This window comes from Melospiza melodia, chromosome 1, assembly GCF_035770615.1.
Source record: "Melospiza melodia melodia isolate bMelMel2 chromosome 1, bMelMel2.pri, whole genome shotgun sequence".
In the NCBI taxonomy this organism is placed as follows: domain Eukaryota; kingdom Metazoa; phylum Chordata; class Aves; order Passeriformes; family Passerellidae; genus Melospiza; species Melospiza melodia.
The window spans coordinates 146,948,220-147,092,398 of record NC_086194.1 but is presented as its reverse complement, the minus strand read 5'-3'; the positions used below and the strand labels follow the sequence as shown (position 1 = coordinate 147,092,398).

General features: G+C 39.0%; 1 protein-coding gene across 2 annotated transcripts; it reads right to left on the bottom strand.

Annotated features, from left to right (window-relative positions):
- Positions 1–41,924: 41,924 nt before the first annotated feature.
- On the bottom strand, positions 41,925–142,780 carry RSPO2 (R-spondin 2). 2 transcript variants are annotated; one of them, XM_063171026.1, is made up of 5 exons: positions 142,221–142,765; positions 86,682–86,870; positions 80,721–80,864; positions 79,834–80,022; positions 41,925–43,866 (listed from the first exon to the last, which is right to left on the bottom strand). In XM_063171026.1, the coding sequence occupies exons 1-5, from the start codon at positions 142,312–142,314 to the stop codon at positions 43,757–43,759; spliced, it is 726 nt and encodes a 241-aa protein (XP_063027096.1). In that variant the 5' UTR covers positions 142,315–142,765; the 3' UTR covers positions 41,925–43,756. The 2 variants fall into 2 exon arrangements, with proteins under 2 accessions (XP_063027096.1, XP_063027097.1); XM_063171027.1 differs by lacking the exon at positions 41,925–43,866 and adding an exon at positions 79,628–79,795 and having other exon boundaries at positions 142,221–142,780.
- Positions 142,781–144,179: the final 1,399 nt, after the last annotated feature.

The window sequence follows — 144,179 nt, the reverse complement described above, 5'->3', positions numbered from 1 at the left end:
ACACATTGTAGTGTGGCATCTACAATCTGCCATTATAGTTCACAGAGAAAAATAAGCACATCTAGTGCACCATTTCACCTTGAGATGGGCGTGCCCAAAACATGTTTCCCTGTCAGCCTACTGCTTAAGGTCTTCATTCCTCCAATGCCTCTGAGAAGAATAGAGGTGCATTCAGCAGTAGAGCACAAATATGCTGGAGGCAATGTTCACAGAGGTATTTAGACAACTGCTCCTAATTAGGTACCTAATTTCTTGTGAAATTTGCAGACAGACTGTGTTTGCCTAAGGTTAAGCTGTAAACCATAATCTCCTTGTAATACCTGGCTTCAGCAGTTTGCATGTGGTCACACAGGAAATTTTTTGACAGAGCAGGGAAGTGACTTTTGCAAATTTATATCAACACTAAAGCTACCAGGTCATCTGTCCTCTACATTATCTCTCAGTTTTGTCTAGCTTGTGCTCCTTCCTTAATATTTATTTGGCTAGTTCCTATGTCTCCATGTCTCAATGGACCCACTGCTTATGAGAAAATGCCTTATATATTATCTCTAACAAAATCACTCTTACCACAAACAAGTTATTTGAAAAGCAGCATGGATATCCCCAAAGAGGATTAGCAGAGTCTCCTTCCAGCAGGCTGACAGGTTCTCCTTTGTTTCCTACTCTTTTCTTCCCTGGCACCATAATCCTCCTTGCTGAATTCAGACAGTCTGTAAGAATCAACGCTCATCAGCATGTTGGGATGTCAATGCCACAGCTAAAAACCCTGAGACAAGAGCCATTCATGTAAATTTCAAAGTGGGAAAAATACACAAATTGGAGGGGAAAAAAAAAAAAAAAGAAAAAAAAAAGAAAAAAAGGGAAAAAAGGAAAATTAAACAAAAAAAAAAAAAAAAAAGAAAAAACTTGTTTAGTGTTTTCAGAGATCACAGAATCACAGAATAATGAGGTTGGAAGAGACCTCTAAGATCATTGAGTCCAACCTATGCCCTAACACCTCAACTAGATTATGGCACCAAGTGCCATGTCCAGTCTTTTTTTAAACACATTCAGAGATGGTGACTCTACCATTTACCTGGGAAGAGCATTCCAGGACTTTTTTATTCTTTTGGTGAAAATTTTTTTCCTAATATCCAAACTATGCCTTCCCTGATGTAGCTTGAGACTGTGTCCTCTGGTTCTGTCAGTTGCTGCCCAGTGGAAGAGACCGACCCCCACCTGCCTACAGCCTCCCTTCAGGAAGTTGTAGACAGTGATAAGGTCACCTCTAAGCCTCCTCTTCTCCAGGCTTAAATGTGGAACACTTAACAACCCCAGCTCCTCACAGGGTCTGTGTCCCAAGCCCCTCACCAGCCTCATTGCCTTCCCTGGACGGGCTCAAGTGTCCCAACGTCCTTCCCAAACTGAGGGCCCAGAACTGCTCACAGCACTCAAGGTGTGGCCTCACCTGTGCTGAGTACAGGGGAAGAATGACCTCCCTGAGCCTGCTGGTCACACTGTGCCTGATACAGGCCAGGATGCCATTGGCCTTCTTGGCCACACTGCTGCCCCATGTTCAGTCTGTTGTCAACCAGCACCCCCAGGTCCTTTTCCACCTGAACACTGTCCAACCACACTGTCCCCAGCTTGTAATGTTGAAGGGGATTTTTGGGCTAAAATGAAGAACTCGGCACTTAGACTTATTAAACTTCATGCTGTTGGACTCTGCCCATCCATCCAACCGTTCCAGGCCTCTCTGCAGAGCCCTCCTTCCTTCCAATAAATCAACACAAGCTCCCAGCTTAGTCACCTGCAAATTTCCTAATGAAGGACTTGATGCCCTCATCCATGTCATCAATAAAAATATTGAACAGAACTGGCCCCAGCACAGACCCCTGAGGGACACCACTGCTGGATGCAGCACCATTCACTATCACCCTCTGGGCCCAGCCGTGCAGCCAGTTCCTAACCCAGCACAGAGTGCTCCTGCCCAAACCCTGGGCTGCCAGCTTCTCCAGGAGTGTGCTGTGGGAGACAGCATTAAAGGCCTTGCTGAAGTCCAAATAGACAACAACCACGGCCTTTCCTACATCCACCAGGAGGGTCACCTGCTCATAGAAGGAGACCAGGTTAGTCAAACATGACTGACCCCTCCTAATCCCATTCTGGCTGGCTGATCCAGGGTCTGATCCCCTGGCCATCCTGTAAGTGCTGTGTGATAGCACTCAGTATGAACTGCTTCATTATCTTACCTGGTACTGAGGTCAGGCTAACTGGCCTATAAGGACCAGGATCCTCCTTCCCACCCTTTTTGTGAATGGGTGTCACATTGGCCAGGTTCCAGTCATCTGGAACCTCACCAGTGAGCCAGGACATGGTAAATGATGGAGAACAGCTTTGCAAGCTCGTCTGCCAGCTCCCTCATCACCCTGGGATGGAACCCATCTGGTTCCATTGATTTATAAATATCCAAGTTTCCCAGCAGTTCTCTGACTGCCTCTTCCTCCATAACAAGAGGACCATTCTGCTCCCTGGCACCACCTACCAGATGCTGGCACAGCTTCATGCATCCTGAAACAGCCTGTTTGTGTATGATTTGGTGTGAGAGATAAAACTTTCCTGCATTTACCCATACCCACCAGTACCACCTTACATCTGTCCATGGGCTAGTCTTCCCTTTGTGGCAGTCCAGCCACCTGATGTCCTGCAGAACCGAAGGGATATGAGGGTTCAGGTCCAGCAGATCCCAAAAATTTAGGGTAAAAGAAGGCACAGCCATTCTTTCTGGTGCTCACACTGGGATTCACAAAGCCAATAGCCCACGAGAGACTCAAAGGATCTATTAAACTGTCTCACACTCCTCTATGTGGACAAGTAAAGCTTTAGTTTCTCAGGAAGAAATAAATACCAAGATCCAGATACTCCATGTCAACCACAGAGTGTACAGACTTCAGGCATGCCTACACAGCAAAGGTGAGAAAGGTTTGAACCTATTTGGAGTCCAAGAATTGGTTTGGTGTATGTTTATACATTTTCTGTCCTAGATATTCAGAGACAAATATTATGTTTCTAAAATATGCCAAACAGCTGATTAACCTTTAAAACTGAATAGATTCCTTCCCAGTTCTACAACAATAGCTCCTTGAAATTAGTTTTAATGATATTATAAAAGCATGGAATGGCTTATAATTAACTGCTAATGGGTAGGTACATAATTTGGAAAGGTTTAATAGGTTTAATTAAATTACCTAAATATTTACATTGCTCTAAACATGTGTTATGAACTTAGCATGATACTTGGTTTTATGATTAATTTTTAAAACACTTTTATTAATATAAATAGCCTTTTGGTTGAAAGTTATGTATACATTAGCAAGTGTAAAAGGTGAACGTTTACACATCTTTTTCCTTAGGAAATGAATGTGGTTTCCTCAGCAGATGTTTATAATGAATGGAAAAGTTCCTGCCTGGAAAGAATTTTACAGAAACTGTTATTGACAGAGTTAAGCCCTCAGATTTTTATCTTTGTTTGACCTGCTGCTTGTGTGTTAAAGATGAAGGGATGAGGCATGGCTGTTTATTTTCCTGCCTTCTGGCAGGTTGCTGCTTTACTATGCGCGAACAAATAATTTTTTAACTACAAGTGACAAATAGAATGTTCAAATACTACAGGTTTGGATTAAAATTGATTATCATGAATAAAATTGCTGAATTTCATTTGCACTTCATCTGGCCATGGGAGGAGCAGCTGTGGGGCCACCTGGAACTAGAGAGTTAAAAAATTAGGTGCCTCACTAGAAGAAAACCTCATGGCACAAAGCTCAAGTAACATGAGGATGGGAGAGTTTGGAAGAATCCTTGGAAGTTCTTTTGTGAAGAGCTATAGGGCTACAAAAGTAAGAGAGGAAGCCCCCAGTGAGAATGGGAGAAAAAGGTATCAGACACCAATGTGATTATATCATGGTCCTGAGAAAGCTTGGTGGAACCTGCTTCCTGATCTTGTGAGGTAAGCAAAACATTGATTCCCTGCTCTTAGAATCCTGCTGTGTCCATAACAGGAAAAATATCATCAAAGTTGTGAAAAGCAGTATTTTCTCCTCCAAAAGGACTGAGTCAACACCATGATGCTGTGAGCCAGGAGTTCAGGCAGACCTCAAGAAGGGTCCTTAAGTAGCCATCAACACAGCCAACATAGCAAACATGGCCAACACAACCTCCAGCTCAAGAAGTTGCCAGCTGCTCATTGCCTGAACATATTCACCTTATCCTTCAGCCCCTATTCCTTAACCAGTGTAAACAAGCATTAATAAGCACCTATTAAAAATAAGAAAATGGGAAAGATGAACTTCAAAGTTTTTTTCTGGAAGTTCCTCAGTTTTATCCAGATTCTCAGTTTATTTATAAAACAGGTAAAATAGCATGACAAGAATCAGATAAAATAGAATGACACGTATATTGGAGGAGGCACAGTTTGAAGTTGTGGTTAATGACTTTGTTTCATAACATGTTGTGAAATATTCAACATTTTTTGAACAATACAAAGGATTACAAAGGCAACAGTGACACACAGATTTTCTTTCATGAGAGGGAAGTCATACACAAATTGGAGTTAAATTGGATTTTGGCCTGTTAAACGATAAATAAGGTCTTCATTATTTTCCTTCCTTTCATTTTTTTGTGAATTCCTTTGAATCACAGCAAATAACAAAATGAACTGTGAAATATGCACACACAAAACTCCTCCCCATATTCAAGTTTCTGTATTGACGAGTAAGCTCTACAATCAGCATCTCAAGGTATTGCTAAATTTTACCTGTGCTATATTGCACTTACGCATTTAATTTGTGCTAGGTTGTTTGTTTGTTTCTTTGTTTGTTTGTTTGTATGTACCACCATAGCTCCTAAAAGCAGGGTCAAATTATACCAGGTGCTTTTACATAGATAAGCAATAGAACAAGATTCCCAATTCCTAAATCTGGGGATTGCTTGGATATATACCAGATCTTCAGTGACCTGCTGAAGAATAAGTATGTTCAGAGACTGTGACAGAGTAGGATGTTTGAAGAATTGATTGAAAAAAATGAGGTAAAAGCAAAGCTGAAATAATGACTGAATACTCAGAATTAATCTTGTTTCACCGTGTTTGTCTTTAGGTAGAGCTATGGAGTATGTGTGGTCTTGGCAAGCTTCAAGGGGTTTAGCAAAGGGTTACTGTTAGAGTGATCATATGATGAAGAGATTTTAAAAACCTGCATGTCAGGTGAAGAGAAAGAAGTCTTTTAAATAAGATAATATAATAAAATATTTTATATGGATGAACTAAGATGTTCATCTGAAAGCTGCTTTGGAACTATATTATTTTATATTAACAACGCAAAGGTATTTAGTACTGCGGTGCTAAATATAAACCAGGCATCACACAAGCAGTTATGCAAGCACCTCCATTCAGCTTTGCCAGCAAATTTCAGCACTGACCCCACAGCACCCCATCTCTAGGGCCTCTCTTAAACAGAGAATGCCAATTGTGCTGAACTGTGGGAGCACTTACACTGTAGAGAAGAGGCTAAAATGAGACTCACCAAACTTATTTTCACTTGAGATCAAAGGCAGAATGTGAGTTCCACTCTCCAGACATCAAAGACCAGCGCAGTGCCCACTGTGCCACTTCAACCTGAAATTATGTCCGTATTGTGTACAGTGGGAAGTTTACAGCTTTTATCTCAAAGTGCAATGCAAGAAATGCAGCTAGCTAAAAGTAACTCATAGTAGCAGTAGTAGTACATGTAGTAGTCATTATCACCATCATCTAGGCTTGATTAGCAAGAAAAATGGTAATTAAAAGAAATTTTTTTTTCTTCCAAGATTTTATGTTACATAGACTAGGAAAATGAGGGGGTAGAAAGATTTTATTCACAGACAATGAAATCAATATAAGTGTCTTTCTAATAGAGTTTGATCACACTCTGACTTAAGTGTCACATAGTTTTACTAAGTTCCATACAGAGAGAACTCAGAGCTGACTTCTAGTTAAACCTATTTTACGTAATTGAAGATTATAAGCCACTGCAGTTCTGTTTCCACAACCTTTGAAATTATCAGAAAGGCTCCTCACAGTCTCAGGCTAGTGGGCAAGTGGGAGATCTTTGCATTGATGTGGTTAAGGTTTTCTCTTATTCAATATCCACATTTTCCTGCAAGTAGATGCATTGATGCCAATGTGAAGGTTTCACCAGTGTGATCAAGGTAGGCAAGTTGGACCTGCAGTGTTTTGTTCTCCAGAGAAGAGATGATTTAGACAGATTTAGACAGAGATGATTTAGAAGGGGTGATTTCATAAGTTGGAGGAATTCTGGTAGATGCATGGAACCAGATGGTGCACATGCACAATTTTGACACAATTTTGACAGTACACAGCAACATGTTGATGTTACTTTGTCATGTGGCAGTAAGAGTGCAGAACACACCTTTTTATCTGGTTCGATGGCATTTAGACTCTTTTTGTCATTTTATTTGGGACAATGTGTGAAAAATTTTTAGTAGAGATGTGTAGACTTAACTAGAGAATCATCCTACCGTAAATTTGTTCACAGAAAACCCCTCAGTAGTAATGGAACCCATAGAAGCCCTAGGACCTGAATAAAGAAAAGTTAAGCACTGATCTAATAAATTTTTCAGTTCCAAACACATTCCATGAAGTATAACTAAAGATTCTGGGGTCATCATAAACAGTCAGTCATGCATGCAGAATAGATGTGCTGCATTGGACTGTTTTCTGCTGATGGACTCCTACTCCTACCGTGAATATTTCTTAGTGAAGGACTGCCTGAAATTGTTGATGAATACCGTGGTGAGGGGAGCACCACTGATTCCACAGCAGGTAGCAAATGTAGGCTGTTATCTGCATGTGGATTGTGACTAGTTAAAGTTATAAAAGGTATGCCTAGACTAGACAACAGGCACACAAGGGTTGTGGATTTCTAAACATCTGTGCCAATGATCTCAACAGAGAAAAATGCATCTTCTTTCCAGTAATCAACCTGAGTTTTCTGCTGCAGAAACAAGAGTGCATGGAGCAGACAAGGTGTACAGCACACACCTGGGTACAACAAGCTTGGGAAATGAAAGTGCTCCAATACCCTGAGGCTTAGTGATCAGTGATGTGTGATTGCCTCTCTCATTTGCAGGAGCATTTCACTTGTTAATCGTACCAGAAAGTGTTGTGAAGCATCCGGCAAAATAAAACTTTATCAACCCAAAGTCCTGAGCCAATACACAAAATGAAATCTTTAACTCTGGAAAAGCTACAAAACAGAGTAACATAGTAACATAGTAAGAACAAAACATAGAAAGCAGAAACAAATGTACTTAAAAACTTGCTTTTGATCACCACAATGTGTGCTGCAACATGTCAGCCTCTCTTCTGACTCTGTAAACTGGCGGTACAAGGGATTACTTTATGGTTCACTTCCACTCATTGCCTTGTAATCATCTAGCTGGTTGGTATGGATTTCTCTACACTGACCATTCACCCTCTGTCTGCAGCCAGGTTTGACCCAAGGCCATAAATCAATGCTGGTAGATCAGCTTTTATTGGAAAAGTGCCCAACACACTGTGATAAACAGTTCTAGTTGATAAAAGATATAGGACAAAATAACCATAAAAACTGAATTGAGTCAACAGTAGCCCAGCCTCCCAAGCTGTGAGCAAGGCACATTTTCAAGTAGCAAGCAATAAGCTAGTGATCACATTATGTCCATCCACATTGTATCTGGGCCTTGAACATATATAAATACAAAGAAAAGAACTATTTGAGCATTTTAGTATGTGAATGCAGAAATATAGAAGGAAACAATATTTTTAATATATCCTAAACTACTAGAATTTCAGTAAGAAGTTATTCAACCCGAGTTTTTGGCATTAGTCTTTTTCTATTATTGTATTTTATTAAATTTTTATATTGTAATATTCCTTGAAAACTAAATATTTACTAAAAGGTGCCAGTGAATTAAGACTACACACAGATTTTCATTAAAATTTTCTGTGTTTTTCCTGTCTTATAAAAATAAATAAGCTTTTCTTCAACTGACCAGAATTTGATCATTCTGAATAAGAGTACAATGCATCATCCATCCAAGTCTATATTTAACAGTACCCTTTGTCTCTCTGACATAAGGCTACAGTCATTGCTATTTGAAAATTTCCACTCTTAACTGCTTGTACTGAAAATGTACTGAAAATATTTTGTTTCTTTCAAAACAGATCTTAAAGATTAATTAAACTTAATTTCAAAATCGACTTTTAATAATGGCCGGGTTACAAATACTAAGCCTGAAGCAGAAGTTTTTACAGGTAAGGGCATAACTCCAGTGCAGCCCAAGGTGTGCAGCACGAGAAGCGCCAGGCTCCAGCCTGGATCCCAGACTAGAGAAGCACTGTCACCATCAGTCACAGCTCTCAGGGCTGCAGCCAGAGCAGCCCCCATGGACATTCAAGGCAAGAGAGATGGAGCAACTGGGGAAAAGGACAGTCAGATCCCTGTCAGCACTGGGGGTTGGGTTAGGAGCAAGGAGCAGAAACTGATGTGTAAAAAGTTATCACATAGAATGGTGCCTTTTTACCTCACAATTCAAGGCAGTCACCACTAAGATATACGGCTCAGAAATTGGGAAAAAAAAGGTTTAAATGTGTAGAAACAAGACCTGCATCCACAGCTGACAGAAGACAAGGCAAGCTGAACTTAAATAAGTTGTGCCATGTCAGCCAGACACAGCAGCTAGTATTTCCCATCAGAAAATTGATGACAGTAATACACAATGTAGGCAAGACTGCCAGAGTCTCAGCTAGAATAAACAAAGTGGCACAACAACAGATTAGTTATGGTCAGACCAGCTTTGCTGGCTTACAGTAACTCAAAATCCATGATGTAGCTCTATGCCAAAAAGACTGGGAATAGCTCATTTTAAATAAAGCTTTAAGGTGGGCAGACAAATTCTTGGTGGTCTTAATGAATGCACCTTCAACAAATGAAAGCAAAAAGTTATTTTAATCTCTCACGTTAATCCCTCACTAAGTTTTGCTTTCTTTCTAGGTAATATTGTTTTAACACTTGTGCCAATGGAAACCTTGCCAATATTTTCACAAAATGTTGATAGGCTTTGCCAATATTATATTAAGAAGGACATCTAAGAAATGCAAACATTTAGTAGAATTTTATGAAAAGTGATGTCTATCCAACATCTCATACCACTGGATAAAGAAAGAAAACAAACCAAGAACTAGACCTTTGGAGTACATTCAGATTTCATATGACAAAGTGGCTCACTTTTTGTCCTGTAAAATAATGAATACTAAATATCATTATTTGCTTTCAGTCACCTAAATACTCTCACATAATCTCTTCATGATGTCCTTATCATGAAACCCTGGCAGTCTACAAGACAGCACTAAAGAGACACTACATACAGAAAAGAAGTAAAGGAAGAGAAAAAAAGGGTGATGATACCAAATTCTGTGAGACTAGCCAGGTCAGTAAACATATCTAGTGAGTTCATCACTTTTTCCTTCCTTTACTCTCTTGTTTGTTGCACAACTGTGTTCTGATTTAGAAGTGGTATGTTCTGAATGTTTTTCCAGAGAAACAGACTGTTACACATAAACGGTTATGATGTTCTCAGAAATATGATGAGAGAGGCAATGTAAGTCAGCAAAGAAGTAAAATGTAGGACAATTCTGATGCAGAGTGAATCCCTGAATTTTAATTTCTCCATGAAGAAGAAAAGGGGCATGGTCTGCAAGCCAAGGTAAATGGCATAGCTTAGGCGATAGAGATGCTTGAAACTGCAAAGGTTCAGCCTCAAAACCAAGGCAAAGGAATGGAAGAGCTTCATCCAACTCTTGCCCATGTTCTACTGACTCCTCACTCAGAACAGAGTACCTGGGTATAATGACTTTATTTTTATGATGAAGCCAATTATGATGAAAATTGATCATGCTTCGAAAAAGAATGGGAAAAAACAGGGTTAAAATGTGAAGTTTAAGGTTTAATACCTCCTCCAAGACTTTTCTGAGCATTAACAACCACAAATGGTTCTAAGTGGAGAGTTAACTTCTAAAATTTAGAGTAAATGGCATAAAATATCTTTGGCTTAAAAATATCTAGCAGTGGGTCGATGAGGAGAGATGCTGGCAGAAAAGACATGAGTTCACAAGCTCAGCATTGCTGAAGAGATAGTAGGGGCTGGAAAATGTTCCCTGCAATGGAAGACAGACAGTTTGTCTTTTGTTGCTGGGAAAAAAGAAAACTCTACAATATGAAGGTGTGGAATGTATTAGGGAACGAGTTCTGCACATCAACACCATCTTAAATGGATATAAATCAAATGTTTGAAAGCTGTTAGAGTTAAAACTCAAGATTTGTTTTCACATGGATGAAAACAGAAGATTCTTCACCAAAATGGAACCGGAAGTTCTAGAAAGAGGGTTGAGGTTAACACAATGTCCATCTTGCTGGCATCAGGCCCAGGAAGGACAGTGATGACATACAAATGTAACAAAGTAAACCAAAGGGGAATGGTTAACAATTGTTTCGGGCAGTCTGAGCTTGCTCTGGTATTGAGTAGCACTGAGAATGCTGAAAAATAATTTGAATTTAACTTTGAGTGAAGAACTATATTTGTGAGACATTGGCATCATCTCCTCACTGGCGTTTGTTTGCAAAGAAGATCCACAGGAGGGGAAAGTAGGATTAAGGGAGGAGTCCTGTGAGGAGCTTGGGAGGAAGGCACGCAGGGGCCCAAGGGAAACAATACCAGCAAATGCTCTTTGCACATGTTGTTGTAACATGCTTGAAAATTCAAATCTTTCCTTAAGGAAAAGCCCTGAAACACAGCTGACTATAAATAAGCTATAATATAGTGGTAAGAAGATGATTTCCAAGACCTAAAGCATGGCTTTTAAATAAATTTGCTGCAGTATTTGGATCAGGGTATGAGCAACAAGGCAACCACTGCTGTCAAGCAATCATAATATTTAACATTACATAGGTGCTTTTCTCTTGGGCTCTTTTTTCAATTCTTCTGTGTGTCACTGTCTCTAAATCATGTTCTTACTTCTTCCACTTAATTTAATCTAGTCTAATAACACTTTCAAATAAGTTTAGACAAAGGTTGTACAAGTCCCTTAAACCAAATATGGTATTTCAGGAGCTTTAATTAGAAAGAAATACAGAATTTTTACTCAAGTCTGTAGAAGTAAACATAGTATTATAAGTCAGTAAATGTTTACTAAAATCTGTAATATCTTTATAAGTTACACTGGTTTATTCTTTTTTAACTTGAGAATATTTCAGTGAGGTTTTTTTTTTGGTTTTCATGGTGGTATTTCCCCATCTCTTTTACATAGTTCTTCCACCTACTTAAAAATTTATTCTGCAAATGAGAGACTATGCTGAGCATGATCATGAGACCACATAGTCAGTTGATGTAGAATGAAATGTCAGTCTGCTCTGAAAAATACAACAAATTTGGCCTATTCTCAATAATATGCTGGATCCTGTAGTTATTTGACATGTATTTAACATACCATTAAGTGGTAACAACCTTGGAATAGTCATTCTCAGGTTGCCCTCTGCTGTTTAAGGTTAAAAAGACAAGGCATGTTTTACAGAGCTGTAAAAAGCAGTTTAGTGGAGGGAGGTAGACCTGGGACTAGAACAGGAAAAAAATTAAACTTGCACCAGGGATTTGTATCTTTTCTATAAATTCCATCCATTATGAAAGGAGTTCTGAACACCTTTCAGAGAAAATAAAGGAGAAAATGTAGAAAGTTAAGAAATGTAAGTTTACTTCTGTGATTGAAAACTTTTTACTTTCCCTGGAGAACCATCAGCTATAGGAACAAATCCTGCAGTGGTAAAACAATTTCCCATCAAAGTCAATGCCACAAATTTAATTATTAGCAGTTTGAACACTCAGATGAAATTCCTGGCTTGAAGTATTTGACCTGAGAATGTGGCAAGAAACACTGACTTCTCTTCTTTACATCTACTTTATAGGTGTACTATAATTCAGTACAATATGTATCAATTTGTAAAATCCAAGGGCTGCTTTACCCAAATAACTGAACTAAAGTGAACCCAGGATCTCCTTGAGCCTCAGCAAATTCAGTGATATATTCAGGGAGGTTTTACACTTGCCCAAAGAATCAACTGGTCTTTAACATTGCAACCAAGGGGAAATCAAATTTATTTGGTCCAGAATGAAGCAGAGAGGCTGGATGTGCCCTGTTGAACTGGAAGAGAAGGTTAGGGAGGTTCACTGGTTGGCAGTGGCTTCCAGATGTGGGATAGACCCATTTGCTGGCCCAGCACAGTGACTGTGGACACTGGATGCATGCTACAGCATCTTCCTTCTGGGGAGAAGAAGGTCCCAAATGAAGGAGTTTTTGTATTCAGCAATGCTCACAGGAGAATGCAATGCTGGTTTTTTTCGAGTGCTTTATATGGACATGCTGATTTTCTGATTGTATTGTTTGTTTCCTTCTTCAGTGAAAATATAAACCTGTCAAAGGTTGTTTTTTACTCAGGGAGAAAGTAACAAGAAAAGGCTTAGTTCTCATTGGCAATGGAGCACTAGTGGGAAAAAACTTTGGATGATTTTGGGTGATTCAGGTCTACTGGATGAAATAACTAAAAGAAACATATTTCTTTAAAAGTGTTTAATTATATTTGGGCTGCTATGAAAAAATCAAATTATTGCCACATGGCATCACTACAAAAAATAGGGGGGCAGGAGGAGGCTTGAATGTCTCTCTTGTGCATTTTCTTCATCAAACTCATTTAGGTTTCTTACACAGCTCTTTTTCTTGTATTTGTTCTGTGTGCCCTTTGGAAATCTTTATTACTTCAAATTATAGCTACATCTTGTGACCTTAGCTTGAGCTTAGCATAGTTTTTGTCTAAGACTGTGTATGTTTAAGGTCACTACCAATTAACTTCAATATAACACTGAATTCACATCATAAATTCAAGAGAATGTAGTATGTAAAAAGCTCTCATTGCCTCTAAAAAAACATTCTGAACTGACCCAGATGTGCAAGAACAATACTGACTGACTACACAGAACAGGTTCTGAGGTCCTTTGATCTTAGCCTCCCTCTTTCTTTTCTAAACATCTTCAAAAGGCTGCCTTTCTGAAAGGAGAAGTTCACCCATCCTTATTTGCTGACAGACTGAACAGGAAGGGCACATGGAAGCTCTTCTTATTTTATTGTGTGATTTATTTAAAAAGAAAAGGCAAAGGGTGTGACATGTAACACTGAGACCCAAGACTCTCCAACAACAGCTCAGTTCTGTCTCAGGGCAAACTCAGAGGAGTAAATAGCTACAGCTATACACAAAAATTATTTGAGAGAGTTACAGTGCAAAAGTGAATGTTTTTTTTTTTTTTTTTCATTTACGCACTAGTAGTTGAACACAATAAAATTCCAACCTGGTTAAATCTTGCCTGAATTGTCCTTGTCACTTGCAAAAACCAGGAAATACAGAAGGAACTTGGAATATAGAGAAGTTCTTGTTTATTGGAAGTGGCAATATCTCCAGATTTTATTCAGGCTATTGGAAAATCTGAGGGAAAAAGTGTAAGTAATTGACTTCTTTAGTATTACTCATAGACTAGCTGATACAGACCTCTTAAACAACACTGCAAATATTCCTTTAGTCTATCAAGAAAATTAGAAGACAATTACTTTAGACAATTTCTGCAAAACTGACAGAGTAGAAATCCATAGCAAGTCTAGAATATGATTTAGGACCTGACCCTTCACAACCACTCCATGTATTTTTTTATAACAGTTCAAAGTGGATATGGTCATAGTCTTACACTGTAAGGTTATTTCAGAGACTCCTTCATGGATACTTTAAAGTGTATTTGTTTCTGCCACACCAGCATCCTTGAAATGTTAGAGTAATTATTTCAACAGATGTTCTACATTTTCAATTATTTTACAAATGAGAAGACCGCCACTTTTCCATCCTCCAAGATGAGGACAGAGTCAATCAGGCAACTTCTAAGCATACCTTGGAGATATTATAAAATTGATTAGAGCCATTTAACATTGTTAAACATTGTTGGTGTATTCTGACTCTCAGAATACACCAGATATAATAATAATGATAGCTCTCAGATACAATTTTGTAGGAAATTATGCTTCATGGAAGAGAAAGTACATTGATTTACGAAGTTCCAAAATATTGTGACTTCTGACATGGAACATTTACACCTAACCACAGACTAAAGGGGATGTCCTTACTAAGTCCAAGAGTTGTGAGGCCACATCTGGAGCACTGTGTCTGCTGGGAGGCTCCTTAGCACAAGGACAGTGGGAACAAGTCCAGTGAGGGCACTGAGCCATTAGGGCAGACAACAGGGCCATGAGCAGAGGCTGAGAAACTGGGCCTGCTCAGTGTTTAAAGAAGGTTAAGGGAAGACCATATTGTTGTCTGCAAGCTCCTGAGTAGAGGATAGGACCACCATGAAGACAGGCTCTTGCAAATGCACAGTGAAAGTTAGTCCAGAGACACAAGTGAGGAACATAGAAAGATCCACTTAGATATTAGAAAACTTGTTTTTTCTATTAAATATTGGGAAAGGTCGACCAGAAAGATTGTAGAATCTCCAGCTTGGAGATGTTCTAAATACAGCCCACAGAAATTTGGTCTAAAAAAGAAATGCTTTGAGCAAGGGATCAGACTGGATGACCTCTGGAGGTCCCTAACACCATAAATTGTGTGATTCAGTGAGTGATGTTCTTCACCCACTATTGTTACCATAGTCTGAGAACCTGGGTATATTTCTGTGGATTTGAATCCCAGCAGGTTGGAAAAGTGTATTGATTTTAAGAATCCCACATTCCAGCAAGAGCTCCAACTGCTTTAGTATTACAGTCAGGAAACACAGCTTCTACTGCTCTAGATAATAAAGGATTAGTTTATTCTGATGTACAGTTCCAGGAGACACCTTTGCTTTTTGGTTACTAAATGGGCAAAATATCTGTCCACAGTTTTTATAAAAGTCGGTGTAAGTTCTAAAAATCAATGGTTACTCAAGATTTCTTGACTATCCTTTAGATCTTTTAAATTCTCCAGTGCCTTACATGAGGAGGTAGGTTGCCCTAAACCAATAGAGTTGTTCTGGATTTCATTTACCATTCTTGGGACTGACCTACACAGAGCCTGGATTTGGACTCGATGACTCTTTTGTGTCCCTTCCAACTCAGGATATTCCATGAATGAATTTACCTTCTTTGTTTGAGAGCTGTTATTATGGACCAAACATACAACTCTTCACATTGTTTATTTACTGGAAATTCTCTGGCAGTTTTTTGCAAAAAAGTACTCTCTCAAACATATGAGAATGATTTGAGAATAGCATAGGATAGAGAAAAAGGAACATTTAGTTATTTGGCAATAAATTGTGGCCTGACATGTTCCCTAATATCCCTTTTGAACTGACTCTTAGATTCTCAGTTCCTTTCATGGATATAATTTTACATCATACAAACTGTTTACCCCTACAAAAAGGAGGAAAACCTGATTGAGTACCTTTAAGCTCTGCTTATACTTCATCCATGCCTGTCCTTAGGACTTAGAAGAAACTAGTCAAGCACTCTGAGGATACCACACCGATGGAAAATGCCATGGCAGACTAGTTACACCATATGGACGTTAGAAAGGTGCCAGTGCAGTGCCCACTGCAGCCAACAGAAAGATTCATACTGGCATTGCCAGACACACTGAAATAACTTTAAAAAAAAAGCAGAGGGTACAAACTAAATAAACCTGTAAATGGAAGTCAAGAAATAAAAGGCAGGAGTACAGAAAAGAGCGATAATACCAAAACCATGCAGATAGCTAGGGAAGTTGTCAAAGGCATAGGAGTTGAAATTCAAACTTTAGTTAAGAGCCAAAGAATGTGTATTTATTTAACTCATGATGACAAGTTCAAGGCATCTACGCAAAAATGAGTGCTAAAGATGAACTGACACTGGCTGTGCATTTCATCTGAGGAGTGTGGAAGCTGCTCTTGCAGGAAAGAATCATTCAGAGCTCAGAGTTATTACAGACAGAACAATCACTGCTGCAATGAAATGATGTGCAACTGGTCAGAGGCATACAAAAGCTGTTTCTTTTAGTAAGATAATGAAAGGCTTTTTCTGTTTTAGAGCTGATAATAAAAATGTCTATGTTGAAAAACAGCTGAGAATCCCCAAGCACATTATTGCTGTGTACTTTATCAATTCCTTCCCTCTGAAAGAGGGGAATGCTACAAATAGATACAAGTAGTTCCCACTTTATCAATTCCTTCCCTCTGAAAGAGGGGAATGCTACAAATAGATACAAGTAGTTCCCACTGCACAAGTTTATTTTCAACATGACTTAACACTCAACATCATCTTCCTCACTGTATACAGCTGCTGACAATCTTTCTGTATTCACAAACTGTATTAGTTAAGTTCACTAGGGGACTGAAGTGTTTGAATTAGAGGCATAGGAAATTCCAGGAATTCAAGATAAAAGTAAGCATATTATACACTAAATGTTCATTTATAAACTGCTGGATGGCCTCAGCATTCCATCTGGCCCTCCAAACCAGGGCCTGCTATGGGACATTTGGACAAAGAGACAGAAAAATCAATATTTTGATGGGAATAGGAAAGAGTTCTACTTGTCAACAAGAACTTTGGCTTTCATTTTGCAGATAAAAATGAAACTGTATCTGGAAAAGTTCTAGAGATTTAAAAGTACATAAGAAGTTATAAGGAATTACAATTATTAAAGAACCCTCTAAACTAAAGCTACCAGGGAGTACATGGACTTAATAAAGATTTAGTTCTTCCAGACAAATTATACTGGTTTATTAAAATGGGATGGTAAAAGACAACTTAAGCACTATCATTTTTATTGTGAGAATCATTCCTTTTGCTTTAAATTCACATTATTTTTAAACTTCAAATTAAACTAATTTCACATTGAGGTAAGCTTTAGTGCTATAAACTCATAAGAAATTTTTTAATTTATATTAGTTCTGTTTTTATGCAATATTGCCACAAAGCATGACTTATTTTGCAATTTCCACTCAGCTCCGTCTTCCAACAACCTCTATCTACAAACACTCACCAAAGATTTTGATATCAAAAGTACAGATATACAAGGTAAAGAGGCAATCTAAAAAGGAATATTCAACTAGTATCTTCTGGCATATTTGAATACTGAACTACAAAAAAAGGGTGAAAGAGTGAAAGACTTCCAATATTCTGCTCACCAATTCTATGAAATCTTATTGTATATCAGATATTTAATGCTACTTTTCATTTCATATTTTTCAACTCATTCTCATACTGTGGAGGAATATAAGAAAGTCTTCAGATAGATACACAAGGAAAAAAGAAAAGAAAAAAAAATAAGACAATATTCCAATGCAGCTTATCTATCTCCCTATCTTGTGAACCATCTGAGAACTTGTCTAGATTACATCTCTAATGACTAAATTTAAACCCAGAGAGGGACAGTGACAAACTCAGCCTATGTTGAATACTACTCACGGGAGCCTCTGCACTGAAGGCCTTTTGCACATAGGATTTAAATCCAAGCCTAAGTTTAGAGTTATATTTATGGTTTTATTATTTTTTCCCTTCATAATAAAAGAAAGCCCATTTAGCTGAGAGAGCCATAAGAGAACCCCAGTTCAGGGAAGTGTATTCCTGCAATTAGTAGGACAAAAATCTGGTACTTAAGGATAATTTGTAAGATAAAGAAGTTAATGTGAAAGTGATCTCTCTTTCTTTGCTACTAACTGAACAGACTTGCTCATTCTGTTGAGAGACAATAAAGTTATTTTGGAATTTTATATTAATGTCATAAGAAATGCATGGAGAACAAGCATCAAAAATGTTTTATTTCCTGTTCAGGAACAAGTTGTGAGACTAAGAGAAGAACACACATGTTAATTCAACCTAGAAAAATGCCATTTAAAATGTATTCAATAAATGCATAGATATTGAGACACAAATAATGAAAGCAGTAAAATTTATAGACTTAAATCTCATGTGCTCTACTACTTAAAACACAAAAAACCCAAATTTTCTTGTTTTTTAACAAATGAAAGCTGAGGCTCTGAAATCATCCCATGCTAAACAAAACAAAGCTGAATTTTTTTAAAATACCATGCAACTTTAAAAAATTACAAAGACAGAAAGAAAATCTAGGCTATATACACTCATTAACTACTTCAGCAGCTATTTGCAAAGGGTGTTTAAATCTTTGGAGGAACTATTGGCAAAATATGCAAAGTATTACTATTAGAAGATGTTAAAACAGATGTTCCCCAACAACTTGTCGCAAAAATTTAAAATATTTTATTAGGTTCATTTATTTTTTCAACAGTCTTTGAAGTACAGAACAACATTTTTTAAGAGCTGTGATTAATAGGGATACTGTTTTATTTGGATTGTTTTGTAAATCATGTGGGGCTTTTTTCTGTTCCTGTAATGTGACAGCTTAACTCCTCTCTTATGTAAGAACAAACTGAAAAAAAAATCCATAAAAAAAGAAAACTCTCTTTGGACTTGTAAATCACAAAGGATATGTTGGCATGATGCACATCTGAAAAAAACTGTCGGTGATTTCACATTTGCTTTCTCTTCCAAAGCTGGGTGACTGGAATTATATTACTTCATTGGAAGTAAGGATCTTACACCCAGTTTACACAATGCCTATATTTTAAATATTGCAATGGGATTATGCTGGACATATCTAACTGAATGTGATGCATGTACAGTATATTGTGAATTCATCACCACCTTCTCCTGTGTTGGCCACAGGCATTTCCTGAGCAATTAATCAGCTTTCAGTGGTTTATTAATTTTGGGAGCCAGTCCTCCTGGCATGTCTGAGTTCAGAGGCAGTAGGAGTTTTCTGAACCAGCCATCTGCTGGTGTCTTGCTGCACCATCCACTCTGGACATGTTTATAATTCCTGAAAGAAATTCCTTCCTCTTGATCATTTCCCCTGTTGATGAGCACCAATATGAAACAGCCATTAGCACTAGAACTAGGTGAGCTTTTATTTCATGGATTTCCTGATGCTAGTAAAAAAAGTTATTTGTCTCATATAGGAACTGAATGAAAGTGGAACTGAAGGGAAAGTGCTTCAAAAAATTCATTTATCATTACTTTTTTTAATGAATGTCTTGATTTTCGTTTTCTTTTTTTTTTAACCATCCAAGATGGCTCTAACTGTTAAAAAACACCACTCTTTTTTCCCAAAATACTGAGTTTTCAAATTAAACTTTTATATCAATTTGCAGTTGAACTCAGTATGTCACAAAATTTTCACATATTGTCTCCAAACATTACATAAGCATGACATTTATTCCCAGAGCTCTAGCTAACAAGGAGTTGAATAGATACAATTAATCATATATATCAATTACACTAATTACCAGTATTACTAAAACCTACCGTAAATCTAGTGACTTTCCAATCTCCAGTTCCCTTAATTTGTAAAAGTGCAAATATTTATCATCATCAGTTACATAAAAAAGCTTAGCCATATCTTGACAGAATTACTTGAGAGTTTTCTTATCCTTTTGTGAGTCCCCTTTACAATACTTTCCCTAAAGTGTCTGAAGAGCATGCTGACTCTTCTACTGAAAGGTCCCTGTGAGAGTGGAGCAGCAAGTCAGGCTGAAAAATGGCCAAAGTATTTTGCATTTGCATCCTTTTTGTCAGCAGAAGTCCTGGGTCCTGAAAAGTTATAGTAAATCAAAATCTTTGTCTGCTGTTCTGCAAACAGAAGAAAGAGAACAACACTTTTAAAGACCTACTGGTAAGTCAGTTGAGGTCACCATAATTATTAACAAAATAGTTAACACATGAGTGGCTAATGCAGGAACACAGAAAAGCCTGAAAATCTTTATTTCCAGAAATATTCATATAGCTGTACAAATCTAATTTATTTAGGCAGGTACTTATGAAACTATTAATTATTCCAAATTTGGAAAGTTCTGAGAGCAAAAAAGTCTCCAAGTGCATGTCATGCACTGTGCTCATGCACAGTTATGAATTCAGAATACACTTATCGGGAAAACACGTCCAAAAGGAGTGGCTACATTCATGTGTGTCTGCCTCTCTGCAAAAGTTCACTGGTGTTATGGAGGAACATAAGAAGACCCAGAAGGTGCTTAGATGCTATATTGTTCAGCACCCAGTCTAAGTTTTAAGGGTGCCCCTATACAGGCATAAAAAGGGTTGACTTTACTCTTTCAAGTGCCTATTCTAAAGTACCTACACCAGGATCCCAAGCCAACTGCTGACAGATTACACCCTGGAAACTGAGATGCTTAAACAATGAAACCATTTAGGTCATTTTATGAGTAATGATAAAACTTTTGCTGTGTTTTCCTTCTTTAATTTTACATTTATTTTTATTATTATTCCATAAAGAATATTTAAAGAATATAAATGGATGAAAAGCGCCACTAATAAATATCTTCCCCTATGTCAATGTAAAATGTATTCTAAATTTTATTCTTTTTTGAGGAGGACTAGTTTCCTTCTAAAATACACTTTTTAAAAAAATTCTATGTTTTAAATTAATATTTGCATGCTCCAGTTTCTTCTGTACATCTGGAATCCCTTTAATCAGTCATTTTTTATGAGACCATGAGGAGAAATGATAGTCATGTTCACACAACACTGCATTAGAAAGAATGTGTATGGTTGCTTCATGAGAGGAATTAAAAGAGCCGAGGGATGCTGCAGTTGACTGCATGGTCTGGTTACTTGAGGTTCAACAATTCTTGCTATTCACAGCTGTCAGTGTTGCATGTAAGTGTTATATTCCCCATTGTTCCCAACTCTTTGTACCTTTTGTAAGATTAATACTTTTTAAAGGATTTTATAAGACATACAGCTGGTAATCAACTATCTATGATCAAAGAAGTTTTAAAAGGCACTGGATATTCTAATCTCTTTAATTCTTCATTTGCATAAAAATTTGTTTTTATATTTTCCCTAAGAAGGTTAAAACTGTAATGCAAGAAAAGGAGGAAGTTTTCATTTCCTAATTAAAAATTTCCATTCACTTCAATAGTAAATCGGAGCCTGGAACAACAAGAATTAGTTGTTGCTTAGGGAGTGAGGAAACTGCCCAAACAACTCCAACAACTGTAGCTTCAAAATATGCTCCAATCTGGTAAAAGTTTTGCTGTTTCCTAACCCTGAACATCAGCATCACCACTCTTCCAAAGACCCAACAGGAAAGGGGAAGATAGAGGGACATGTATGAAGACAGACCAAAGCTTAACAGAAACTTCAGCATTTTTTCTCTCAGTGTCAGTTTAAGGGCAAAAGGGAATTAACAGAAATTTCAGCCAGCATTCACCAGCAGACTTCCAGGTTAAATCCCATCCTGGGATGGATGAAAGGATAAATGAATGAGTGGATGGATTAATAGATTGATTTTTTTTTTCCCAACAGAAATCTCTGATAGAAATATCAAAAATCTATTTAAGCTCTAACTCCATGGCAAGTTGAGAAGTGACAACAGCTTTATTTAATTTCCTCTATTGTCTGGTATGAAATTCTGACAATGACTTTGAATTGTAGGATAACAAGCTTTGGAACTGTGGACTCCTTTCTAGTGTTCCATATTATGCTTGAGAAGAACAATGGTTTTGCTTTAAAAAAAAGAAAAATTTACTCATGTAATGGGGAAGATCATTGCATTTTCACATCAGATTTGTGTTTCAAATGCTATAACTGCCAATGTTTGTGGAGCTTGAACCATGTGCCTTTTCCCATTTGGGCATTAAGTCATTCACAGAACTCAGCAAAGAACCCTTTGTAGTAAAATAATAGCATATTTTTATATTTTCTCTTAAAACTAGCAAGAAGGAGTAGGAGGGAAAATTGTGTAACTGTTCCTTTAACCAATGTGCAGAAATTGAAATGCTTTTCATTTAACATGTGACATTTCCAGCTTTTTCCACTGTTGAGCAAATTACCTAAGAAAAAAAAGGTTTCCTATGAGTAACATCTCATTAAAATGACATGTCCTTGAAAAGTTCTGCTGGCTTTTACAAATGAAAACAAAACAAAACAAAATAAAACAAAAAAAAAAAAAAAAACTAAAAAAGAAAAAAAAAAAAAAAAGAGAAAATTACCAGAGCTGAAGAAAATACCAAATCAAAAGAGCCAGACTCCAGCAGACCAGTAAGAGATTTGATTTCTGAAGGTCATCACACCAACAAGGGCTCACAAATATTCTCACATGGAGCTGTCACAGCTCACTGTTGGAAATGAATCTTACATCACTCATGCAAGAGTTGTATTAAATCAACAGCATTTGCACTGAGGCTGGAGCACTAGAAGTGTCACTTTATTATTTTGTTCATTTGGTGTCCACTCTAATATCGCCAATTCTCCAGTTATATTGTAAGTACAATATTGTTTATGTAGGAATCAGTTTCTCTAACAAGTATTCTGCTGTAGATTTGTAGAACAGTCTGAGTTGGAAGGGACCCACAAGAATAATCAAATCCAACTCTTAAATTAATGACTCATGCAGGGAACAAACCCACAGCCTTGGTGTTATTAGCACCATGCTCTAAACAACTGAGATAATCTCAGGATGTAACTAGAGTAGCACTTAATATCATGAACGGCAATTGAAGAGCATACTTTGTGGTTTTCATTTACTCCTATAAAATAAAAAATTAGAGTTAGCTGCCAGATTAGTTGAAATTGAAAGGATGCATATCACTTTTATGTTACAAATGAAACCAGATTATTTTTTAAAGAAAGAAAGAAGTGGCAAGTTATTCCTTGAGGACTTTATGGAAGATTTATTGCAAATGCACAAACCGAATTCATTCAATGCAACCACAGCTGAGATGCAGTATACATTGTTTCAGTTCTCATACAGCTAGTTTTGGCAGATACAAATTATCCACCCCAAACCTACAAGTGTCTTTAATTATCTCTTTGTCTCTAAAGCTGATATGATTGCCAGTAATTAAACTCAAACATTTTAAATATATTTCATTATTATTAGTAGGTACAACACCGTTTTCCTTACCTTGTGTTTAAAATACAATTCTACTATTCTTACAAATTATTCTGAGATTTTTCTTTCTTATCTTGATTTTTCTCTTAAGAAAATCCCTGCTTGGTAATGTTTTGTGAGACCAGATGCACTTTTAACATCAAAACAATGATTTGCAAAGCTGAATGAAATCATTGAAGGCAAAATTAAACAAAACAAGTGCAGATGGATTCAGCTGGGATGTTGTCACCTCTGCATGTAGCTGCCTCATTGAGAAAATATTTGCTGGTATAATGTGGTAATAACAGCCGAGTACACACCAGCACTGGCTGTGTTCTAGCAATGAGGTAATTTCTCCAAAGCACTGATATTCAAGCTGTCACCGAGGCTGTGCCTGCAGCAGTGCCTTCCTTCCCTGGCTCTGTGAAGGCTCTCTAGCCATCTGTGCTCCGGAGTTTTCTCATGTTCCTCTTTCAATCACCTTAAATAATCCTACTCTCACCACAGGACTTGTCTTTCTCCCGGTGCCTTCCAGCAGCGTGTCCTTTGTCCCTGGCAGGTGTTTGTCCCCTGCACAGCTCCATGGGGGTCTCTGGCACAGGAATGTGGCTGGGCTGCTCCCTGCAGCTGGAAAAGGGGAAAAGGCTCCGCTGCCCCCGGCCCCTGCTCGGGACACTGGGATGGAGTGATCCCTGCAGGCGTGTCCGGGGAAGGGAGGGTGAAACACGATCCCCAATGAACCTGTCTGTGGTTTATGACCACTTTGCAAGAGAGAGTTGGCTCACTTCCCAAACTGTGAGGCTCATACCATAATTCTGGACAGTAACAGGGGCTTTGGATTTTTGATTCCTTTCTCTGATGACTTGGGACAAAAGCTGAGCCTTTCATACAAAGAGTTTGCAGGACACTTTCTGTCCACCTCTACCAGTTACAGTAAGATTGTATTTCCCATGGCTATTCCATGAAGTTTGTCCCTTGTATTCCCAACAGTGTCATAGGAAAAAAAGAGCCTGTCTGATTCCTGCAATGCATGTCCTTCTGCAGGCTCAGGGTTCTGAGACTCTCACCTGTCACTAACTAATGGAAAGCTGTCACTTCAGAGTCCAACCTATCCCTCATCTGCCCAGCCACACTTCCAGCTGAGATAGGAAACATTTCTCTTATCAATCAATCTACAGGAAATAATAAAAATTGTCAAGAGATGGTCATAGCTGTAATTTTTAATGGGGAGATGGATTAAGGACTCTCTTCTGACTTAGTCCAGTACCTTGAGATGATGGTAGCCAGTATATCTACAGATTTTTGCTTGATATGAGATGTGGAGCAAAATATGCAGAAAAGAGACCTTCCATCTTCCAGAATGCTTTCTCTTGTGACAAAAAGAGGAATAACAAACATCCTTTGATTTTACATCTTGGTGCTATCCATCCACCAATTGTTTCTCTCTGGAAACATTACTATCCATGAACTGCATACCTGTAAGGATTTCCAAATTTGAACAGTATCCTCTCACTAGATTATGTCTAACTTGTCCCTGAAGCAGACAGAGAATTTTGAATATTTGATTTGTCCTGGCTTGAATCATAACATTTAAGTTTGCCCTCCTTCTCTTGAAGCCTGCCAAAGCTTTTCTCCTACTTAGAACCAGGTAGACTTTAGTTAGGGTGGTAAACTTGAGCATGAGTTCAGTAATGTGCCTTTGCACCGAAGGATGTCAACAGCATCATGCTCTACCTCAGGAAAAGAATCAACAACTGATTGCCAGAGGTGATTCTGCCCCTCTACCCAGCACATGAGCCGTGTCCTGGCACTGGCCTTCCCTGCAAAGGCGCAAATGAGCATCAAGGTGTGAGTCCAGTGAAAGGACATTTATAGGAATAAATTTATGTGATCTGGGGGGTTGTTCCAAGTAGGCCAGCGGTTGGACTGGATATCCTTTTGTGTCCCTTCCAGCTCAGGACATTCTGTGATCCCATGAGTAAGGGACTGGAGCATCTGTTGTACAAGGAGAGGCTGAAAGAGCTTGTGCTGTTTAGCCTGTAGAAGAGAAGGCTCAAAAGGATCTTGTAAATATAAGTAAATATCCAATGAGAGGAAATAAAAATGACATAGCCAGAATCTTGAGTGGTGTGTAGTGAAAGGACAAGAAGCAGCAGGAAAAAACAGAAATAAAGAAATTTCATTTAGACTTAGAAAAAGGGTTGAGTTTTTTTTGCTTTTTTTTTGTAAATGCTCTTGAACATTTTTAAGAACCTGTTCCAATAGAGATATTGTAGATTGCTAATGTTTGGAAATACTCAGAACCTGGCTGGACAGTCTTGGGCACTCTGGTCCAGCTGACCACGCTTCAAGCAGGTGGTTCTATTAGAAGATCTCCAGAGATCCCTTCCAACCTCAACTACTCCTTGGTTCTTTGATTCTGCTCCTATGTCCCTGCTTTTGCAAATGAAAATTTTAAATCTTTCAGTCCATTTTAATCTTGGAAATGTAAAAGATTTCCAGCACTTTCACAAAACTAAAAATTCATGGCCAACTGAGAGTAACTAGTGATAAAAAAGGTAGGACTGTAAAGTAAATGCTCTCACCAGCGCTTCTAACTGGGATATTATGCTTCTCTTCTTTAAATACACATCTGGCAAATGTGAGCTCCCAGATACCCTGGATGCAGTATAAACAATTTTTCTTTAGGAACACATGATGGCAACTTATGTTAAACGCTCATAGCTGAACTAAAAGCAGCTAAAGAAAGGAAAATATGCTAAATTTAATTTATATTTGATTTTTGCAAATATTTTTTAGCTGTAGGGCTTTCTTTCCCACAATGTAGACCAGGTAATAAAATATTAAAGTGGCAAAAAAAAATCCAAGTCAAAATTGATTCAGGGTCTCCTTAAATCTAATCTTACTGAATTTTAAAATACTGTATTAACTACCATATTCCTTAACACTAAACCAGTTTATCTTGCAAAGAACATTCAGCTCAGTTCAGTCAGAACAGAATAGAATAGAATACAGTAGAATAGAATAGACTATTTCAGCTGGAAGAGACCTACACCAATCTTCAAGTCTAAATTTCTGTATTTTTTGAAAAATAATTAAATCTATGTACTGATCTGATGACTTTTTCAATTGAAAGAATACACAGTCTCTACAAAACAGGTATTATAATGTAGAAGGATATTCAGACATAGAGAAAAAAAAATGCTTCAATAGAGAAATACTGCTCAAGGAAGATTTCCTAGGTTTTTCTCCAGGGCTATAAAAAATTTTAATGACACAGAATATGAAAAATTTCCTCATGTGAAATATAACATCCTTTCAGGAATACATTTTTCCTTTGTAAAAACCACATGTGGATGCAACTTTTAGGGACATGGCTTAGTGTAGATGAGGCCCTTAGGGACACGGTTTAATGGTGAACTTAGCAGTGTTAGGTATATAGTTGGACTCAATGGTTTTAAAGGTATTTTCCAGCTTAAATAGTTTTATAATTTAGATTTTCTTATAGCTGTGTATTCTCAGCTATTTATAATCAGTTTTGTAGAAGTATTTGCACACATATTTTGCATTCTTCAACTAAGAAAGGAAATATAATTTAGAAACAAGGTTCAACATCTAGCATATTAAATTTTGGTTAACTTCGGTGGGGTGCAGAGATACACTTGTAAATGAGGGTTGTGAGGAACTTGCAGCAGATGCTTTGTCACTTTGATGTTTCTGTTGTGCTGCTAAGATTGGAAACAAGAGTTTGAAAATCAGGGAGCCATATGAAGAACGACTGAGGGAGCTGGGGTTGTTCAGCCTGGAGAAAAGGAGACTCAGGGGGGACCTTATCACTCTCTACAACTCCCTGAAGGGGGGCTGTGGTGAGCTGGGGGTCGGTCTCTTTCTCCGGGCAGCAACAGACAGAACAAGAGGACACAGTCTCAAGCTGCGCTAAGGGAGATACAGGCTAGAATTAAGGAGCAAGTATTTTACAGAAAGAGAGGTCAAATACTGGAATCATCTACCCAGGGAGGTGGTGGAGTCACCATCCCTCAAAGAATTTAAAAAAAGACTGGATGTGGCACTTGGTGCCATGATCTAGTTGAGGTGTTAGAACATGGGCTGGACTCGATGATCTTAAAGGTCTCTTCCAACCTAGAAATTCTGTGATTCTGTGAGCCTGAGTTTCTGGAAAATAACTATTTTTCTTCTGACATGAAGTATTTCATACTTCATTAAAAAATTATGTGCCTACATATGTTGCCTTCAACTGCTTTAAAGGCCCTTTTCCCCAGCCTGCAGAAGCACAAAGTTGCAGGACTCTTTTCCTCTGTGCCTGATAAGTTGGAGAAACATGAAAAGTTTAAAAGCCACAACCTTTTTGCATCACCAACACAAAGCAAATACAAGGGTCCTAAAGGGGAGAAGGCCTCCATAAATCTGTGCTCCTCTTGGGAGATGAACAGAATAGCACAACAGCATAGCCCAGTATATGTGGGAGTGCTCCTGCAGTGGGGTGGCAGGACCGGAACCAGCAGCAGCAGCAGCAGCAGAACCAGCAGCAGCTTTAGAACCTTTAGCTTTAGGAGCAGGAGCAACTGCAGAAGCCAGAGCAGGGCCAGGAGCAGCAGCAGCAGAACCAGGAGCAGCAGCAGAAGCAGCAGAAGCAGCAAGCAGCAGCAAGCAAAACCAGCAGCAGCAACAGCAGCAGCAGCAGCAGAAGCAGGAGCAGTTGAACTAGGAGCAGCAGCAGCAGAAGCAGCAGGACCAGCAGCAGCAGAACCAAAGCAGCAGCAGAAGCAGCAGAACTAGGAGCAGGAGCAGAACTAGCTGCAGCATCAGGAAGAGCATCAGCAGCAGCAGCAGCAGCAGCAGCAGCAGCAAGCAGAACCAGCAGCAGCAGCAGCAGCATCACTCCGCTCTCCCGCAGCCTCGGGGCGGCACTCGCGCTCCGCCGCCGGGCGCTCCCGAGATTTGCGGCTCTGATATTCCCCCCCTGCAGGGCCATTTCCCATCAGACGCTAATCCTGTTTTCAAATCAGAATGTTTCTTAGAACTGTCCCCGGAAAATTAATGGAAAACAAAAGAGCTGCGCAATGTCCGTGCAGCAACTCTTATGCTTGGCTCTGGCCGAGATGGAAGTGCCAAGAGAACAGCTTCCCATAGTAACTCAGAATTTCTAATTTTGCATAAGAATATTAAAATAAACATACAGGCATACACACATATTACTGTTATGATTTTTTTCAGAGATAAATCTGAAGGGCCAATCTCCTTCTTCTTAAAAATATTCTTACTCTAATCCATAGGGTGGGGATGGCAGGGGGAGGAACATTATTAAGCATTTTAGTTTCTTGGAAAAAATTCCTCAGAGAAGGTTTCCTAGATTTTTTTTTAATTTTTTTTTTTTTTTTTTTGCATTTTATGTTTATATATCTATGTAGGTATGTATATATTCTATTAATACAATCCCCTCCCAATCTGTAAGATTTATTTGAGATTTTTTCTGGATTTAATGGATCTGACTCTTCTGTGTCAGAGTGGTTTTGTAAATAAGACACTGTTTTTTTACTAACAGCTATGACAGAAAAATCACTCATCTCTATATAAGATGCAGAAAATTTTTCTTCAGTCAAATAACACTTGATCTGCCAGCTAATGTTTAATATGAGGGAAGTAGAAATTGTGTTTTATTTCATGCATAAACTGAATCTAAATTCACAAAAATTCTGAGGTCCAAACCAACTTTGGCACGTGCAACTGCTGTCTTCATTATATTTTTATAATGTGATGGACAGGGAATAAAGTGTTCTTTCCCCATTATTACTTTCATTTAAAATATCAAGCAACCTTGCTGCCTCAAAAGGATGCCTTTTATCCACAAATTTTTATTTGATTACTCTCAAAAGGAGCAGTGATCAATTTTGATGAACAGCCTCAATTTTGAAAAGTGTTTATTTTGATCTTGTTCCTTTGAGAAGATCTTTTGAAGGTTTGGGTGATGTGGGTTCTTAGTGACAATTAATCTGTTAAACTTCTACTGTAAAACTTAAGCTGTTAGCAAAAAGTCATACCTGAACATAGTACCTGTTAGATAATAATGTTCTATTATAGCCTGCTGAAGAGCGACAGGCTGTTTAGAGATTACAGATGGGATGAAGATGAAGACTCCTTTAGACTAAGCATGAAAGACTAGCAGTAATCTTCCTCTGGAGTGCTGAGAGTCCTGATGTCTTCCTGTGGAAAATAACAGCAAATCAGTGTAGTGAAGCTGGAGAGCAGCTCGTCCAGAAAAGTGTGTGATGGTTAGAAAAGCAGGTCTGGTAGCTGAAAATTAACTGGACAGGTCTAGATCTAATGGTGGGACAGCTCAAGAGCGACTCAGAGCTGGCATTAGAGCCCAAAGGCCTCACAAACCACAGACCAGAAGCCTTAGGCAACCTGGATGATATTCCAGGATAAGAAAGTTAGGTAAGCTACGTCCCTCAGCAAGCTCCCACAAGTGCATGAATCACAGTGTGCAGAAGAGAGTTAATCACTGTATCTTCATTAATGTGTAGATGATAACATTATTAATATTTAATACATTTCTAGTTAAGAGCATTGTATGACAAATGAACGCAGCAGTATTTTTTCACAAGACTTGAGACTAAGGAAGAAGAAATCCCAGACAACCAAAAAAAGTTCTAAGGATTTCTATTCCTACCTGAACAAAAATGGCTGTAAGTAAGAACATGCTGAATGGGAATCTGCTTGTTCAAAGTGAAAAATAATAATAAAATATTGATCTTTCCAAACAACTCTTTCAGAGATCTATTGCATTAATAAAAAACTGGGATATTACTCTTGAAACAAAAGAGTGACAATTAAACAAATGCTAAAAATTAAAATCAGGAGAACAGACTAAGGGCTATTTGGGAAGTCTTAGGAGGTGACATGCTTGCAATAGCCCCTATCTCTGTCTCTTGAAGGCAATGAGAGAGAATGTTGTGGGAAAGACTGTTATTAAAAAGGAATAATTTTCACACTTTTAAAGGCAATATTTGACATCTGTAACAGAAGGGGCTCCAACACAGCTCTTTGCTGCTGCTCTATCTGCATCGTGCCCCTCTCCAATGAAATGCTCCACAGGAGTCCCTAAACAGTCCATGGCCTTCTGCAGGGATGGAGATGAAGCCTGTGTTCCCTTCTCAGTTTTCTTTGAGGACTTGCCAGTCCTTCTCTGGGTAAGAGGCCTCTTCTTCACACGGGCTGTAGTTCTGTAGTTTCTAAGGGAAATGATGATAATAAGCTGAAGAACATGCTGGGCATAGTTTTCATGTTAACAAGGATGAAAATGTTTCTGCTCAGAGTTTTGGAATGTTGTTGCCCTCCTTCTCCTCTGGGGTGGCTTTTTTTTTCATAAGTGTCTTATCCAGAAGGGTCTGGACAGACTAGGAAGAAATGAAGTGCTGCTATTCTCTTGGCAACACTTGTTACAGGCATGGAGGGCAAACAAGAGTTAGTCAAACTCTCTGAGTGCTCTGCTGTCATCCAGTTTACATAACAAAGCAAAACATCTTTTTTTTATATTTCTATTCGGCTTTAAGATACAGAGAAATCTGCATAAAGTTTAATGCAAATTTTACCATTCATATTGCAGAACTCTGTTCAACAAAACACTCCATACTGCCTCAAAGCTTTACACAATTTGAGCCATCTCTGGCTTGATTTAAATATTTACCTCTTGAAGGTTCAGCTTTATTTAATATTGCATTTATTAATGCATCTTTGAGCTAATACATCTTTCCTATTGTTTTAGTTAAAATCTTGGTATCTTCCACTATTTTAAACATTTTTGTTGTGTAATGTCTGAATACTTACTTTGTGCAGAGAGCCTAAATTAAAGGACAGAGGTAGGACAATTTTATGACCAGATAGCAAGTCAGGAAAAATGCAGGAGAGCAAGTACCATGAACCATGACTGAGGATTTCATGCAGGAACTGAAGATTTTGAAAATGTTAAATTCTTCAAATTTGACAGCTGCTCGAACATGTAGCATTAATCTTAAGCAAAGATCACAGCTATTCTAAGTGTTGCAGTAGACAATCAATTGCAGTTGATATCCAGATGAGCACAGTTTTATGTCTCACGCAAAAGTGAATTGAGCAGGGCACTTTCAGGGTGGCCAAACTCCTCCTTCACAGCGTGCACAGCAAACTGCAGTCTGCTTAAACAGGCCTGGTTGTTTTGGGATGCCTTGACCTTCCCAGATCTCCAGATCTCATGGATGAGAGAGCTAGAGATTCAGTTATGAAAAGTGTACTGTCTGTGACACTTCAGTGACCACCCACATCCTCCTCGCAGACATGGACGGATGAACTCCTGTTTGTTGTAGTCTGGGCAGACAGCAGCATGACCAGAGCTTTTGGCTTCTTCTCATGAAGGTATTTCTGCCACTGACCATGTAATTTGTTTTTGCTTTGGGCACAAATTCCTTTCTCTTTTTAAGGTCATGACAATGACAAAAACGTGTTAAGGCATTCTCTGACAATTCTCCAGCTGGAGCTGAACATGTGTCTCTCCCTCAAAGGCTTAGGATCTCCAGAGGGCTCCTAAAAGAAGCAGCAGAAAGCAGCAGAATGGCTCCACCACTAGTTGTGTGATGTTACTATTTCTCAACATCAAGAAGAGAAATTCATCACTATTTTTTTATAAGAATACTCTTATTGATCTCATCTAGTCAAAGTGAGCTATACACAGATGTCGAGTGAGCAAGAAGAGTGCTAGAGAGCAGTGTTTGGGACACAGACACATGAATCTTTTGGCCCCCCCCTTTTTTTTTTTTTTTTTTGGTCTTTTTGCAAAATCTGACTCACAAATCTGAGGAAGAAACCAAAACATGAAAATCTTCTTGATGGTTAAACCACTTTCCCTCATACATTTCCCTCTACCAACACACATCTCTCTGACTGCTTTCCAACACAGACTGATGGGTTGAACTCCAGCTCTGTGCAAACACTTTTCCTTGCAGAACACTGGGCTCAGCACTCACCTGAGAAGATTCTGGAGAAGAGGATTAGCACTGCAACACTGCAATACCCCCACAGCTGGGACAAGTTACAGGAATTCCAACTTGCTGAGCCAGCAAACCTGCAGCACCCCCTCATGTCTTCAAGCACTGCCTTGTGGACAGTGGGAGCCATGGTTTGCCCTGGCTCTGCTAAGGGATGTGCCTCAAGGACAGCGTGTTCAGCCAAGGCACCCTTAAAAACAGGCTTAGAGTTAAATGGATTTGAATTGAATCTTACCAAAGAGACAGAAGGGTATCATCAGAGATCCTGTAACACAGGAACATTTAAAAGCTTCGATTTTTTGTGAAATGAAGCATCTGTTTCTGTTCTAGGTTGCCATCCAACTCTGCAAAAAATATTACTAGCTACCAGTTGACACAAATTTTGAGATAGAGAAAAGGAAACACCAAATAAGTTCCTTATTAGAAGTAGTTTCATGATTTTCTTTTTAAATGCTGTTTTTCTAATTTTAATCAAAGATTGGAACTCACTGGTTTCTGCAACACTCTTGCCAAATGCATCCTTTTAGACAATAAATGACCTGGAAATATTTGCACACCTCAGAAAAATTTCAAGGAAGTAAAGAACCAAAATAAATGTTAAGCTGCCAACAAAACAAACACAGTTCATTTCCTTTACTGCCTCCTTATAAAGGTAGCTTTATGTTTTTTTCAGATTGTAGGAAAAAAAAAATTCTTGTCCGAAGTCCTAATCTGCTCAGGACCTTTTGATTACTTCTCTAATCTGAGTGCTGTCAGCAGTTCCCTCATCTTGGCACCATTTGTCATGTCAACCATCTGAGGATATGGAGAGTTTTGAAATTAGAACTGCAGCTGTGCTCATTTGAAATATGACTAAAACAGGCTGCCACTATTCTCTATAGCATCATATGTTAGCTCAACATGCCTTTTTTTCTACTGCTACAAACTTTTTGCTATATATTTCTGTTTCTTTGATCCTAAGAGACCATGAGCATCAGCACCAATCCTGAAAACTCTCCCAGGCTGGCACAATTCCACAAGCCAGAGGTTTATGAATCACTTTTCATCTGATGGGTGCTAATTTTTCTCCGTAGGATGCCTTCAACATTTCCCACAAGAACTCAACAAATTTGAAAAATAATTTTCAGGAATATTGCAAAACAAACCCACACTGAAAAAATAATTTTGCTTGCAAAACTGGGACCTCAGGCCTATCAATTCTACCAGTCTACTTCAACCTGCATGGCTGTGGGCAAAGTACAGACTTGGGAACTTTTGCCAGAGTGCCAATGAACACAAATCTCTGCTTACCAAGTCTGGTGTTGAGAAAAAGGATACACACACACAAAAAAAAATCCTCCATAAAAACCCCTACCCCACTCTGTTCTCAGTCTGCATTTTCCTTCCTTCTGCCCTGGATTCTATTAAATCCATCAAGATCCATCCAGTGAGACGATGAGCCACAGCTCCTCACAGGTACCTGCGCCAGTCTGAGCTGCTCACGGGATCTGCAGTGTCTGCACTCCCTTCAGCACAGAGATCTCCTGCTCCAAGAGTGCATTTCTGGTCCCCATGAGCTGCAGCTGTCCTTCTAAAGCTTTGGTTTAACCCAGAAGCGCCTGAGGGCTTCAGAGTCAGCTGGAAGAAGCTGTGAACATCACAGCTCTGAACATCACGGTGTAGTTCATGGTCTCCTCACACAGGTCACTACATCCCTCTGAAAGCTAAAACCTGCAACTTATGTCCATTAACATGCCAACAATCAATTCAGATTAAATTAGTATGTGCTGAAAAATAAAATGGTAACTTTTGACAAAATATTGTGAAAACAGCACTGAATTGTTACCAGCTCTGATATTTATGTCATACACTTATGCTTCACACTGCCAAATATTTTTCATCAAAAGAATCCTTTTAACTTGTTATTTATATAAATTGGGCATGTACATTTGGAGTGTTTATTTAAAATGTCTTTTGCCAATTAACAGATATCAATCTTACCTCAATTCTGGTCAGAAAATTGCAATCATGTATCTTTGAATCATTAACTGAAATAAAGAACTCACAGTAGAAATATTATTTTTTTCAAATTAAAAAAAAAAAAGCACAAAAATTAAAAACCTGGCATTTTCTTTGAAAAGCTAAGCAACAATTATGAAGCTCTCAGGCTTCTAAGCAGCAATGTGCATAATTGGCATTGAAATGGGTTTGAATCTGTAAAACATTGAGTCCAAGCTGATGTTTTCCAATGCTGCTGAGAAGTTCATGTTTGTACATATGCTTTCTATCTCTTCCATGATCCTGAAATCCAGGATTGGTTCAAATAATACTCTTGGAAAAAAAATGTGGAGATTTTCAGAAAGTCAAGGGCTTATTAAGCTTATACTAGTTTTGAGTTGTTGTTGTCACCCGCTAATGAAAAGCTGCCCTTCCAATTATTCTTTTTCATGAAGTCAGGAGAAAGGACTCATTCCCCAAGAAGGCAGCAGGTTTATCTGCACACACCAAATGAGAAGTAAAGAAGAGTTCATCTAGAAGGCCTGGTTTTAAAAATAAAATAGTATATTTGTGACCACATTTACAAAGAAAATACTGCCCAGATTCATCCAGGTGTCTAACCTTCAACTAATTATCTGAATGTGTCATATGCTTCCCTGTATGGTGTATAACTGAGCAAGTCTACAAACACAGCTGGGCACAGCCTGTGACACATTCTCCTTTCCTCTCAGGGTCTGTGTCCTGTGCAACTGCCGCTTTTTAGTCCAATGCATGCACCATATAATGTCTTACTGCTGCTGTTAAACAGTTGTTAAAGACATAAGTAAAACACTTATATCTATATAATTTTAGACTTATAACACTTATAACACTTATATCTATATCATTTAAGATGTGCTTCTGTCTGAGGGTCTAAAGTTAAGTGGTATCTCCCCATGGAGAGACTTCACTAACAGTGCCTGTGAGCCTGTGCTTCTGATTTCATCTGATAACTTCCAAGAGGGTTAAGAGAAGGATTCCTGCTACTTTAAGATCTTACTGTTCTTCACCTTGGGATGACAACTTTGGAATATGTTTGGTTTTATCTTAACCTGCATCCAGTATGAATTTTCTCAAAAAATGGGATAATATTTTAAGACACCGGACAAGACTGCATTTTTACAGATTTGTGCCTGCTCAGACCCATGGTAATTCACTAAAGTTTCTGTGTGCCTTCTGGGACCTCACCAACAAGGTGAAGACAGTGACGTATTATAGCTTCAGCTCAGCAAGAGCTACAAATTCAGCTGCAAAATCCAACAAAGTGCCTGCACTTAGGGGTCAGTCTCAGTTCCACTCTGGAGATTATTACAGCGTAGCAGTACCCTACATGGTATGCATTTGTTTCTGAGGTGCTGTCATTTGTAAACTGCTGAACACAGATGCATTTCCATCCATTTCATTTCAGTGACTACACATGGATCTCAGCGGGCACAGCTGGGGACAAGGGCTGGTGACAATTGCTGAGGAGCACACGCACAACAAACGCCATGGGGACTGCAGCCTGGCCAGGGCACCAGACACTCAGAGACCCAGCAGGCACCAGTGACCCCCCGGCTTCTGTGGACTTGGACTGAGAGGGTATAAAAGCCCAGGGGTGCCTTTATTCAAGGTCCCTTCTGGGAGGCACCAGCTCAGGCTGTTAATTTGTCATTTAATTGTTAATTTGTTATTTAATTGTTCCACCAAGATTAAATTATTTGAAGGATCCCCACATCATTTGTTCTGTTCTGGGGAACACAGGGTCCTGCTGGTCAGGAAACCTGTTCTGACTGTGGGAGTGTGGGGTGTGTAGCCATGAAGGGACCTCAGTCCCAGCTCAGCTGGTTTGGTGTGGCAGTGACTGCCAGGGTGGGTTCTGGATGGTTAGAGGGGGAAGTTTCCTTAATAGTGATGATCCCTGGAATCTGTGGAGAAGATGGGTGGGAGCTCCCAAGCATCTGGTTACCACAGTTACGTCAAAGAAGGCTTGTGACTCAGTCCTCAGCCATACTTTCTCAACTTTAAAGACGCATATAGACACAAGAATTAAAAATTTCCAGCTGTGCACTGCCCTTCTTTCTGGCATATGCTCACCTAGTCCTTCAGGATGTTACAGAACAAGCTGTATTTCTTTACAAACGCATCTATGCAGCAGTGGGGGAAGACCTTGGAAAATCCTTTTAATCTTAACACAATAGTGTTTCATCTCTTGCCATGATTAATGCTTTGTTTTGTACCATACCGTGCACAGTAAATGATATAACATTCCTAATAACTTTTATAATTAATTTTTTTATTAATTTTCTAATTAATTGCTTTAAATAATAATAAGCAGTGCAATTATCCACTCTCTCACATACCATTGTAGCCAGCATTTAGCAAGGTTTGTGATAAGCTGCTATTTTGGGAATGCAGTTTGGGAAAATTAATGAAACTCTAAGCTTTACTAAAGCAGTTGTAATCAACTTGATATGCTTCTGGACCTGGAAGGAGGTTAACAAAGCCCTGGGAGAGATCTATATTGCTAAAATGGGGCACACGAAATGCAGAATTCATGGACCACAAGGATATTTTTCAGAGCCCTGAGATAAAAAGGAAACTAACTAGGACAATTCAGCAATAGTCCTGAAATCCAGTCTGGGTGGACTAATTAGCATAAGAAGTGAGAAATCAATACCCAATAGGAGACAGAATGCTAATTCATGAAGAAAATTACATAATTTATGACCATTAATGAGCCAATGATCATTAACTTGTTTGGTAAAATGTATAAATAATGAAAACTTTTGAAAGTTCTTGTGTATGTTAGGTGGAGTTATCCCCATGCACTCACAATGCTGAATAAAATAATGCTGACTTTCTAACCTATCAAACTGGTTGGAGAGTTTATTTCTAAAAATCTAGATGATCTTTAAGGTTCCTTCTGACCCAAACCATTTTATGATTCCATGATATTGCGCTAAAGAAATTAAAATTGGCCTGCTCTATGTTTCAAGTCCTATTCCAGATCTTAAAAAAAATTGATCCTAGGATTCAAGAGTGGTCTTGAATAATGCCTTGGTAGTACAGTAGTCCAGGCTAAAATGCACACATTTTCTTCATTGTTAGCAAAGAGCCCATGAGCGTTAAATGATTTTTATTTGCTCAAGAAGCCTTTATCTATATTTTTATCAGTTATTTGCCATTTTAATAGGGCAAAGGTAATTTTATGATCAGATTATTTGTGGCATGAAGTTCTGTTGTGGGGCTGAGTTCTCCATCTCCTCTGTCTATACAGCACAACAATAGTAGCATTCTGCTTAATACTACACCAATATCAATATTTTTCAATTTTAGTATGGTAAAAAATCTTTACTTTTCTAAGTGGATTTGAAGGCTTCCCAGAAAATATATCTGCTCTTTCTTCTTGCATCACACCTAAAAGAAGGAAACTGACCAGGAAAAGAATAAGAATAAATATACTTATCTAGAATGCACATGCTACCTATTTTCTCTCTCAGAATAACATCTGGATTTACTTCAGAGTGCCTGGCTGTGTCACTTGAAAATACATGCCAAAAAATATCCAAGTCAGCTGTTCATTGCAAAGCATCTGCAGCTCTGGGCTTGTGGGAATCCCTTGAATTATGGCAGATGGATCACCAGGGAGCAGGAGGGGAGGGGAAGAAAGAGCTCCCAAAAACTCCCAAATCCTTGTGCTGCACTGTTAGCATGAAAGAAAAAAATAAACCCAAAATTAGAGTAAAAATGAAGATATATTGCCTCATTCAAATAATCAGAACTGCAGTTACATACAGAAGAAACACAGTTTTGTTAATCTCATTACAGATCTTTAAAATGCTATCATTCAGCATTCACACATATCTATCATTACTACATATAAAATTAAGACTGAAAAGTCTTTCTTCCACATCTTTCTTCCTGTTGCCAAGTTTCTACAAGCTATCACCTTGCCATTAACTGTCACAGTTTTAGTTCAAAGTCAAATACACCTTTAGGGCATAAAGACCTTTTACTTTCCCTGCTGAGATCACTGACTGCCTTCATCAACAATCCCAAGGGAACTGATTGAAGATTTGGATTTTAAACAATCCCATTGACCTGGGATCAAACTGATTGGAATTTATAAATTCATTATGAACCATTAAAAAAAAGTCAGAAAACCCATTATCTAAACTGTCTTAGTAGAGCAGCAAACACAGTATATTTTCCATAAAAGCCTAAAAGAGGGGGTCTACCAAGTCAAACCAACAGTGGCAATGGGCAATACTGTGTAATACCTGAGCCATTATCTGCTGTCCATTGATCTCATTTTCCCTCAGCATCTGCAACCACTGGATCAGGGATGGTCATGATATTTACCTCTACACTTACCTATTTATGTATTAGATTACAGATGTGAGAGGTTACATGCCTCTCATCTGTTTATAGACCTTTAGTCCTTGAATTTCTCTTTAACTCTCTCTAGAGAGAAATATCTGACCACAAAATAAATTACTAGGATCAGTCTTAGAGTTAGAAATCACATGCCCTGGCCAAGAGAATATGCAGACTAGAAGACATTTATGGTAGAAAACTGCCCACTGCTCCTACTGAAGCCAGGCTGCAGCATAACAAGGAACACGAGGCCGAAAGGAGAGCATCAGGCCGTGACAGAGAAATCCTGTGGCTGCACTCCATGTGCCTGAGACTTTTCATGTACCTACCACAAGACAATTAAAGACTGAAACAACTCTGGAGCAAATATCAGGAGCCCCCTTGCAGTTGTGGCCCTCAGCTTCTGCAGATGGCAGCCAAGTCCGCTCAGAAACAGAAAGCAAAGAGAAAGTCTCACTGCAGTTTCTGAGAAAAAATAAATAAATAAATAAATCTTTTTAAAAAAGAGGATATCAGGGGAAAAAAAATAAAACCGAACAGCCCCAACTAAACCCCCAAAACTCTTATCTTTCTCATAAACCCCCTAAAGTCTGAAGGGAAGTTAAGAAACAGTTGCAAGTCAAGACATGTTTGCTTTCTTGAGCTGAATTTCTATTTTGAAAATAGAAATCCACAGGGGTAGAACAAAGCAGCCTCATTTTTAGTGTTTATTCATTTGTGGTCTACAAACTGTTAGTTAGCTTCATCAGTATTGCCCAATCAAAATCAAGTGTGACACAAGTGTCACTGAAGACACAATTTGAAAACAAAGAGGCTGGGAGCATTTTTGCAGCTGGCACAACCAGGAATACATTACTGGCCCTTTAAGAAAGCATACAGCTTCACTGAGGTTGAAGACATATGTTTATTAGACATAAACAGAACTAGTTTGCATTTTAAAAAATCAGTTGAAGTCTGAAAGAGTTTGGCAATGGACTAAAGGCTGGGCTCACTTTGGACGCTCTCTCTTGTCACACTTTTCTTAAAGTTTTTCTCTTCTGAGAGGAACTGCACTTCAAATACTGGGCTGCTCTTCTCCCAGGGGTCCTGCAGGTCAGGCTGCTCTAATACTTCCTAAAGTTAATGTCCTTTCCTCAGTCCTGAGGCTGAGGCTTCTCATAAAAGAAACGACGCCAGGTTGAGCACAGAGCTTTTGGTAAAGGACTAAACAAAAAGCTGACAGTGGTTTCTGTGTTGCACTTTCAGAAGGGTACATTTTGTTCTTCTTGGTGTCAGTCCAAAATAACTTCAGTCTAGAGCTTACTGGAATTCATGCTGGCTTACACCATTGGACATGAAAGTGGACTGGTGTCCAAAGACAAATACATTTTGTTGGTGAAGATACAAACTTTGAATTCAAAACTCTCATATCCTCTGCTAAGGGGTAGCATCAGCCTTCAGTAGCATCACCCACTTAAAAAAGCCTGGCACTTGTGCCAGAAATATCTGGCTATTTTTATTCTATATTCTATTTCATCAGCATAAAGAAGCTGAAGCACTGAATTTGATTTTAATCTGTCTGGAAAAGATCTGTCTTCTCATTTTATGAGGTTTCAACCCGGATTTTAGCAACATTTTTGTTTAAAAAAATTAACATGGCACTTAATTGATCTTTGGTTTGGTTTTAGCTAACATGGATGAAAATCTACTTTTTTTTCTGCTCTGCAGTTTTCTGTAACTCATTCTGATAAATGAAGACATATCATGTAAGCTCTATAACTATTCATTATTCCTTTGCTGACATCTTTATATTGAGCATAAAGGTGTAAGAGAACAATTTCCTTACACTAACGTTAGGAATATGGAAGGTTTGCATTACCATAATGTGGAATGCAACGTTGTTTTTTTCCCCCAGGAATAAAGAAAGAGACATATAACAATAATTTCTCACTAACAAGAGTAGCTGAGATGCAATAAAGACAAGTCAGCCACAAAATAATTGCTTTAAAGACACACCTGGGTATTTTTTTATTTATTCTTTTTCTTTGCCTGTTTTGCTTTGTTTTTGTTTTGTTGTTTTGGTTTTTTTTTAATTTAGAGACAGATATTAGGAGGCCAGGATAAGCTTAGGCAAACTGAGAATAGAGAGTTCCTAAATACACAGTGCTCTAGGCAATTGTCTTTTCTGGGACATGTGAATAAGATATAAATGGTATGGTTTTGAAAAAGCACTTTCTACTCATCATAGCAACGTAACAGCATTTTAAAACCAATGACTATAGCATATGAAGTTCTTTGTCCTCCTAATTAGAATGTTTTGTAGTCTAAAATAATTTCCTAACAGTGAATTGTTAAACTAGGGCATTAAAGCCTTGCGAACACAAAAGTGACACTGTTCTGAAACCTTCTGCTGTTTGAGAGAAACAGATTCAAAAAGCAGTAACAGTTATGAAATGAGGGAAAAGGTGGCATTTGTACTTGGTCTGTTGCATACTGGAAAAGAAATATGATCTTTGTGAGTCCACTTCTGATCAAATTTAAATGAAATAAGCCACAGTGGGCACAGTCTGTTTTTACGCTATCCAGCTTTGAAAACCTGATCTTCTGCACTTTATCAAGAAACAGTATCTGAAGATAACTTCAAGGTAGCCCTGTTTCAAGCAAATATTTTGACTAGCTGATCTCTCAAGGCCATAGATTCATCAAATCATAGAATATCTCAAGATGGAAAAGACCCATATGGATCACTGAGTCCAACCCCTGCTCCCCACAAGAGTACCTGAAACTAAACCATATTACTAAGAGCACTGTCCAGACACTCCTTGAACTCTGACAGGCTGGGTGCCATGACCACTTTCCTGGAGGAGCCTGTGACCAAACACCTTCTCAGTGCAAAGCATTTTCCTAATGCCCAAGGAACCGTCCTTTCCAACCTCCAAAGTGTGATCCTACAAAACCCCAGGGCTGTGAACTCACTCACAGGGTCCACCAAGCAAAGGCAGGATGTCCAGGACAAAGGAGGAGCTACAGAGGGATACTTAGGGATAATTTGTTTTTCATTCTACACTCCTAAGAAAACTCTTGGTGTGAAGGTGACTGGGACAGGAGGAATCAGTGTACATCTAATGCTCAGGGTCTTTTCAAACAAAACAGTTGTATGGAAAATCCACATTTTTTACTTCTGTGGAAGGAAACCTGCATCTCCCCACCTTTTGCAATTTTTCTACATGTATGAAATTCTGAAAGAATATGCTATTTGAATTAAAAAGGACCAAAAATATTTTACTCAGGAGCTTGTGACACCATTTTATTGTATTTTGTAGCATTCTTTCCATGACATGCCTAATGCAATATTTGTAACCACTACTGAAAGGCTTGTATGAGGGCATTAACTGAACTTACAGCCCAATTTGATAACCAATGAGCAAACAGACAGCTACAGTTCTCATTTTCTTTCTTTTTTTTTTTTAAGTGAGCATTTTATGTCCAAAATAGCATCCCAGGATTAGAGCAATCTTACTGTCTGTAACTTTATTATGTTCTAGGTAAATATGAACATACAGTGAAAACCTCACGGCTGTGTGGAAGTCCACAAGCAGTTTGATGGAACATTCATATGTGTCTAACATATGTACATTTTGGTAGTAACACTTGTCATAGCTAAATGCAGATATATTTGTGCTTACAGATGCTTTATTTCCCTAGTTTATTTGAAAAACATATGCCCCACAAAACTAAAACCGGAATTTGTGGGATTTTTCTAAAGTATATGTCAAAAAGAGGTTTGTGAAGGTCTGGGGTCTGTTCTGCTGCTCCATTTTTTTGTGTAGGTCGTATGCAAGTTTTAGGTCTAAAAGTGAAATAATTTCTCTTAAGTGACAGTCATTTTAGTGTAGACTTTCCCTGTCAGGTTTCCAAAAATCACCTTGAATGCTAGCCCAATGATGCTAGATTACCAAATTACATATCCTGTGCCATTTTGATGTCCTACACAGAAAATTGTCTCTACCTCTCCCCACCAAAAAATATCCCAAAGCAAACAACAGCTGCAGAATGAATTTGTTAAGCTTCTACAAATAATCGGCAATACTGGGGAATTGGTGTTTTCTGTACTTTTGAATGGTTGACCTTACATGACCTTTATTTTGTTTCTCTCTTATTCAGGGAGAAAAATTATTTGTTTTCTTCTCTGACTGCATCAGGGCTAACTGAAATAAAACACTGCATTACATTGGGGGAAAAAAAACATATCCCAAACTACATATACAGTCTTAGATACCAAGAACTTTACAAGTAATTTCTCTCCTGACACTCAAAACTTCTATCATCATCATGCCTCTTCTTAAAAAACATTAAACTTCTTTTTCTGAGACAAAATACATGGAGGCAGAGACAGAAGTACTGAATTTCAGAAAGAATTTGCGGATTACTAGTCTGGCAATCATACTTCAGAGTTGACACTCCATTGTGAGGGTCAGTGCAAGGTAGCTCTGCAAATGTGTGCCTTGCAAATGAGAAAAAAAATCCAGTTTGCAACTATTGAGAAACATGATAAGATAGTTAAAACATAGCAAAAAGTAAACATTTACTGGATTATTTAAAGTACATTACTAGAACCAACAGGACATACCTTTAAACTTGTATAAAGTATTATACATAAAAATGCATAGATGTACAGTAAATATGTTCATTTATATGTAGACAGAGTAATATGTACACACAGTCTGTTGTGCTTGGGTGAGTCTGAGCAGTGAATCCTGCAGCACGTTGTCTTAAAGCAGTTTTATTTCACAGCTGTGTCAATGTAGCAGATGTGAGAACAATGTACATTACCACTCAGCAGGTAAGTCATATCCATTTACTCTTGAAATGTACAAATATATGAAACAAAGGCCATAAATCCAATTGTATCTCCAAGACTTCCTTTTCCCCCGATTTATTTAAATATGCACAAGTCCACCTACTGGTGCTGTGTAGGTTTCTTTCCTTGCCAACATGTTGACCAGGCACTCAGAACAATGTTGCTGATGCATTTCAGGAAAACTTCCACTGATCCAACTCAGTGCACTCCTGACCTTGAAGTCTTCAGGTCAAAAATGAGAGGAAAATATAAAATAAAAAATATATAAATAAAGCAAACAAGCTTGTGGGCTTTATTTTCACAGGTTATTTGCCACCAATACTGTCAAAGCAGCTGAATTGTAGTGCATCCATGGGCAGGAGCATATAGCAGCTTTTGTGCACTTTGCAAATAAAAATACATTAAGGAAATTCAAGTCTTTACTGGCTTGTTTTATCTGTTGCTAAAAAGATGCTGTGCTGCTTCTGAGCCCTTTCCATCAAATTCTTTTTCTTCTTTTTTTTGTCCTTTGTTTTTGCTGGCCTTCTCCCTAAAAAAAAAAAAAGGAAAAACAAATAATAGCAATGAGTCAAGTAAAGAGTCCAGACGTGACAAAAAACCCAACAAAAACACTCAGTGGAAGAGAAATTATCAGTAGGGACTGCAATGGTAATGCTGGCTAAAGAGCTTCAATCATCAGTGAAAACAGAAGTTTTCAGTGTGTTACAAAAGGAAGCAGGATCCCTGACTGTCATCACTTGTCCAGAGGCACAATTTTTCTGGTATGAGTAACCATGTTGATGCAGGTTTCATTTTTGGCAGGGTAAGTTGCACAAGCAATGTTATGCAAGTGCCCAAGGCCCAGAGCCAAATGAGAATGCAGGCTCCTTACCCACCGGAAGCTGGATATACGCCTTAGACCCTTGTGTAAATTTGTTTGAGTGAGTAATCCTATTTAAGTCATGTCCAACACATCTGTGATTTCAATGAGAAATTTGGCATTACAGCCCAAGAACCTGGTTGAATGCCATCCTACCTGCTTTGGCAGAGACAGTACCAGAACTCTTGATATAGCTTATTAGTACATTGTGCCTAATTCTCACAGTATATAACTGTGCAGAAAAAAAAATTAATTACATGCTTCTACTATTGGAAGTTCATTGAAAAATAAACAAAATTGGGAAATCACCATCAATTCAGAAAAAAAATGTTTAAAAGCTTTTTGAATAAGAAAGTTTTTCCTATTTAGCTCTAATAATAAATCAGTGCCCTTTGGTTATCTCAGCAAAGATAGCATGGACAGAAAAAATGTCAGATACAAAGGCCCTCATTGAGCAGTGCATTACCTTTTAAGTATATGCTTAAATCCTATCAAGTCTAGTAGGATTTAAGGAGACGACCAAATGTTGTCGGATGTGAGAATGGTCTGGATTTTCTTGGCAGTATCATATACTAAAATATGTGATCAATGGTAAAAAAATAAGGTTATTAAACTCTAGAAGCGCCAACTTTATAAACTTTCAGGAGCACTTAATGAACTTAAGAAGACAGTAAAAAGAAATTCAAATAGCAGATTACACAAAAATGTGAAAATGCATTTTTAATCTACATTGTCAGTACTTTATTTATTGGAAAAAATGTTTGCCAGTCTGGTTTTGTCTTATTTCCATATTGTTTCTTAATTTAAAAGGCCCAAACCTGTGCAAAGAGTTTTTTCTCTATTTGATAATAATACTGAATAAATCTGATTATAAAATTATCAAAATTTATGATTCATTAAAAATATGTACATACTTCAGATTATACATTCGTAATACACTTTCTAGGCAACTGTTCTCTAGGAATTATTGGAGTACTTGTGTATAAAACAGGACAGGACATTAAGGTAACGAGCTCATGAGTTTAGTCCATATTAAAAATCATAAGTGTCCTTGGGGTTTACTTCTGCTTCTCATTAAAGTCTGGCATTAAAGTTACTATGGCATTTTGCCATTTTTAAATCTAGTTAATCCTACACAATAAATCCTCAGTCCAACCAAGCATTAATCAAAGCCGCTTTTAAGTTAAAACTCTTTAGTAACAGTGTATCTAATGACAAGTGGCACCTAATGAGGTCAGAGGGAAGGAACACTTGACACAAAGTGGCATTACAATAAGGTGGTTTGAATTACAGAAATTTCAATATAATATTTTTTTTATGGAATTCTACTGGTTGGTATATTTTAAGACATCACAACTTGGATTAATGTATTTCTCAACCCTGTATTCTCACTTGCACTTTCAATATGATAAATATTTTTACCCAAATCTTTGAAGTGCTTATTAAGGAGGAGTAGATGAGGGGAAATAATATGAGAGAAATGACCAATTCTGCTGGTCAATTGATTCTCACAAGACAAGCAGAATCTACAGGAGCTTTACTGGAAATTTCCTACCCAGTTTGCTCAGTGATCTTACCTTCTGGGGCTTTTCACTAAATAGACTAATCAGTAAAAGAAATATAAACTTCAGTGTCTCATCTAGTTTCTCTATGACCTCCTCCAGAGAACTAGATTAATTGCTTACTATAAGTTAAAGGTAGTGAAAGATGCTATTATTTTTCCTCTAAAAACTGTGAGTTGAGCTGATAAAACACAGTTAGTATCTCTATCTAAACCTTAGAAAGTAGCTCCTGCAATACAATCATCAAACCAAATTGCCAGCACACTCCCCATATGAAATCTTTAAAATAGAAATGGATCGGTCTAGAGCTCAATGATTTGACATCACTGCAACAAGCACATTGCAATGCTTCTGCTGCTCTGCAGTAATTGTCTCCCTCCCTGCTTTTTTATTCCAAGGGACAACAAAGGCTAATTAACTTCTACCTGTGCTGTGGACTAGCTACCCGTGCAGAGGCAGCATCCCTGAGCCACGGATAAATGATAGCTTGTTCTTCTGTTAGGAGCTCTTTGGCTGCTCACCATATCTCAAATTGTCCTGTTATACAGATTAAGTTTCATTATTTTCAGGACAATATTAAACCACAAAGAGAAAATCTAGACGATTTGGTGATGCTGAGAGTCCCAAATTCCAAGTGTCATTTTAACCAGAAAACTGAATATAAAAGCTATTTCTTGGGTAACCATCAGTTCCCATACTGTTAGTAGAACATTACGGAGATTAAAGATTAGCAAGAAAAAACTGATTATGAGGACTAGAGTTCAAACAAAGTATGCTGCTGAAGCCCCCATGCATAACAACTTTTATTAAATAAAGATTTCACTTACAGTGTTTATTTTATCAGCAGAAGCACAGTGAACAGAAGTATCTCCTGAATATCTCGCTACAGACATCTTTTGAAGAACATGATGTTTATCCTCTGAGAGGATCTGTGAGCCAAGCTATCCCATTTCCCCAGCTGGAGGGCAGTGGGATGAGGACAGGCAATGGAGGAGACTGTCCCCTGGGGCCAGGATGGCAGCAGCCACCTCTGCTCTGTGCCACGGGTCAGGCTGTGTGCAGGTTGGGTGCAGAACCTTCCCCACACCTTGCCATGCTCACTTCCTGCTCCTTAGAGCAAGAGCCTGATCCCAGGTTTGTCTCTCCATAGGAAGCAGCAGGGCTCTGCCATGCTTGGCTCTGTTGTGCAGTTGAAAAGGAGTGGAATTTTTTAGCAGCACGGTTTTATAGTCCAGAACCTGCTGTGGCACAGAAAAGGTAATTCCTGATTGAAGCAAATGAGGAGAGTGAGCAAAGGGACTCTGCCTCTTCAGAGGGGTTTTATCACCATCAAAACAGAGGGGGTTTATCACCACCAAAACCAGGCTACAATATTATTGTACAGAAGAGAAAGTGACAATACAAGAGAACTGGAGAGGGATTTCTTACAAGGAGGGGCATGTGGTGATAGGGCAGGAAAAAATAGCTTCAAACTGAAGGGGGGTTGGTTAAGATTAGATATCAGGAAGGAATTCTTTACTGTGAGGGTAGTGAGGCACTGTTCTTTATTGTGAGGGTAGTGGGGAACAGGTTACCCAGAGAAGTTGTGCCTGCCCCACCCCTGGAAGTGTTCATGGCCAAGGATGGATGAGGCTTTGAGCAACCCAGTCTAGTGGAAGGTGTCCCTGCCCATGGCAGGGAGTTTGGAAGTAAATGATGTGTAAGGTCCAACCCAAACCATGCTATGGTTATATGAATATCTGAGATATTAAGTCTGATCCAATTACCCTATAAACCTCTCCTGATCAGAAGCAGTATCCAAGCAAGCAAACAATTCATTGCAACTGCCTAGAATCCACAGCCAGCACTGATCTTTTAAGTGACATTACATCTTTCCTGGTGGAAGGATGCTCATCTGCTTGTTGTCTGGCAGATGGCAGTGCACCTTGCTTCTGCTTCCTGAGTTATAGGTCTCCAGGTTTCATCTTCAATCCTTCTTTTATGACTGCTATCTTTTATTTTTAAGACTTTAATGCTAGCAGCAAAGGGAGCAAATACAAATAATTCATGCTAAGAGCAGGATATCTGAGCACTGTCCAGATATACAGCATGCTGTATTCTTATATTTATTTTGACTGTGTTTTCCCTTGCATACAAACTAGGTAACTAGCTTTTTGTTGGAAGGTATTTTTCTTATCTCTGACTGTCTAAAAACAGGCTCCTCAATTTCTGTATCAAAGTCAGCTCTGAACATGATTTACATCATTTGTTTAATTCTCTGTAAAGTCATATGTATACACTGAAATCTATAGGGCCCAAGAAAGATGTGAAATGTAGCTGAATTCAGTGTTCAACTTTCTACTAAAAAGAAGCCTTGAAAGCCCAATGTATCATTCTATATCTTGCATTTCTGCACAGGTTATTTCTGTAAAAGCAATACTGTAATTTAAACTATTTATTCCAATTTTTTAAAATTCAGTTTTGCAATTTGCTTTATAAATTACCAATGAGTAAGTCTTTATCTTTTAAGTAATTTATCCCAATGGGTGGTGTCTTTACAGTGTTATTCATTAAACTTTTGTTTTGACCACTTAGTTCTGGTAGGTATCCAAGCAACTAATATGCTATGCAATGAAATATTATAACGTATTTTAATGGCAACATTAAATGATAATGGTCCAATATAGGTTATCATGCAATTAGAACATGCATTCCTTGAAAAAAAAATATTTATGCTCATATATCCAGCAACTCTCCACACACCAAAGAGTAACAGTTATAAAAAAAAACCAAAACAAAAATACCCTTAAACTGGATCTTGCTGGATTATTTTTCTTCATTTTATGTTGCTTTTGTACCATTTTGTCAGCATTCCTCCTACAACTCATGCACTTGTGCTCAGTTTTCTGGTTTGTCTCATACCCCAAGCTGAAAGATGCTTGGAAATACTGGGTATCCCTTCTGCATGGACCCACCTGGCCAACTGGGGATACACATTACCTGGTTCAGAAGGAGCCTTTATCACCTTCTGACAGCTGCAAAGGCAGTTTTCTCCAGACGGAATTTGAGCAGCAGATTCCTAACAGTCCTGGCCCTCCAGAGTTAAAAGGCAGCAAATGTATTCACAGGGACTCCCAGCCACATTTCTTGAGATTCTTGACTCAGCCAGAGAGCACCATTCCAGTGCCTGAACTGTCCATCTGGTGTGTAAACACTGCTGCACGTACTGCTGTCCTAAGGAATCCCGTCCATTGGGAGTTTCAGCAGAGAAAGTATAGTGTGCAGCCACATGAGGGCAGCAAATTTAAAACATTTAACAAAAGGCAAGAACAAAACAACCATCTGCAGTTTTATTTCACTGTGTAATTTCAGCAGTCTTATGTACAAATAAATTTATATTCCCTTAATATTCCCTTCCTTATTTAAAACATTTTTCTCTTCTATTGATGATTACTGAATGATGGGATTTACATGCGCGGGCCTTATTCCCTTCTGGATTTTCATGCACAGAACTTTCACTACTAGTACCAAGGCACAGAGGAATCCTAAGGTAAGAGCAGACCCTGCTAAATACACCTTTTAGTCTTTCCTCCCTTTCACTTGTCCTTTAAGGAGATAAATGTTGCATGTTTGTACATCATGCTCCTTCAGACACAGCTCTACCACAGACCTCGTGTGTGGCAGCATTTCATCCATGTGGAAAGCTAGAAAAGTTATTAGCAAGACATATCACTGAAGGATGGCAACATTAGGGAACTAATGACAGCAGAGGAAAGATGATTGATACTCAATGATTAACCAGTCAATGATGTAATCCTAAGAGAAAGATGACAGGTCATGCAATCATAGAATAGAGTCATTAAGGTTGGAAAGGTCATCTAAGATCATCAAGTCTAATCACCAGTAAAGCACCACCACCATGTTTGCCACTAAAACATGTCCCAGTCACAGAACCATTGAGGCACTGGAAAAGACCTCTAAGATTGAGTATAATCAATCACCAGCTCGCCAGCTAGATCACGGCACTAAGTGCCATGTCCAGTCTTTTCCTGAACACTTCCAGGAATGGTGACTCCACCACCTCCTTGGTTTAACAACCTTTTCTGTGAATAAATTCTTTCTGATGTCCAGCCTGAACCTCCCCTGGCACAGCTTGAGGCGATGCCATCTAATCCTGTCTCTTGCTGCCAGGGAGAAGAGCTCGACCTCCACCTGGCTCCAGCCTCCTTCCAGGTGGTTGCAGAGAGCAATAAGGTCTGCCCTGATCCTCCCCTTCTCCAGGGGAAACACTCCCAGCCGCCTCAGCCATTCCTCATGTCAGCCTCTGGAGGAGCCCCCTCTGGTAGAACACTGGGCATGCACAGACACACAAATGCCTCATCACTTACTTTGCATTTGCCCCACACATCAAGCAACACATAAACACTGACTGCAAAAATCCAAAACCCAAGCAAACAAAGAATTGAGTCCAGAAATTATTCCCAGAAATAATTTGTTTCCAAAGGCTTTCAGTTAAAAATTCTGGATACTGAAACTGGCAGAGAAATGCACAAATTGTTAAGAAATCTTATAAACACACACTCAATGGAAAAAAAAATCCTCACTGCTACAGTCATCCTCTTCCTAAAGCATGATTTCCAAACCAACACTGACAAGTGGCCCAGAAGAAGGGGACATACAGAGCTTTAGTACCTTTGCAAACCACAACCCATGGGCATCTCTACCAACCTCACCTGCTACTGAATTCATGATTTTTTTTTTTAATGTCATAACCTTTAGGCTGCTGAAATTCTGCTCAATATGTGCTTTAGGAGGAATATGATTTGAAGGAAATCAGCCAAAATAAAATATCTTTTTGGACAAGGAGTGAAAGACATTTTGTCTTGGATGGTGACACAGGAAAAGAATGAAGGTTTAGGAGATGCAACAGAAAGGGTCAAGTGTCAGAAACCACTTCCTCATTTGCCTGGGCAAATTTCTGATGTCATTTTACAAAGTCTTGTGAACATGTATTTGCCTCTGAAGACAGCAGAAGGGATGGAATGATCACACAGAGTACATCAGCTGCCCACAATACCATTTCAAATCCCCAAGGACCAGAATGAGTAAAAGTGGGTTAACAAACATTTGCAAAGCAATGAAACATGGTAACAATGGGCATCACAAAAAGTAAGGAATTCTTTAATCATTCTTTCTTCATTTGCAAGGATTAAATAATGTTCAGCAAGTTAGGTCTTACAACAATTACTGAATAGGAATACAAAAAACCCATAAAATAATTGTAGCCATCATCAAAACAGATAAAAATAAGAAGCAAATGAAGGCACTTCTTCAGCTTTGCAATGCCTGAGTTTGCAAGCTTACTGGTCTTCTTTTATTCTTTTAGGTGTGATACTGGTAGCTAATTGTATAAATATATATTCCAAGTCTAATGAAATTAATAATAGGCTAAGAATTGGAATTCTCTTATGCAAACACAGAGTTTGATGTTTTGCATGCATTCTTGTCTATTTGATGCCAGCTTTCCTGATGAAATCAGAAAAATTTCTCTCTTGAGTAAACTTTGCAATTTCTACACAAACCATTACAAAAGCACTCGGTGCAAAGCTGATCTGAGTGATATCTTACTCGGTTCCTTACACTCAGAACCCTGATAGTTTATTTACAATAATGTCACAACTTCAGGTAAATTATTGTATCTATCCCAACCAGCACTTAGTGTTGTATGTACTTGATGCTTGCATACATTAGACATCAGCTACTGAGATGAAAGCAAATTTAAAAGCTTCAAAGACTAATTCTTCAACTAAAAGGAATATTAAAATATCTCAAGTTCCTGCATCTAAATCCTGTTAGGTTTTTGCTTTGGCATTTCCATTAAGAAATTAAACAAATTACTACTTAGGACAAGAATAAACTGAGTGAGGTATTCTTTTTCTCCCAATTTACCCATCTATTTTTCATCTGGCCTGAATACAAACTAACTAAGCAGTACTATATAATCTGGTGTTCTTTCCTGCTGGACAATATGGTGCAATCAGACATTGTCATCTATTAAAGAAATACTGATTCCTACATAAAGAATGAATTCACATGTCATAGCCTATTGAAAGTTCAGTAGTCTTTCTCCTCAACTTTAGGGCAAATTAACTGGGAAAAGAGCCACCTTACGCAGCTGAAATGCAATGCACTTCCCACACTGCAGTTTTCCAGCATATACAGTAGATGGCAGTCAGATATGAACTGAATACTTGCTTGCTTTCACAGCATTTCCAGGAATATTATTTGTTATTTGTAGAAGTACATATTCATGAAAGAATATGGAAAGTGAAAGACTAAAAACTTCACAAACATTTTCAGAGAAGAAAGCAAGAGTGAGCACTCTTGGGGTAGAGGAAAACCAGTAACCTCAAGGGGACATGGAAACTATAAAACTCTCATAGAAAACCCCACGTTTAACTGAATACACAGATGTTGAAATGCTGGCTGCCACTGTCCCCTCAGTCACAGTTCCATGAAAACAGGCAAGTCTCCACTGCAGCCAAACTGTTTGTCTAATGTAAATTTAGCTCAGAATTCAAACAATACGAATATCAGTTGCATGCATGGTACTCACTATCCTTATCTTAACACTATGTCAGGTCAGATACTTTGCAAGCACAGCCAAGCAAAATATTTACAATGGAAAGTTTGGGATTTTTTATTTTCCCTCCTTTTACAGAGAAATATAAAGCAAATTTCAAAATAATAAAAAAAATTATACACCATCAAGAGTATGCAAACACATGTAAATACATTCTAAACCTACAGGCAACATTTACAGCTAAAAACTAATTGGCTTGAACTTCTCTAGGCTTGACTGGATACTAATATGACTTTAAACTCCTTCTGTTCACTATTTCAAAATGTATTCTTTATTTTTCTTCCCGTTTCCAGTGAATTTAATTAATTGTATTTTTATCTCATCATATTTGGGATAAAAAATTAATTTTATTGAAGCAGCATTTATTTTTGGCACCCCCAAGGTTTAATTTCATACTGAAAATTGAATTTTATTCAATTTAGGGTTTCTTACAGAGAGGAAGATTATACTGAGAAGCTAATTTTTTTTTAGAGATATATTTTCTTCTGTGGAATACTGTTTAGGTATGAAGAGTTAGTCCTTTTTAAATTCCCTTCAAGGATTCAGGTCAAGAACTGAGGAATAAATTTGTTTCAGGATTATTTTATTTTATTTTATTCCTTTTTATTACTTTTTATTCCTTTTTTATAAATGACACAGCTCAGAAATTATTTTTATTATCCCTCATGCCCCTCCTTAATATTGCACAGTAAATCTTATAGATGTTCAGGAGGAGGCTAAATTAAACATCTGACAACAAACTAAAGTATAGTCCAGCAGAAAGACTCCTTCTGAATAATAACTGAAAGTGAATATGAATGTATTATTTCTAATATGGTGTAAAATTATCGCCTCATTCTTCTCATGTAGTGCAGAGGGTACCAGGTGAGCTGTGCACCTGCCCTGCTCTCTGCACTCACTGGATTTCTGTTGTCAGAGTGCTCAGGATGTTCCTGTGCCAGCCTGAATTTGGTCAGGCAGTCTCTGTTTATCCATACCCACTGAATGCAGCGCACACCTTTCCCTTCTCCCCAGACATCTGATCAGACCAGTGATCCAAATTTAGCTTTGAGGATTCCCCTTACCCGTACATCCCACACACCGCGGCCACAGACTTCTCCCCAGTAGTGCTAGGCCTGCATTATTAAATCCAGCAGAGCCAGAGAACATCTCCAGACCCCACCTCCATGGTCTGACCTTTGGTCTGGGGCAGCCCTGTCCTTCCCAGAGGAAGGTGTCCTCCCCACCTCCCTGCCTTGGGAGCCCTGGGCTGGATGGACGTGTCCCAGCCGTGCCCCCCGTGCAGCGCCAGGTCACAGCCCAGCAACGCCAGCAGAGAGAGGGACTGTCCTTAACTGTGGCCAGGCAGGAGTTACAGGATGTTCTGAGCTACATGGCTTTATCCCCAAATGGGCTACAATACCTTTCCTGCTTGCTCAACGAGAAGCACTTTCCCAAGACTATGAGAACCCAATAATTCACACCTGCACACTTTTTCAAAGTCTGTAGATTAAATAATAAATACAAAGGCCAATTAGATATTTGTCTCTTTCAGAATGCCTACACTTAATTTAATTGAAAACATGTTTTATTGCTTAAAAATTAAGATGATGCAGTGATTACAAATGAGAATTGGGGTCAAGAGAACCTTTAGTAGGATTTCTTACATAAACATGAGAAATGAAACATTAGTTTCATATGCTGTTGAGGCTACTAAATTGCTGAAGAAATTTGTCCAATCTAAATCCAAAGACCAGAGAGATGGAGGGTCCAATACTTTGATAATTGTTCCAGTAATTAATCATTCTACCACCAGAATTCCCGTCCAATTCCTAACTTGAACTTTATTATGCAGATGTTATTTCTCATTATTCCTTTCTGTCCTAGATCAGACTTTAGATTAATATTTGTTCATCACCTGAGAAGTTAAACATATGGCAGATTCTGTGCACATTTCTTTTAAGTTTATTTTGTAGCCTTGATATAATTATTTTTTATTTGTAACTACATTTTCCAACTGAACAGTTTTTCCAATCTTTTCTGTAAAGTACAGGTCTCAGTCTGGATGTCAAAATTCTGAAATTTATTTATTTTGCTTCTTCCTTTTTACTAAAGTTATACAGAAAGAAATTGCATTTGAAATTTTTCTCTATATATCGTAGTGGACTCAAATGATCTCTTTTGAGAAACACCGTTTTTTGGATGCCATTCCTCATCCTGCAGCTATGTTTTCCTAGTTCTATAACTCCTTGATTCTTCAGAATAGCTTTACTTTTAACTATATGAACAGCAACTGTGATTGCTTTATGAAGTAACCTAGATTTTTCTTTGGGTCTACCCTAGACTATAGTTTACCATTATCCTCAGATTATTTCTTTTTTTAAAGACGTTTATGTAACTGACTAAAACAGTAAGTAATGCTTACAGATACATCTAGAGGCCATCACCACTTTTTCCTAGACATCCAGTCAGCAAATGTTTTAATTTTATTTTGTGGTAAAGATAAAAAAAAATTCAATAGATCTATTAATTTCCCAAGTCTGAACACATTCAAGTATGGTAGGTACACCTGTCATGCCTCTGTTAGCTTCATTTCTACAGCTGCAAATATTAATCCAAAAGGAACAAACTTTGCAGGAGCTTTCCGTATATAATTGTACAGGCTTAGTCTCACAACAAGAAATTCTACTTTTAAAGTAATTATGCTTGGTTAAACTCCTCTGATGGCATGACACCAAACAAAGAAAACCAAAACAACCTGGGCTGGACTTAACAGTATGCCTTTAACACCTTTCACATCAGAAGCTGCAATAAGAAAATGTGATCTGTCAGAGTGGTGCTACAGAGCACAGGTCTGTTATTTATCTTCACTTTTGAAGTGTATGTCTAGGAAAAGCCATCAGAAACATAACTTGAGTATTTTTGGAATGAAATCAGTATTACAATTACAATTACAGGGAATGCCCTTTTTCTGAACCCAGCTGCAGCTGCTGGGGACATTTTTGTCCGAGCTCTTCCTCAGTGCCCACCAACCCAGCAACTACTACTCACAGCTTTGCAGGCAGGAGACGATGCACTAAAATTGTCAGCCCATGGAAGCAAACTGTGCCTGCAGGAAGGCTCAGCTCCACCCATGCTGCTGGAGACTGGATGGACAGCTGTGCACGTGTGTGTCCCTTTTCCAGACAGCTGTGCACATGTGTGTCTCTTCTCCAAACAGCTGCGCACGTGTGTGTCCCTTTTCCAGACAGCTGTGCATGTGTGTGTCCCTTTTCCAGACAGCTGTGCACCCCCATTCCCTTCCTCTGGACAGCTGCAGGAACACCTTCAGCAAGGCAGTGCTGGCCTCATGTACAGCAACCACCCCGAATTGAACAAAGGCTTATCTGAACAGTTTTTCACTAAACTAAGTCCATGTCAATAAATTTATCCACATTTATTCACATGTTTAAATATTTAAATACACATAATGACTGTGTATTTCAACCCAAGTGCATCAGTGTTTAAGCACGTTGTACTTAAAAGCATGTACTTTTTACATTCAGCACTGTCCAAGGGAACACAACTAAAAAATGCCTTTTTTCCCCTCGCAGAGCTAAGAGAATGGGAATCAATAAATGGTCTGCAGCATCCCTGCTGCAGCAGCCTAGCACTGTAGATGCTCTCAGCACCACAGCAGACTGTCTTTCCCCTCAAATCCCCCTCATATACTCAGCAGCTGGAGACACTCTTGGCATCACATCATATAAGAAGCAATATAATATGGTGTCCATATACATGTGGAGTGGACAAATAGGCTCTCTTCTTATTCTGAGATTTATCTGCAAGATAGTACTATAACCTCTACCATCAGTTTCAACAACATGTCAAAACTAAATTGAAAAACAGAAGTTTTTCTTTTATAAAACATTTTAAGGTATATATTCACTGAAAATTCAACTGAAATTGAATTGAAGGAAAACGCATGGATACTTTCTTAAGAAGAAAAGGAAAAAGAATACATGAAATAAACACAGCATGTAGCTTAAAGACTACTTGCCATAAAAGGCTTTTCCTGACTGGAAGTTACAGTACAGATGTGCTTAAAAAACAGATGTACATCAAAGACTGTTGATTAGAAGCACAGAGAGAAGTAATTATCAGTTTCATTTTTTTAAAAAAAGAAATTCTTTATTCTAATACCAATAAAACCCTAGTATGTACAGAATGATTCTATGGGTTTAATTAACCATATGAAAAATATAAATGCATGTGCTATTCCAGCTCCACATCATCAGATTCTTATGGCTACTTTGGTGACCTTCTAATGTATGTGAGATCTTGCCGTTATTATTTTGTGACAGTATTAGCTGAAATACTGAAACTGTTCAAGATTTTTTTTTTTTTTTTTGCTTAGAAATGCCTGGTGCTAATAATTCTTTGTGCCCCAAAGGTATTTCCACCAGTAGATATTGAGGCTGGCAGTCAGAGACTGGAATACAGTACAGCAGTACAAACCTCAATCCTTGCTAAACTGGTGGCCAGCTGCAAGTGCTACACTTTATGAATAAAATCAGTAACCTGATGTGGTGGCTGGCATCCCTGGCCATGGCAGGAGGGTTGGAACTAGAGGGTCATTAAGGTCCTTGCCAATTCAAACAATTCTATGTTTATATGAAAACAAACAGAGCAAGAGCACAAGTCTGAACACCGTCCTGAAACACTAGCAGGTTTCCTGGCATGTTTCTTGTGCCAACTGTCTTCCAAGAATGCTGCTTTCCTGTTTGTCTGTTCTTTGCAAAAGATTAAGAGATGATGAAACATTTACCCGAACCCTTGAGACCTCACTAACTTCAAATTTACAACAGTTTTTCAAGCTGAACAATTTTTACAGATTAGATGCATGAGTGATAAATGCCTGGACTGGAATACATGGTCCTAAAAACCAGACATGCAAGTTGTGGTTTGACCCAACAGGCAGCGAAACACTGTGCAGCCATTTGCTCGCTCCTCTTCAACAGGATGGGGGAGGAGAATTGGGAAAGAGCTGACATTCATGGGTTAAAGACATTCATGGTGATAAAGACAATTTCATGGGACAGAAAAGGAAGGGAAAATAACAATAACGACACCAACACCCATGATGATGGTAGAATACGGAAAGCAAGTGATGCACAGTGCAATTTCCCAGCCAGTCCCTGAGACATAGCTGCTAGCCACCAGCCAATTCATCCCGGTTGTGTTGTTCAGCATGATGCCATATGGTCTGGAGTATCCCTATGTTCAGGTGGGCTCAGCTGTCCCGGCTGTGTCCCCTCCCAACTTTTTGGGCCCACTCCAACTCCTTGCTGGCAGGGCAGCAGGAGAAGCTGAGAAGTCCTTGCCTTAGTGTAAGCACTGTTCAGCAACAGCCAGCACATGAGTGTGTTATCAACATTATTCCCATCCTAAATCCAAGCACTGTACCAGCTACTAGGAAGAAAATTAATACAAATTTATGACTCCGGCTGCATACTTGGACTGGCTGATATCGTTTTAAGTGCTGGAAGGAACTATTAATTTGGACCAAGCTCAGCTAAGTGATTATCAGCTCCTCACATTGAGGTATGACTGATCTCTACCAAATGCTAATTATTTCATCATGTCAGCAAATACTCATTTCTTGGCCAAACATTCATCACAATCTATTCCATATGTTGATTTAAACTGTCCTGTAAGATTAATTGTGGATGACAACTGGATCATTTAGGGTGTGACATACTTATCAAATTAGTTACAAGCATCCTCTCAATTGTTTATTTTCCCTGCTGAGACAATTAAACCACTATTACAGCCAGTTTCCTTCTCTCTGAGACTGGAAGCATTTTCTTCTCCTCGTTTACCGACTTCACAAAAATCCTTTCAAAATCCTGTCTGAATTTATTATCTTTCCAGTTATGGGTAATATCTTCCAGTTTCCTTCTGTGTAGCCAAATAATTACTTAGTCCCTAATGCTAACTAGTTGTTCTTCTTTAAACTTCTTTCCACATACACAGGCTTTGAACATGTGATTTCTGTTGCTGCTCATTCTGTGTAAATAAACTTTAGGTAATAGCTCTTTCCTCAAACCTGATTTCAACAGGAAACGTAAAGCACTAACACACAGTTGAAAAGAAATGTTTGTACTACAGAACAAGCATTTCTCACTAGTTTGTCTGTCAATTACAGGCAATTTAAATCTGAACAATCATTTGGATTATTAGTTAGAAATTGACAGTGTTAAAGCCTGTCTCTATCAGAACTATGGAAACATCGCAGCTAAGAATAACAAGGCAGATTAACTCTCATGTCTCCATGATGAACATTCACAATTTGCTTTAATCATTATTCATATGTAATTAACTTAACAAAAAAATCCCGCCACCAGCACTATAAGCATGACATCTAGAAAAAAAAAGTTGTAAAATGCACATTAGGATATAATACCAACATCATACCACAAGTTAGAGTTATTTATATATTTAGATTTTCATTGATACACAGTGAGTTTTTCAAAGGAAAATATCTTAGGCATTTGAATATTTCTAGAATACTGGAAAAAAATATACTATTTTAAACTATGGATCTGCACAACAGACAAAACACACAGAAACATTTAAAAGTGCTTAGTAAGGTAAGAGCAAGAAATCAATTATTCATTGTCAGGAAATGTGTCTATTTGGATTAAGTGATCGTAACATTATTTGTTTCCAAAAAATACAATTTTCTAATCTTTAAACAATTTATTATTTTTAAATACCTCTGATTTTATAAATTAGATGACTGATTTACTTTTTAATATCTGGATAAACATACAAGTAAAATTTTTGTGAATCAAGACTTTCCAAGCCAAGTCTCAACTGTGGGGGATTTTTTATGATAAAGCATGAATTCCTGGAAAACATGGTTTATCATAGAAAAATTGGCAAAACTTTCATAGTATTTGCCCTAACAGGCGCCACTGTAATGGGCTGCAGATCTATGAATAGGCCAAGTACAGAAGCTAAAACTAACACTGAACAATACAATATGTTACTAAATAGGAAGATAGGGTTTTCTCTTTTTTAAAGTTATAATAGATGGGATTGATTTCATCCATAATTTACATAATGAGCAACTTAACTAGCCTGATCTCATCATTTCTCAAAAACGTTGTTTTGATAAATGAGTCTCTTCTGAAATTTCATCTGGCAATGAAATTTTGGTCATCTTTGAAGAACTGATTTATTCTCTTCTTATACGCAAGAATTACTACTTGGAAACATAATTGAGCTGTCAAACAACAGACCAGATATAAGTTACTATTACTAGCAAAACTTTGCTCATTCCATACTAGCCATAAGTCTTGAACAATCACTGAAACTCAAATTTCACAAATCCTTAAAAGCCTATGTGCATAATGTTATGGTCTGCAAGATTCAGCTGGTGGCATCAGAATATAAAAACATGAAAGTGGCGGCTCTGGGTGAACCAAGGATCCACCAAAACCACTATTGCAGCAGTAGCCCAAAACTAATTTGTCAGTAACAGTATAAAAGTAGACAAAGGCATGTAGTCCCTCTCACAAGAAGCTTCCCTAGCACACATGAGGCCTGGCATGTCCATGGCCATATGGAGGCTCTCACTGCAGAAGGGCTTGGAAACTGGTTTCTGCTGGAGAACATTTGTCCTGTCCGGAAAGCCTCAACCTGACCTTTCATTATGCTGATCTGCCACTTCATTATGCTAATCCTGCATATCTGGTTGGGACCAGGCAACCATGACACTCTGACTTTCAGTTTTTCAGCTGATAATAGATCAGGACAAACTTTTTTGCACAGAAGGGACAGCTGACTTTGCATGAAACTGAAAATGTATGAAATATAGGCTTAATAAAAAAGCACAAGACATGGATTGAACCTGCAAGTCTCATATGGACTGCCTGAGACATGAGAGGTCAGAAACAATAAGGGAAAATGTGAACTGCTGTATGAGATCCCACTAAGAGAGAGTAAAAGAAAGAGTGGAGGTACAGCTCACCATAAGTGTTCTCATGCTAAAATCAGGATATTTATTACCTTATGCCCTGAACACCAGGTCCATTCGTGATATGATAGGCCATGAATCTACTTCTTTTGCAATGCCAACCTATAGCATCATGTAGCCATCAAGATGCTGCCACTTAAAACTTGCAGATCCACAGTGTCATGCAAAAATATGTGTATGACTCTGTCTCTAATTTAAACTCCTTACAAATCAGACACACAGTGCCTACATTTCAGTTATCTGAAGTTTCCTACTATGAAAAATAATTGCATTTTTTGCATATGGATTTCAAGTACCACACTTTGGAAAGACTGGCCCAAGATGGTAGTTACAAAACATGAAAGCATGTGGAAACTAATTTCTGATAAAATAAATGGTTAAGACTTCTGTTATAAGCTGACTACATCAGACAACACACTGAAGTAAGACTTCTATCACCTTTGGGAAAGAAAACAGAAGATTATTTTCACTGTGATTAAATGGGGTCAGAAAAGAGAAAGGCATCTGTTAATATTCTGTTGTGAGGCAAGCCTATTCAGCCAACTATTGTGCTAATGCAAATGGTAACAGTTTGTTGCAGATGTGCAGTGGAACATAATACAGCCAGATCCTCTGGGCTTTTTGAAGTAAGAAACTATACACAGAAGACATTGGTGTGTTTAATAACCATTATAAAAGAGAATTTTAAGCACAGTGCCCTTTGCTTCAACCACCAACACTGCAAATGTTCAGTTGTAAATGTTATTTTGAGGAAATGAAAATGTAAGTCGATTCAGAAATCAAAGTCCAAGTGGTTAAGGGATTTCAGGCTTCTGTGTTGACATTTCAAGGCAGACTGAATCTTTTTAGGTTCTAGTCACTTATTATTTAATTTTAATTATTATTGTAGCAGAGAGAGATAGAGTCTAAAATCGGGAAATTATTTTAAGTTGGTAAGAAAGAGACACAAATGGTGCTAATGTCTCAGTTGTAAGAAAAAAGCATCCACAGTATAGTAAAGAACTACCTTCTACTTTCAACTACAGTAAGTAAACTGCAGACATCTTGCTGGCATTACATATCTCACATAAGTTCTCACTATTTTTTTCCATCGTGTTTTGCTAGTTTCAGAAATTTTCCCTACAATCGCACTCAGTGTTCCAGCGAGGTGCACAGCTTCCCATCAGTCATCAGTCACATAAATTGCCCTTCCCTGGTAAAGCAACAGACTGAGAATGTCAGGTGGACTAAAATGTCAGCTTCTCTAAATTACATAGTATGAAAGCACATGTTACATCACATTTCGGGGTTTTTTTATGAATAATGGAGAACCATGTAATTCATAAAAAAGCCATGAACTTTTTACCTCTGGCAATATGCTTGCATTTAAAATAGCTAGTATAACAGTTTTGATATATATACCACCACTTCAAATTTGAAATTGAACTATACAGAGCAGAAAATGGTTGAAGCTGGGAAGGACCTCAAGCATAGAAAGAGATGTCATCTGGTCCAACATCTCCTGCTCAAGCAGGAGCCGTTTGCCTCAGACTATGTTCAAATGGCTTTGGAATACCTCCAAGGTGAAAGACTCCTCAACTTTTTCAAGCACCCTGTGCCAGCACTTGGTTTCTTCACAATGAAAAAGTGTTTTCTGATATTCAGAAGGAAGCTGCTGGGTCTGAGTTCATGCCCATTATCTTGTTTCCACCCTCTCTTCAGGTATTTAAACACACTAGTAAGATCCCCCCAAGCCTTGTCTCTGGGTTGAACAGCTTTGCCTCTCTCAGTTTTTCCTCACACCAGTCCTTTCAATCATCCTCACTGAACCCTTCACTGAGCTCTCTCCAGTATGTCCATGTCTTTCTTGCACTGGGGAGCCCAGAGGTGGGGACACCACTCCAGCTGTGGCCTCACCACTGCTGAGTAGAGGGGAAGGATCTCTCTCATCCCATGGGCAGCACTTCTCCTAGTGCAGCAAAGGACACCTTTGTAACCTTCTAGGCTGTAAGGGCTGTAATGCCACTTTGCTGGCTCAAATACATAATTAAATTGAGATTTCTTATTTAAAGGTTAGATAAATATATCCCACTCACTTAGATTGCCCACTAAATAGAAAGTGGTATCACAATTATTGGGCAGGCTGATAAAAATTATCACTCTAGATTAGTTACATCAATTAATTTATTTTACACAGATTGGAAGAGCTTGCAAAATGGAATGAGGGAATTATAGCATTAGTGAGTAAATAGAAAAGACATACAGAGTAGAAACCCTTGTTTATTGAAGAAAAATAAAGTACATGCACAGGAAGCAGAAGTAAAGCAGGAAAGTGGGGGGGAATATGGTTCAACAGGGAGAAATGTGTCAAAAACTGAAGAAGAACACACAGGGGCCCAGAAACAGTTTTGGAAGGTGCAAAAGTGCTAGAAGGCTGGCAGTCACTAGACACAAACAACGCCATGACAGAAGAAACGCTGAAATATTGACATTTTTGTGAATTTATGTTTAGTGATGCTTTTTGTAATTATCCTCCAATTAATAAAGTAATCAATAATTTAATTTAATGCTTTTAAAATTAAATATTGCAGTCATTTTATGGAGGGTAGAAAACTCACATCACTATGCATGTCTGATAAGCTCAGCAGCTTCAAAGATGGAGGTTTTGGTGAACAATTTCATGAATACTTGAAATTGTGATTTTCAATATGCACTGTGTAAGAGTGGATCTATCTCTGTACAAGCATCCTGAGTGGAGAGCCACTCCATCAAACAGGAATATCAAATCTCATCTCAGTATAGGACTGAAAAAATACACATTATTTGAATGGAATATTATGAAATACTATGAATTTTCTTTTTTCTTCAAGGGACTTAAGAAAACATATCAAATTTATTTGTGGTTATGTTAGAGAGCTAAATAAAAAAATACCCAGAAGTAGAAATGTCCCAACAAAAATGCACAGTGTGAGCAACAGCTATGTCTCCTCTCCAAACTGCATTATTCCATTGAAAATAATTTATTTTAGTAACCAAGCATTGGAGTTCTGGGGTTATTCAGTAGCCACATCTTGGCATTCAGAAAAATAGCTGTATATCAAGTATCACAATTATACACAGTACAATAGCAATATAATCGTACAAAACAAAACACCATCCATTAACCACAATTTGAATATTTTCATATACTTCAGCAATTCCTACTTTTAGCCAGTTCTGGAAGCTCCAAACCTTGGAAGAAAGTTTGTTCTTATGGCATGATTTTGAGAATTTTTCATTCCTTTATAATGGTAAGATAAATCAAATCATGACCAAGACTTTTTGCAGTGATATAGAAAGCTAAATATTCTTGAGGTCATGGTTAGGATTCTAGGGCGGTGGGTTAATATCCAGATTATATTCAAAGACATACTTTGAAACCAATTTTCCAAACTAATATGTAATTCACAGGTAGATACAACACAAAAATCTGTATCCTTCCATTCCATCCCTTGATTTAAGCCTTGTAAAAATAGGGTCTTAAATAGTTGAAAATAAATTATGTATATTTTCACTGATATCAAGCAATTCCAAGAAAAGTGCAACAACATATTTATTGATAAACTGCTTAAAATTCCCATTTCTAAACTAGTCAGGGAGGGCTCCTTGTGAAGTGTTCAGCAGATCTGACCACTCAGTTATTTGTCTCATTTGGGCTGATATGTGTAATTGTAACATAGTCAGAAATATTAATAAATCAGGACACTGTTTCTCAGGAAAACAAGAGAATATGATTTTATGGCACTATTTACAATCCAGCATTTTATAATCTTGAAGTTTAGTGTGAACAAGTATAAGACTACAAAAATCTCCCAGCACGCTCTGCAATACGATTACTCTGGAAAGAAAAGACCAACTTTATGATGAACATTTTCACGAGCCCCTGAGGGATTTAGAGCAGCAAGTCCATCTAGAAGTCAGCGAAGCATTTTTATAAAAGCTGAAGGAAACTTTGAACACACTCATCCCTCAGAAAGAATACTCTTCAGCAGCAAATGTTCAAAAGTGCTCAGCACTCCTTAGGGCATGATAATAACAAAATTGTTATGGAACAAATTTTTGAAAGCCTGAACAACAGCAGCTGTGTATTAAAAGAAGCACCAATAGTGAAAGATTAAAATTATTGTAGCTGCAAGCATCTTCTGGAGTTAGGAAATACCAGGAAGCCTGAGAGCACACAAATACTTTTAGTTCTGTGCTTGTACACATATATTTTAGTATTAATATTTTATCTAAACAGATGACTATGTCCCATTCTCTCTAATGTGAAGGTGTTACCTTTTTGGGATAAGCCAGTAAACTTTAGGTATAAATGAAAACTATGACATATATAGCAAAATTAATCAAGCACACACAAAATCTAAATTTCCATACAATGGCTAAATGTATTGAGTGGTAGAAAAATACAGGCAGAATAATAAATGTTGGGTCTTGAGGCACAGTCACTCAGTCAAAAATGTTTCTACATTTTATTATTATATACAGAATTAGATAATCAATTTCCTGGTATTTTTCCATCAAAATAAAGCTAGACTGTAATAAGCACTGTTTGAAGCAAGGAAGATCCAGATCTGATTTTTATTATTATTATCTTTGTAAATTTGGTAGAAAAACACACCAAAACTTCCAAACTAGGCAAAGTACCTCTTGCATTTATCTTCATAAGTGTAAGATCACCTTAAGTACAATTCAGCTCCTTTTTAATGGGAAAATATGTTTGCTAGCTAAAATGAGATTATGGAGCTTGTTTAGTATTAACTTCTGCCAAGCATAAGCAATGTTTCTCTGAGTTACTATTGACTCATATGGCTAATGGCAGTAACTATTATCACTTCATTTTCTGTAAAATGACTTAGTCTTGAAACCTCCCATATTTGACCTATGTGATAACTCATAACTGTTAAACAATGAGCAAGTGCTTGCTTCCCAAATCTCATACCTGATGTAGCATGGTGACATCTTTACCCTTCAACAGCCCTTTAAAATGAGTTTTTTGATTTTAACTTATGCTCAGCTGAACACCATATTCACGTGAACACTGCTGTAAGAGGACAACTTCAATCAACTCAGCTTTGAAGAAATGTTTCTTTTTCACATTTTAAAAGAAAGCCATGTTTTACTAGCAGAACATAAATATAACTGAAGTATTTTTATCTGAAGCAGGAAATTGCTGTGCTTAATACAGGATTTGGAAAGTCTGACTATATCACAACTGGGTTTAGAGCAATCTCTTTTTGGACACACAATTATACCTATTCAAGACAAATGAAACTGCTGACAGGAACCAAGGAAGTAAATTACCAGCTATTATTTTGCTCAGTCACAATGCATTGCATTAGCTCATTTTTTAGAGCTTAGTAGAGAATATGAATTTCTAATCTTCTCAAATTAGCATGCCAGATAGTGCATTGAAGTGTTCCTTCACTAATAACACTTGATTTTTTGCTGCTGACTAGGTTTTATGTAAATACGTAAAATGAAATACGTAAAGGAAAACCAAATGTTTTCAAACAGAAATACATCAGTTTTCACGAGTACCTAAGTGAGACAGTGTTTTAACAAACATTGAAAACCATCACCTCTAAACATGTTCCCTTTGGGATGGATGTCAGGTTAAAATTGACAACCATATGGAGTCAAAAATCATAAGCCAGTTCCAAGTAAAATTTAAAACCACTGGCTTTTAGTGGAATAATTAATTTCCAGTGCTTTTCATTTAATTTCTGGTGTTGAAACATTCAAAGTGTCCCTTTTCTCCAACTTTTGCCTGCAGCTATAAAGACTGGAAAAACAGCTAAAACATTAAAAGTATTATGTGGTGGTTCCAGCAGCTGAGCTTTAAGAAATTAGGAAACTGGTGACAAAAATTACACAAGAAAGCAATACAGGGAATTAATGTCCTCACTACTACATTAATGTCCTCACTACTGCTTTATTCTCTAAATCTCTTTAGGAAGTAATAAGGTAAAACCTTTTTATAACTCCTGCAAGTGATACATGGTAACCTTCACAGTTCAATGAGTTCTGCCGAAGGAAGTACCTGAGATTCCTCAAAGTGTCCACAAGGAATTAATACTCACAGATTCCAGGGCATTTGTACCTTTCCTTTGTACCTGAAGCATTGCCACACTGACAGCATTGGAGTTTCACTCCCTAAAACAGGTGTCTTTCCAAAATCACTCATTTCTCGTTGAGGGAGAAGAAAAATTTTGCACATGACACTGTTCTCAGAAGGCATCCACTACTCTGTTGTCTGCTATTGCAAGACAATTAGAAAAATTATTGTAAGCGGTACAAAAGGTAAACACACCAATTCAATTGCTATCGAGCTGACATGAAGCCTCTGCCAGTTCTAGTGAAGTTACACAGATAATTGTCCAACTAGATAAAATTTTGGTTCACATAGAAAAATGAAACTCCTATCAATAGATCCACATCCTTCTTTAATAGCCCTGAAAGATGATACAGAGATGCTGACTTGAACAACTGTCTAAAAAGGAATAATAATTTTTAAGTGGTTGTTTTGAAGCATGCTGCTTCCAGCTTTGAAGTGCACTCACTGGTGCAGACAGTTATAACTCCAAGTCCAGCAATGCTGTTTAAACTCTTATTCTATACTAAGCTGAGGAAACTGTATCACTTTTTGGGTTTTTTTTTTATTATTTCTTCTAGGACAACCTACACTGAAATAGAGAGAGGTTCTGAAATTGCTCAATGAAGTGAGAAGGACTCTAGTTATAGTTTCGCTCCTATTTTACATTCACTTTTAAGTTCTGAGGTCCTATTACTTCATGGAAAAAGTAATAATTACAAAACAGATAGATTTGCTTCTCATTTAAACCAACCAAGCAATTAAACTTTGTTAGCTTTGCTAGCTTTGATGGGACTTCTGATTCTTGGCAATAATCATCAAGAAGTTCACATTTATCAATGTTATGAGAGATTAATAGCAACTCCTTTGTAAAACATCGCCAACCTATTCCAGATAAGCATCTCACCCAAAGAACTGGGAGGTGAATGCTTTATAAGCTTCTGTTACAGCTTGAGATACTGTAAAACTGTGATACTGTAATAAAAGAGGGGGAAAGTTCCCCTCCAAAGAAATTTAATTTCTTTTATCTCTCTAAAAAAATAATTGAGCTGTTTGGAAGAAAACTAAGAGAAAAGTAAAATATTATTATTTCACAACATACTCCACCCAAAAAAAACATTGTTCTGGAAAAGACATATGAATCAACTCTTTTTTTTTTAGAGCTTGAAATTTGAAGAACAATTACTTATATAATTAAAAAACTCCACTTGAAAGAACTGTTCAGCATGTTATAAAACTTCTCTCAAAACACTGTGCTGTTTTTTGGGTCATCTCTATTTCTGAGTTCTGCAGAAATAATAAATTCTCTTCTCTTTTTCCTTGCCACAGCTGCAAGGAAAAAAAAATGAACTTTATCTCCCAGGATTTTTCCATTTATATGTCTAAGGCTCGTCATGCACTGGCGTCCCCTGTTCTCAAAAGAGGAATTATTGCAGCGTATGTTCAAGCTGGCACTGGACTGCAGACACGATTAACAAAGTCTGGTGGCAGAAGAATCATGTGCTGAGTGCTGGGAATTAGAGCTGATAGCATCTATTCATCCCACAGAGAACATGCATGGAATCACCTTCAGTGACTATGAAAACCTGATTCTGACCTTACATCAGAATGTCAGTAATTTGTATTATTGCACTGACACAATCTGTAATGATCTTGAAACTACTTCCTTTTTCTTCAGACTAGCCTCTCTTTATTCTGCCACAGTACTTTCTTTTAGCTAGAAACCTCCCACCACTTACTCCCATTGCCTAACCAGAGCAATGACCTAAAGCCTGACACAGGACTTGCTTCGTAGATATTTTTCATCTGTCAAGATTTTATGGCCCAGAAATTTTTTCAGCCATCAGTTATCAAATGCAAAGTCTTTTTTTCCTGTTGCAAATACACTCAGAGTCCTACTCATATATCACTCTTAGTGCTACATGGCAGAGCTGCAAACCGATTTTTAGTGCATATCCCCTGCACAATGTTTTGCAATGCTTAAGATTATCCTCTATATTTGACCAAATTGTGGTTTTTCTCTGCAAACCCTAACAGAAATTTTTTCTTCTTGTTTAGAAGTTACAAGGAACAGATGGTAAATGAGGAGGTAACAAAATAATCTGGTCCATAAATTCAGAGCAAAATTAAAAGCCAGAATTTAACCATCTTTTTGGTAGGTTATAACTGGCTTTGCTTTAGAAACCCTTTAAACATTTGTCATGTCAAGTAGCAGATAGATGTAGAAACTTTGTCAGTATTGAAGAAACTATAGTATAGATGCAATCTAGCTTCAGGGCAGCTATGCTAGATCTGATCAAAGCTGCTTGGCACTTGCCTCTAGTCAACAGCTAAGGTTTCATTGTGCAACATTAAAAGCAATGAATTAAAAGAGTGTGACAGTTTTTATAGTACTCTTTCTACTGTGCTGAACTTTCTGTATAAGTACAGCTGGCAACCCATTCAAAATGTTCACGTTTGTATCTGACAGAAAAGCAGAATAATTTAAGAGCGGGCTGCCATTTTCATCAGGAGTTACTCTAGCAAGTGCCATGGTGTTTACATGGGATATTGACATCACTGGAAATAGCTGTGATCTTTATGCTCCATGATAGCTCAAGCAGCTATGTTAGAGTTGCAAGTCATGTCCCTTGTTTGAACTTCTTGTAGTTTTTCATAAATCTGACATGATGTAAAGCACCTGCTTTGGTGTCCTGCTGCTGCTGCTGCTGCTCTTTGCAGCTAGATGCCTCTGACTTGGCACCAGGTTTGCAAAAGTCATCACACTTATATGTATGCAGATAAGAACACCAAGGAATGCTCACAGGAAAGCAATAAAAGGCTTAAAATAGACAAATATAGGAACAGCCAAGCTAATGCAGGTGTGTAAGCAGAATAGTCCTAATACGTGATCTAAAAGCTTGCTATCGTGTCTGCAGTATTGCTACACAGTAAATAGATGCGCACAACATATGACTGAAGTGTCAAACTTGAAGGTTCTTGTAAGACTGTATAAGCTCAGCCTCATTTGAACCTCAGTAGCCTTCTACCTGGTACACACTTTATAAAGATACACAAACGGATAAACTCTCACATTAAATGGCAAAGATTATCTAAGATACTAACTTGGGGTGGGGGGCTTATTAAAACCTACTTTTGGAGCCCCTTCAAAATGTAAACAGTGACACACAAAATAAATATGTTTATGATAGAGGATTTATTGCACAAAAGGGCCCTGCATTGTGTCCATCATAACTAATACTGCTTCTGTGTTTGATCATTTGGTGCAGAATGTTTATACTGACAAAGGGAAAGTATTGAGACATCTCCATGGTACTGCATCTTTACATGCTACTATTAAATTTAGGCTAATTTATTCTTAAGACTGTGCTCAGAAAATTATTTAAACTACTCATTTTTAATGGGTACAATACCACGTAACATCAATGTAGAGTGGGGATGCCCTGTCCATTGTGAGAAATTCTTGTTTTCTCTTACTCTTTTCCTATGCTCAGGTTCCCATTCCTTTACCAAACACTGTCTGCAGTAATTTTTGTAGCTCTTCAGAATGAACCAGAAATTCAAAGTGTTCGAGAAGAAGTTCTTTGCATTCACCTCTGAAGTGTAAAGCAAAATGTACTACAGGAATCAGTGATGCCCAAACTTTCCAATCTGAAATAAAATTATCTCAAATTATCTCAAAAAGTTCTAGAAAGACAACAACAACAACAAAGGCAAAACCAAGCTACAATTTAAAAAAATGAGTAGCAGATCTGTTCTTCCTTTTCCCTTCTTCTATTGCCCTTTTTCTGCTGTGCACAAGAGGTAAAGTTGAAAACGTATCTAGAAGTTTTCTGCGAAGAACTTGCATTGCACAGCCTTAAAAATCAGCGCCATTGACTCCAGCCTAGTTCTAGCACCGGTGGTCACACAAATGAGAGCAGCTGGGGAGATTGTTCCTTCACATTTTGCCTCTTGGCACTCTCCCTTCACTCCTCTAGCTGTCTGCTGCAAGTTAATTAAATTAAATCTGGCCTGCAGCAGAGTACTGGAAGCTGCTGCATTTATGCATCGAGCAGTGTGCCCTTCCAGAGTTATTGTGAGACTCTCTGTAATAATTAGGCAGGAAAAACTCCCACAAGAGAATGAGTCCCCCAAGTGATCTATGCACCCGTAGAGCAAATCACAATTCTTCATCCCAAACATAGTACCTCACGACCTGAAAACATTATATCTGCACAGCACCATGCCAGATCCAATAAATCGTGTGTCTCAGCAGGGACCATTAACTCCTGCACAGCACTCTGCTGACACTTCTAAACTCTCCGTTTCTTGAGCTACTTTATGCAGCATTGGCTTAGGAGTCTCTGAACTACACATCACTGTAGAATTGCACTCTTTGTCTCATTTTGAAAGGCATTGGAAACCATTCAGCAAATCATCATGCGTGAACAGGGTTTACCTTTTCCTGTTGGCTAACAAAGCCATTAATTAGGAACCATATGTCTGTTCTTTCATGACTTTTTTCTAAAGAACCAAAGAAGAGGTAGAGGCATTCACTCTATTTCTCAGATTCTTTCCCCCTCCTTCTCTTTCCTGGATTCCTTGCCCTCCACATTTGCGCTGCAGGATAAGAAGTAAACCACTTCTCTGAATTTAGACTGAAGCTGTGAGGCTCCTGTCTTAAGCTACCTTAGCCTGCCACAAGCTGTCAAGCAAGCAGGCCACAGAGCATTCAAAACGATACTCCAGAATACAAAGGTATTAGAAAGGGTAGAGATGAGACATCACAATCACAATTACAGCAGTGTAATGAGTTTCTATCTTAGCAGTGAAGCACCTGCACTTACCTTGTATACACTGCTGTCTACTGCACATGGGAGGGAGATCTAGGTAATTTGCATTGGCACTGCACAAGGAGTCCTGCACCTGATGATCACTAACACAAATGATCATTGATGTCAGTGACACCAAGACTGGAGGAAACCTGAGATGCTGTGATCATGCCATCATGGAGTTTGTAGTCCTAATGGATATAGGTCAGGCAAAGAGAAAAGTTAGGACCTTGAATTTTAGGAAAGCAAAATTCCAGCTGGTGAAGGAACTGGACAATAGGACCCCCTGGTCCTATTTCTGTTAGTAAATAGAAACCCCTGGTTTCCCCCCAGGAATCTGCCCTCAGGGACAAGAACTGGTAGAACTTTAGGGATGCTTTCCATTGAGCACAAAATCTCTCTATTCCCAGATGTAAGAAATCAGGAAAGTAAGGCAAGAGAGCAGCATGGCTGAGTCAAGACTTACTGGTCAATCTAAAGGACAAGAAGGAAATCCACAAGCAATAGAAGGGGCCAGGTATTCTGGGAACAACGTGAGCTCTCTGTCTGGTTGTGTGGAGGTGCAGTCAGGAAGGCCAAGGTACAGCTGGACTTAAACTTGGCAAGAGACGCAAAGAATAACAGGAAGGGCGTCTATAGGAGTGTCAGCCAGAAAGAGAAGGTTAAAGAAGGTGTACCCCCCTGATGAGCAAAACTGACAACACTGGTAACAACAGATGAGAAGAACAGTGAGGAACTCAACAACTTTTTTTGCCTCAGTCTTCACCAGCCAACTCTCTTCCCACACCACTTGAGAGAACAGACTGGAAGATGGGGGAGCAAAATCCATCCTGCAAGAGAAGTTCAGGTTCATGACTGCCTGAAGAACCTGAATGTACATAAGCCTATGGAGCCTCATGAGATGCATCCCAGAGTCCTGAGGGAACTGGCTGATGTAATCACCAAGTCTCTCTCTGTGATGTTTGAAAAATCATGGCAATCAGGTGAAATACCAGGTGACTGAAGAAAGGGAAACACTATACCCACTTTTCAAAAGTGCAGGAGGCAGAATCCCGGGAAATACAGACCTGTCAGCTTTACCTTTGTGCCTAAGGATACCAAAGTCAGGATGTGGCCCTTGGACCAATCCTGTGAATACAAATACACTCTGTAAATAAACCAAATAGGTTTATTACTTAAGAAGAGACTTCTGTGCAAAGAAAGCCTTACGGAACCTTTTAAAACTGAGAAAGGCTGATTGCTCTCTAGTCATGCCACATCTGAGGCAGATGGCTCTCCAGACCTGCCATACCCAGGCTTGTGGTTTGGCAGAGGATATGCATAAAAATGTGCATAACTGATTGATCCTAACGGATAAACATGTAATCTCAGGCAGGTGAGCATTTGCTGGTTTCTCTGCTGTGACTGAAATGGCTGACACCATAATGTACAAAAATAGCTCTTTGGTCAAGAATTAGAAATGAGTATGTATATGACTTTTCCTCCTACAAGTGGATTGTGGTTTCAGAATGATCAAGAGACAAAAACCAACAGGAGTTACTTCACAAGAGTATGCACAATAAAATCCATCAAGTGCCTTTTATGGACAAATTCAATCTGTGCACTTGGATCAGCCACAGCGCTTTTCAGAATTTGTATTTCCATGTGGATTAGCAGCTGGCTCTCCTTCAGTATTTTTAAATAACCCTGAATTGTATAATTGCCATGGGACTATTCTAACTCATACTCTGGTCATTTACGAGGATTTACACTCTGGTACACTCAGTTATTCATTAAAAACAGATAACTCCCACAGGAGGCACTGCATCACTCAATACTCATGCTACTTCTGAAATATGGTGTAGTTAAAGAAACACACATGTTAAAAGTACTTATCTGGTCTAAGATATAATAATGGCAATAAATAAATAAATTGTGCATATTACCTTTTAATGATTGGGAAAACTATGTTAATGTCTTCCCAAGAAAATAGTTACTATTACTTAAATTAAAAAGGAGGATTAAAGGATAATTTATATTCAGAAGGAAGGGGAAAATGTACTTTTCTGCACTGCCAGTAATTCCCTTGAAAGCCTTTAAAAATAAGCTGAAAATGTAGTCTGCCAATATGATAAAACAACACATAAATTTCCACAGCCTATATCATCCTGATAAAGTATGGAGAGTTAAAACCTTGTGCTCAGTATATATAGTCCATTACAAGATACGCTTTGGGCAGTGGTACTGAAGAGGAAAACTAAAACAGAAATCAAACTACAACAATGCTTTTCTACACAGCTGTTTTGCTACTGTCGTGAAACGTACCCTCTACAGATCACTTTAGACAGATTTAACCTCTGGTTTATGCATTTTTAAATTCTGCTTCATTCAAACAGACTGAAGTAGCTTAAAAGCTTTAAAATGTAATCCATCAGTTAAAAAAGAAAACCAAAACCACACTTCACCAAAAACAGCACTTCAAGGAAGTTTAGGTTAGCTATGTCTATCTAAGTTACAGGTTTCAATTTAAGTAATGCATTATTCCACCACATTCACACAAACCCACAAATTGTAATTGCAACCCATAGTAGTATTTATCCAGACAAAAACAGCAAAAAAGTTTTGTAGGAGCACAGTGACACAGTCACAAGCTGTCTCAACTCCCATGCAAGAACCATCCCATTTTCAAGGAAAATGCAAACCCAAACACTGAGCAGTTACCTAAATGACCTAAATCTCAGAAGGGTTATTTTTAATAGGTGTTGGTATTGTTTCAGAGCACTTAATTAGCTGCTTACTTTAACTGACCTGATTCCAAACACGTAGAAAAAGGAGGATCAGTCAACACCCATATCTTGTTCACAGAGCTTTAAGAGGTACCTCAACCTTCAAGCAATGTGATGTAATCTAGTAGCAGCAAAGAGGAGGCATTCCTGCAAAATCTGCCTGCTGGTCCTTGGTGAATAGCACTTGGTTTCAGAATTGAACATGACTGCTACTCAAACTGACGTTCAAGTTCATGTGGATTATAAAAACTATTTCTAACTACTTTTCAAATATGAGTCCAATTGGATTGCATTTTCTCTTTGGAATATAACTCAGGAATGGACTGCTCCTAACAGTACAAAAGAAAAAAACCAGCAATTGTTTAAAAATCACAGTAAGTTTATTTGTGAACTCATCTTAATGGATATGAATCAAATGCATATATAGTACAGAGAGAGTTATTTGCTCTCTCAGCCCCCCCCCAAAAAAACCCACAAAAATATCCATGTAATTTTTTGTTTCTAAGAAGAAAGGTTATAGAAAACATGATATTTTAATGCAGGAAAAAAATCAGTTTCTTGCTTCATTTGAATGACTTTATAGTATGTTATCACCTGAGAGGTACACTGCCTAACTTTTACCTGCCAATCTAAGAAGCATCAGGTATAGAAGTGCTCCAACACAAGCACATGCATGCATGTACATCCAACAATGAATGCAAATATCTTGAAAATAACCCCACAAATTTGCTGTGCATTTCCATATTTTCCACTTTGAAAAAAATAAAAGCAGCAAGTTGTAAATCATCATCTCTGAAATAAGCATATGAAGAGGAACATACCTAAGACCAAAAAATGGAGACAATTTAATATCTGAGGGTTGTGAGAGTAATAGCTAATCCTGGTTTCCTCACAACTGACCTGATTTAAGCAGGAGGCTGGACTAAATTACCTTCTATGTTCCTTTCCAACCTGAAACTACTTATGATTTGATTTTCACTTTTTTTATTGTTACCAAACAGAGATTAAAAATTTCTGCTCTTCTTAGAAGCTTGTATAAACTTAATTGACTATTTATGATATAACTATAGCTCCTGCCTATGTGTCTTAATTAAAATACATAGTCTAGTTGCAGGCACTCCCACTGAAATGAGCAGTAATATGTGTTTCATTTTCTTCAGGATCTATATTTGCTTTACAATTAGTTTTCACTGGCTGTGGCCCCTTCTGAATGTGAGCAACTAAAGGGTAGAAAAAGACCCACATTTTAATACTTGCAGAACAGCATTCTCTGTACAAAGTAGATGCTGACAATCCAGACAAGCAGAATCTGCAGCTGGCAAAGGTCTGCTTCCTGAACAAATGTACTAACAAGCACGCCAGGCTCTGAGGGTTAAGTCACACTGTAAAACAGTTCTTGTTTCCTGAAAAGCCTCCAAAAAACAACAGACCTTTCTTGCTCCCACTTATTTGGTCCTTCAGAGAATGGCCATCAACTAAAATAATCACAAAAATATTTCCTTATTGCTGTTGCTTTCCCACCCTGCACTGTGCAATTAGGTTTTTTTGGTGGAGTTTGCATCTTGTAAGCTGATGCTGAAGCAGGTTTTCTTTCTCTCCTTCAAAAGCTTTGAGTCATGATTTGTAAATGAAAATGATGGGTTATATTTTCAGACAAGCTAAGGACAAGTCTTCTTGTCCAGGGTGACATGCAAAAAGCACATCAAGGAGGGCAACCTGCTTGGTGACACCAGGATTATAGCAGAGCCAGCACTCAGTGGAGCTACACTTAATGCAGCTTCTTCCTGTCTGGTGAGTGCAAACGAGGGCAGATTTGGTCCAGTGGGACAGCAAAATTAATAGAGAGCTGCAGCAGGCAATGACAGTATAATTGTGGTATATTCTATGTACTACAGTCTTGTTTAAAATACTGATAAGTCTCATCAATTCTGATTTTAGTCTTAAAGTGATAGATAATATTCCAAAGTCTTAAAGAACTATGCAATACTAACAAAGTAGAACAATCTGTTTGTAAATGTTGTCATCTCTCCCTAAACTACAGTGGTTTCTGGTTGCCACCATCTCTGGTCAGATCACATCTCAACCTATAAGATAGTCTTTTCTAAGTGGGATCATTTTTTTGTATGTCTAACTTGACACAGACATTTATGTCATTACTTAACTAGCAATGGAATGAAATCATCAATTTACTAAAAATGTCCCAAAAATCAAACTTTTTTTTAAGATGTGAAAAGGCACAGCAACTCCAAAACAAAGTCTTATAGCTGCATTCCTATAGTTCTGCTGGTCTTCCAATGTTTTCTTAGACTTCCATAGTGCATTAACTTAAAATAGAAGTACATTGTACAATGGATCTTTTAGATACTATGCATGATTTTGAATTTAGAAGTGTGCAGTATTCAGCCAAAGACAGACAAATAAAAACAAATAAATCAAGAAATCAGCACTTTGAACTAAGCTTTTATCCTGGTTAAGGCTAAACTTGGAAATGCATGAAACAATGGTTAACATTATATTCAAAACATGACACATAATTTGTATATAATTTCAGCCAGAATAAAATAGGCCAAATGAAGACATTTCAGCACTATAGCAGCCACAATAAAGATTTGGTTTGCTCCTATTCCCTACAACCAGTCATTCCAGCTTGTCTCTAATTCAAAGCAGAAGTTATCAGAAATTTTGCAAAACTCAGACAGGAAGAAGAGTGTCCTTTCAGCACATACCCACAGGAGGTGCTGCCATTCAGACAGAATCACTCACACTGGTCCCCAGTCCAAACATCAGCAGGACTAAGATCCCCAGTCCAACACCCTCAGTAAGACTGAGACCTTTCAGACTAGATTGCTCAAGAGTTTGTCAAATCAGGTCTTGGAAACTTCCAAGGATGGTGCCTACACAGCCTACTGGACCAATCCAGCCAAATGCTTGACAGTCCTCATGGAGGAGGGAACAGTTCTTGCTGCTCCTGGACCAGCCTTTGCCACTTAGCTCTCTGTTCTTGGGGCAACATAGCACAACCAATAGCAGACAGAGAATATGGTGGTTATGTTTCCTGAAACCCAGCTAAAAATGCCCTGCCCTTGACTCAAAGGGCAGATGGTGCTTGTAGGTATTTGGCACTGAGACAATCTATAAGTGCAATATATCAATTAAGGTCTCAAAAGAGTCCTAGCTTAAAAACTTTTCAACATTGGATACTACAATGTAGATGTATAAAAAAGCTCAAAAGAATGTGATCAACCGACTGATCATTCACTGAGTTCTGGTGTTATATTTATTTTGAATGGTTTTTATTTCACTCATGAGGAAAAGATCCATTGTAGCTGAAAGGAATCTCATGAAATTCAACAAAGTGCAAAGTCCTGCATCTGGGAAGGAAGTACTCCCTGAAAAAGTATGGGCTGGCTATGGACTGTCTGGGGAACAGCTCTCCTGGGAAACGCCTGATCAAACTTGAGCTAAATGTGAGCCAGCTTTGAGCCACCGCAGCAGCAATCACTCCCTTCAATGTGCTGATCTGTTAGTACAGCATGACAGCAGATTAGGGGCAGTGATCATCTCCCTTTATTTGACACTCATCAGACCACATCTAGACCACCATATGCAGCTTTGGGTCCCTCAGCTCAAGAAAAGAAAAATATTGATGGAGTTTGGCACAGCATCACCAACACGGTGAGGAGCTGAAGCGTTTACCCTGTGAAGAGAGACTGAAGGAACTGGGTTTGTTGAGCCTGGAAAACAGAAGGCTTTGGTGATCTAGAAGGACGTGGGGGTGCTGGTGGGTGAGAGGCTGGACACGGGCCAGCAATGTGCACTTGCAGAAGTATTACTTTGGCACAGAGTAATATTCAAGTTTCAGAGAGTTTGAAGAACTGAAGTCTGATGAGCACTAAACTAGCAGAGAGCTGCTTTGCTTGCTTATGCCACACTTAATATGAGTAATTAAACCAGTCTGCAGGTTCCTGGAGTGTGCAAACAAAAGAGGAGCAATTGCTGAGGTAAACATGAGCAACATACCAATAAGAGGTACAATATTATATTTACATAAAATTTAAATATAATATAAATATTATATTTATAGTAAATATATGGGAAAACATGAAGAGAGCAAGATTTATCAGTCTATTTTACATTTCTGACTGCTGAATTCCACTTTTTTTTTTTTTTTTTTAATTTTAATTCTGGCTTTCTCTCTTTTTGAACTAAAGAGAAGAAAATTCCTTATCAGGAAGAGACCAGCACGGGTAGAAGGTGGCCTGAACAAGCCAAGTCTCCTTTGTCTAAGTCCAGCCTCTCAAAGTAGAATTCACATTACAGTCAAAGCCACAGGGTAACTTACAAAACATTAAGAGATAAATCAGTAGTTAAATCAGTAACTACTGACACTAAGGAAATATCTCTAAGTAACAAATATGAAATCAGCGTTATTCTTATGTTGCTAGCTTCAGTAGGAAAAAAAGCTAGATGATCTTTCACTTGTATTCAGGTTGGTATCTCTACAGCTCTGCAGACACTGGAGAAAGTGATAAATCATTCATCAAAAATTGAAGTTGTACCACTGCCATATGGCCAACTGGGTACCACTTTAAAAATATGAAACTGAAATAGTTAGTAAGAAAATAGAATTTAACTCTCCTTCTTTAACTTTCCTTCTATTGCAAATGCATAAAAATCTGTTTTGGATGTTTCCCTGTAGTGTGGACCATAAATAGTAACTTTAAAATGTACAGAAGTAGAAAGCACATGACAAAAGCACTTTATTTGACCCTATTCTACCAAAAATATCCTTACTTCCTGCGCTCAGCTTAATCCATCACAATCTTCAATCATTTCAGCTGTATAATCCAATACTTATTCTCCACATTTGTGTGAGTTTATGTACTGAGAACATTAGGATGAAAGGATTTATTAAGAGCTTCTCAACTGACATTTACAGGGGATTATGGTTCTTCAGTCTCCCAGAAGTGCTAACCTTACAATTTTTTTTCTATTATTTCTTCAGTTTAAAAGTTCAGTCACAAAATTCCTAACATTAGGAAAGCACCATATTTTTAAAGACTCAGGATCTCTTCCTCAGCAGCCAGAACTGTAAGCTGTGTCTGAGCCTCCCACTATGTCACAGTGATCAAATAGGCAATAAAACATTTTGAGTGTCTAATGTGGCAACCATACTAAAATATGATAAAGGAACGGGGTCTTAGTCTAGCCCTGTATATACTATAAATTAAAACATACTACAAAGCAGGAGTTCTATACAGGGCAGCCCCTGTGGATTCCTCACCTGCAGAGATAACCAGGTCTGGGGAAGGCTTACCCTAGGCACTCAAAACACTACTAACACTCTCCCAGGAGTTTCTTAGTTCCAGCTAGCAATGCCATGTGTAACTAACTACTTTTAATTTAAATACCCAGCATACCAACACTGTGTGTGCCACCTGCAGAGTGGTTTAGAGTCATAATCTTTCCTGCCACGTGCAGAGTAAGTAGTTCTTCCACCATCAGCATCATTTCCATGCTGAAGCTCAAAACTGCAACCATTCTTCCATGAGGCACTTCTCTGAAAAACCCTCAGGACTACACCAGAAAAAACAGTTTCACAGTCTGCTGAAGGACTGATTGCTCCCTTGCTGAGTGTTTCCCTGGTGGCTCTCCATACAGACTAGGACTGATGTACTATCGCTGCTTTTCAGCCTTGGCTGACAGAACAGAGACAGAATTTGGCCTTCAGCTCATAAAGATTTTTCTGGCATTTCCACTTACCTCCTGGACAATGCCTCATGGCCATTTTACACCGTCTGGATTCTGCAATGGTTGGACATGGTATTGTGTCTTTTGCTGGCTTCTTCACAATTTGTCTTGTTCTCGTTTCCAGGCCCCACTTAAATCCACATGTTTTGTTATTTCTGCTGCAAGTTCCCCACTCACTCCATTGACCCACTTCACAGCCTTCTGATAAAGCAAAAGAAAACTCAAGTGAGCAATCCTTCTGGGTTTTTGTTTTGTTTTGTTTTCCTTTTTTCTTTTTTTTTTTTTTATTAGAATACAATGTATATTGGTAGAAAGCAACACCTGACAGTTTTGCCATTAGCGGGTAAAAAGCTAGAAACAAAATTAACATCTCTCACAGAATCTGAATCTTTTTAGCCAGCATCAACGCAACCAAAAAAAAACCCAGAATATAAAGCTGTATGTTTGATATGACAGTCCCAAATATTCAAAAACTCTCCTAAGATAATGAGATTGACTTTTTTTTCTATCTAATACATAGATCCTATTTGGTCGTCACCTGGGTTTGAAAACTTCAGAAGTTCACATTTTCAAGTCCTCTCCATCATGAAATGCAAGAAATACTCTTGAAAGAAAGAGTTTGTTCTGACACAAGTCCTAAAATCTTACAAATTCTGAGCAGAAAATCTTCATAAAGGTGATTTTACAGTTAAAAGGACATAACTTTGTAATGCACAGGAGAGAGAGTGACATTCCCAGTGAAGCGTATTTTAAAGTTTGGAAAAATTTACTAGTATTACCAGTAAAGAAATCAATAATAACTCCTTACTGAATATTTCCTGATAAGAAATACTAAGCATCATCATAAAGTAGTGCCATATTTAAATTTGGCCACCTGGCCAAAGAGCTACTTGACTCACCCACACATTCCATAAGCTCTTCCAAGGCTGCAAATCCAGCGGGACATCCTCGAAAGCAGCGGCCTCTGTGCGAGTAAAAGCCACTTTTGCATTTGGTACAAAAGTCTCTGCTAAAGCAGGAGTCACAGTTTTCTATTCTGCATCCTAAATCAAAAGGATCATAAGGAACAATGAGACAGCAAATTTAGGGTAAGACTGAAAATGAAGGGACTTAAAAAGCAATAAAATACCAAAGCCAGAAATGCTGTAATACTGTTATCCTGAAATCCATCTGGAATATAGACAAAATTAGAGGTAACTGTGTTTCCCACATTTTCCTCTATGTCCTTCTAATCTTATTTTTCTAAATCAAACTGTAGATAAAACCCATGGTTTAATTATATTTGAGTTAATGATATCTCTTAGGAGGAAAAATGTTCAGTATAAATTATTTTCACGTGTAAGTAATTTCGATGAAACTGAGATGCAACAAATTATTTTGGGAAGTATGCACGTTTTATATGTATTGTCTTCAGTTTATAATTTATCACTGAAAGCAGGATACTTTTTCTTTCTATGAGGTGACCCTATGAATAGCTGAGTGGATGCTTTCATGTAGTGTATCTGATGTCTGTGTCTACATATATGCATGTGCAAGAAGCCTCAATTTTGCTGAATTTAACTCCTCTCTATCATTGAGACACTTATTCCACAAAAAATAACCATTCTCAAATGACTAGGGGACATACACCATAATGCATAGATTAAAAATTTTAAAAAACCAAACCAAACAAACCAAACCAAACCAAACAACTATTATCTTTATGAAATATTGTATTTCTCAGAAAATTTAAGAGGAATATGACCTGCAATAGATGACAGACTCAGGTGTAGGCTTTTTAGAAATATCTTATTCCATATTAAAACATGTCAACTTGGAAATTAGCTAGTTATTAATGATCATATGTATACCATACATATCTACAAAAAACACCAGGGAAAAATATTCCAAAGATTAAGAAGGATAAGCCATTATATTTGGAACAGTAATGATCATTTTATAATTAATTTCTTAAAAATCTAATCCTTCAGCTAACAAAATTAAATAAGCTACAATAGCTGTATCCTCTCTTCAGCTATCTGAAGCCACAGCAAGAAGCATTTTTTATTCATGTTATGCAACAATATAATAATAATTTTGGTAATTCTGTCACTCATTTATTCTTCATTCTTTTATAACGGAAAAATAAGCACAAACCATAAGGTCACTATTCTGAAATAGCAATTAGTAAATATCGCCAATCAACACTTCACATTTAGCGAATATTTATGAAACAGATTTTAATATTTATTCTTGAACTTCAGCAGGCTAAAATAGGGCATCCCACAATACTTAAACAGTGTGTGTGTGAGTGTGGTTACGTAAAATCCTTTGTTAGCAATTAGGAAAATATGAGGCTTTTAAATCAGATTTCTTGTGGCACTGGGCAAAAAATTAGGCAGACTGAATGAAAAGAAAAATTTATATTTCTAGGGGTGTTAAAAGGAATGTGAGCATCAGTTTGAAGCCTTTCCCTGACAAAGATAAGCTCTGCTGGCTGTATTTAGACACAACCACACATAACCAGAATGTACCAACTCCTGCATCTAGCATTCTCCAAAGGGGTTTTAGAACTCGAGTTCATATAAGCAGAACAACTTGGGCTTCTTGTCCACACTTAGGGTCATAGGAAATTCCTTAGAATCATAATTTTTTTTCACAAGGGTTGAACCAATCCCTAAAGAACAGGATCGTGGTCAATGTCTACACAGTGATTCTGCAAAATCACTTTCCCAGATTAATGAATTGCAAGGCAAAACCAACCAGGTGATCTGCTCTGGAGATGTACCACAATGCTTAATTGCTAATCTGGTTTGTTATAGTCAAGATGCACTGCAAGTATTTTATTACATGTAATGCTTGAGTCAAACATCCTGTGTATTTAAGTCTTCAGAAAAAACATTTGCCTCTTGCCCACTCACCTGAGACACTTGAAAAGAAACAGGGTTTTTACAAATTGTGTAGTCACAATATAAGATGCAGACCAGAACATTGAAAGAAAAATCAGCATCTTGCAACCCTCCCTCACATCCAATTGACACAACAATTTTTAAACAACTTTTTAACCATTGCTTTCAAAAAACATGTTGGGAGTTACATACTGAAATTTTCTCTGTGTGTGTCAAGAGGGACTAAAGGAAAAACTTTCAACAGAAGTTAACATTTGACATGATACAGACACGCTTGGCGGGTGGAAGCCAGCCTCACTTTGCACTGGGGATTCCCTCCATAAAATTATCATTCATTCAATGAATGAATAAATCCTCTTTCAGTTTTGATCATACTTCAAAACTTCCATCTTATTTGTATTTTCTGCTTTATCTTCAATGTCAGTTTCCTTTTGTGTCACAGCAGAGTCTTTGAGATAACTATCTTTCAGAAGCTTTAGCAGGTGAATGTTGGGAGGAATGAAGGATGGATGAAGGTTTGGTGGACATTTCCACCAAGACAGTTTAGACAGTTTATTTTCTTTTTTTTTCTATGAAAATAAACTTCTCCAAACATGAAAGACACATTATTTAATCTGTATCAGATGCAATTTAGGGGAAAATACTGAAAGAGTATTAGGAATACTGTAATAAATCTGAAATAAATATATTAATTCATCAGAGTGATATTCATCATAATTCTTAGGGTTAATGAGTGCTAATCATAATGATAATTTAACTGTAGCTGAAGACAAACTAGGAGTGACAACAACCTGACTTTACAATTTCACCAATGCCCAGACTGTCCCCATCACCGTGACGTTTGCTCCTTTCAAGTCCTGCTCCCATCCCTCTGCTGCTCACTAGAGCAGCTTTGGTGCCACAGATCCAATTTCACACCGCCATCCTGAAGTGTCCACTGGCGCTGCACTGATCTGTCATTGACCAGCAACACCTTCTGTGCTATTTTTTCTGGTAATTGAACCCCCTGACTGCTACAGTTGCAATTACAACAGTCTCAAAGTGTCATATGCTCTACTATCCTACCTAAGTATAGTTCAAGTAACAGCATATTCATTAAGTCCTGCTATTTTGTAACACTGTTAAAAAATTCATTACCTTTCTTAATGCATTGAATTAACTACATGTGTTTAATAGATTCTCAATTTGTTTAAAAGTTTATCTTGTTTTTACTGAAGGTGAATGGAAGGGAAAATTACAATGTTGGGTCCACCTAGGAGAAAGAGGGAGAACCTAAACAAACAGTCAACCAAAGCTGAAGGGAGCTGTAATTTCTAATCTCTGAGTGGTTTCTCCTCCTAAAATTATATAGGTTACTATGGCATGGACTAAGTTGAAAGGTTCAAGACAGGCTTGATCCATTAATCAGTGCAACCACCAAACTGACAGGTTTCATCTGACTCTTTAAATTCAGTTGTTTTTTTCTCATGAGGTTATGTCTTGTTGGAGCAGTTCAATTCAAAGTCATTAATTATTTAAAAATTATTGGAAAATTAACAAAGTGTTACTCATCTCTTGGGCATTCTTCTACAGGAGAGATTCAACACTTTCCAAGTTCATGTCCAAAAGGACTGCATTGTCACACTGCAGTGTTCAAGGTGGAAATCATATCCAGCAGGAAACTACATTGATTTCTAGAGACAAGCAGTCTCAAATTTCATGATTCACTGTTACTAGAAAAATTGCCTAGAACCATTTAGCAAATTCTAGGAACACGCTGCTTACATGTAGAAAAGAAAATTTGTCTTGAAATCCAAAATTTCCATCATTTTCGAGCTGCTACACTTGGCTGTTGTATTTATTGTGTTACATTTGGCACTGACAATGTTTGGCTTTTAAAATCAAGACAGCATTTTCCATAAAAAATATTTTCTATAGCTTCTCTAACAAAAATGGGAGTGTTCCAGTAAAAAAAATGCTTAAAACCTTTTGTGCCTATGAAGACATTATTAGGGCAGAAATTATTTCAGCTTATGTAATTCAAGCCCTGTAACTCCCATAAGGATTTTATTTTTAGCTGAGACAATGCTATCTGAGCAATGGAATCTGTAAGCATACCTAAGAAGAGCAAGTAGGAAGAAACCTATTCAATTTTTAAGGATGTTTATTTCAACTCAACTTCAATCAACAAAATGCCTGTATGTCCACAATGCGTCATATGTGCAAACCAAGATCAGCAAACCAAGGAAAAAAAGAGAAGTGATGTGTAAATAGTTAGCAGTTACACTAACATAAAAATATGCAATACAAAAATCATCAGAGGGGAACCAGGACTGGGCCATAAATGCAAGTGCATCATTATTCTCACAGAAGGAGACTGTGAAAGGCATGAGGATGAGATAAACATCAAGTGCTCAACACATGCCAGTATGGGTTAGACAGAACTTGCATTTATGCTATTCAAAATCAGTCCTGTAATTCAGGGGGAAAAGCCATGTTCCATAAGTGGTAAAACCAAAATAAATATTATTTTGAATTCACCCTCAACCTTCTGCAATTAACTTCTCTATTTTTTTCTCTTCAAGAAACTAAAGAATACTGCCAATAAGACTACTTTGCCTACAAGCACAGTACAGGCTAATAGAAATAAATCAATCTATTTCCTAAACCTACAAATATATTCAAAAACATTTTTACATGGGGAAGTATTTACAGCCAAGTTTTGAAAGATTTCAAGTGCAGAAGTTGAATTCAAAAATGTGTTAGGAAAACTAAGGCCAAGATTCTAAATTACTTTACAGAATGGATGCATAAACCATATACTGTCTCATTTAATTTTTGATCAAAACTTAACCACCTGGTACAGATTAGGCAGCACTCTGCAATACTACACAGCAGTTGGGAACACTATATCCATGGAGTCCACGCAGGGAATGGGGAGAAAGAGGTGGGATAGCTTGGGACAGGTCCAAGCACGGCCATAAGTGCTCCTCATCCAGCCAGACTGCCACTGAGTGACCTCCTGTGAGTCTCGAGATGATGTGTGATGTGAAAACCAGCACACGCTTTCTCACAGCTCTGTGCTCCCAATGACACAGCACAGCACCAGGGGAGAGGTGCCACACATTTAACACACACTTGATAACTGCAGGAAAACCAGAAAAGCTATTCCTCACTTCAGGTTCTTATGTCAGGTGACCTGATTCTGGTTAGACTATGACAAAAACGTTCTCCCCCTAAATAGGAATAAGAGGTAACAGCAGTGATTATTAATCCATATGGATAATACTCCCCATATGAGCATATGGAAAAATCAATACAAATCAGCACAACTGCCAGACAGAGGTGAAATAATGTGAGATACCAGAGCACTCATGGATTTTAACAGTTGTGCTTCTAGGCACAAACATGCAAACAGGGAATCTTGTTGCACATTAGCAGGTTGTAAATTTCCAAATAAAATTTTTCACTAAAAGTGAAAGGTTGTTTGTTTGTTTTTAATAGTACATCTGTTTTATTAAATTAGCAACACTTACATATTAAAGCATGTCTGGTGTGAGGTGTCTGGTCACCTGAAATTTGTGCGGGAATAAAAAATATGACAAAAAGCCCACCCATATATTAGTGTTTATACTGACCTGTACCTACATGTTAAATTTATTCTGAATCCTTTATATTTTCATATAGTGTGAATCTGTTTCTTAAAACTAGGAGTATCTGTGTGAATCATATATTTTTCCCCTAAATTACCTCTCTAATTAAACTAATAATAATAACAATAAAAAATAGGTCAATTCATCAACTAGTTAATCTGCTGAATGTTAAATATCTCAAAATGAGCTAGGACCTTGTTTAGCAAAGAAGTTTAAGATGATCTTAAGATATCGGTGAAAATACAAATGTGTTTCACACCATACCATCTTAAAAACTGACCATGAATTATTATTATTACACTCAACAAAAGTGCGTTTAAGGGTTGAAGAAATAACTCACTTGAGCATCTGTTCATGTCTGGCGTTCTCAGTCCGTAGTACCCTGACGGGCAGGAGTGCAGGCATTCCCCGTACTGCCTCATCCCTTCTCTTCGCAGGAAGAAGAATAACTTGTGCTGGCATCTGATGCACCCATTATCCTTTGAACAAGATAAGCAACCTTTGCAAATTGGATTTGGTCCATAGTTAGCTGCAAAATAAGATAAATTACGGTCATTTGGAAAGTTTTTTGGCTGGAGGTCCTCTATCCTCTAAAGCGTTACTCATCTTTTGCATGACTACAAACAGTTTTGAAAGGAAGGTTCTGAGAGTGCGCTCACTTTCAGACATCTGCACGGGCACCGAATAAAAAGAACTGCAATCTCTACATTTTCAATTGTATGTAGGGCAGTTTAAGGATTTTACACAGATTTAAAATACAGGCACAGGCAAGCAGAGACCAAGCCCTATAAAGCTCACAGTATAAAGTTGGCTAAAAATGCAATGCTGCGTTCTGTCAAGCTGGGGACATAGCACGCAACAGCAACAAAAAATAAGAACTTCAGCACCCTGACATATGCATATGGAATGATATGCCCATGGAAACTGATCAACACCACTAATGCAATTTCTGATTTGTGAAGGAAACAATATTCAGAGTACAGAAGCCTCTGCAGAGCAGGTACAGCACTAGCAATGTGTGCTGCCCCTCACTCTCAGGGTCCTAGAACAGCTGTCTTCTTACAGGCTCTTCTTCACCTGAGTATCAAGATAAATTTTTCAAAAACAGAGAAGCAGTTTTAGGAGCCTTCTTCTCTGGGCTGAACACCATATGCCATTACCAAAGGAACACAATTAGTGCAGGTTACCATTTTAGGTCACCAGCTGCTGTGCATTCAAGTCTATGGTCTGATTTTGTTGGATTATTTTCTTTTTTTCTTTTAAATTGCTTGGCTGATAACTGCAACACAAACTTCAGTCACATCACTCTTTGTTCTTATGAGCTTTTATTATCCTGCCTTTCTGCAGAGTTGCAGAACACTCCTTTGTCCCCATGGGCTGTCAAGTCCTTCTCAGGTGCTGGGTCAGCACAGTAGGTCAGCAGAGGGAGGATTACTCAAGACATTCCTGAAACCAGCACAGCTTCACAGGTCTGTTTTAAATAATAAATTGCCTACAGGACTTCACAGAAATTTGTCAGTTCAAACCTGTTTTACCAAAAACAAAAGAAAAATATTATGCAACAAAGGAAAGTGTCTTTGGGGTCTCAAGAGGTTTTTAATAGAGGCCACCCAGACAGCAGCTCACAAAAAAGGCCTATGTTTAATTGTCATATTTTTAAATATTTAAAATTTTTCACACCCTTATGTAGTAATCTGGTACTTTTACCTCGTATGGCTGGATATTTGAGGTTGTTCAACTGATGACTTCACCAGCAGAGTCAGGAAAAAAAACCAAGGAAAAGCCCACCACCCTCTGGAACCAGTAGCTGATAAGCTTTACTCTCACCTTCACACATCTGCACACCACATTCCAATTCCCTCTCTGCTCCCATCCCCCACACAGGACTCACTAAGTTCAGCATGACAGCATTCAACTCCGATCTTGGACAAATAATCCTAGTGGGTGGCAGGCAGGACAAGAAGTGAAGCAATCTGGTGTGAAACAGCTCAGTCAGTGGGACACTTTGTGAGTGTTGGAATCCCCTGGTACCAGTCTCACCAGGTGAGATCCTCTTGAAGGGAAAAGAACCCTTCCCATCATGGGTTATATATGATTCTTCAGCACTCTGTTAACCCTTTTGTAATGAGACACCCTAACAGACCAACTGTCCTAGACTCCTAAAACAGTTCCCACCTCCTGTTGCTGTTGAGATATAACTTTTCCTACACTTCATCTTGTAAATTTTCATTCCCAACCAACTTCTTCAAAGCCATGCAAGACAAACATATTATGAATTAGGCATGGCCGCATCCCCCCTCTCGCTGTGGGCAGGGATTGCCTTACTGTAACCACATCAAATGTGACCATGTACACAAAAGAAATTGTTGCTTAACACATAGTGGGCAATCCTGTAGACTTGTGACTTCTCTTTTAGTCTCCTTGGATGTCACTCCCAGTAAATCTTTACCTCCAGCTTATTCAAGGTTCCCCAGAGAAACCTGTATTATAACAAAAGAGTTAAAAGGAATAAAGCAAAAACAAGGATGCAAGATGCCTGAACTTACTCACTACTCAGAGTGTTTTTTGGAGTTGGGAATAGCTGATATAATGTATATGATTTTTGACTTAGGGCCAGGCCAATTGCTGAACAGCATCAATATAGATAAAGGCTACCATACATATACATATACATATACATATACATATACATATACATATACATATACATATACATATACATATACATATACATATACATATACATATACATATACATATACATATACATATACATATACATATACATATACATATACATATACATACAAATAAATGTTATACATATGGATATAGCTAAAGGGAACAAAACAGCAGGCCTGCTGGCAACAGACAGTGCAAGTGTCTCAAAGGGAGAAAAAGATCTTTCCACAGGAGTTAGCAGGGATCAATGAAAGAGCTTTAAAGATATTTGAAGGGAGAAAGGGATAAAACAAGGCTCACTGAAGTCTGAGAGCAGTGTGCCAGTGCCTGAGAGACAGGGTACTAGCAGGGTCTGTCAGTCTGCTGCTCAGTGGAGGTAGGGGTGTTTTGGCTCTTTAGAGCTTAGTGATGGTGAGGATAGGGTTGAATGGTTTTGAGTAAGAATTGGGGGAAGGCCAGCAAGACAGGTATCACTGTGGGAGTTTGAAACAGACTCCAAACCAGGAGAAAGAGGCAGATAAAATACTCTCTAAGTATCTGGGAGAACTCTAACAATCACTCACCCTTGTTTTCATGGGGAGCTTCAACTTACCAGATGTCTGTTTGAAACACAGCACAGCCAAGAGGAAAGAGCCTAGGACATTTCTGGAACATGGGGGCACATAACTTCCTGACAAGGCTGGAGAGGGAGCAAACTAGGAAAGGTAACTGCTGGACCTATTTTTTGGGAATGGAGAAAGACTTGTGGAGGATGTGATGGTTGGAGGTCACTGTGCCCATCCTGGGCGTAGTGATCACCAAATGCTAAGTTATTGATTATTGGTGAAGTAAGGAAGAGGGTCACCAAAACCTCTACCTTGGGGCAACAGAGTCCAAGAAGGCCTTCAAGAAGGAAATCCTACAGACACAGGAGCAGGCAGGTGCCACATGCCGAAAGAGGATCCAGGGGAAAGAAGACTAGCTGAACAGAGAGTTTTGGCAGGAACTCAGGAAAAAAAGCAGAGTTTAGAACCTTTGGAAGAAGAGGCAGACAATTCAGGAGGACTCCATGGATATCATGAGGTTATGCAGGGAAAAAATTACAAGGGCCAAAGTCCAATAAGAACTGCATCTGCCACTTCCATAAAGAGTAACATTTCTATAAATACATTAGCAACAGCAGTAGAGCTAAGGAGAATCTCCATTCTTATTGAACATGGAGGCGAACAAAGTGACAAAGGATAAGGAAAAGGCTGAGCTACATAATGTCTTCTTTCTTCAGTCTGTAACAGTAATAAGACCAGTCTTTTTCTGGTACCCATACCCCTGAGCTGAATGACAGGGACAGAGAGCAGAATAAAGCCTTCATAATCCATGGGGAATGGTCAGCAATACCACTTAGACCCATCCAAATTTATGTGGATGAAATCCGCACAAGGACACTGGGGGAGCTGGTGGAGGATCATTTACTGGTCAGCCAGGGAGGTCCCAGCAGACTGGAAGTTGGGTGACACCGTGTAGAAGATGAGTCAGAAAAAGGATGAGGTAACTACAGGCCCATCAGTCTGACCTCAGTGCTGGGGAAGGTCATGGAGCAAATCATCTTAAGTGCCATCATGCAGCACACACAAGACAAGAATGTTATCAGATTCAGCCAGCATGATAGGAAAGGCAGGTCCTGCCTGATTGACCTCACCTTCCTCTGGGACAAGATGAACAACATTATAGATGAAGGAAAGGCTGTGGATATTTCTAAATGGACTTTAGTAAAGCCATAGACACCATTTCCCACAGCACTGTCCTGGGAAACCTGGCTGCTCATGGCTGGGATGGCTGTAGTCTTCATTCAAGAAAAAGCCAGGCTGGATGACCAGGCTTAGAGAGTGGTGGTCAGCAGAGCTGGCTGCTGGTCACCAGTGGTGCTGCCCAGGGCTGAGCACTGGGGCCAGTCCTGTCTAATGTCTTTATCAATGATCTGGACCAGGGGATGAAGGGTGCCCTCTGTCAGCTTGGAGATGACATAAGCTGGGCAGGAGTGTTGATCTGCTGGAGAGCAGGAGGGCTCTGCAGAGGGATTTATGGACCAAGGCTGAGTACAAATTTCATTGAGGTCAGGTGCTGAGTCCTGCACTTGGGCCACAAGTACAACCCCATGCAATGGGGGAAGAGTGGCTGGAAAGCTGCCCAGTGGCTGAACAGGAGCCAGCATGCGCCCAGGTGGCCAAGAAGGCCAATGGCATTGTGGCCTGTGTCACAAATAGTGTGACCAGCAGGACCAGGACAGTGATTGTACCTCAGTAGTGAGCACTGGTGAGGCCACACCTCAAAACCTGTGCTGGGTTTTTGGCCCCTTATTACAAGAAAGACACTGAGGAGCTGGACCATGTCCAGAGAAGGGCTGTATTGCTGGGGAAGGATCTGGAGCACAAGTTCTATGAGGAGCTGCTGAGGGAGCTGGTGTTGTTTAGCCTGGAGAAAAGGAGGGTCAGGGAGCACAAAATTCTCTACAAATACCTGAAAGAAAGGTCTAGCAAGGTGGAGTTCAGTCTTTTCTCCCAAGTAAGAAGCAATAGGATGAGGGAAAATGGCCTCAAGTTGTGCCAGGGAGGTTTAGATTGGATATTAGGAAAATATTTTTCCATGGAAAGGCTTATCAAGCCTTGGAAAGGGCTCCCCAGGGAAGTGGTTGAATCACCATCCCTGGAGTTATTAAAAAAATGTGTAGATGTGGTGATTAGGGACATGGTTTAGTGGTAGACTTGGCAGTGCTGGGTTAATGGCTGCAGTCAATGATCTTAAAGGTCTTTTCCAACTTAAACAATTCTATGATCTTGTGGAGCAAGAATTAAGCTCTGGAGCAGACACATATCAGGGCTCCATGTAGGTTTGTTTGCCATCTTCTCTCATGGATGTCCATGAAAATTCTGACTTCTTTGCCACAAAATATGTATGAGTTTGACTCTACTGTCCAACTTTCCTTTATTACTGCCACATGTTACTCTTCCCAAGCACCCTTTCTGTGCTTGTGGTAAGATGTCTTTATTGATAATCCTTTCTTTCTTCAGGCAAATTTAACTATGCTGACTCCTTTTGGCTTCACCTCCATAGAAAAGGAGCTAACAGTATAAAATGATCTTCCATTATCCTATGCTAATATTTGTTCAGAAAATGCATGGCACATCTTTCACAGCTTAAGGTCAATTCAAAATATATTAAAGACTTCAGTAATATATTAATTCTGTAAATTGTATAGGTTTCTCAAACCATGAAATCTGGACCTTCCTCCTTCTTCATCTGCTAAGCAGACTTAAAAATTTATTTTTTTAATTTCTATAGCCATATGTTTTGAACTTCTTATAGAAATGGGCTGATATTTAAAACTTGTAAACTGCTCTGAAATCCTCAGATATATTGTATTTATCGTTACTTAAATGAACAATTATTTAATTCACACATTGAATTTGGACAGTGTTCAAAATCATCACTTAATTAATGGTCACATATTGATGAATTTTCCTGTAGGTCTCCTAGTTTTTTCTTTCTTTAGCACATTAAGACATTAAAAATCACTGAAGAATTATAATGGTAAAGGGAAGATAATATGATTTGTATGTTACATTACAAAGAGCAAACTTTGTGAAGGAATCTGAAAACTTCCCACTGGGCTTCTTAGGCATGAGACTGAATAATTTCTGTGTAATTTGCATATAGTAAATTACTCTAAAGTGTGTACCACTGAACTGATCTTCTTCCACATTGTTGTTGCTTGTTTTCTTTTCAGAGTTTCATGAGAAGGTCAGAATTCTGCAACCTTTTCATTATTTCGATTTCTCCCAGAGCCAGGGAAAACTGTGACATGATCTACCAACAAATTACTTTGACAATGAACATACACATTCACAATACACATTCACAAACCAAATACCATAGCACTGGTTTTAGGGTCATGTATGGATGCTATCTTGAAGATAATCACTTAACTGTGCCTCTTTTGGCCCCATATACATAGGCCATAATTAAATCCTATTAAGTCCTCCTTGCCTCAAATTCTTCCCATCTCGGTTTCTTAACACAGCAGATTGGATGTATTGTTATCACACATAGCTTCTCCAGTTCACATATAATTGTTCTTTGAGGAGGAAGTGAACATCTCTGCCTTTAACAGAAACATCTACACTCTTCCTTTTTAATTTCTTCATAACTTCGTTTTTCCCCCCCTCTATATTTGTCTTCAATAAAAAAATAAAAAGTTCATAAAACATGGTCTATCACATCCCAGATTACTGACTGCATCACATGCAATGTAAAACTTCATGCTACTCATCCTTATTTCAACCCTGCCAGGAGCACCCTCCTCATCTGTGTGTGCCAGGCAGGCAGGTCTCCTCCAGCCAAATCCCTCATGGAAACCTGCTCCTTCCACACGGCCCACAAAGGTTAACCAGTGTCAGTGTGCTGCTGTCATCACATCACAAATCTGGAAATGCACACATGCTGTAAGTTAGCACCATCCTCTGGCTCTCAAAGCACATGATTGCCCTCATTCTCTGTTAAGACTGTAAGCTCCCTGCAGCAGGAGTAATGTTTTGTACAAGCACGTAAGCGTGTACACAGGTGTGAACACTGCATATAAACACAAGCACACACCTTAATGCAAGGTTATGCATTTTCTATTCCTTCTGCTTCTAGAACTATAGTCCAGAGCACCTCCATAATTAAAGAAAAAACATTTACAGACTTGATTCCCCATGTAGTGCCTTTATTTTAAATCTGGTATTAAATTTGCCAAGTTTCAAAAGGTTACTTGAGAACACAGACTAATACCCAAACACACTGAATGAAACACTTCTGAACCCTAAGGGTGTTCAAAGTTTCATGGTTTGGATCCATATCAAGTAAAATCAAATATCAGCTAATTACTTTAACTCTTGTCTAGATCAAATGTATTTAAGCCACATTGCTGAAGCAGTTTTAAGTGAGTTGTTATGACTATTTGAAATCACAAGAGAATCAAAATGAGTCTAGCCTGTTCCCCACAAGAATACAAGTTGTTCTGTAAGCAAGAGAACTTAAGAGTATTTGATTTCTGTGAACTTACTGTCCTGCAGCCCATACTACAACTGCTTCTAATTTGTGTCTTTCTTGTATACCCATTTGTTGGGTGTCACAAAGCTCTTTTGAACCTGGTGTTTCAGCTCACCACAAGGATCTGGTATTTTTATGCTTCTGAAAAACCAGGCTGAAATGGACAAATGAATCCAAAACCAGTTGGAGAAAGAGGAGATCCTGGCAGAGAAACAAGCACTAAAGTCATTCCCTAAACATTTCTTTAGAGAGCCAGACTAAAATGCTCCCTGTGTCCCTAATATCACTCTGTATCTGGTCACTGTGTCTCTCTTTGGCAATCTTTGGTTCTTTGAGCTCTCTGAAGTCAGAAACTGAGCTTGCTGATACAATGGCCAGCTTAATGACACTCTCACTCTTACTGGGACTGCAGCCACAGGAATGCTGGTCACTGAATTTTAGTACAGATCTAGAAGAAATGTCTCCAAGACACTTATCACTGTAAGCACAAGATGTGCAGATGGGACTCAGAGGAGATGAGGAACTAAAAGACCACTGAAAGCTGCATTTATTGCAAAACAGTAGATTTCATAATCCTGAATTCAATTAATGCTTTGAAGACATCCCATACATATCTCAGTAAAGTACATTTGTGCTTGGCTTATGTCTTCAGAAGTGCCAAGGAACTGAACAAAAAATACAGCCTTACAGATAAACCAATACTACATAGTATATCAAGACACTGAGACTGTAACACTGCAAGTCCACTACAGCTGAAAAACATCTGACTGGGTATGAACAGAAGCTGGCCATGAAAAATACCTATTTGTCATTAGAACTTTGTAAAAACAAAAGTAAGTTCTAGGCAGAAAACTTCAGCTTAAAAAAATACTAATTTGTTTCTAGTAATTATCTTTAAGAGAATTTTAAAATTCAAGGTCAGAGAAGATTTTTATGAACAATTAGGCCAATGCCCTGTACAAAGAAGCCACAGAACTTTTGCTTTACTGAAACATATCATTTAAGAAACCATTCAATCTTAATTTTTAAATTGTTAGTGGTAAGGAAACCACTACAACCTTTGTTAAGATATCATAGGGGCTAATTACTCACACAGTTGAAAATGTGCAGTGGAATTTTGAACTTCAAGGACCAACCAACCACTGGATCTTTTTATATCTTTGCCTGCCAGTTTGTTAACAGTTTTTCAATTATTTTTTTCCAAATGCAGATCCTCTGATCAGGTCAAGTCCAATCTTCATCATGGGTAAGATAAACAGAGCAAGATTCTAGAATGTCTCACCACAAGGCAAAGTATCCAGTCCTTTGATCAATCTCTTACAATTTTATCAGCAGGCTTATGGATACTCAAAAAAAGTTCAGAATTGGAAAAGCAACTGTACCAATGACAATTAAAGAAGTGATATAACTTCTCAACTTTTCCTAGATTTTACTCTCCTGAAACATTCATGTGTTCTGTACTTTTTTTTTTACTAAGAAGATACCATTTCCCAAGTACCATGTTGCTCTGGGTAGGATACAGCCATTTTTTTGTTATACAGGAGATCACCCAGTGTTCCTTCTCAGGCCACCAGGCCTTCACCTCTCAGGATTATCTTCTCTAAAGTTTTCCACAGCTGAGAAAACGCACGTTCCCCACTCTTCCCTTGAAGACAGATTAACTGTAGAGAAGAACTTCACTTCAATGAGATTGGTATAAATCTCATCAAATGTTGCTCGTAAGTGAGCAATTTTACCTGGTTTTTATTCCTTCACTTCTTTTGGAGATCTTCATTATATTTTCAATATCACAATTTTATGCTTAAACTACTCTCACTTATCAGCTCATTTCATTATCCCATTTTTGATATAATATCTTTCTGATTATTCTAGTGTAAGCTTCCAAGAGACTTGTCTTCATTCCATCCATACTCAAAAGACAGTGCCATTTTATTCCACTTCCAAATCAAAACATTTTACTGTTGCTACACATCTATCCAGCTGAATACTTAGAGAATTTTCTGTATGGTTTTCCCCACCACCATGACATGAGGATCAGTTTGATATTATTCTCCTGCAGTACCCTGGCAAGTCGCAAGAAATTACCAACATATTGAGGTATTTTGCAATATTTAGTGACTCATTGCATACTGACTACCAAGTTCAGAAGTCTTCCAATAAAATTACATGTATGTTGGTTTCAGGATGCTTGGTTACTAAGATGTTTTGAGAACATTACTAATTTTCTTTCCAGCTGGGATAAACTGCTACTAACAGAGGTATCTCAGCCGCTTTTCTTCATTTGAACATCTGGAGCTTTTAAAGGTATCTCTCATAGTTCACTTTCTGGATACCTATTGTCATCTGGAAACATTTAACTCTTCTTGTCCTCCTCTGTTCACTGTTCAGCCTACCAATCCTCACTTGCCTTAGCTCTACTGAATACTGCTTCCTTCTTCTACTTGGCATGTGAATTTTCCTCCACAATTTCTCTGCTTAGTTCCTAGACATTTCCTCTTCCCCTGAAAATGGAACCGTCTGGTTGATCAGGCCTCTTGCATTTCCCCAGTGTTTCACTAATAGTAGTTGTCTTTCCAGTATGGAAATCTGGAGCTGTCACCAATTTACATTTTATCCATGGAAAGTTCATTCTGTCTACAGGATGGAAAAAAAAAATACAGAACATCTGTTGCAGGTCACAAACACCACCCCATCATCAGCCTTCCTAAAAACAAGTACAGAAATAGACAGAGAGAGGAAAGTGGCATACTCCCTGTTGCAATGTCCTAGGAAATGCTGGCTTTTACTGATATTTTCTGTTCACAGATTCACCAGTTTTATTCTAGGTCTTCCTGTTACAACTGAGAGTAATTCAACATACACACTGGAAACACTGGTGATAAAAGGTCCAAGTATCACAATCTCGGAGTATACTCAGAGACAAAAAAAAAAAAAAAAAAATGATAAAAGCAAAAAAGCCCTGCTCCATTGTGTTTGTGCAAACAGGACAGCTAAAGTGCCTGTCCAGAAAAAAAAGAGCGACACAACAACCAAGCCTTACCAACCAACTGATTCACAAACACCACTCACAGGTCATTTCTTTCAAAGCCTAGTTCCCCACCCATTCCCCACCAAGTACTCATTTTGGTACTCAAAAGTCTTACATGACGCACATTCATGTGTATGTTGCCAATCCCATTTCTGAGTTCTAGTTTATAGGCAAATCCATTTCACATACAGTAAGAAATTACATTACTCCAACAGATGAACTAGCCACTTCTTTTAATCAACTGAAGTTGCTCATTTGTAAAGTGGCTGCTTCAGTTTTCATCACACTGAGAAGAGTCTTTCCAAGATGACTTCTGTTTCATCTCCTTATGAGTTGATAGATCGATGCTTTTTTAGAAACTCTGTAAATCTAACAGTACTGAAGCACAGACAATATCTGCCAGTTGCATACTATTTGCACAGCTCTGGGCAGTTTTGTCTACTCCAAATCTCAAAAGTCTTTTTCTTTTACGGCATCTTCAGTCTCTGTAAAAATATTCATTATATAAGCTTTGCATAAACTTCCATTGGGTTTTAGGATACCTTATAAGCCCCAGATAATGTGATCAAATGTCAGTGGTTTCACGTATAGTAACCTTAAGAAATTCCAATCACAAAACTCAAGAGAAGTTTTAACATGCAGTACTTTTGAAAGATAACTTGTCTCTCAAATGCTCTTATTTAGATTTTGCATTAATTACGCTTCCTCCTTTTTCCATGTCTGTAGAGTAAAAGGTAGAAATCCCCGAAACAGCTCCTTAAAGAGAAGCTGCTGTTCTTCCTCAAACCCCAGCAATTCAGACAGGGAGGAAGAGCACCACAATAATTGACTTTGGCCGCAGCACAGATTATTCATATCTGATGAAGAGTGCACAAATCAAGCGATGCGACAGAGGCAGACAGCCAGTCTGCTCTACCCCTCAGATCTACCCCAATGTTTAGCTCTCTCTGAAATGCACTTCAAGCAATGACAGGGCTGTACTGTCTTAGTAGAAAAAGGGTTAGGGGTAAAATAAGTGGAAACTGGAAGTTACATTCATACCCTAACATAAATTGTAACGCTGTGGAAATTACAGGGTAAAATACAGCTGCTGCTCCCTGGCTGGAATGCTCCACAATGGCTCCACTTATGCACGATCTGCAACCAAGAGGGATGGAATGGATGGTGGAGAGGATGGAGACACCACAGCCAGGCTCTGTAGAAATCCTTGGAGGGAGGGGAACTCAATGGTACTTTGCAGCTGATAAACTACACAGCACCTGTCAGCCAGGGCAGACAGGAGAAGGTGTCCAGCTGCTGAGTCAGCAAGTGTGGTGAAATTGCTCTCCTCAGATGAACTCAGTTCATTGTAACTTAATTATAATGTTAATCTCCATCCAAAGTTTCCTGACTCCAAGATATGATCATCCATCACTCTATATTTTGACACATGTGCTCTACATTTTTGACAATATTTTTAAGAGCAAAGCAAGATAATTTTACCCCACTCAGTAACAAAAGTACGTATGACTAGAGCCACTCAAGCTCCACCTAAACAGAAAGAAAGAGTAAGTAAGCAAGAATGGGGAAATGCTAGGGAAGACTCCATTGTAACTGCTGGGAGCAGCCAATGGGCTGAACCTGTTTTCCCCTCCCCACAGGGGTAAGAACCATACTCTATGCACACTGAATACTTTTATTGGGGATTAGCAATATTGTATTTCAATACATTTTTGCAGTCAGATACTATCCCTGGCAATTCTTGAACCTTAATCTGTGACAATTTTATACTAATAAAGAGTGTTATTCTGTAAACTGTTAGTGTTGAATCGTTCACAGGCACAAGCAGTCACTGGCAGCAGGTAACACACTCAGAGTGGAAAGGTCCACTGAGGGGTCTCCTTTATGCTGTTGGTGGGTGTCCCTGCCTCAGCCAGTCAAACCATCCTCTGACCCAGGAGTGCTCAGTGAAGGGTCCCTGAAATGGGATGCTGACAAACTGGCTGGGCACAACGGTCTCAGCTTTCCTGGAACACTGCCAGACACATTAAATACCAAGGGTTGAGGAAATCTCCCCACATTAAGGGTTGAGGAAATCTCCTCTTTTCTCAGGGCAGTGGGCCAGCAGGCTGGTTTGAGCGAAGGGACAGCTAGAGCTGCCTTCCATCAGGCCACCAGCATGTCTGCTGAAGAGCCTGCTCAGACAGGGAGCCTGCACAGAGCTGACCTTAAACCATCTACAGCAGAAGTTGTGGGGTTTCCAAACCAATTGCTGGGTTCTCCCAAACAGGTTTTGGAAAAATCACATTCCTCAGCTGAGGCTTTATCTCTTCTTCACTTACATCTAATCTACTATGTCTTACTCATATATGAGGTACAGGAGCTCCTTCCAGATTCTGTATGTGGGAAGAGATATGCAGGGAAGACAGTACATGAAAACCATCATGTTCCACCAGCTTATTTCAAGTGGGTGTTTTATTTGCCTTCCATTGGAAATAAATTTCATTGGGAAGCATGAGCAGATGCTCAAACCAAGGCTGATAGTTACATTTCTAATACAGAAAAATAGTCATGCTTCTTCTGGAAGCTAGAAGAAGTCTAGAAGCTAGAGTTACTATACCTTGGACCAACTCTTTATATATAGTGCTGCTGTGAAAGCTGCAAAGGGAAACAAAACTTAAACCAACAAACCCTCCTTTACTCTTTCCTCATAACACCACGCCAGTGGAGAGGCCTGGCCAGTGGAGTCCACAAAGCAGTGTTTTTTCACCTCTCAGATGGTTAAAAGTCACTTGGACACCATTCTCAGATTTTCCATTTCAGATTCCCATGCTATAGTCACTCAGAAATGCAGAGGCTGTCACAGTCTATTCCGTGATTACAAAATTGCACAGAAATGCATTTTTCCCACGTACATATTCTGTGCCACTATCTGATAGCACATTCAACACAAATATCATCCAGCATATTGCTGGTGCAAATCAACATCTGGGACACAAATCCTATTGAAACAAAGTCCCAGGCATTTTTAAAAATTCACTTTTTTCCAAGTTTTTTAATATCTAGAATATTTCAGCTAGCTGCTGTCAATAAGATTCATCTTAGCATGCAGGTGAATAAACAGAGATTTAATTTTTCTCCTTTGATGGTGGGTTTACTTTGTCTTCCATTGTAAGTTATAACTTTTGCAAGCACTGAAAACTGCAGGGATCCAACATAGAGGCATTCCAACAAAAACACAGTTCCAAATCCAGATCCACCCAAACCACAGAAGACAAAACATTATTGGCAGCACTGAAGCTATAGATGTGAAGATCCAGAACACTTTGTTTAAGACACAAAGTAAAATGACATACAAGACTTTATGCATGATGGGTGATATTTCACTTTTCTTTTTCATACTTCTACCAAAAAATTCCTAAAAAGGTAAAAAAGACTGATGAACAGAAAAAAATGCAGTTAGAGAAGGAGTTTAAACAAAGTCTTTCTTTTCACTTCCCAGAAGATGAAATGAAACATATTTTAAAAGTCATAGATACCAAATCTGGACTCATACAGAAATTTCAGCAGAAATAAACAGAAGCAAAAACTAAGTAGTTATTCGCAGTTATATTAGGTACCAGTAAACTAATGATCACACCTTAACTATTGATACTGTTGTTCAACAGAACTGGCACATAAAGAAGATGACAAAGGAAACAAAAACAAAAAAGCTTGATTGCAACTGTAAATCTGTAACAGTGAAGAACTCGCCTTAGTTCTGCAGATTATACAGCAGTGAGCACTCTAGGAATGAAGAAATTCAAGGTCTAGATAGCTGTGAATAGTCTGGAAGATTCAATGTCCTCAGATATAAGTACCTAAGTAGGAAACTTTATGCAAGGTTATATTCCCAGTATCAGAAGTTTTGCAGAAGGAATGTTGCACAGCTCTTTACATTGAGCAGAGCTCTGACCTAGGCTTCAGTGAGGGCCTGTACAAGCAGATTTGACAGATGTCCAAGTCTGATGGGGGGCACCAGGGTTCCAGGCTAGGCATCATAGGTTGAGAATGATGCTCTGACCACACAGAAGGAAATTGCTCCTCAGAATATTGTGGAGGACTAAGCTGGTCATTTCCTGGTAGATTTGTCTGAAGAGAAACTGAGCTGGGTACTGTGTAGATGAGCACTGCATTTCCTCAGTATGGCAGCTGGCAGAGAGTAGATAATGATTATGTTTGCACTAGAAAACTGAGAGCGCTTAAGGTTCCATGTTGTCTTCTTGGGCTGAATCCATTACAATTAAAGTTGAATTTTGTCAAAATTTACCTGAAGCACTAGGCAGAGAGGAAACATCCTTGTCTTATCCTTGCCCAGGTAGGAAATTCAAAGTAACATGGATGCTGTGGTTACTCCAAGAGTTACTCAGTTTGAGTAAGTCCAGGACTCCAAGTGGTGTCACAGCAGTTTAACAAAGGCACAGCCATTTCAAGCCCCAAACAGATAAATCTCAATTAACATGGTCTGCCCTCACACCTGACCCTGCTTAGAGCAGGAAATTGCTGAAGGAAATCCAAAATCCTGCCAGAAAAGTCAGTTCCCCAGGACTCACCCTGTGATCCTACAACCTGCGTGTGAAGTATCAGATTTCCCTTCTTGCCTGAAGAAGGAGGCAGCTTGAGCTACATGATGGGAAGAGGAATAGATAACAAAGCACATGAGGATATGCAAAGTTTTCTGGATGTCCAGGTATGTTCCTTTACACAGGGGTTCCCATGGAGGGAGGCAACAAGTATCAGTGAATGAAATAGAAACAAAGCATTTTAAAAATGTCTTGTAACTGCAAATAAGGTAACAAAAATGGTATCTTCACAGCTGGAAGTACCCTTTCTCACACAAAGTGAGGCTTAAGAGACAAAAATTGCTTACCAGAGCAAAAGACCTATAGGGAGCAATGCAGCTCAGTTCAAGTGACATAAAATTCAGGAAAGAACAAGACAATATCCAGTACTGGCCAATAACCTGCCAACAATTCCCCACAGAGACACCTCTTGGAAAGAGCAGAGACAAATTAATTTATTAATTACACATAGTCTCACACTTCAGGGCTCAGCCAATAACATTGAAAGGTTACCAACTTTAACATGCAACCAGAAGATACAGCTTCCCAAGAACAAAAGAAAATTATTTTTCTTCCTCTGAATGATCAGAGACTGACCATAATGAGGGGGAAATAATGTGCTAGATCAAAACTTGTGTCTAATTCATATATATCTCCAACATACTCAGAGTCAAACTAGTTAACAGATTACACACAGATTACATACAGAAAGGAATTTTATTCCATCAAATCATCTCAGACTTGCAGCATGTGGCATGGTTTACGAGCTGGGACTATCTGGGCAATTGCCATTTTAGTTAATTCTCACTTTTCCAAGGACCAGAAGTGGTTTTTGGCTGCTTGGTCACTGCTGTAGTCTGTGACACATAGTTATGTAACCTTTGAATTGAAATGCTTTATGCCAGTTTGAATCTTTAGTCTGCACACATCTGAGAAAAAAGTAATAATACTTGTCACTGTATTTTAGAAACAGTTCTTCCTGGTCGTAACAAAACAAAATATGCTAAATAAATCACTTTATTTTTATTCCCTTTTACTAAAAAGGCTGTACCTGTGAAAGGAAGACTGAACTAGCTCAGTGAGCCCTCAGTTTAAGATAGAACACACCTAAGTTCAAGCAATAATTTGGGCATAGCTGTTTTATGACTTGGGTGAAGAACTTTAGCCTTTCTTACTCTTCCCTCTTTCTTAAAAGAGAGATAATAGAACTTCACTATCTCTGGATGGAAAGAAGGTCAGTAACTTAAAGTAAGAAGATACATTGGCTTGTATTTTCTTTTAAAAGGAGAGAGAGAGAAGAGTTCAATCTATTAAAAATGGAACAATATAATTTCTGGAGCACTTCATAAAAGAGAAACTAATCTGCCAAAGTTCTCCTATGAGTTCTCAAAATATTTCATTCTAGAGACTACCAGATATAAAAATTACATAAGCCACCGAAATAAACAGCTATTGAAAAAAGCAGAAAAATTTTCCAAAGAGGCACTGAAAACTTGGTAGCTAAATAGATATTCAAACAGTTTTTTCATGATTGCTGTACGTGAACAGATTTCAATCATTTCAACCAAGACAGCAGCAGTCAGAAACGCTCCAGCTGTAAGTCCCTGGCGCAGTTTTCTGAATGACAATTGTTTGCTGGTAGTTTTCCAGAAATAAAGGATGGTGCAGTACAGCCTTGGTGCAGCTATGGTCTTAAACTCAACCTGCTCATGAGTACAACTCCATTCTGAGATATTTTGACTCAAAGTAATTAACTGGAAAAAAGAAAAATTCTCTTTCCAGTGAAAGAAGATGAGCAGAGTTTTCTGTAAAGACAGGCAAAAACTCTCTCTCAAGAAAGCCTGTGGAGAGCCCAAGTAACAACACCTGAAAAGAAAATCCTGGCCCTACTGTTACTGAACAAAATAAACCTAAAAATTAATAGTAATAAACATGTTCTCCTATTTATTTATCCAAAGTCACACATTAAGACCTAAAACAAAAAAAAAATTAATGTTCTTCATTCACAAAGCTATGTGTAATAAAAAAAGCCTTAGTGTGGGTAAGTCTGGGCTCTAAAATGAGAAGTCAAAATGACTGAGAACAAATTTACTTCATTGCATGTGTAATGAAAGCTCGTGTCCTGGGAAGGAGAGTGCACTCAAATGACTCCTAATAAACCTGTTTTCTTCAGAGTTATTTCATAGGAAGAAAGCAATATATATAAATTCATTTCTCACTTTTTAGCTCAGACTTAGTTGAGTTTTTAGTTTCTAAGATTTTAGAGGGTATTTGTAATATATAAAGCTGCAGCTGAGAATCATAAGAACATTTTCATTTCTACCACCAGAGGTATATTTTTATGAAGTCATAACACATTTCTTCCCTCTGCAAAAACATCATAAAACACATTTGTATTCAAATGTCTACTTGAACACTTTACTTAAAATGAAACCTCAAGATACATAATCTCTATAGTATTGGGGTTTTGTTTGCTTGCTTTTATTATTTTTCTGACATTGCGAAGCATACAGAAAACAAGCTATCCTAACCTCAACTATATTTTTTAAAAATGGAATAAATGTTGCTGTGAGAATATTCTTCAAAGTACAGTTCCTCTCCAAAACACGACTGCTAAACCAACAAAGTGGTGTTCCACAGCTGAGTCTCAAGCACTTGCCAGAATAATTTGCTCAAGTTATGAGCATGTGTGTGCATCTATGTACATGCCCACATATACAAATGCATTTACACTCCCTGCCAAAACCATCCCTACAAAACAACTAATTAAACAATGTCATAAAAGGGGCTTGTATTTCCCTCAAAGGTTTTGTACTCCCTATGCCTTCTTTCAAACTACATTAAAAAACATGGCCTTCATAATTAAAAGATGTAAGTAAAAGCAGAATATAGGTTGCAATTTTATTTCATTGTTCTTAAATATAGAAGAATTTTTCGTCACAATGCTGGCTTTGCAAAGCCAACAAGACAATCACCTTTTAACACTGTGGAATTAGAATGACAGAGAATGAATGCAAGACAATCCCACAGAATATCTTATCTTATAAAAGATTTTTTGACATTTACAAGGTTATATTATCTATTTTTTATTTTGAAATCATCATGCCTCTTCACTGTTACCTAAACATTCATTTTCTGCAGATTGCAATCATTAAGATACAATGATTGCAATCCCTAGCATAACCCTAAATAAACATGGGGCAACACCTAATTTTCATGTCCTCTTATGCTTAATAAGTAACATCACTATCTCTGGGTCATGGGACAAGACTCAGTGGTCCAGCTCACTGAGATCAAGCACCTGGCATCTGCTCCACAAAGGGACAAGGATGGAGCACCAAGCCCTGGGCAAACAGCAGCTCCCGGTGCCTCCACTTGGAGCAGTGAGCTCCCGAGCCTGCCCCTCTGCCTCCACACCGGGCATTACAGGCAGCCAGGGGAAGTTTGTGATTACAGCCAACCCTTCACCTGCCTCCAGCTGCTATCTCCTTCCACCTCAGCAGGAGCAATGGCCCATGTGATTCTGACCCTGAATTTGGGGCAAACCAAGATCCAAGTTAACTTTGGGGCTGTTTTCCTTTTGAAGAGACTTATCTTACATTTGCCTGAACAAAAAAATGAAACAGATAAGTTTAATCTGATCACAATAAAAGATAAAGTAGATGATTTAGAATTACCGTGGCAAATGCAGGGGAGATACTCATGTATGATTATCAGAGTCAAATATTTCATTGCAACCAAAGGAGAAAACTGAAAACAGCTTCCCCTCTCTGCAAGCTTTCTGTAGGGATTGTTTGATGATGCAGTGCAGTCAGGTCAGACTAGGATTCTGGCCAAAACATACCAAATCCCCTGAAAAGAGGGAATGAAAGGGGAGAGGGATGAGGGATTTATATATACACACATTAATATATATAAATAATGGCACCTTGCTATGCCCATTTTCTCCTTCTCCACTCCTCATATATACACCAGTCCCCATGGAGCTATAAAACTCAGTACAGCCCCTTAAAATTACTATAACCATCTGATTTTTATAACTTCCCACTCCAGGCTTTCATTAACCCCAGACTCACTTGATGCCAAGTCTTCCTTCCTGGAGCACCAAGGCTATGTGTGGAGTCCAGCTGGCGAGTCAGGGACACATTGTAAATTGGAAGAATGTGCTGGAGCTACTTTAAGTTGTGGTGAACCAAAGGAAAAGGACCAATTTCACAAAAGATTTAGGAAATGGATAGAAGGTGTTAAAATATCTATCAAGAACTTAATTTGTGAAATGACATCCAGAGCACAAGAAAACCTAACATTAAGACAAACCAAAATCATCCACCCAGACCTGATTCTGCACAGTGACCCATAAAAGCAGACCCCGACAGTCACACCTATCATCACACATTTCCTGACTTCTAGAAATGCAGCACCAACACAAAACAGCAGATTTCCCAATCTTGTTGATGTGCCTCTTATTTCAAAGCTGCCAGACTTTAATTGCTTTTCATCAACAACCTCATATGGCATGCCTTGGCTGGGAACATATTTTTATAGCCAGTTATAGCTCCCTATCTCCAAATGGAAACACTGACAGGTTTCTAATTCCAAAAATATTATCAGGAGCCATAAAAACATGAGTCTGCTTTAAAACATAACCTGTGACCTAGAAAATCATTCTTAACACTTTGTGTTTCAACATTTTGTGTGCTTTTTCAGGGTTGGTTAAATGTAAAAATTAGAAACTGAAAAAGAATCCCAGGTGCCAAAAGAACAGTTTTCCCTCACTCTCCACTATGGTCCTCATTGAACAGCTGCCTCCTTCCTCTCCAAAGCAGGAGAGAAAAACATAATTGCAGCATATACCTGCACAAAAACATGGTGCTATGCTTAGCTCTGCTTTGCTGCAAGCACTGTAAAACATATTCATTTTACTTTAGTTTTTCAAAATTATTCATATATGAAAAAGACAGAAGGGTACATGAACAATTTCACAGAACAATTTGAGTTGGAAGAGACATTCAAAGGCCTTGTAATTGCAACCCCCTGCAATAAGGGGGGACATCTTCAACTAGAGCAGGTTCCTCAGAGCCCTGTTAGATCTGAGTGTTTCCAGGGATGGGGCATCCACAACTTCTCTGGGCAACAGGTTCTAGTATTTCACCACCCTCATTGTAAAAAACTTCCTCCTTATATCTAGCCTGAATCTACCCTCTTTTAGTTTAAAACCATTATCCCTTGTCCTATTACAAACACTATTCTTATGTTGGTGGCCCCAGAGCTACATGTAACACTCCAGGTGGGATCTCAGCAGAGCAGAGGAGCAGAAATCCCTTCCTTGCTGCTCATGCTGCTTTTGATGCAACCCAGGATTTGTTTGTCTTTCTGGCTGCAAGTGCTCATTGCTGGGTCATGTCCAGCCTCTTGTTCACCAGTACCCCCAAGTCCTATTGGGCAGGGCTGCTCTCAATCTGCTCATCCCTCAGCCTGGATTGATGCTTGGGGTGGCCCAAACCCAGGTGCAGCACCAGCACTTGGCCTTACTGAGCCTCATGAGGTCCCCATGGGTCCATGTCTCAAGCTTGTCCAGGTCCGTATGGATGGCACCCCTTCCCTCAGGCACATCATCCACACCACTCAGTGTGTGGTGGTGTCTTCCACAAACTTGTTGAAACTGTACTTGACCCCATCACTGTGTCAATATTGAAGATATTGAACAGTACTGGGCCCAGTGTGGGCCCCTGAGGGACACCACTTGCCACCACTGTCTATCAGGACATTAATTTGTGGACCACACATCCTCTTCACAGCAGTGCTGCGGTTTATCTATAGACAGCTCTAACTAGAGTCAGAAGAATTTGCCTCAAAATCAAACTATCTCACATGCAAAGTTATCTGTTTACACAAAATCACACAAAATGTCTGGTTACTCTAACTCACTCATAAAATAAACCTTAATGCTAGAGACATGAACTCTGCCCCACTAAAATTCAAATAAAATCACCAGAAATGCTTGACTCTGAAAGCAACAACTAATCTGCCAATTCAACAACGATTGTTAAATGGAGAATTGATTGGAAAAAAATTATAATGTAGAAGAGAATTTTTTATGTCACGCTATCCTTCTACACCACTAGTGTGGTGACTTTCTAAACAAAGTTATCGAAGGTATTCTGTTCCCTAACTACATAACTTTTTACCTGAATCTACCTAATACTTCAAAATCCTGTGATACAAAAACAGTCATTCTCACTTGCAGGAATGTTCAGAAAATATTATTCCACTTTACAGATCTTCCTGTTTCAAAATCAGTCTTCATTCCAGTGTAGAATAACATAGGAATAAATAATTCAAAGATAAGCCAAGTTCTGGTGCTGCCCATCTGACAAGAATATTTCATTGCACCAAGAGCAGCAACGCAGGCACTTGGGAACTGGTATCACAGGGCTTCCCAGGTACTCATGCCGTTCCAGCATATATTTAAGGCTAAGGGAAAGCCCACATGGCTCAGCACCAGGACACACCAGTCTGCTCTCCCCACAGTGCCTGGGAAGCCAGTGGAAAGGGCAGCCAAAATCCTGACAGCCGTGGAACGCTGTGGTAAAGCGAGAGCGGCAGCGCACAGGAGCTGCCGCAATCACCACTCCCAGCTCCGGCCTCCACAGCATCTTTCCCGACTAAAAAATATTGCCCCAGGGAAGCCCATCAGACTAGGAGGGATTTATATGGCAGTGGTTTCTGCAGTGATTCCAAGATGGTCTAGACTGAGTTGAATGTAATGACGTGCTGACTGACAATACTTAAGCACACCCACGTTTATTTGTCGATTAACAGTCTTCCAGCCATTGTGCTCATTAGTAGCTGTGTCTCCCTGACTCTCTGGAAGAAGACAGGCTGCAATAGAGTGCAAATACAAACATAGTGCATATTTAGAACCTTACTTCTTAACCATATCCATTAAATTTCACTTCATTCCACACCTCTCTTTCTCAGTCCACAATAAAAGATATAGAATTAAGGAATTCTGACTTACAATCGAAGGAAATTATTACTGGATAAATCACCTTACACCTGAAACAGCGCATTGGGAGACACAAATTAAGAAGTTACTTAGGATATGCTTTACTGCTGAACTTATTGGAGTAAGACTAGAGAACATGTATTTATCAATACATAGTCTACACAGAGTTCACATATAACTACCATCTTCTTTGAAAAGTTGCCTGAACTCTCTGTTTTTCTTAAGAAAACAGAGCCTTACTTATAGCTTCCTCCAACTGTAACACTCTTAGCTCTTAAATCTATAGTTTTAGTGCCAGTAATTAAAAAGTGTATGGTTAGCGTCCAAACTATGGAATTGTGTAAAAATACAAGAACTTTGTCAAGAAAATTAAGAACTTTGCTATTGCCAAATTATCATTTCCCCCTCCCCTTCAACTCTCCCCACTCTATGTCGCTGAACTAATTTTGGAACATAACACCTATCGTGCTTGGCTTCGTCCCAGCAAATCAACTTGAAATCATAATTTACCATTTATGATGCCTTTTCAAAAAACATTTGGCTACTGAATCCCAGTCAGATTCCCTTCCACAAGAGTTTGCTTGAGCAAACATGGCTTTAGACACCAGGAAAACAATTTATACCAAGAATCAGAGTAATATACTGAAATCCTCTGCAAAAGTAAATGGATTTTCATTAATATGTGATAAAATACATGACTAAAACTTGTGGGCAGTGTTTTGATTGCAGCCTAGAAGCATTATATAGTTAAAAACCTTGTTAAGTAGAGGAGTGGGCACACATATCACAGCAAACATACCTTAGCAGTCTTCTGTTTATGTTAATCAACTAAATGACGTATGCCTTGCACCCAAAAATGGTTAAAAGAAACCACAAACAGCATACAGGAAAGCAATACTGGATGTAGACTCTGCAATGTTATATCACTTATAAAACAAAATCCTTGAACTAGAAGCTGCATTACAGCCACTGATACCTCAGGAAGCTGTGGTTTGCTGCTTGGAACGCATAATTCATGTATTATTTTTAGGAATGTAGACATCTAAATAAAATTTTGTAGGGACACAAGGTTATCTAAGGGTGAAACTTAGTTTATCATATCCAAAAACACAAGAGAAAAGGAATAGAGAACAATAAGTGATACTGGGACAGTCTTTTTGAAGAATCTGGTGATTAGGAGAGAAAGAAAAGCTTGTCATGACTCTCTCAGTCCAAGCTGTGCCCTTAGAAATCTGTACCACCACGAGGCTTAGAAGGAGTCTCAGCTAAAGAAATGATCTCTTCAACACCACTTCTCTTCAAGAATGGATTTCTTCCCCACAATAGATTGTTAAAAAGCAAGAAAAGCCTTGGCTTGTAATGTGCAAGCTGAAGAGTTTTTCTGAGTTTATTCTGATTGCTTTTCATTTCTACTTAAAAATGAGTATGATCTTCCTCATAGCTTTGTTCCTACTGATGGCACAGGTACTGCTAGAGTCTGCTGCAGACACAAGCACCCCTAAAGCCTTCAACTGGTCAATCACAAACCTCTTTGTTGAATCAGGACCTGCTTATACTTCTCTTTTCCTCATAAAGGAAAGTTCCAGACAAATGCTGCCTTACCAGGTCCTCCTGCAGCCCCTGTACAACCACCTAGCAAAGCATGGATCTCTGTGGAACAGCCTGCATTCTCTAATTAGGAACCCAGAGAATTAGGAATACGTAAGTTAGGAAGCAAGACACTCAGGCATTTACATTTCCAAGTGCCCAATTAAATGGGTTCTGTAGCAGAGAAGTAGGTCACTTCAACTTTTTACCCCACTGGGCCATAAGCTTGGCTGCTCTGAGGGCTCATGGAAACATCAAGGGCATTCAGAAGGAGTTTCAACAAGTTTGTAGGGAGATGGATGTGCAACAATTTTACCGGAGGAGAACACATATGGGGGAAATAGACAAAAATTTCAAAAATAAAAATTACTCCATCACATCCACCATTTTCCTGCTATTCCACCTTGAACATATCACAAGCAATCTTACTCCAGGCCAGGATGCATTTGACTTGAGATCTTTACTTCAGTTCTTTACTGCATGAGATGCATATTAACAAACGAGAAGCAGAAATTCAGTAACAGGGAAGCCGAGGTTACAGTTTAACAAAGAATTTTTGTATGCTGCAGATATTTTCCTTTAGTTCTACTTGACAATAAAATGTGTAGCAAAAACCATTCCTACTACCTTCTTTTATAACCCACCCCCATGGTCTTTGCTTGGCTCCACAGTCCAAGTTTGTTTGATGGAGAGGCTGCGGGTTACGCGTTAAAACTCTGTACTGAACCAGTAGAGCATTTACCAGCATTCAGCTGATTTAGTCATTTAAATCATAGGAATTTTATATACTTTGGGGATTGCCTTTCCACTGCTTGCATTTTAGAAACTGTGCCATTCCCACCCCCATCAATCCCGCTGTGTACAGGAAGTCACACTCCTTTTCTATCAGTGGGATTTTGTGCTTGTGTGTGTTTGTGTGCCTGCGTCTGTATCCAATGCTAAACCACTTCCTCAGGCTTCAAGGAAAGGTTCTTGAAGAAAGTGGTGTGCAGAGGAGTGGATGTAGACCAAAATTCCCATGCAAAAAGGAAGATAAAATAAATGCTAAGGCAAAGCCAGTAAAGGAGTTTGTTAACAGTCTGTTTCACAGCGCTTGTTGAGTTCAGGTCTGACCTATCCCAGCTCAGATTCACAACTGACAATTGGATTATTGGATGAATTCTTCTACTACAAAAGCCCTCAATGCTTTTAGAGATGCTTCAAATTCTGTCAAAGTATGTTCTCTGACAGTCTGCAGTTCTGTGCTTACTTCCCAAATGTCAGCTGCCATTTGTGCATGATGTTGGGGCAGACTAGCTAGTAGGATCCAGCTGGAAGTTAACAAGCTGAATCTGGCTCAGTGCCTTTTCCCCGGAGGAGGCAAACCAGCCAGCTGCCTCTCGCACAGCTGGGCTGGGAGCATCTGCCACCCCACAACATCACAGCCTGGGAGAAACCTGAGCGCTGCTGTTTTCTCAAGTATAGGAAGGGAGTCAGCAGAGCTACAAGCTGCTGTTTATCAGAGGGGCAATGAGGAGAGAAGCAGCAGAGCTTGGCCTCCAACATAGCTCAGGGTTGCCCTGAGCTTCTGATGCTGCTGTCTCCCAAGAAGGAACCAAAACCTATTTCATATGCCCAGTGGTTAAGACCAGACCATCTTAGGCTAAAAAGAAACTTGACCATGAGACCTCCTGTGGTAGTATGTTACCTGTGAAGTCCTCAAAATGGAAGATCAAGAAAAAAGCTTATTGAAATCAGACCAAAAAGGCTGAAATTATTAACTCCTAATGCAAATCCTCAAGCTTTCCCTATCTCGTTACAGTAGCAAATGGATAGATGGCACTTCACACAGCTTAGAGATATCTTCAATGTTTTTCATCCCTTTGGAGAGGAGTCTCACAGTGACACTCAGCTGGAAAGGCAGGGAGGTGCCAGTGTTCTCTGAGGCACAGAAAGTTTTACGGGAGTCCTCCCAGGCAGCTGCAATATTTCTGCCCATTCATCAGCCTCTGCATTCAAAGGCCTCTGCAGCTCAGGAGATCTCCCTCCAAATACCCTTTGGGCTTAAACTGTTTCACCAGCAGAAATTAACAGGTTATGGTGAAGTGGGATTTTTAACAGGAAAAAAGTTAGATATCCTGAACACATCTGAAAATGTCACTTTTGATAAAGAGGATTGATCAACCAACTGATTCCTTTTTTTAACCAATCTCCACCTGCTGGCAGTAGGTATGTTTCAACACTGCAATACAAGATAATGCAATGAAAAGTACCTCACCTTGGAAATGGAAATTAATACAAATTTCAGAAAACAATGCCCAGAAAGGAAAGCTATACACACACACACACTCAATCTCTGTGGCTGAGCAGGTCCACTATTGGCAGCAGACACCCGCTCTTCTAAGAAAAGGGGAGACCACGACTCAGTGGGACTAAGGAGGAAAAAAGGGCAGACAAAAACCCAGACTGACATGGGTCCCTACTGCAATACCCCAAATCACTTCATTCTCAAATAGAGAAGATAATTAAATAAAACTGTATTTAGTAAAACAGAGACAGATTTAAATATATTATTTTTGTTACAAAGTAGTTTGGAGAGTCTAAAAGCAATTACTATATCAGTTTAGTCTTTGAACTGTTTAAACAAAGGATTAGTCTCATCTCCTTTTGGCCGCTGCTTTTGCAGAGCAGCAATCTCAAAATATCATGTATCAACATAAACAAATAAAAATGCATCCAAAAGTGAAAAAGCACATCCAAATGTATCTAAGTGTCTTCAGAAATATCAGGCACAAATTCAAGAGAGAACAGACTGGTTTTTGATAAACTGATACATAAACTTCTGACTGTATCCAGAAAGTGCACAAATGGAAGATCCTGGTATACAGCTGGAGAAAAAAAGAAAAAAAAAAAAAAAGAACTTAATGTTTCTAAACCACTAAATAACATCTGCTTACATATGTGGTGCAGTTTCGAATATGTTCCTGTGAGAGCTCCCATCTTTACATACTTATTGTGCAGAGCTTTTCCACAGATTAAGAACAGCAATTTTCTGAAGAAAGCACCATGATGGAGAGTCACGGCTAAATTCTGCTCAGCTCCAATGGTAGTTGGAGGAATTCACTACCAACTTAATCCACCTAACCAAGCAATTTCATGAAAACAGTTCCAACATGGCCAAAATGGAAAGTGTACCAACATTCCTTACTTCCAGTGGTCTTGAAACCAGCCTTGTTTGACTGGGTATTTAAAATCAGTTATGTCTGTACACATTAGAATTTGTTTGGAAACATGAGTATGGAAAGTAGCTTTCAAAGTTATAGCAGAGTTTAGGCAATAGATGGTACCTAACAAGCATGCTTGGGACAATAAATCAATCAATTAAGCCACGTCCCAGAGATCTGTTCTTTCATTTGACCGCAAACAGCAGGTACCTGTTCCCTCCTCAACAATTGAAGTGGCACAGCAGAACACCCCCAACCCTTCCCTAGCTGCACTGAGTAATATTTATTAACAATTGCTAACAGGAATCGTAGGTGTTTGAAAGAGAGCTAATTATTTTAAGGATGTGTAAGAAGTTACAACACATGCCAACTCTAAAAATCTTACCTTAACGTACAGGTGCATACAAGTCTAATATGTTCACCTGCATGTGACCAGTAACTTTGTCATGAGCAAAATTACACACTCAGTTATATGGAATCAGATCATAAAATGGAAATTCTCAGTTTTCCACTCAAACACCATTGGAAATCCCTATTTTTTGTAGTAGAGGGGGGAAAAATCCTAACCCTCGAGAAATTAAATTAAGAATCCTCATAGAAATAAAAATTATTTGCTGAATATATTTTCAATAAATCCTTCAAACCCATGAAACACAAGTCACACCAACTCTCAAAGAACTTTTAAAAAACACTTTACAAACTCCCTTTGATCAACACTGGAGACATAAAACCCACCTACAAGGTCAGCTGTAGGGAACATCAAGAAATACAGGGGCCACACAGAAGCACTTGCCTCCACAGACAAAACAAATACAACACATATAAGATTTCAACACATTTTCAAGTCTTCTTAGAGTTGGCAGAAAAATACATGTTCCCTTGAGTCTCATTGCAACTATAAACTTTACCCAGGCCTCAGCTCTGAGTCTGTTGAAATAACTGTGTTTTTCATAGTGTATTTTGTGTTGACTACAAATGTTGGAAAAAAGTACATATGCTCTTTCCTTTTTATTTTTTTCCTTTTTCCTCTTTGCTGTCCAAGTCAGTAGGTGAACATATGGGACTATGCAAAGAACAAATTTTCACGCACTGTGGAAACTCTAAAACAAACACATCACAATGTAAGTACTAGAGATAAAGAGCGGTGACTATAATCAAAATAAAAAAATAGGGGTTTAACAGAAGGCAGAAGCCTGTCAGGCACCAGTCCCAAAAGCAAAATAATTTAAGAGCCAACACATTGCCCCACCCATCTACCAAAAAAAGCCCAGGGTGGTAACTATATAGAGCTAGACAGGAATCAGAGAAAAACAATAACATATTTACACATACATAATACTGTGGAGAGGTTAATACTGCTGTGCAAGTGAACATACTAAGATGAGAAGCTTAGCAGAAGATTTTTCTAAGCAATCCAGAAATTTAACATACTATGACAAGATGCTCCACAAACAATACTGCTGAATAATTTGAAACTTTCAAGTTGCTTTGACAGAATTGGAGACAAGCAGTTTTCTTCATTTGTTTAGGTATTTTCGTCAGCTCATTGATAGTTGTGAGAAAAAGGATGCCACTCACAGAAGTGTGTTAGCTTTGTGCACTTGAAGGCTTGCAGGATATATTGATTGCAACTTTTGTGAAGGTCAGGTTTAGAAAATAGAGGAATGAAGAACAGGACAAGACCTATGCATGTTGTACGATGTAAAATACATGCTTAGGTTTCATCTTAAAAGTGTTTTTCTACCATAGCCCTTTATCATAATGGAATGATACTTCAAGAAAAGAAAATCACTGAAATTTCAGTCTTTAGACTCTATCAAAACTTCCCAGACAAGAGCCCATCCATTGGGATCCCAAGCCTTGACAAAGGTATTTCTTTTCAGAAATTCACAATTCTAAATTTTTTATTGCTCTATGATATTAAAACAATATTCTGCATTACTAAAGTTTGTAAGGTGATTTAATTTCCAGCACAGACATCCTGGGTCATTTTCAAGTCATAAACAAGTACACCCTAGTAACAATATTTAGTGAGCTGGGGATGAAATTCCGCTTCACCTAACTTAAGCAGCTAAAACCTCAAGGATTCATTCTTAGGTTGGCCCTTTGGAATAAGCCAAACTACACTTGGAGACACTCATCACGTTCCACTGACTGGAGAGGAACCTAAAAGCTAAAGGAGATGAGCATCCCTGATGAGCTTTGCTTCACTGACTAGTGGCTACATCAGACAGAGCCTAACCTTCAGATGGCTACAGTTAAATGAAATGTGCTCCTCTCTAAATTTCAATCTAAGCCAGTGTTGTACCTTGCTGTACAAAGGGGGCTACACTTCAGGGGTAGGTGCAGATTAGGCAGCAGCTCCAAAAATACCTCATCTCATAAATATCTAACTGAAGAAATTGAGAATCTGCAGTAAAATATGGATTATTACTATTATTATATCCCTAGAGGTTTTAAAATATCTTTTTTCTGTACATTTGGCTGGGAACTGTGATCACTGATCAGCACATGAGTTCACGACATCTCCCTGAAGTTACCTCTAAATACCCCTTTTATTGCAGTTTATTAATCACATTTAAAACTCCTTAACCATGTAAGAAAATTACTTTGGGCTTAAATTTCAGTACAATTACCTTTCAGTGGTTGAATTTCCAGCTTTGAGATTTAAGGGGATTTTCTGGAGTTTAATGCTTTTTTGTACATATGTGCCCTTAGCATTGCTGTACTGTTATGCTATAGGAAATGAGGGACTTGTACTTAGAAAACACCAGCTTCTTGTTAAATTCAATCAGCAGACAAACAACTGTGCCTTTGTCACAGAAGCCCAAGTTCAAATGCATAAGGATCAGATAATGAAGAAAAAAATAATCTTGTATGACACAATATGCTTTCACTTTATTTAAGAAGTGAATGCACAAGTATCTAAATCAGATGCTCTGGAAGCAAAACAGTTTAAATGAATGTATTTTATAGCCTAAAATATGCTTGCATGTTATAACAGCATATACCACATTAAAATTAAGTTAAAATCAGATTTTTTCTGTAGTCTTAAATATAAAAGAGAAGAAAACAAAACTAAAAACAAATAAATGACCTTAAGCTCCAGAAATCACTTTAAAATTTAAGGAAGAGGGGTTAAAATAATCAGACTTCATTTTCAGAGACAAATTACCATCTCAACATCCTTGTCTTTTATGTTCTGAATATGTAACAGGAAGTGGGAATTGTCAGAGGTATGTTCAACTATGCCTAAATTATAGCTATAAAGCCAGCTAGCCTAGTTGTTAGAGAACTTCTAGTTAGAACCTACTCAGATTACATGCAGATAATAAAAAGAATTAAGCTAGGAAGCTGAAGGGCTTTTTTGCCCAAGTTATTTAAACATGAATCCAATTACTGAAGTTTCATGGAGCAGCTGTCTCACTCCATTCAGTTTTCCCTAAAACAAAGATGATACGGCTGTATTGCAGTGCTGAACAATCCTGAATTAATGTGGGCAAAAGAAATCTCTTCTACAACATTCTGCTGTGGGAGGGGGTGTGGAAGAATCCCTTTTAACATAATAAAAATGATGATGATATAATGAATAATTATTATGGGATTTTATAGCTGGAAGGCATGGTAGTTATTTCAAAGCCATTTGTAACCAACAGCCTTATAAAAAGCTAGAATGTATTACATATGTGCAGAAGGTAATTGTGAGCATGTATTCAATCCCAACATCTGAAATAACTAATGTATTATGTTTGATACTACAGTAACTACTGCTTGATGAAAAAAGTGAATTTACAAATAACTAAACTAATTAATACTCAGCCCTTTTTGAAAGGAGAAATGATGACTTATAAATAAGCTTTCATGAGAGGAGATCTCTCCTGTCCTTCTCTGATAGCTATATCGTTCCCTTCCAGCATCAAACTGGTTTTTTGGTGAAATGCAGAACCTCCAAAGGTATTGCCAACACTTAAGATATGGGAGAATGGGACCCTAAATATACAGGTCCTGTGTTCCAGTGATAAATAAAAAAAGCAGCAATAGCATTTCTTTCTTTAAAAAAACAAAAAACTATGAAGGAAAAATAGATGAAGCAAGGTCTAAGTTTGTATAACAGCCTTGAAATGCATGGGCGACTTCACAGAGCAAGAACTTTTCAAATTTTTTGCTTTATTTCCCTTGCTTTATAGAAATATCAGCAATTCCAGTAAGTTTTGAGGAAACTGTTTTACTTCATTATCACAAGGCAACACTGTGACATCACTCAAGAAGTGGCCCGTATGCCTCTCTGTCTCTGCAGGATTTAAAAATAGACCCCCGCTGCCGTTACTCCCGTATAGCACAAGAACATTTAGTTTGGTGAGTGGTCTCCCTGTCTTGATCTCTGCCTGTGAGCTTTATCATCCCATTTCCCCCGCGCTGTTTTGCTGACGAGGAGCAGAGAGCGGCTGGGCAGGCATCTGACCTCCAGCCAAGGTCAGCCCACGGCGCTCAGACACACGCAGCCGTCCTGGCATGGAGTGTGAATATCCACGTGGACTGCGGAAGTGGGAGATGCATCTCAACGTGGGGCAGTTGCTTTGAAAAGAAGAACTAAATGCTCTGACTATGACTTTGAGAAGGTCAACTACGTGTAGTAAAACAGTTCCTTTCAAAGTCAGTCTACCTTTTTAAAAAAAAAAAAAAAAAAGCTTAGCATTTCATGGAATTAATAATTCAATATTAAAGAGATTTTGAATGAAAATAACAAAAAGATTGATATTTGTTAGTTTTTCAAAAGAATCTTGGAAAAGACAATTTTTACGTGCTTGTTTTCTAAAATTTTTAATTTTGACAGCTCAACAGAACATAGTAAGAACTTCAAAAGTATGCAGCAGTTCCCTTATATGTGGTCACATACTTACAAACTTACACATTTACATACACTATTCTGAAAAGCACAAATCATTTTAACTCAAAAACAGATTATTAGCTTCCTGTCTAGGCCCTTATAATAGAGCCATGGCCTTTTTTTTCTACCAAAACACACTTGTCTCATTAGTGTTCACCTGTGTGAACGTCCAGAATTCCTGCAATCAACTTCCATCAATGGTTTCTGCCTGCCCCCTAGAAGATGTGCTGGTGCCACTGGGCAGTTTTGATCCACAGAGCAGCAGACCCAGACAGGTGTGAATGGAGAAGCAGAATATCCTGGTGTGATCTGGGTGTGCACATTTCTCACCAGCCTGTGCCCAGGAGTGCAAATGAAGGAGGGCAAACTGCTACGCTTTTTAACATGCTCACATTGTCAATTTTGATCAAGAGTCCAGTGATCTGATTTTCAATATGCAAGAAGACCATAGGCTAGGCCAGGCAGCACACATGTACAGTGTTTGGAAATACCCAAGCAGAAGTACAATTTTGGTGCAAGGGGAGAGGGAGGGTAAACAACTGGGGGAAGGAGATGCAGGCCATCAAACCATTTAAATAACGTGGCCCTAGGCTAGCTACCCATTAATATTAGCTATTTATAACTTAGTAGTTATAAACAGAGCTGTTTTATTAAAATGCTTAAACATGAAACAACTTTTAAGAAATAGTCATTAATATTTCCATACCACAAATTATCACTGATACAGGAAGATTGCATTCTATGTTCCTGTGTTCCTGGATGCATCTACTATTCTAGTCTTTATTATGAAAGAGCATAAACTAAGGTATGCATTGAAGCTATTGTTTTAAAATGCAAGTGACGTACTTGAAAAGCTGCTGCTTGTTCAAAATTAGTTCTTCCTCATGAGCAAGGATATTGCATTTCAGTTTCCAGGAATTTAAAGGGACAATGCATCCAACACTGATGCCTGTTCATTGTAGCAATATAAACTATATTCCTGTTAGTTTGAATCCATTAATGAATTAATCTTTGTCAGAAGAGTGTCTATAAAGGAGGTTCTTAAAAGACCGTAAGGACATTATAGCACTGATGGTTTACCATTATGTGGTATAACAAAGTTTTACTTAACCAGTTCTAAAAGCAGACATATGGAGTCCATTAAACCCCTCTCTTTTTTGTGGTGTAATTCTGAATGGCTGTATTATACTACTTATTTAAAATATGGATTGTAACTTCCACCACCAATTAATAAGAGTTCTACACAGTGCATGCAATTTATAAGATGCACAAACTTTGTCCATCAGCACCTAAAATAAAAAATAAAAGCACTCTCGAGAACTGTATTTCAGTTAACTGTTACAAATAGAAGGTTAACATGATGAGAGCCAAGTACCTTTGACACCAAGTCAGAGACACACAATTTTGTTGCTGTTAAATTCAATGAATAGGTGCTTCTCCTGTAAATCCCCTGATATTTTGAGTAGTTTTAGGTTTGTTTTTTTTTCAAATGTATACATTGTTATCCTCTGTCACACACGCATAATCATTCTCAACCACAATATTCCCAAATAAAGAATTTCCATTTAGCTCTTAAACAAATATTTAAAAAAAAGGAATCTCACATATGAAACTAATCAACTCAACTGATTTCCTTTCCACAATAAAAACTCCCTTCTTCACTGTTCCTTCCACTTGCTGCCACATTCTCCTCCCTTACTTAAGCATTATCTTTTACCACCTTCATTTCCTTATTTATACTCTTTAGGGTCCTGATTCAAGTATTTAGGCCTTGATCTTACATGTGGTTCCTGAATTCAGTGGAGTTCATCACAGACCTACAAAATACCTTGCACTATACCTTACTTCAAGATAAGGGTTATAATAAACAAACCCAAGAGACAGGGAAGAAAGGGCATGCTCAAGACTCAAGGGACTGTTCTTGTAAAGCATCCTACCCCAACAAGGAACAGCATGGAAGTAAAGCTTAAGAAATATTTAGAGAAATATAGCTGCACTGCATCTGTATGCATACATATGTAAAGATATGGACTATCTATATCAATCAAAATGTATGTCAACCAAAATTACAGCAGAGGGTAACTAAAAGAGATAAGCACAGGAAAACTTTCTTATTTTTATTCATCCTTTTATTGCTATGAAATGTAGTTAAAATGCTAAGATTTAGTAAATTGCTCAAGCAGTTAAGAAAGAATCTTTTCAAAGTTATAAATGGAAGTAAAGGAACTAACTCTGTTACAGACAACTACAAATTTTCAAGTCCATACAACCACCAAATTCAACTTAACATACATTGAATACCAAGAACTTTGAGCTTTTGCTAGCAGCTCCAAGAGAATCTGAAAGTCCCCAAATAAAAATAATCTCACACAGATGCTGGCAGATCCATTGAAGAAAATGGGAGAGAAGAGAAGACCACACATTCCTGGCACTGGAACAGAGAGGCTGCCCGGAGAAGTTACAGATGGACCATCCCTAAAGGTGTTCAAGGCCAGGGTGGAAAGAGCTCTGAGCACCTTCTAAAAGGTGTCCCTGCCCATGGCAGGGGGTTAAACTAAATGATCTTTGAGGTCCTTCCAACCCAAGCCTTTCTATGATTCAAGACTGACTCTTTTCCTCACATGCCAGCCTGCAGCCTGTGAAGTGTTCCAAGGCCACAAAGGTGAGGATGTGCAAGGGTCTTTACTGGGCAGATCCTCGTCCCACTGAGCCCATCATCTGCTCAGTTCACATCAGGAGGAGACCAAGAGCAGGTGATCATATCCCAGAAGATGTTGGTGGTTAATACACATCAGCAATAAACATTACAAACACAGCTAAACTTAGATGAATGTAAAGCTCCAAATTAAGTGTTTAAATCATACTATCAACTGCAACTTCATAGTGACACTTTTGCAGCTTTTTCATTCCTGTTTGGCCTCATTGGCTTATCCTGAAAATGAAGGAGAAAGATTCTCTCCACCCATGAGAATGAACCCAAGAGAATACTTTCCTTTGAAAACCAGTTCCTACACTTTATCTCCTTTCTCCAGTTATGAAACCTGGGATACTTCATACAGCAATCATATAACCAAGAATTAACAATCAAACATAACACACAGCAAATATTCTCAGATGAGTCACTGTACTCTCTACATTCTTGATTTGTTGGTTTCTTTGCTGAGCAATCATCAGCTAATTACTGGGCTAACTATAGAACACCAAAATAGTTACATCTGCTCAGACACAGCCACGAAGGAAAGAAAAGATTTCTCATTTCATACTTGAGTTAAATGAAAGTGTATGTAATGATAGCTTTCAAGAGATCTCATTACAACTTTGTTTCAGCTATTCTCAATTTTTGACCCAAGTATGTCCTTTATGTTTTTGAGAGGAATTCACAGCTCTATTAAGTAATGCCATAACCCTACCTCCAGGTTACTCTCCCAGGACTTGTAATACATTTGAGCAGCTTTGGGTTCCCCAGTTCAATATCTGGAAAATTCCAATAGATCAGGTAACATCACAAAAACAGAAAAAACCCTTCTACAGATTATTTGGTATGACATTTTTCATTGCTTTTGCATCCCACACACATAAATCGATCAAGGAATAACATCAGATGCTACCATGGCTGTTTACTGGTCTTTTAGACATGAAAGTCTACCTGGTGGACAGGACAGAGGTGGCCACCATACAGCAGCCTGGGATTCATAGCCAAGATCTCCATATCCAGGAAACTTTCTGAAGTGTCCTCCACTGCATCAGCAAGCTGTTAAAATCATCATTGTATCAGCACAGAAATGTATCTCTCCCCACTGACCGTTGTTCAAATGGTGCATTTGGCAAGAGTACTTGCTAAAAAGGCAACTGGCTTTTGTTCAAGGAAAGCAATGCAACACAGACAACAGGCAGGCAAGTCATGCTGCAACAGCAGCTTTTAAAAGTAGCAGGGAAAAAAAAAAGAACCCTAAACTTTTTTCTGAGGGTTCTCGTCTTTTTTTTTAAGGAACTGTAAGAGGAATCTGCTACTGTCACAGCTACAGGTAGGGCTGCTGGTGGATATTCGGTTTCCAATTATTTGTTACAACACAGCTGAGAGCAATTAGACAGTTTACATATGACTGGTAGGAGCCCAGCGCACATTATGTGGACCATCAGGTCCTGCAGCCTAAACACAGTTCTTGATTTAATGGATAAATGAATTTTGCTAAACCACTTCAAATAGAGGAATGTTTTCTGAATCTGTGTGCAGGCTGTTAATATGGTTCTATGAAGTCTCATTCCAAAGAGATCACAGCACACTTTGTCAAGATGCAATAAAAACTGCACCCCAAAATCCCACACCAGTGAACTGGGTACTGTTTTCTGGGGCTGCTTGTAAGTTTCTAGAGTGACATCTTGTTTGGCAATTATTTTTCTTTTCACTGAATGATACTTTCTATGATAGTTGTCTGCTTTTCATGAAAGAGGTTTTCCTTTTTTTTTTTCCCTATTTCTTTGCCAAACCTCGACCTCCAATAGAAAGCACCTTTTTGTTTTTCTTCACCAAGTACACTGATTCCTTCACTCTTTTTCCACATTCTGTCCTGTGGAAGCATAGTGTTCTTGGTCCTAAAAGAGAGAGGTCTGAGGATTAAGAAAGGCACAAATTAAGAAATACAGATTCACTGTATCTCTTACTGCTCAATTGCCAGTGCTATGGAGCTTGTCTGATTCTTACAAAAGCCATGAAGAAGTGAAATTTCTGCTATGCTGTCTCTTAAAAGAAAATCATATGGCAGCACACTAATGCAATACACTAATTTTGCTGCATTATTAAATCAATAATTAATTTCTCATTAATTTGGTAATTTCAAAAGAATGTCGCCTCCATTTATAAAAGGACTGTTCTTTCACTTATGCAAATGTATTAAAAATATGTTTGGCTTGGAAGCCAACACACAGAAATATCTTCAGGACAAACTCCATGGACTAGAAAGGGAAACTTTATAAAAAAAAACCATGATGACTTTCAGTACAAACAATACAAACCTCTACAGCACACAGTGGGCTTGATGTACTCTGGGTGAAAAAACTTATTTCAGGACAACAGGTCCATTTATGGACTTCAAAAACTTTTGAAACACCACAAATCACCACTGTGAGCAGTTGCGTGAGCAGGGGGTCTGGTTCCGGGGCACCTGGTGCAGAGACCCTGGTGGGGCCCAGCAAGGAGCTCCAGGTTTCTGCAGGGTTGGAGTGGGGCAGTGGCTGAGCTGAGCCCTCTCTGCATCCTGGCCTGTGCCAGAGGAAGGGCCTGTCCAGGAGCAAGTGCTGAGGGACAGGTTGTCATCTCCTGGGGCAAGTCCAGCTCAATAGAATGGGATTTCTGGAGGAGTGAACATCTCCTGAAAGCAGCTGTGAACTGTGAGTCCAGCCCACACATTTTGTGCACCATGTGGGAGCTTGAATTGATTTAATCTGGAAAAGAGGATCTAAAAAGGGGTCTAAGCTGTCCTTGGCACCCAGTGAAAAGTTTGTTGAGGGTTGATCCATGTTGGCCGTGTTTCCAAGCTCTCCGTGGTGAGGCTGTGCCAGATGAGATGGAAAAAGGCTGGGGAGCTGCTGGACAATGGCTTACACAGGGAAATCCAAGCAAGTGCAGAAATGTATTGCTGAGTTTAGCAACAGGAATGGAAGAACCATTAACACCAATGAAAACTTGCATATTTCTCATAGCCATGGTAAGGAAGAATTGGTACTGGCTGCCCAAGGAAGCATCTGAGTGCCCATCCCTGCAGGTATTTAGAAAACATGCAGATGGAGTGTTTAGGGGTGTGGTTTAATGGTGGACATAGCAGTGCTGGGTTAACAGCTCGACTGATCTTAGAGGTTTTTCCCAAGGTGAATGACTTTATGACTCCATTATATAATGAGGACTCTTGATCAATATTCTCTCTTTCACAAATTTCAAGCAGAAGTCTAATATCTTGACAATACAAGAGGAAAACAGTGCATGGGAAAATTAAAACTGTATTCAAAGACTTCCAATCTTTCTTTCCACGTGCACGCTCCCCACAGATAAGATACACACATTCCAATGTGGAGATCAGGGTTTGGAGGCTGATTTTCCCTGCTGAGCAGCTCATTCATTGCCAACTGAGACCACTACCATCACTTCCAAAATCCTCATGGCAGATGCTATGGTATCATTAAGAATTCATTCTTTCTCACTTTTTAAGTGATCTGAGCAACTCCCAGATTAAATTTGGGAAGGAAAACCAATCCCATATTAAAAGATCATGGCAAAATAGAGCAGCTTGGACTTACTGCTTCATAGAATAGAATTACTTTTTATTATTACTCCCAATGTACAAAAAGTAGCCATTCTCATAACCGAGGAGTCTTCTTTTTCTGTAAGATTTACTGAATAATTCTTCTCATATTCTTCAGTTTGCCCTGTTACTTGCTTCAATGAAGAATACTGAGCTGAAGTTAATAAAGGTACTGGCCTTGCCTGCTTAAGCTGCATCCAGCCAGATGCAACAGGCATCAACATCTAACGTCAAACAGTTGAAATTTCTTAAGGTCTTTTGCTCTTAACCCCAACACAAACCAACAGCAGATGAGCCTTGTCAACAATTTGCTAGTTGCTTAGTACACTCCAACTATCATGTTCTAGGCTGCACACTACATATCTGGTTGGCATTAAAGTGCATAATGAAGAACATATTTGCATCCTGTATTTTTCCAGTTTTAATCACTATATTACAGGCTTAACAGGCTTACAGTTCATGTCAGGAGCCAAATTGCTCTAATAAAATATGAAGCATTTATCTACTGAAAGGCTGAAAAGAGCAAAGTTTGTTTATTGCCAAGTCTGAAACAATGCTAACTAGAGCATGTGTTACCTAATCTCATTCATGCCCATAAGATTTTACATGCTAAGTCTAAACTGAATTAATAAAATTCAGAAACTTGAAGGAAATCCCATTCTCTTATTTTTATTGAGCATTAGTAACAAGCTTGCCTCTGCACTGGAAATAGCCTGTTTTCCAGCTCACTTCAGCTACACCTAAGGCACCTAAGCCTAAGGTAATCTATAATCTATGAAAAATGTGAAAACTACTGGGCAAATCCGCAAAGGAGAACAGTCCTACCAGAACCCAGGAAAAGCACTGGATAAGCAAACACATCCAATGGTTGTAACATTTCATCTGACACTTGTAAACCAATGGTGATATTCTCATTCCACCCAGGTCAGCATAAGATGAGCAATTCATCTCACAGGGCCGGAATTCTCCCTATATCTTTGCCCTAAGAAACTTACTTTGTTTAATTTAAGCAAATTGAAATACTATGCACTAAAGTCTGAGTGTGAGATTCTGACCATTGTGGTGCTTCTAGGAAGAAAGCTTCCAAAGAACATGCCAGACAAAAGCACTAAAAGAAGAAAACACGGAGTGCTGAGGAAAAGATCTTCCAAGTCATAAATATGCGAACAAAAAAAAAGCATGTAGCAGAATGCAAGCAAAACCAAAATACTAGACAACAGAATTTAATTTATTTCTCAGATGTGCAGAGTTTTCACCACTGTAGAGCTGCTGCAAGACTATGCAAGGAGTAAATGTCCCATTTTCCAGAAAAAGAAATGTGGATACAGGACATTTTCTGAACAACTTCACCAAGGTCACATATGCTGAGAATCAGGAAATTAAAATATACTTTCTGTGCACCTGAGAGAGTTCCTTATCACTGCAGTCATCCTGCTCTGAATATTTAGCAAAACCAAACAATCATTGCAAAACCATAATTCATAGAACTCCTTAAAAAACTCAAATTATTAGATTTAAAAACTTCAAAAATTCCTACGAAGTTATATTCCAAGACAAAAATGAACCAATGCAACCACTCTCAAAAAGGACAGGTTTTTTAGATGTTGGGAGAGAAGAAGGTGATATTTTAAATAAATATGGAAATTTTAGTGATATGCTCTGAGAAAATTCTGGATTTGCAGGCAAACAAAAGAGTTCATAGACACTTGGACAAACAGAGAAGGAAGAATAAATGCTATTTATGCTGCCATAGCCACACATGGCTGAGAAGAGGAGCAGAAAACAATTTAACTAGAAAGGGGAAGGTAGAAGAGCAGAATAGGTGTCTTTAAACATAGTAGAGAAACACTAGATTGAAAAATTAGAACTCTGAAAATATGAAAGTATCTGATTTAGAAAAAGATACATGAAAAATACAACTCAAACTGAATGTTTCCACACTCACAAACCTACACTTAGCTGCAGGACATCACTTTAATTCAATCCAACATCCCTGAGCTTTATACCCTGCTTGTACTCTCCACATTCAAAACATCCACCAAACCTTCTGTCATCCTCCCTGTTGTCAACCCCAGGCACCAGAGTCTGAAACTTCAAAGATGATGGACCAGACTTAGAAATCTTGAACTAGAACAGATGGAGCATATTTGCTTTTCAGATGTATTCATATTGCTATCTCCACATCTTGCAGGAATAGTATTAAAAATGAAATTAAATGTACTAGCTGCTGTATTTCAGATCCACTTAAATCACAGCAGGCTGGGTGTCACCCTGAAAAATGGCACTTAATGACTACTGGGCTTTTTTAAATTGAAATGAGAATTCCCTCGTAAAGAAGATAAAAATGTATTATATTTACCTATGTACTCCAAGTGTTTACCATTCAGTACATTTCAAGCAGAAATTAGAATTAGGATTTGGCAAGGGCCTATTGATTTTTTTTCCCCATGATTCCATGGAAATGCAAATACTGTCTTAAAACCAGACATGTCATGTGTTTCTAAAAAACTAAAAGTTACTTGGCTGACATTACACAGCTTACATTTGCAAAGTGAATAATGAGAGACTGGAGAATTAAAGAAAAGAGAGTGGAAGCCCTGAGGAGGCAAAGACAAAAATGGTATCTCCTTATATTCTTAATACAAGAAATATACATTTCTTAATTTTGGGAGTACCTTAAATTTTTTAAGCTATGTTTCCACTTTAAGATAAGGTAAATTTAAGTGTTCAGCTTAGTAACTCTAACTGTGGGCCTCTTTGAGATATCCTCATTTCACAGCCCAGTTCTGAGGTATCTGATAACATAGTTACCTCAGTTTGGAAGGAAATAAAATATAATTTGGGGGATTTTTTGAGAATACATAGATTCTTCATATAGCAATTAAATCAGACTGCTGGAAATACCTACCTTCAATTGAAGAGCTCCATCCTTTGTATCTGAAAGTTTAAATGTCAGGATAAAACCCCATTAAATACTTTCAGACACTCACCTAGTAATGAAGAGAGGCAGTAGTAGTTTCTGCACCCTGCAGAGCACTGATGCAGAGTCAAACAGATTTTGCTATCTCAGTTCTGACAGACATGACAGCACAAAAGACTTCATATTAGATAGAGCAAGCACTTTCTAAAGCACCTAAATCATTGCCATGAATGCAATGTTCTACATGCTGGAGTGTGTTCAGCCAATAAACATGGAGGCAGGAAACTTATTTATGTGCTTATTATCCTTCATAATAACCATATAAATGCCTAGAGATTAACACTCTAGGACCTGTTAGCCATGCATATCACTGATATAATTTAAACTGCATTGTGATAAAACAGTACCCTCTACACCAGAGGTACTGAGGCACTGAAGGGAAAGACAGACCTGCAGTGCCTGCTTGAGCTGATCAACATTTATTAAAAAAAAAAAAAACAGAGAGAGGAAAAAAACTTGTACCCACACATGCAAATCTGTTATGGGGTGGTGGGGTAGAAGAATCTGGTTTTAAACACACTGACCAGCTCTGTTGGTAAGAGAACCAGGCACCTTGGATTCAAATTTCATGCTCTCACCACTAAACCACAATCCCTGCAGAGCATTTAAGTAAAGCTGTAAAATGGAACATCAAACAGCAAATGCAAAGCTGTAGGATGTACTTGAATATTATCAAGAGCATTCAACTAATCAGATTTCATCTTAGCTAAAAATACATAAACAAAAGAAAAATTATTCCACACAGTAGAGTATGATGGGGATCTCTACATGATTACTACAAGGACAGTGTTTCTGTTACAAATGAAGAATGAATGAAAAAAAGGAAACAAATATATAAAAAGCAGTGATAACCTTGTTTGTGGCTAAACAAAATGGTTAAATCTTAGTTACAATTTCATAATTTAGTGGTATGAGATGCAAATGCAAAAGAAGGTTAACTCTAAATAGTTCTGACATTTAATCATTGCAATCTAAGTCTCTTGAGAGACATGCTATTCCTCCACAGCACTGCATTTCATTGTGTGCTTTTTCTCAGTACATATCTACCAAACTCAACTGTGACTCAAGGTATTTTTAAGATCAAGCCCATGCTATGCTGAACCCCAAAAATATAAACTCAATTAACATTTTGTACAGAAAAGAAACTTTTCAACAAAAATTTTACATGGAAATCTTTATACTGACCAAAAGCATTGCTCACTCCAGCAGCAGTCAGTGCTTTAGAGGAAGGTATCAGAAACCTCCTGTTGGTAAAGGCAAATTTATCTCCCAACTAAGAATATTCCCAGTCTGTGATGCTCAAGTCTATATCTAGAAGCATGAGATTAAGTAATTCCTCTAAAAACCCTATAATTTTAATTTTAAAATTTGTAATTTTTTACTGCTATGTAGAAGTATTACCTACTTTACCTTTCAATAGTCAGACTTCAGATTTAGCAGGAATGGCTGTAGGGGCCTGCTGTGGTGAACATCTGTCTAGCTGCATAATGTTGGCACAACAGTCATTTAATTTTCTTCAACCCCTATCTCAATTCTGTAGCAGACTTGAATAAAACAAGAATATCACTTGTGACTTGTTTTTTCAGAGTTACTAAGCATCTCCAGTTGTCATTCTCATTTATTTCATTTTGTAACCCCAGGACTCCATTTCCACACCTATGAGACACCCATCACTTCAAAGAGGTGCATGGGAAAGCACTCTGAGCACTCTAAAACACTATCACAAAACAGAGGAACACATGATTTTTCAAAGACACAATCACAGTAATCATGTTATTAAGAATAAGGTCACTGGGTTTGCCAACACCACATAATCAGAAAGCAAATACCATGGTGGATGAGGTACCATTGCTACCAACTACTCCACTGGGTCTTCTCTTGGAATTGGAAGTGTCAGTGCATGTATTTTTTGAAGCTGTCCACATCTATGGATATTAATTACACGTGTAGCTGCTTATCAGCCAGAGTGCATACACTGAGCTCCCAGCAAAGATAAAAGCAACAGAATGCAGATGAAAAAAATGTTGACTTTAGTAATTAGAAAAAGCCAGCTGCAGCTAATAAGGAGAAGGAATGTTAAACTGAGACCTTTTAATTTTTTTTTTTAAACTTACTACATCTGAGACACAGAAGCCAAGTAAATCACTGGACTCTTTCACTCTATGACTGCTGGTAGAGAACTGTGCATAGAAAAACCACTGTAGCTGATCTGGTAGGAACACAAGCCCTAAATGGAGGTCTTCGTTCAGGTCAAGCTTTGGCAAATTCTAATCCTTCTCAGGTGACATTACATGTATTCAACCACATCCAGTTGATCTCTTCAAATATTTTCCTTCCTCTCCTCCTTAAGCCTTCCAGAGTGTGTTTAAGTAGCACAGACTAATGTTATTTTACCCAATGAGCCTCATGTTACATAAGGCTCAATATGCAGCAGTTTCACTTAGTTACTGCTTGGAAAGCAGTTAGAGAAAAGCCTCTTCCAAAGCTGAAATAAACCCCTACATATTGATGCCACTGCTAATTACAATAACTGAAATAAAAGTTGAAAGCAGCAACACTTTTTCCAGGAGTCTGATGAAAGAGTTAAATTAAAGAGTTCTCAAATACAGCATCAGCAAATTGACAACAAGATCCCAGAGCAAGCACCATTTCAGGAATAGCCACTGTGCCTGAGAGAGATTGACATCATCCCCAGATTTACAACAAAATGAGGGAGACCAGAGTTAGGTCTAGTATCTTAATTATTACATTCACAATACACTCTTTGTTATCTGTAAATATTACAGATAACAGAGAAGAAAAATGGGGGAGCAAGGAACTGATGGGATAGAAAACCACCAGGACATAGAATCCCATTTTTATGACAACCAGTGCTACTGCTAAATACTAAGAATCTTCTTTTGGTTGATTTTAGTATTCCAACAACATTAAGGGGATTGCAACTGTGCATGATTCTGTCACTTATCCTAAGGATTTCTAAAAGGAATGAATTGTCTGTTTCCTCTCCACAGCTGGCTATTACTAAAAAGAAAAAAGCAGGCTCAAGCCAGGTACCCAATATATTTCCCAACTCTCTTTCACAGAATGGCTGAAGTTGGAAGGAACTTCTGGAGGTTAAAAAGAACCATTTGGTCCAATTGTCCTATTCAAGTAGGGCCAGACCAATGCAGCTGCCCAGGACCACATGTGGATGACTTTTGAGTATCTCCAAGGACAGAGACTCCACAACCTCTCTGGACAACAATATCAGTACTCAGTGACGCTCACTGTAAAAAAGTCTTTCCTGATGTTCAGAGGGTACCTTCTGTGTTTCAGTTTGTGCTCATTGTTTCTTGTTCTGTCACTGAGCACCAGGCAAGAGCCTGGCCCTGACCTAATTGCACCCTCCCATTCAGCTCCGTTGATGAGAACCAGAACCCCTTTGTGCCTTCTCAGGGCTGAACAGTCCCAGCTCTCTCAACCTTTCCTCACAGGAGAGATGCTCCAGTCCAATAATCATCTTCGTGTTCTTTTGTTGAACTCTCTCTAGTGCTGAGGAGCCCAGAGAAGGGCTGAGTTTGAAAATCATGTGTTATTCTATTTTGTGATAGTGTTTTAGAGTGCTCAGAGTGTTTTCCCTCTGAAGCGATGGGCGTCTCATAGGTGTGGAAATGGAGTCCTGGGGTTACAAAATAGTCACCATAGCTGACTAAGGGGGAATGATGCCCTGCTGGCAATCCAGAACCCCAGGAGCCTTCCTTGCAGCAGGGGAACATTGCTGGCTCACGCTCAGCACAGCACCCACCATGTCCCCCAGAGCCCTCCCTGCCAAGCTCCTTTCCTGCTGATTGCCCCCCAGCCTCCAGTGATGTCTGGGGCTGCTCTTTCCCAGGTGCAGGGCTCTGAATGTCTTGTAGAACTTTGGGAGGTTTCTTTTGATTTCTCCAGCTTGTTGATATCCCCTGGGCTGGGGGTATTTTCCAGAATACTGCTGGCACAAGATGCAATTAACAAGACATTTTTAGCAGAAGAACAGACAGTATAATCCTCTTCTTGTACTCAAAGCTGAGCAGAACTAGATTCCCTCTGATATAATACACAAGTCTTTGTCTTGGGTCGCAAAAGAGATGGATAGAGCATATACAGCACAAATGCAGAACAATAACAGAAAAAATGGTCTTTCTTGCTCAAAGAGATATGGATGAGGATGAACACTAATCTGAAATAGAGAAAATACTTATTTTTTGTGCAAGTACATGCCCTCAGCACAGAGGGGCTAAATAATCCAGGGGATATGGATGAATCTGAGAATCAAAACTACAGATCAGATGCCCAGCTTTGTCCACTAATAAAAAAGGTTATTGTATGCCTCTTCTTCTTCTCCATGTGTCAGTTTTATTTACCTGAATCCTTCAAAAGGAGTATATATATTTTTACTACTTCACATCTGTACAACACTAGACTAGGTGGTCTACAAGTTCTGTTCACCTAAACATAAGATTTTGCAGATTTTCTTCTCAGTTTCACACCACACATTTTGCATCAAAGAAAATCATAGTTGCTACTTCTATAAGAATCTCCATTAAAAAACCCAAACCAACCAAAAAAAAAAAAAAAAAACAAGCAAAGAAACAGAGTAAAGTGGAATCAAAGTAAGCTTTACAGAAAACCAAAAAAAGTAACTTTAAACACTACAAAAAATATTGGAGATCCCTCTCATTTTAATTCCTAACTACAGCCATAAGCATTTCCTAAAACTAAATTCCAAAACAACTTTGAAGGCTACAGACAAAATTCAGCAAACTCTGCAACTAATAAAAGAATTATGATAACTACTTGGAATTCTGCAGTTCCATTATAGCTAAAAAGAGAAATCATGACCCAGCGTCAGCTCAGCATCAGCAAAGATGCTGCATTCCAGCATATTGCAATAGCGCTGTAAGAAATAGAGCTGGAAACTAAAGCACCTGTCTAGAAGCACCACTTCAATTAGATACTGACATTATTTACATCCCTACTGCCATAAGATTTCACACTGGAAAGCTGTTTATCATTTACAGAAAGGAAGAATTTATCTTCTGTTACCATTTTCATGGATGTATATATATATGATGAGTATGCATATGAACATACATATGAACATATGAGCCACAAGCTTTACAGGTAGGAAGACAAAAAAAACCAGATAGATTTGCTTCTGACATTCTCAAGGTACCCTCTTACCAGGGAGGCAGAATTCCCAACACTGAACCATGTCAGGTAAAACCAAACATATAATGTATGATAATGACTGTATGCACGTACAATCCTTATTTGCTGAACAACTTAAAAAAGACCAAGACAGATGCATGCAGGCCAGGCATATTTTGCACGGCCCAGGAAAGAAACTTAAGTTGAAGAACTGTCCTGCTGCCACAGGAGTACATCACAACAGCAAAGGCACACAGCTACCCTACTCCAAAAGGTGCCTTCCCTCAGATGTCCCTCAGAGAGTCAGCTTTCCCTGCACTCAACAAAGTAGGGGAGAGAACGCTGACCATTTTGGAGGAGATAGGAGAGCAAATTTAGAGGTAGAATCCCCTCCTGAGAATGTCCCCAGTGAAAATAAAACACATAACCTGATGCCAACTAATAAATAAGCAAATGCTCTCTGAAACGCTCTTTAGGTTTAGGTTTCTTGCAAGACTGAAACATCTCAGATCAGAGGCTGGTTGTAAGTATTGTACAATAATTGCTAAAAGCTTTATTAAAACTGAAACCAGCAGCTGCAGTGTTGTGCTGTGAACAGAACCTCGTGTGCAAAGTGATTGTGCCAGCTTACAGTTACTCTTGCTGAGTCAAAACTGAACCCGTGCCCATCACATTATTAGTGTGCGTTGTGTAAAATGAGATGTGAACCAAGTCTGAACTAGCTCACATGAAGGGACAAAGAACATGCCTGCTATGGGAAGGGAATCCAGGCAGATTTCTGATTTCTGCTCTGGTGACCTTAGTTCAGAGTCTGTCATGTCAGCAGGATCAGCACTGCAGGGCCTCAGCTCAGCTGGGATGCTCAAGTACCATCTCAATATAGATAAAGCAAAAGATGATGGAACTTTAGTGCCCATTCAAAAGAGTCACAGCCACATGCTTGGCAGTGGAAACACTAAGTTGGAAGGTTTATAATAAAAACATATGGTATCTACCAAAATTTTTGAGTAATTCCAGAAAGAAGGGCAAATCAGTAACATCTATCTTTAATAAGCACAGCTGCTGTTTCAGTTGTTTCCATCTTGCCCATAATGTTTTGGTATGGATGTGATGGGTGTTGTCAGTGCTGCTATACACGTGCAGATGAATCTGTGCATGCACAACAGCCATTTGTCTGATGTGGCCAGTTTGGGGTTTTTTTGGTATTCCAAAGGTGGCAACCATACGCTGAGAAGACCATACATTACTGCAGAGCGTATGTTTGGGTGCAACATATTTCAGCCAGCATTTCAACTCGAAAAAGAAAATAATGTGCTTGGATCAGGAAGTTTTTATTTTATGGCAGCACTGCACAAATACATTTGTCCCTTTGCAGTGTAAAAGCAGTGCAAGTCTTCCAAGATAAAAAGGCACAAACACTGTCTTCATTGCTGCACATGGTCTGCTTTGCAGTTAGTGCTCATGCAACTGTCCAGTGATCAAAAAAAAAACCTTAAAAGCCAACATCACAAACATTACTTAGCTTCAAATCCCTTCCTCCACCTCACTACATCCATGTTTGGGTTCAGTTTTCATCACAATGGAGAAAATCTTGACCATACTCACAAAAAAAAATAGATAAAAATTTTTGCAAGGTAAATTTCATACTCAGTCCCTAAACCATATGCTTTTGATTATTTTTAGATGTAAATCCTAGAGAGAAAAAATATTTTTACAAACAGAAAATCACAGTAAAAGTACTTTCATTTTTGGATATATGTTAATTGTACATGAGATTTGCCATTATCCTTATCAAATCACACACAACTCCAATGAAAGTGTGAGGGGTGGGGAGGGTGGTGTTTGAAACAAAATTACAGAACTGCACACATCTTCTAAATATTCTGTGTGTAACTTGCAATTCCTTATATTTCCCTAGTTACAGTCTTATAGCCATCCCATAATATCAACAAAAAAGGAAGGAATGGAGACAACATTTCCTCACAGAAGGACAAAATCTTAGAGATACATCAAGTACTTGGCTCTACTGAAATCTGTATTTCAAAAAGAAATGCATAACAGATTAATTACTGAAACAAAGAGCATGAAGGGTTTTTGTACTTCTCACCAGATCTTAAAAACCACCCATTGATCAGATAATCAAGGTACCTTAAATACTAATTGCTTCTCTGCTTTCCCATAAAAATTAATCTCTTCCCCACACTATAGTTCCATTCCTTCTTTTATATCCTTTTGCACATTCAAGTCCACAAACAAGAGGAAATTTCAGAAAATTTAACTGCCAATCTTTCATATGCTGTCCACTAAAAAAAACTTTAAGCTTAAATTTGAATTTAAGTAACAAGCACTTGCATCAAGATAGGATAAGATTAAAGCAGAGCTATACAAGCTCACTGGAGTGTTTCATTCAGGGGTATTTAGGTGGAAACACAAGGATGAGACAGTGTCATCTCTACACATCCAGAAGATGCTAGCAGCTTCTCCATGGACCACAGTTTGACAGACAAAGGTCAGAGATGTGTGCAGCTCTTTGAAATCAAAGTGCTAAGGCATAGAAATCCCAAAGTAAGGACATACAACTAAAGTCTCAAATCCTTTTAGGCTCAGAGGAAAATCTACAGAGGAAAATATCATATTCCATCATTTCACAGGAGTTACACTTGTCATCTCCATTCCATGTTCAGAACACAGGTTTCACACCAATTAGGTATTTTGAAATAGTATTATGTATAAATACCAATTTATTTCAATTCCTCCATCCCACCCATGCCCTCCACTGCAGCAACTTCATCAGAAAAGTGACATTAGAGAATTGGCAAACTTATGCTTTCACTCTTGCCTTTCCTGTGCTTTACACTGTGCTGTATCACCATCTGCCTTTTTGGGGCAAACAGAGCAGAGACCACCACCCTGATCCATTTCAACTTCATTTCTCCTCAGAGTTTCGAAAAGTATTAGCAGAAATTGACAGGACCCCCACACAGGGAGAGTAAAGCGGCACAGCTGGAATTCAAGTCATACTTACAAGGGCCCTCACTGCCCACAGATATGCAAAACTCAACAAGGGTAACACTGAAGTCTGACCAGTAAGTGGTCACCATGGGTGGAGCTGCCTGGACAAAGCCATCGAGTAGGCAGGAAAGAGAGCTCTGCATCTGCCCTGGGGTGCTCACCAGCAGCAGGATCCAAGTGACACTTCAACACCTCCCTTCCTAAGATGTACTTGTTAGAATCCAAGTATCAAAATGTGATACCAAGTCTATTCCATCTTCTATGCCAAAAATAACTTGGGAACAGGTTTAAACCCACCACTGCTGTCCCAAAAAGTGATAGATTTACTCCTCTTGCACAAAATTGCTTTGCAGCACCACACTGACACCAAAGCATTACATCTGCATTACTACAAATACAACGAGTATACAAACCATGGCAGCACCTAATTTCAGTTTCTAAAGTAGTCCATGATGAAAGGATCAAGCTGTTACATTTGTGCCTTACCAACAGCCAATACTTATGAAGTCATGCTCTTCACTAAGAAAAGGATTAGCAAACACTTGGAGCCTAGACAAATACAGAAGGTTCTCCAACTGTGCCTGAACAAAACTTTGAGGTGAAAAGAAAAGGCATGCTTGAGGAACTGAATTTATTAAAAAATACCTGAAACTAAATCAATCTCTAACACAGGAGAGACAAGAACTTTCAGGGACTGTATCTGTTAAAGTTAAGAGCTGCACCAACATTTAATTTTAATATAGGTAGTGGATCCTTTCTCATTAAAGGCTGATTTCAATTTAGTACAGGGGCTAACACTAAAGACATATACAGCTGAACCACACTTCAATTACAGATAAAGGTAATTAAGTAACTTTATTTAGTTAGGGGTATGCTTTATCTGATCAAAGGCAGGCATCTACCATGGGATGAGTTAAATTGTACCAATGGTTTGATGGACTGCACCAAGTAGATCAATCATAAAAGAACACATAGACCTTCATGTTCCAGATAGTTACCTGTAGTCACATGAATCCCTCCCCAGAATTCAAAATCAAGGATGCATTTTTGGAAAGGATGTTATGGTAAGTTATAAGCTTTCAAGTTTGGAGATATGGTAAGTTGGGCAATGTTTTCAGCCTGTGATGATTTGCAGGTTTGACTAGACAGTCCCTCTAGTTAGCTTAAGGTTTTGTTATTAAAAAAAAGCTAGATTATCAGAAATGAAATGCAGGCCTCCATGGGGTAGTCAGAGTCTTGGCAGAAAGAGCAAGAGAAAGACAAAACCCAACAAAGAAAACAGCCCTTTATATCTTTATTCTTTGAATTTTAATCACAAACACCTCTTCCACTTTCTACCTTTTAAATAATTTCATATTTTCCATATTTTAAAGGCAGCTTACGTAAACAACACAATGCTAACATACTTTAACATAGTAATTATGCTGGCCTGTATCTTGTAAATGACACATTGAATTGAGAAACTGCATTCTTGCTTTTATCATCATAATGCCCCCATACTAGTGTAAAAACTCCCTTTCAGTATCTGTCATGCATTTTGAGCCGCTTTAGTGAGAGTTTTCATCCAAGCCTTATAAAATCCCCTCCATCCCCTAAAAGGGGAAAATATACAGTTAAGACAAGTTTATCAAGCATACAAATCTAAGTTCTTTATCATAGTGTAAATCTTACAGAGGGTTTTAGCACAAAAGCAGGGACACAGACCTCAAGGTCTGATCAGGCACACCCATCTAGCCCAGCATCCTAAACCCAAGTGACCCATAATGGGACCTAAAGGGGTGGATGCAGGCAAGGAAAAGCACACACAGCCCAACACTGTGCCAGAACATGTCCCCCAATTCTAGCTCCCCCAGTAACAGGTCTTGGGACACCTAAAGGTGCCAAATGCACAGGACCTGCCCCAAGATATTCTGCCCAGCCTCTGCTGGCTAAAGAGAGTCACGTACATACCAAGCCCAGAAGGAGATGTTTTAAATATTATAAGCAGCACTAAAAACCAACTTTGGGAAGCTGAATCAAACACCCTAACCTTAGAGGTCTATTTTGACAGTGAATCCTGCTCTTGGTGCTTTGAGCATTCTCCTGCAAATCTTCACAATCTGTTTGAGCATTGCTTATCCTCAGTAACACTGACTGCATCATTAGCTAGTTTAGTATTCAGTCATTCACACAGAAATTTTGATTTCCGTCAGTTTAAGACAGTAATAAGTGTAAATAGCCAAAAGTTTAAAAGTTGTGACTTTTCAATGGTTACAGGGTTTGGATATTCTATTGCTGTAGTAACAATGTATGTATAAAGAATGATCAGTAACTATCCTAAGTACAGGCCTGAGGAACAGAAGCTAGGTTCCAAAGCATTTCTCCAGACCATGAGTGCCTGGTAAATTACCACTTGTGTTAGCACAACTCAGTTCTTTCACAGGTTCTGTTACAACTGCTTAATGTCACACCTGAGAAAAAAAAAGTGTCTCAAAGTACTGCTTCCACATAAAATTTTAAGTCTTAACCTGGAGATAAAAAAGTTAACTGTCCTTCAAACATAAAACATGTTTCAACCTCAAAGAGAGGAGATAGCTAATAACAGCTAGGATATTTGGATAATGCTAGACATTAAAAGTCATGTAGTATGACATTTTTGAGATAAATTTCTCTTTAGGAGCTAGTACAGTCCTTGTAAAAGTAGATGTGGTATTTATTTCAGTCAAGTTTATCCAACAGAGTTTCTTTTTCTCTAATGTGTAAATCATCTATCTTTCCCAAAGCTTGACCATACAATCCAGCTGAGACAGGTTCCAAGATTATCCCAGGTAGATACCTTGATAGGAAAGCTAAATCACAATCCCCAATATCCAAGCAGGTTTTTATTCTAGTTGAAAATCCATGTAACAATTGCCTATAATAAGAACAGGTTTGTAGTCAGGATTCCCATCTTCTATTAAGATGATAAAAATTTAATTGACATATTTTTGAACCCAGTGAATGTGCCCCTCCATATATTCATATTCTTCAATAAATGCTGTGCACAAAGCTGTATTGAGGTCTGAGAAACACTGGGAAATTTCCTGCCCCAGGCACTCCTCCTGTTTCCACCTGTGTATATTTTGCCATCACCACTGTCACTCCTTAGTCACTCATGGCCACAGGTGTTCCTCTTTTATGTACCTCTAACACAGAGTGTAAGCATGTAGGAGATAAGTATTCACCTTAGCCCTCATGACACTCCATGAATAGGGCCTGAATGGAAAGACACAGGTTTTGAGTACTTGGACACTGTGGTTTTACAGCCACGGGTTTTGAGTACTTGGATATAAACAACTTCTGGTTTAACTGTGTGAATGTGTCCCATTCGCATTTTTTATTACTCCAACATTGGTCTTACGAACTGTAGAGAGCCTCTCTGTGGACTCCTGAGTTTCCCCATCAATGCAGGCACTGACTGCTATCATATTGACTTTTTTCCCCTTGGGGAATTTTGTTAGGATCTGGTGTTTGATGGCTGTTTATAATGATCCCTATATTCTCTTCTGTCGAAACTTTTGCAGAATACCATCATGCCACCCTGAGAGTCTCCATTCCCATGCACCCCCATTTTACCCTGTGGTACTCTTTGGAAAAGTTGTTTTCATTACATCTCAAAGGGGAAAACACACTGGTCTTTCATGTACCCTGTGATATTCAGTGAAATGCTAAGACATGAAGCTGCCCATCTTATAATGATTGCTAAAGAGAAATCTGAAAAATAAATATAAATTTTTATTGAAGAAGGCTTACAAGAGAAACAAAAAGCCAAGTTATACAATTCAAGAAGAAAAGGAAAGATTAGGCTAAACCAGCTGTGATATTACACCACCCAGCTTTCAGCTAGGCAACCCTTAAATGGCTTTTCAAATATCTCCTGCAGGAAAGGCAAAAAGGCCTCAATTCTGCTCAGGGCAGCGACTTCCAGAGGGAGAATTTGGTGAGGTGTTTTAAGGAAAGTAAGGTTCTGTTCTGACCAACTATGCAAAGCAATATTCTAATGAGCTGAAAAAGTAACTAAGAGCAGCAGTGGAATAAGTAGAGCCTGTTGATTATTACGTGTTTATCAGAAAAAAAATTAGTGAAGTGACATTAACTAGCAAAATGCAAATCAGTGCAAGGTAGGAACCACTTTCTAAACCTTATTTTATCATTCTGCTTCTACTGCAATGTTGCAAGCCTTGATTTGGGAAAGGGTTGCAAGCAGATGGAAAATGAGGAATCCTGGGAACATCTCCCCAATTTTACTTAAGTCTTCTTTACTAGAGTATTCTACACCAGCAACAAATCCAAGCAAACGCCAACACAGGCATATACACTTAAACTTTATTGTACATTTAGCTGCTTTAAAAAAATCAGCTACACATGATATTTGCCCATAATTCCAGACGGAATGTAATTGATTCCTACCACACACGAGACTTAATCTATGCCAAAAATTGTAGTTCATTAAGAAAACGATATTATGGAGCATCTGAGATCATGTAACAGACAAAACAGAATGCCAGAGAACTTTTAACTGCCAGTACCCCACAGTGACTGCCTGATTATTTGCAGATGGGATACGGAAAAATTGTGAAATTATTGGAATTTTGAGTCATGTACGAAAGCATTACTTCAGACTGGATGTGTCATGACAAATACCTATTATAATTTTAATACATTCTTAGATTGTGCTTTCAGTGCTTAGAACTAGCTATGCTTACTTCTTTATACTTATTAACTGAAAAAGACTGCATTCTTCAAAGCCCAAAACAAAACCCATAGGTGATGGCACAAAATAGAACCAGTAAGTCAACTGTCAATACTGATCGCATTTATCCAATAATTAAACTAAAAACTAATTTAAATCAATCTCCTTTGAAAAAGCCAACTGTTCAACAAGCACAACAATTGGTCTAGGATCAATCAGTGAACATGAGATCAATTAAAACCAGCTTAAGTTTTTGTAAGAGGACAATTCACACAACTTGAGTTAGATGTCTATTCATTTCAGTACTCCCACAATGCAGCCCTTAAGCTCTGTTGTAAAGCAGAAATACCACTATCACCCTCCGCTGTCTAGCCAGCACTCTAAGTAGTTCCACATTTAATTAAAGACACAGTATACCCTTTGTTAGCACAGATAGTCTGGTCACTTTAAAGGACTGCTATCGTTTTAGCCACACACACACATAAATTAAACTCTGGAAATCATCAAAACCAAACTGCCTTACGATTTTATTTGCACCTACTCTGAAAGAGATATACGCACAAAAGCGCAAACTATTTTCTTCACACAGTTTTATTACTATTTGTAGCAGCTTAACACTGGAGATGTTAAGTCCCTCCCCTTCCAAATAATACCACTAAAAGTGCAATCTTTCAGAAATTGCTCAGCAGCTTGAGCCACCTGATTTTCAGCGAACTTTAGAAATGTGAAGAGGATGCATGGCCAAGAAAATAACAGCAAAAGGGACAGAAAATATTAATTCATAATATGTGGATAATGAAACATTTTATAATAAGGTGAACCTCCCCACCACTCAAAAAAAAAAAAAAAAAAAAAAGTAAAAAAGCAACAGCCGAAGCCTCAGCCAGGCTGCCAGCCGGAAGGCGCTGCAGTAACCTCTCCGTCCACACGGGAGCTGTACTGGCATATTGCACCGCTCCAGCTCAGAGCTCCGGCATCCCGACATCAGCGTTTAGGGAAACCGATGGAGCCCCAACGCACCGTTTATGTCTTTTCCTCAAAGGCATCCGCACGTTTTCAGCAGAGCACTGCCCCGGGCGCTGGGCACGGCGCAGCGCTCTCCAAGCCCCGCGGGAAGGGCACGGCGGTACCGGAGGATGGAGGGGAGAAGCCGCCTCTCTGCCTCGGAAATGTCCACGGAAAGCAGCTTCCAAGTCCGTCCCGTGGACACGCCACTCTAACTGCGCGGGCTAACAGCGATCCCCGGCAGCCGCGAGCCGCTGGACCAGGAGCGACGGCGACATGAGCGATGTGCCCTGCCCGCCTCGGGCAGCTCCCAGCGAGACCCCGGCTCCACCGGCCCCGGGGAAGGACACGCCGCGGGGGCCGGGGGCAGCGCGCCTACAGCTCGGCACTCCCGTCCCCGGCTGCCCCGGGCTCCGGCCGGTCCCTTCCCATCGGAGCTCGCGTCCACGCCGCTCCTCCCGCTCCCGGCTCGCCCTCCGCGCAGGACGGCGGCGAGCAGCCCCGCGGAGCGGTGGCCGGGCGGGCACGGCCCCGCGCGCGGCTCGGCCCCGCCACCGCCCCACGTGCCCGCGGAGCCGGAGCGCGGCTCACCTGCCGGGGAGCGGCCCTGCCCCGCGGCTGCCCCGGCCGGCGTCCCGGCTGAGCCGCCGGCGCCACTCACTCACCTCTTTTGCTGCGTCTCCAGCGGCCGGGCTGGCAGTGGCCGTAATCCATGCAGTTCAGGATGACCAAGGCAAAGGAGAAGAGGCGAAACCGCATCCTGGGCCGCTGGGTGGGCAGCCTCCTCCGGCGGCAGCGAGGGGCGGCGAGGCCGGCGGCGTGCGGGGCGAGGAGGGGCCGGCGGAGGGTCGCGGGGCAGCGGCTGCCGCTGGGGACCGCAGGAGTTTACACGCTTCTCGCCGCCCTTCTCGGGCGCTGCGAACTCACCGCCGCTTCCAGCATCTCCTCTGTGCTGCGGGGAGAGAGAGGTGAAAAGCCTGGACCCGGGCTCTCTTGGTCCTCCACTGCTCTGGCTCTCCCCAAAAACAAACAGACAGAGAAAAATCACAGCCCGTGTCGGGGCAGGAGCGGGACCGCGGAGCGGAGTCACCGAGAGCCCCAAGCCCGTCCCACGGCGGCGGGCGAGCGCTGCCGCCGGCCCCGCGCTCCCCGGGACGGGCTGTCAGCCGGGGCACAGCGCTATTTATCCCGGCGCGGGGCGCTCCCCGCCCACACGCGCTCAGGTCGCGGCACGGCGGGGCGAAGCCGTCCCCCCCTGCCTCCCGCGGCCGCCCCGTCCCGCCGCCGGCTCCCGAGCGCGGCTCCGCTCCGCGGGGCAGCCCCGGGCGGGCTCGGCGGGGCGGGCGGCGGGGGCTCCCGGGCACATGCAGGCGGTGTCCGCGCTGGGCCCCCCCGCCGCCCGCTCCCTTTATGCGGCGCGGCGGGGCCGTGCGGGCTCCGCGGGGATGCGCGGGGCCCGGTACGTGGGTGGTGCCGGCCCGGCCCTCCCGCCGCACGGCCCTGGCGCCGCCCGGCCCGCGCCCCCGCCTCCGCCGGGCCCTAACGCCGGCCGGCCCCAGAGCCGCTGATGCTTTCGCCTGGAGGCTCTTCCTCGGCGGGCTTCTCCTCTGCCCGCAAAGCCTCCTCGTCCTTTCTCTTTCTCTGCCCTGCTCACAGCCTGGGGAAACCTAGTCCTCCTCACTTCTCGCACTGCTCTTTCTCTCTTTTTTTTTATTTTCCCTTTTCTTTACTTCTTGCTAACTATGTGTTTCAAACCTGGATTTAAGACCTTGATTGATTTATTCTGCCCACCCCTCCTTGTTTCTGACTTCGTTAAGTCTGATCTCACACATTTCGAAGTCTCTTCCTTGAAACACCACTTTCATTGTCTTGCCAAGACAGCTCTGGAAGTCCTAAAGTATGACTTCAGTCAGTGATTTGTACTTGTTTCTAGCCAAATCTCTACTTGGCAAAGGTATTGTAAAGTTAGTAAAATGGGAATCCCAATAGTACAGATAAGGAAGGCTGAAATGAGGGAAACCAAGATTTTCCAAGTTAATTTAGTTTTGATACAAGAAGATCTGTTAATTCCTCATAACATCCCCTACACTATGCCATTTATTTCTCTGCTCCTCACTCACAGCCGGTTCCCCAGCCAGGTGTGGACAGACCGTGACCCTTTGCTCGTGGTTTCCCCCCCCCCGTTGTGCCTGACCTAATGAGCCCCGTAGGACCTGGGGCTCTGTGGAGCAGGTGCAAAAGCTGGGAGGCAGCGTGGATCTGGTACGGCTGGTGCAAAGCCAGGTCTGATAAACCCAGCTAGATCCAGGATCGAGGCTGGGTCTGTGCTGGGTGTTTCTGCTCCTCCTTCTTGCCCCCTCCCCCCAAACCCCGCGCCGATAATTCTGGTGCTGAAATACCTGAGCTGCCTCGGGATGGAGCCAGCTAGGTTCTCACAAAAGCAGATGTACTCTTTCCACAGCAGAGCTGGCCTTAGAAAGAGCAGAGCTGCATTCATGTGGCACCGTGCCTGAGCTAATATGCCGTGTTAGATCCAAGCTGGTTTTTCATCCATGGCCTGAACTGTCTAAGCATAGACAAGTGAAGTCTGACTATATGGTGTTTGCCATACCATCCTGAGACCT

What these genes read in the sequence shown, in the direction of transcription:
- RSPO2 (XM_063171027.1), bottom strand. Translation starts at nt 142,314, where the DNA reads ATGCGGTTTCGCCTCTTCTCCTTTGCCTTGGTCATCCTGAACTGCATG. An exon ending in CTGGAGACGCAGCAAAAGAG is followed by an intron (nt 86,871 to 142,220) that starts GTGAGTGAGTGG and finishes CTTATTTTGCAG; the next exon opens with CTAACTATGGACCAAATCCA. An exon ending in AGAGCTTATGGAATGTGTGG is followed by an intron (nt 80,023 to 80,720) that starts GTGAGTCAAGTA and finishes TTGCTTTATCAG; the next exon opens with AAGGCTGTGAAGTGGGTCAA.